The sequence below is a fragment of the Leguminivora glycinivorella genome, chromosome 22 (genome assembly GCF_023078275.1).
Source record: "Leguminivora glycinivorella isolate SPB_JAAS2020 chromosome 22, LegGlyc_1.1, whole genome shotgun sequence".
NCBI lineage: Eukaryota > Metazoa > Arthropoda > Insecta > Lepidoptera > Tortricidae > Leguminivora > Leguminivora glycinivorella.
Genome location: NC_062992.1, coordinates 3505508 through 3649686, shown reverse-complemented (window position 1 = coordinate 3649686; position 144179 = coordinate 3505508). Strand labels below are relative to the sequence as shown.

General features: G+C 38.1%; 4 protein-coding genes and 1 pseudogene across 5 annotated transcripts in view; 1 reads left to right on the top strand and 4 right to left on the bottom strand.

Annotated features, from left to right (window-relative positions):
* The window catches only part of LOC125237702 (nucleolar protein 4), a 297005-nt gene extending 278749 nt beyond the window's left edge, over positions 1–18256 (top strand). For both annotated transcript variants that reach the window (XM_048144860.1, XM_048144859.1), the window contains 9 exons: positions 1–5; positions 834–1004; positions 2035–2283; positions 2942–3088; positions 11867–12096; positions 14939–15019; positions 15763–15836; positions 16696–16788; positions 17622–18256. The exon at positions 1–5 is cut by the window's left edge and continues 123 nt beyond it. In XM_048144860.1, coding sequence (XP_048000817.1) covers positions 1–5; positions 834–1004; positions 2035–2283; positions 2942–3088; positions 11867–12096; positions 14939–15019; positions 15763–15836; positions 16696–16788; positions 17622–17836 — 1265 coding nt within the window. In that variant the 3' untranslated portion in view covers positions 17837–18256. The remainder of the gene's footprint in view (positions 6–833; positions 1005–2034; positions 2284–2941; positions 3089–11866; positions 12097–14938; positions 15020–15762; positions 15837–16695; positions 16789–17621) is intronic.
* A 6375-nt stretch (positions 18257–24631) lies between these two features.
* LOC125238074 (trypsin delta-like) lies at positions 24632–28219 on the bottom strand. Its single transcript, XM_048145363.1, is given in 6 exon segments — positions 24632–24846; positions 25326–25396; positions 26921–27079; positions 27751–27777; positions 27779–27845; positions 28215–28219. Coding segments are annotated over 6 exon segments (522 nt in total). The 3' UTR covers positions 24632–24653.
* A 4864-nt stretch (positions 28220–33083) lies between these two features.
* On the bottom strand, positions 33084–44188 carry LOC125237964 (intraflagellar transport protein 52 homolog). Its single transcript, XM_048145217.1, has 9 exons — positions 44064–44188; positions 40428–40645; positions 39813–39948; positions 38843–38991; positions 38528–38676; positions 37350–37497; positions 36008–36111; positions 34452–34590; positions 33084–34003 (listed from the first exon to the last, which is right to left on the bottom strand). The coding sequence occupies exons 1-9, from the start codon at positions 44177–44179 to the stop codon at positions 33837–33839; spliced, it is 1326 nt and encodes a 441-aa protein (XP_048001174.1). The 5' UTR covers positions 44180–44188; the 3' UTR covers positions 33084–33836.
* A 2667-nt stretch (positions 44189–46855) lies between these two features.
* Positions 46856–101965, bottom strand: LOC125237909 (eyes absent homolog 2). The gene is given in 16 exon segments (XM_048145145.1): positions 46856–48770; positions 49600–49721; positions 50170–50292; positions 51195–51412; positions 52146–52235; positions 52601–52769; positions 53264–53366; positions 54849–55008; positions 55648–55789; positions 56535–56639; positions 57601–57715; positions 62401–62602; positions 62605–62728; positions 68293–68336; positions 78497–78760; positions 101717–101965. Coding segments are annotated over 15 exon segments (1974 nt in total). The 5' UTR covers positions 78572–78760; positions 101717–101965; the 3' UTR covers positions 46856–48588.
* A 1868-nt stretch (positions 101966–103833) lies between these two features.
* On the bottom strand, positions 103834–114173 carry LOC125237824 (annotated as a pseudogene).
* Positions 114174–144179: the final 30006 nt, after the last annotated feature.

The window sequence follows — 144179 nt, the reverse complement described above, 5'->3', positions numbered from 1 at the left end:
ACTCGGTGAGTTTTAAGGTTGAGCAGCGTTTCATACTTATATCACTTATATAACAGGCCCCCCGAGCCCGCAAACCCCCTGGCTATTGGCGTTGTGTGGGCCCTCGTGCCATAGCGTGTTGGGGCTTGGTAACAGGCCTACGCTTCTAGCCACTGGCCACTCGGTGAGTTTTTAGGTTGAGTAGCGTTTCATACTAATATTTATAGTTTTATTTCATAATTCATACTTTTATTATGCTTTTGGGGCCTCGTACCACAGCGCGTTGGGGCTTGGTAACAAGCCACCCAAGCCCCCGACCCCCCTGGCTACTGGCCACTCGGTGAGTTTTGAGGCTTTTCAAACTTATAACCATTGTTATGATCTGTGCGGGGCCTCGTACCACAGCGCGTTGACAAGCCCCCCAAGCCCCCGATCCCCCTGGCTACTGGCCACTCGGTGAGTTTTAAGGCGATTCATACTTATTTTTTAACCAATATTATGATCTGTACGGGGCCTGGTACAACAGCGCCCTGGGGCTCGGATGCAACGATTTTACGGAACGCAACGATTAATCCACGATTAAAGGAAAATATGGATTGCAGCGTTTGCATAATACAAAACTTCATCACCATCTCAATCGATAGCGGAGATTTCCTCAAAAGCTGAAATACAAAACGGTACCCGCAACTTCCAAACTACATCAGTCATAATCTACTACAGCCGATAATATCCAAAGTTGATTTAGAAATGATGCCAAGTACTTTGAGAGCCATGCGGTTCGTAAATACGGTCCCATGATAAAATCCTCCACAGGCTTTGTCCAACACTCACTCACTTATAACTAAAAATTCCAGAGTCCCATCCACGTGGGGTCAGCAACGCCGGCGGAGCCGTTGTCCGCGCATGACGAGACGTCGTCGTCGGACCGCACGAAGGACGACGACGACGCCGGCGCCTCCGACGACGACAGCGACGACCGCGCCGACCCGCAGCACCACGACCCGGAGCGACTCAAGGCTTTCAACGTGAGTGTTTAGGCTGGTTTTACGGCCCAGCCACGACATTGTTCTAAGCGCGACAGCGGTGAGCGGCAGCCATACGTGCGACTGAAAAGTCCCATCGCTGTGTCTCGCTCCAATGTATGGCCGCCGCTCACCGCTGTCGCGCTTAGACCAATGTCGTGGCTGAGCTGTTAGTGTCAAGACCAATTTGTATGGTTGATGTTGTTGTCCGCGCGGACCCGCCGGCGCCACTCTGAAACGTTCTCTGAAGTTAACACATATTAGTCCAGTGCGTATCGCTCCGCGCGGTCTATCCGCATGACACTAAAACCAGTCTTATGGTCACGAGTGTCACGACAGATGAAAAAAATTAGGGCAGGCTGCGTCAGAGACACAGCCGCAATAATCAACGTGAAACGTGGTGTGAACTACCGCTATTGAGAAGGCCGAAGGCTAAGATCCACGCGCACGCAGAATAATGAGGATTGCGCGCCGATTCCGAGCGGGACGCCAGCGTTCGTCCGGCGGCGCACCGCTATCATTGCGCTCCGCTAACGCTACGCTATCAACACGCTTTATGTGTGGCGGAGGCTTAAGTGTTTAAAGACGTTGGCCTATGTACGAGCACCGCGTAAAGCCGGAGATCTGAAGCATCCAGAAGGTCAGGCTTCGTATTGCTGAATTTAAGATGTCGGCGCCCGACCCTACAGGGCCAGCTAATGAACATAAGGTTAGACTTCTTAATGCTAAATGTACAAGCGCGCGCAGCGAATGCCGGGCTGCGCCGGATCCTTGAATGTCGGGTTAGACTTCTCACTGCTCAATGTACCAGCCATGCGCCGATCCAGGGGGTGGGAGCCTAGGTTGGCTATACAAATAGACCACGTGACCCCCCCGGGCACCAACCTGGATCCGCGCTTGGTACGAGGGCGCTGCGTGCGCTTGAATGTCGCTATGCTCACTATAATTCGTAGGTTGAATTATTCTGAGACACACTTTTTGCGACTTCAAAAGCTTTCTGCACTCCATTAAAAGAATACAATTTTCATTACAGATGTTCGTTCGCCTCTTCGTCGACGAGAACCTGGACAGGATAGTCCCCATCTCCAAGCAGCCCAAAGAGAAGATCCAGGCCATCATCGACTCGTGCACCCGACAGTTTCCGGAGTTTGCCGAGCGCGCCCGAAAGCGGATCAGGACCTACCTGAAGAGCTGTCGGCGGAACAAGAAGGTCCGTGGCGACGGGCCGGCTGCGGGCAACGGGGGGAGTGCTACGGGGACTACTAATGCTTGGGATACTGCGGTGAGGGTTCGATCGTAGATTTCTGATACTTTTTGTAGTTAAAACAATTAAAATTGCTATCTAATTACATATAAGTGGTGCATGTGTGTGTATGAGAGAAACCAGAATTCTTCTATGTAACTTCGTACTTATATAGACTTCAGTTCATGAAAGTCGATCCAAATAAGAACATTCAATCAATTAATGGTAGGTAACGGATGAACCAAGCGCTTTTCAAATAGGTCTTCGTATAAGCCGCTAAATCTGTTAAATAATTATCTTTAATAACTAATGGATGCTTCTGTTTCTAACTTTTTTGTCGAAGATCGAGATCGGCATTCGGTTTGACTGTGCGTGCCAAGGTTTTGATTGGCATCGACTTCTTTGCTTTCTTTAAATACTATATAATTATAATATTTGTAGTTTTTAGAGATGATTTATCTTCTTTAAAGCCATTTTTAAATGGTAGACTCACTTAAAGTGTCGTTCCGTGTACAGTCAAGTGTAAAAATATGGGTGCGTACAACTTATCAAAAATATGTCCCATAGCACTTTATGTCGGCGGAATAAGGTCTCGGTACATATTTTTGAGCGGATAAAATCGATACGTATTTTTGCACTTGACTGTACTACTAGGTATCTGACTGTTTGAAAGTAATGCATGACATCATTTTTACAGGTGAGACCGACGCCAGCACACCTGACCTCGGTTCAAGCGGAGCACATCCTTGCACAAGCGTGTGAGAACGAGAGCCTCAACGCTAAACGCATGCGGCTAGGCCTCGACCCTGTCAGCCAGCCCATGCCCACTGTACCCACTCCTATGGTAACTAGTCACTACTAGCATATTCACCACACTATATAGTGCAGCTCATGTCGGTTCAAGCGGAGCACATCCTTGCACAAGCGTGTGAGAACGAGAGCCTCAACGCTAAACGCATGCGGCTAGGCCTCGACCCTGTCAGCCAGCCCATGCCCACTGTACCCACTCCTATGGTAACTAGTCACTACTAGCATATTCACCACACTAGTGCAGCTCATGTCGGTTCAAGCGGAGCACATCCTTGCACAAGCGTGTGGGAACGAGAGCCTCAACGCTAAACGCATGCGGCTAGGCCTCGACCCTGTCAGCCAGCCCATGCCCACTGTACCCACTCCTATGGTAACCAGTCACTACTAGCATATTCACCACACTAGTGCAGCTCATGTTGGTTCAAGCGGAGCACATCCTTGCACAAGCGTGTGAGAACGAGAGCCTCAACGCTAAACGCATGCGGCTAGGCCTCGACCCTGTGAGCCAGCCCATGCCCACTGTACCCACTCCTATGGTAACTAGTCACTACTAGCTAGAGATGGGCGGCGGGAAAATACCCGGGGTAGATATCGGGTATTTACCGGGTATTTACCCAATCTACCCGATATTTACCTTTTCTACCCTAATGGGTGGGTATAAATAAATATTGTAATAAAATGGGTCATAAATTGAATTTAATCGTGAAAAAATGTTTTCTTGGTATTGTATAATATATTTATATTTTATTAATATAGTTCTATAAACATTTATGAGCCGCGGCAAATGCCGGGATAACGCAAGGAGGAAAAAAAAAAAGTTCTATAAACATTTATCGAAGTATTCGTATTGAATAAGGAATTTGTTAAATATCATTGACATGCTTGTGTGTTTGTTACCTCCTCCTCCTAAACGGCTGAACCGATGGGGATGAAATTTTGTGTGCTTATTATAGTTCCTCTCAAGTAACAATTTCTGGTCCTATAGTGGTCGAGGACACCAAATTAAATCACACTAAATGGTCCTATAAATAGTCTATATTGGTACTGTAGAGCCGATTTGGCGCAATTATGCAGCCATTTAGTGATATAATAGGCCTATAGCAGTATCATCCGTGACGTTTAAGGTCGTTTATGGTGATGTAATGATGACTATTGTGCTAATTTGTTGACATGGAGGACACAGTAACGCTATTATAGTATCAATTTATGCTATAGTAGCATTTGAGATTCCGTTATACAGGTTATTTTGTTCTATAATAGCAGTTGCCGTCCCTTTTAATGCGAAATTTCTAAAATAATTTAATGTGTGTAATACTTAACAAAAAGTGTTCTAAACGAGGAACTTAATGAAAAGTGGCGTGTGAACTTATGAAGTTTAGTGTCAATTAACATAATTTGGATTTCGTATACTTCCATCATTACTGCAAAAAGGTATGCGATGGAAATTTTACCGTTAAAAGAATATTAGTTTAATGGAGTATTTTAAATGCGCCGTCGATTTATACATGTTTTGAATAAAATAAATAAATATAATTTAATACAATATAAAATTATTGGCACCATAGTTTCTACTATGGATCCAAGAAGTAAAACATACGCTTTTATAGTTCGACTGTATCACTTATCATACGCATTCACTACCATAAGCCCGCCATCGTGGATTCAATTAGGGTTGCATTAGAATTTAACTATGATCCAGTTTAACTTATAAGTTCTTTATACACGGTGTTTCCGGTATCACTCAAAACCTCAGACACCCCAACTGATTTTTATTTTTTTAAACTCATCTAGAGTATTTATCTTTTAATCTGATCGTTACTTTTTTTTAAATTGAATTTTTAATTTTCTGTACAGCTCTACTTGACTTTTAGCTCTACACTCAATAAAATAATTGCTAACTACCATCATAAACCATAACACTATTTATTTGTGTACGTTACTGCAACGACATAAGGTTTACCAATAGACAGCTAAGATGTCACTGTAAAACACTTTAAAGCTTTGTCACAGTAAACTTCAAATTGGACAGGTAATCGCAGTAAGCAAATAAACTCAATATTCAAAATGACAAGGTTGTAATTAGGTACGAGTTCAATTTGTTATGACTTTTGATAAACATTAAGATTAAACTGACAAACAACGTCAAACTAGTAGCGGAAAAAATAATCGTCCAAGTAACCGGCCAGTATTAATACCCCTAAATACTGAAAAAAGGTAAACAACCTCTAGCAATGCGATATACACAATGTTGTATTACGAGTACAATAGAATGGGCACGTAAAAAATAATTAATAATACTAATTTAAATAAAAATATTACCCCCATCAAGATATAGCTCAATCGATTCTACTCTCGATTCTGAACAAACTGTTTTCAGGTTTTTAGTGTTAAGTGAAACACGGTGTATAGAAAACAATACTTGTTTTCAATGTTTTACTATAGAAAGCATAAACAGTATCAATAAATGTTGTTTTCTTTTTAGTATGACAAATCTAAACTACAATTGGTCGCTATGTGTATTTTTAAAGTTAATTTCTAGAAAAACACTGTACGGAACCAGATACCGCATCTTTGGCCTGATTTCATAATTACGATGTATAAATAAACACCATAAAGCAGCCTTTTAAGGTCAAAATTATCATTTAAAAGTAATCGTTTTCTACTCTTATATATCTGATTTGGTTTATAAAACATATAGTAAACTCAGCTATAACGCTATTTTGTTTTAAAAGAGATACCGAAACCATTATTCAACAGTTCTGTGATATAAAAGAGTCATTGTGGCGTATACGGCGATGAGATATAAAAGGCATTAGAAAACGACTATTAACGCTTTTCAAAGCTATATATACGTATACTGAAAACTTCATTATACAGCAAAATAGCTCTATAATGGTATTCATATCACTATCTACAGTGTTAAATACTATAGCAGTGTTTTCCAAAGCCACTATATCCCAAAATAGTGCTATAGTTACTATAGTTAGGTTTTAAATCTGTTAAAACACAACTACTAAAAATACTATAAGCGGCTTGTTGGGAACCTTAATAGCGCAAATTGATAGCATAACAGTGATTCCTAATACTATTATACAATAATATTGTTCATTAGTAGGTTATTTGATCCTGTTATAGACCAGGCCTATAGCGGCTCTATAAAATGGTGATATAAACGTTTACATCACTTCCTAATAACACCTTTTAGCTGTATAACACAACAACTATAGCGGCTTGTCGGGAACCTTAATAGCGCAAATTGATTGCATAACAGTGATTTCTAACACCATTATACAATAATATTGTTTTATAATAGTCATATTTGATCGTGTTATAGACCAACACGGGTAGCATGGTCGCGCGATAGACGATAAAATGTCAGGCCGTCCCTATCGCACTATTAGTAAGTGCGATAGGGACGGCCAGATGTTTTATCATTTATCGCGCGACCATAATTGCCTGCCAGGCCTATAGCGGCTCTATATTTTTTTTTTAATCTTTATTAACACTTTCGAAACCGGGCTCTACGCGGCGCTACGACATTTTCGCTACATACGGGGAAACCCATGTAATCGGCTACGCTTCTACGAGCGGTGTACCCGACAGTCGGGTTCTTGGTAGCGAAAGTGTTAAAGAGCTTTATCGCTTAGCGATTATGTCGCTCCATATAACCCACATAGTTACATTTACTTACGATTAATAAGGCCTATATTAACTAGCTTGAATAGTGCTCGGGCTTCGTCCGACAATGGAAAAGCCAGGAGCGGCTCTATAAAATGATGATATAAACGTTTACATCACTTCCTAATAACACCTTTTAGCTGTATAACGCAACAACTATAGCGGCTTGTCGGGAACCTTAATAGCGCAAATTGATTGCATAGCAGTGATTCCTAACACTATTATACAATAATATAGACCTATAGTAAGTAGTCATATTTGATCCTGTTATAGACCAGGCCTATAGCGGCTCTATAAAACGGTGATATAAACGTTTACATCACTCCTAATAACACCTTTTAGCGGTATAAGCTTATAGAGCTAAAAGGTGTTACTGGAGGCTTTTATACGACAGGCGGTCACGCCGAAAACCTTTATACGACATCTATAGTAGCTTTTAGCGTCGAAAACCAAAATTATAGCACTAAAATGTTACTTGGGAGCTGTTTGTTTGGTAAAGCCTACTATCTAGCCGAAGTCCAGTATCTAGCCGAAGTCACATAGAAGGCATTATTACAGTCCGAATTCAAAGCAAGTGTTAATTAAAATCACACGTGGACGTGGCGCTTGTTTAGCTAAGTACAAACTAAAGTATAAATATCCCATAAATAAAAAAATTAAAAAAGTAACTGACCGGTCACGTGACTAATTGCACCCTTTCAATACGGATGCACCTACCTGGCGTTTTGCAAAGCTGTGACCTTAACTAGTCACTACTAGCATATTCACGCCCAACAAACAAAATATCCTTATAAAATCAATCTATAAGGGCTAAACACTCATAGTAGTTTTAAAATAGCATTCATTATGCCAGAGTTCCTTATAGCGGCTCATTATAAGAGAATTTGGCCTAATAGTACATTTACTCTTATAATTTGGCCATGTACACGTTAATAAGTCAAATTTATATGACTGCAATAAGGGTTTAAAAATATTTACTCTTATAGTAGCTCATTATAAGAGGATTTGGCCAATAGTACATTTACTCTTATAACTTGGCCATGTACACGTTAATAAGTCCAATTTATATGACTGCAATAAGGGTTTAAAAATATTTACTCTTATAGTAGCTCATTATAAGAGGATTTGGCCAATAGTACATTTACTCTTATAACTTGGCCATGTACACGTTAATAAGTCCAATTTATATGACTGCAATAAGGGTTTAAAAATATGTATTCTTATAGAAGCCATTTAAAATGCCTTTTCGCTGTATAATATTCAAAGCACTATAAAAGCTTTTGTTATGGCCAATTATTCTTATAAAAGTAATGCATAAGATAACTATGATGCTTTATGCCTCATAGGAGCATATAATAAAACGTCTATCCAGCAAACAAATTATAGCATTTTATAAAGTGTTTTAAAGAATTAAAGCAATACATTTTCTCTTATACAATAATTATAAAGGCATTATTCTTGAAAGTGTCGTATTAAAAGTTTTTATAAAACTTGATTCGTCATTTTGAAAATCCAGCGAATGTGAACAATCTGATCCCAACTTATCGATTAGTGGTTCCGTAGAGGATGCCATTATGGAATAATTATAAGAATATGCAGGCAAGCAGCAGTGACAGTAATACAGGTATATCGTTAAATGATGAATTGAGTTTGGATTTAGCTTAATAATTATATTTTTTGTTCTTATTTAAGGTAACTGGTCCATTGTTTCCATGTTTTACAATGTTTACATTATTAAATAGAGTGTCCACCGGTTATACCAGACTAGCACTCGGAGGTGGCCAATTATACATAACTGAGCGTATAAGAGACTATTACCAAGGCACTCAGTTTTTTTATCCATCAGTACCTACTAATATTAATTTTTAAGATTAACTTTATTAGAATAAGTTCCAAAAGTGTATTCCTTACTTTATGGACTTTGGTCTGAAATAAAAAAAAATCTTTTATTGCGGGTTATCATTGTGAATGTTGGACGATCTGAATAAGTGAATACAATGTTCGGCTATTTTAAGAAGAAACCGATTTTATATGTAGTCCTTTTGGGACTAAGACAGATTAAAATTGAGGACAAATAAAGACAAACTCACTGTTTTTAAGATATTTATTTATGTGCAACGAAACCAAACCGATACAAGTAACTTTATAAGATTAATATTTTCAGTTCTATTGCTCACGATGTTGCTGTTTCAATGAGTCTACATACTTCAAAATATTAATATATTCTTCAGAGCGCCTACACGGTGGTAGAAATTGTAATTAACCTATCAGTAAATTTTCAAAATAATAAGTAGTTTCTTTTATCGAGGTCTTCATCAAATTCACAAAAGATATATTGATTTTCGTTTTCTTGTTTTGAATTATCAGCGCCATCTTTGCTTGGTGTGATTTTCTTACAACCTAAACTATTTCCTGCGTCCTCTTCCATTTTGCATGTTTTTTGATCCACCACTCCTGGCTTATTTTTGGGTGTAAGTAATGATTGTGACTGATTTTCTCCATCAGAATATGTGCCGTTTTGTAGTTCATCTGTAATAAAAAAAAATATTTATTTGAAGTCTTAGGCTAGGCTGTTTATAGTTATCGACACAAAGTCCATTGTGATGGCGGTACTGAAATCGTCTGTGGTTTTCAATAGCACTTACTTACTAAGAGGAGGAGAAGAGTTTGTCATCTTCACGTCACTAAAAACGGCTGACTATGTATCTCATCCACAGATTCTGTAACAATAACCATAATAATAAGTATCAAATAGAGTATTTGACTCAGCATTTACAATAAATCAATAGGAAGTAATAAAATAAGGCACCAGAAGATTAAATATTCCGAAGCACAAGTTTGTTTTAAATTGAAAATTCTAGGTATAACTTCCTAATGAAATATTGAAAATATCAGTATTACCTGACATGCTGCGGACTACACGGTTTTATTTTGTTCTATGCCGGTTAATCGAACCAAACCTTTATCAAAGCGTTCCCCAAAATACCGGTTTAAAAAGAACGGTCTTTCGAACAAAAATGCAATTTCAAAGTTTTGCGCCAAGTACATGATAACTAGACAGCGGATTTCAGGTAGCGATTAAAAAATTTTATGGATATGACTAGTGCAATTTTTTAAATACATGTCATGTGGTTTATAATCTATTATTATTACCTACATCGCACACCACAAACTTCACTGAATAATTAGATTAAATTAATGTTATTTTTTATTTTATAAATTAAAGTATTTTATTCTAAATAATGGACTTTCAATTTAAATATATATAAGAAGCGAATTATTTTCGTTTTTATATTCTTTGAGCCATAATAGAAGTTTTTACTGTGCAATGCGCAGAAGAAATATTAAAGAAATAAGTATAAATAAATATTTTATTTTTATTTTTATTTATTATCATTATAATTTTTGCCCAATATTCACAAAAGCATCCAAAAAGGGTTTTACTTTTATGTTCCCATACATTTTTTCGTGTGTAGAAAAAATAATAAATATTGTATGCGAGTCATATTCATATTAATATTTAAATCGCTACCTGAAACCTGCTCTCTAACGATAACGTTATGAATTTTTAACTGGTATCCGTTACAAATATTTAACTAGATGGTAAGGTTCGGGATTTCACTAATTGTGAGAAGGAACCCTAAAGATATATAAAATGGCGAATCTTAAGTAACACCGGTGGCTATTATAAAGTTTTTACTCTTATAGAGTATTTGTAAATGATGTGCTTACTGCTTTTACTCTTATAACAGCCTTGCTCAAGACATGTCAAAATTAATTAACCGCATTTTTAGTACAAAACCGTTGAAATACAAGGGCGCATTAATAATACAACACATTTTATATCACATTTCACCATGAAATTGGATTCCCACACAGTTTTCATAATAAATAAGCAAATAATTGTAATATGTAAAAGTTAACTTACCGTTTACTAACTTGCAAAATGGATGACTTGATGATGATGTACACATAAATCACTACGAAAAGCACAATAAACTTTTAAAACAGCATCCTGTTTCGCCGTTATGAGTTTTACTCCCTTATATCTGATGATCACAAAACGTGTACAAGAGCTATTGCCCTTATTAAAGCTTTGAATATGATTCTTACAAGTATAATTGCCTTTATTAAAGCTTTAAATATGATTCTTATTAGTACATTAGCCTTTTAAAAGCACTTTTGTTGCCATTATAAGGTTAACTTTCTTATTGCATGCCATAATAAAACACGTACAAGATAAGAAAGCTAATAATATAGCAACTACAAGGGGGATATAAGGTTTTTGGCCTTATAAGGTGTGCCCAAATGCCCTCTTGTAAAGGGTTTACAAGGTTATTATAAGAGTACTATTTTTGGCATTATAAGCCACTATAAGACTAATTTTTGTTAGTTGAGGTATTAGCAAGAGAAAGCAGGAACATATGTGCGAAATGTCATTTGATATTTGCCAGTCGCTTTTCGGTGAAGGAAAACATCGTGAGGAAACCGGACTGATTCCAATAAGGTCTAGTTACCCTTCGGGTTGGAAGGTCAGATGGCAGTCGCTTTCGTACTAGTGCCTACGCCAAATCTTGGGATTAGTTGTCAAAGCGGACCCCAGGCTCCCATGAGCCGTGGCAAATGCCGGGATAACGCAAGGAGGATAATGATGACCAAGAGAAAGCAGGAAATAGTTTTTCTTTATGGTTTTGATGTCGCAGGTCTGTCTCTTACGAATTTGCACTGCCCCTAGTTCTCATTTATTATAAAATGTCAATTACTATTCAGAATAGATACTAATAGTAGTCATATTGACAGTAACATATTCGACTTATATTGCCCGGGATATAGACCGTGATTACCTTTTTGATTTTTGTCGAGCTCCCGATATTTCGACGCAGTTGCATGTCTATATCCCGGTCAATATAAGTCTAATGAAAATAACTGTGAATCATTCAAAACTCTTATAGTAACACATTCAGCATTTCACCGACCCAAATACTCATTAAAAAAATATAATTCTTAATTTATCGATAAATTCAAATTATTGAAATACTGTTGTCATGTCTCGCCATGATGAAGAAAATCCTTCTTATCGAACACAAAGACCACCAGGGCAATAAAACTAACTTGTCTTGTCTTTCATCCCCAGGCCATAGACACGACAGCAACCTCAGCCGTCGCCTCCTCATTCCTGAGCCTGTACAGCGGCATCAGCTCAGCCCCAGCCACCTCCACCAACACCACATCCTCCTCGCACAGCAAGGCCGCAGCCGACACCACGAGGCCCTCAGTCAGCCCCACGCTGGAGAACCCGCTGCTGAACAATAATAGTCTGAAGCTGGATAACGCTAATGGAAACGCTGGCAGTAAGACTGCAAGGTGAGTTGTCTTTTGATATCAAAATCAAAAATCAAAATCAAAATATTTATTCAGCAAATAGGCCACAGGGGCACTTTTACACGTCACATATACATTTTAGAGAGGATGGATGAGAGGAGAGTAACGAAGAAAGTATATGAAAAAAGAGTGGAAGGGTCAGTTGGAAGTGGAAGACCTGGGCGAACTTTTCTTGTTCAAATCGGGGAAATATTGCAAAAAGGCCAGGTCAGAAGTACTCGAAACCGACGAGCGTGTATGAGAAACGTTATGAAAGTGTGTGAAGCGAAAGTGATTTGTCAGGATCGTAGTAAATGGAAATCCGTGATCTCTGCCTACCCCTCTGGGAAACAGGCGTGATTGTATGTATGTATGTATGTATGTACATAATATACATTTTAACATATTTTTTATATTTGAATTTAAATTACACAATTGATACAATACTAATTTTACCTAATGTATAACTCTACTACAATTTATTAGAGATGTATAAGGTCTCTTCAAGTCGAATTACAACTAAAACTACACATAATATAAATAACCTAACCACAAAATTAAAATTTTTAAAAACCCCCGACCGCGACATAGTAGACCGATTTTCATGAAACATGTCTAAGAACACTCCCGACTAACTCAGCTTTCAGACAAAAAAACGAAATCTAAATCGGTTCATCCGTTCGGGAGCTACGATGCCACAGACAGACACACACACAGACAAACAGACAGACAGACAGACGGACAGACAGACAGACACGTCAAACTTATAACACCCCGTCGTTTTTGCGTCGGGGGTTAAAAAAGTACAAACAGACATAAAAATCAAAGTCTAAAATTACTTTAGAGGTACAAATGACTCTAAATGTCACAACTTAAGATAACATGTAAGTATACTTAATCTATAGTTATATACAGAGTGGGGCCTGTAACAAAGGCGAAGAATTGAACTCTAGTCTATTCTCCTTATACTGATCAACATTTGTTCGGCGACTTTTAAAAATAACTTTAATTTTGATTTTTATCACCCTTGAAAGTTTTTTCTAAGAGGTAATGTATTGCGAATTCTGTTAAGTCTAAAGTGTGACAGACAACGTCAATGACAACAATAATGGCGTACATTGAAGCTAATATTTATTTTATATGAAAAATTTAAAATTTAAAAACTTCATAATTTTTAAAAGTCACTGAACAAATGTTGATCAGTATAAGGAGTACAGCCTACAGTTCAATTTTTCGCCTTTGTTACAGGCCCCACCCTGTATATTCAATAGTTTTTAACCCCCGACGCAAAAACGACGGGGTGTTATAAGTTTAACGTGTCTGTCTGTGGCATCGTAGCTCCCGAACGGATGAACCGATTTAGATTTAATTTTTTTGTTTGAAAGCTGAATAAGTCGGGAGTGTTTTTAGCTATGTTTCATCAAAATCGGTCCACTATGTCGCGGTCGGGGTTTTTTTCAAAATTTTAATTTTGTGGTTATTACAAGAGAGCAAAGTTTGATAGTCCTTCGGGTGCTTACGTTGAGTCAATGCAAACGAAAAATTATATAATACTCGCTACGGTCTTGAAACTAGTTTCGAATCTTGAGCGTAGTAGGGAATTGGAAAACTCAAAGACGCACACATTTCGAAAAGACACCAGCGTGCATCTCTTCTTAATGCTAACAAAGAGGATAGAGTATTAAAGAGAGTTAGCGCCAGTTGCATCAGCCACATTTGACAGACACATAATCGTCACGCAGCAGAGGTCTATGGAACTTCGGATCCCATCAAGCGCGGATCCAGCTTTATGCCCAGGGGGGGGTCACGTGGTAAAGGCCCGGGGCCCCAGGGGGGGGTCACGTGGTCTATTTGTATGGCCAACTTAGGCTCCAGGGGGGTCATGACCCCCATGACCCCCCCCCCTGGATCCGCGCATGGATCCCATACAATAAAATTTAACGAATGCTCTAACGGTGACAGACGGTTTGGTGCAACCGGCGCTTACTGTCAAAGTAAAATGTGTAATCACAGTGCATAGACTGCCATCTCTCGACACAGGCTTAAAACTTTTGAACCTCAGTTTTGACAATTTGGCCCATATTCTTAGCTTGATATGTTTTAAAATGACAAATATTAATATTAGCGCCATCTAGCTGAGCGTACCCCAAAGGTGTAATGCCATCTAGGCCACCGTACCTTTTTCTGTATGGTACTGAGGTACGTTTTTTTCTTAGACTATATCTGTCTATACGAAGTTATATATGTCTTTGATACTAACTACCATTACTAATATTTGACGCGTGATTGTCGCTAGATGTCACTACAAATAACCCGCATTTACTGATGTATGGAGTTACAACTCTTCCCTTCCTCTATGGTTGAAAGTTACTTTTGTAGCTAGCGCCAAACATTTGGGAACTACTAGTTAGGTCGCCATTAGGTGTCCACCCTAGAATTTAAATGATCATAGATAATTAGATATACTTGCTGTGGTCTGAGAGCCAGAAGCAATAGGGTGAATCAACTTTTTCTTGCCTGTTATTGCCATAGTTACGGTCCCCTGAGTAACGCTGGTTTTATGCAAAATGATGCTACTTAAACTATGCAAACATGCATTTTCCTGGTGTTAACAAGCCTTTTCCTTGATTTGCCACATACAAACATGGACTACATACATGCATGCTTGCATGATTTCAGTAGCATAATTTTGCATAAAACCAGCGTGACTCAGGGGACCGTAACCATGGCAATAACAGGCAAGAAAAAGTTGATTCACCCAATGGTGACTTGCTAACTACTACTACTAGGCGGGTCGTATGTTTGTTTACCACCGACGTAAGATTAAAAATATGATATTTTCCAGCCCCGCTTCGTCTCCGGCTCCGCTGTTCAGACCGTCTTTCCCGTCCACGTTCGGGACACCGCAGACTTTCGGACGCCAGAGGTACCTAGTCATCTTTAGTAGTATTTAAATCATATGGCCACTTTCACAATTTGGGACCCCCCCAATTAGCGTAAGTTGTTAACAAACATTAAGTCACTGTCAGTTTTGTGACGATAATTAAGCATGAAATTTCAATTAAAATATTGTTTTTGTGTTAATTAATTACATAAATTTTAAGCGATAATCTTGAGAATAAGAAAAAAATAACTTTTTAGACAGATTTTGTGATTAATTGTCGTCACAAAACTGATAGCGATTTAGTTTTTGTTAACAACCTACCTTAATTGGGGGACCCAAATTCTGAAAATGCCCATGTAATATGATGAAGAATTGTAGACAAATATAGCACTTACTACAACATACTACAGAAAAGTTCATAAAAATATAAATAAAATAAAGTTATAAACTGAAATAGATACCATACACTAAAGAAAAAGCGATCAACCCCATTGGTGGCGAAGCCGGGAATCGAACCCGGGTCTCCAGCTATCGCGGCTGACGTGCTAAACCACTACACAATCTTGACCTCCGAGGTACCCGTCGAAATTTCTCTAGTGTATGTTATCTCTGAAGGCTTGGCGCATTTGACCAACTCTAAGGATCTCAAATAAAGTTGTTCTTGGCGCCGTGGACACGACTAGTAACGATGCCTTTAGATGTTCTTGCTATTTAAAAAAGATTATTGTTAATCTTCATTTTGCAATAGCAATATAATATTTACTTATGTTGCCATTAATTTTCAGCACCAACACAAATCCGGCCACAGCTTTGTCGAGCAGCGCCCTCTTGTCCACGTTATCGGCGTTGCCTCCATCAGGTAACCATTTTACATCATCCATAGCACAGTATAATAAACAGTACTATCGTACAGTATGGCTACTCCCTGCTTCCCTCTGAAAGTGCCGCCCACCCGCTCTCGGCTACCCTACCGCCTGTCAAGAACGCGGCCAGTCGACCTGTCTTATCTCACTCACACTAGCGTGATACGCGTTCGCCTACACGAGTTTAGACTGTGTGCGTTCCTTTCATATATTTGATCGCCATTGTCCGAGGTGTGTCTATAGCCAGCGAATTTTTCCACTATTATGGATCTAACGGATCCTAGCGCCATCTAGCACACTTAAACGGCTACCTCTTAGTTAGCTACCTCTCCGGTTAGTTGTCTAGTCACATGATCGTTTAAATAGTTATCATCGGTTGCATCACCAATCACGGTGTAAAGATGGTCAGCAGGGTCTCATTTCTCGAAACTACAAGTTACGATTTACAAGTGTAATTGTCAATGTCTAACATGACAAGTTGAAAAGTGACTTCCGCTTGTAACTTTCAGTCTTGAGAAATGGGCCACTGGGGCCCATTTCGCACGTCGCCCCAGGTCGTATGAATATGGGGATATGCTCTCATGTACTTCTTCTTACTTCCTGTGGCGCTACTGGCGCTACAACCTTTTGTGGGTCCTGGGGCCCATTTCTCAAAGATACAAGTTACAATTTACAAGCGGTTGTCAATGTCTAATATGACAAGTTGGAAAGAGACTTCCGCTTGTAACTTGTAACTTTCAGTTTTGAGAAATGGGCCCCTGGCCTCCTCTACAGTACTTATCCATTTGCTCCGGTCCTTTGCGTCCTTCCTCCCTGCGCTTATTTATTCATCTTTATTTTTTTATTTATTTGCAGGTGTAGGCGTGAACGCAGCAATGGCAGCGTACCAAAGCGCTCTGTTGTCCGCTATGGCCGCGCACACACATTCCTTCCCCACCAATCTATCCGGTGAGTTCCATTGTTATTGAACCGTCTGCTACTTACTTTAGGTGGATCGATCGATCATATATTTTTGAAGTTGTCGGCATGTAAAGATTTGAAATTTGTATCAAATCTTGTGGTTTACAAACTTTACAATTTGTTGACGCTATGCTTGATCGTAATAAGTGACGTTTTCTCGTATAGTACCTTATTGTCGCTGAACTTAAGTCCGTTTTCACATTATCCGATCCGATATCGGATGTCGGAAGGATTTCAATAGAAAAAAATCCAAGATGGCGCCTGTAATGTATGGAATATCAGTCCGACATCCGATATCGGATCGGATAATGTAAAAACGCACTTAAGGACGCACTCCGTATCTTTATAGGGTGTATATGTATAGTTCGAAGTACTAAAATGCTCGGGTAATTTCGAAATGGGAATCTTGACATGATAGAAATAATGGTTATTTTTATGTGACTTTCGAAATTAGACGTCTTTCGAAATTACCCCAATGCGCTCTACCTATTATTAGATTTATAGGTTAATACAATACTACATTATGGTACCTTTCGCTTGAGATCGGCATAAGGTTCATAAATTGTTAAGATCATAAGACAATCAACCTTTTCATCGAGCTGTCTTAAAGTAAAAAATATGTAAACATCGTCTTCCAGCAGGGTTAGCACATGATTGCCTCGAGATTAAGTCACCGCGAGATAGACTACCCGTTCTTATGTCATTAATACCGTTATAAAAAGACGTGTCATCTATCTCGCGGCCATCATTCAGGCCTATAGAAATTCATACTTTTATCATGATACTTCAATCGGCCCACAATTAACTAACGTGTCCTTCAGCGCCAACAGACCTGTCCCTCAAGAGCCCGGCGCCCGCCGCGTCCGCGCACGCCGCCGCGGCGCCATCTCTCGGCAGCAAGCCGCTGCTCAGCCACAAGCTGTCGGGCGCGGAGGTGGGCGCCGTGCGGCAGCTCATCACCGGCTACCGCGAGTCCGCCGCGTTCCTACTCCGCTCGGCCGACGAGCTCGAGGCCCTCCTCCTCAACCAACCCTAGGACACGCCCAAAACCGACCTCGCCAGCATTTTCGGCTTCAAATTCGGATACTTCTGAACTGTGCTAGTACAAATTGTGATTAAAATTGGGTGCGGTTTACGATGTCGTGTCAATTTTTAGGCGCTTTTAGTTCGCGTCCTCGGATTTCGGTCTCGTTTTAGGCCGGTTTTAGTGTCACGCGGACCGCACCGGACTAGTACATATGTACAGTAAACGACCATAAAAATGCATATCGGTCTTTGGGCAGAGACGATTAACGTCACATAAGCAAGAAAGCCCAACCCAATGTGTACTGGGTTTCTTTGGTCATGAGCAGGACCGCACCAGATAGTCTAGAGAAGCTCACAATCACGGGACGCATGGCAAGCAAGCGAAGAAGTAGAAGCATGGGTACACATTGAGCAGACAGAATAACGTCTGTGACAAAGACCACATTACATGCACCACACAGACTAGCATATAGCATAGCATAGCATGCACCGTGTCCAGGATCGAGTGGCGACAAGCGGTGAAAAGTGTCCACATTCGTCACGTCCCTCAGCCATGACGATACGACAAAGAAGAAGAAGCAAGAAAGGGACAACGCTCTACGGAGACAAGAAACCGATGAGCATTTTTTATGGCCGTTTACTGTATTATATTCGGAGCGTTTTAGAGTGGCGCAAAATCAACTTCATACAAATTGGTCTTGTGGGTCGCTCCGCGCGGACGGTCCGCGTGACATCAAAACCAGCCTCTAAGTTTAGATTTGTGAGTTTTGTCAAATATTTGTGCTGTATTTTCCAGTTTAATGTGTTGTTGGTTAAATGTAACCGAGTTGCTAGAGTAGTTCTACTCGGCTATTAATTATAGACAATTTTATCGGTTAGATATGGAACATAAGTTTCTTCAAGCATACTACTAGAAATAATTCATTGCAAGTTGTTATCTGTTACAGTATTACGGTTTTTTTTTCGATAATAATCACTGTAATGCATGTTTAAACTAAATATTTTTATCGTGACAAAATTAACATGTCAGTAATCTTGCTAACCCGTGTTTCTGAAGTCTCTAGGTGCTCCTAGGAGTTAGCAGGGTTACTTACTTTTGACTTCTATGAAGTTTTTGCGCAAGATTTCATACAAAATTTGGAGTCGTATGAAATCTATATGAAAACTTGTTCAAACACGTCATGCTGATCAACCATTATATTGTAAAGTCAAACTGTCCTACAAATTAAACTATAGGTAAGCTCGTCGTACAAAGCTGCCATATTATTATAAAAACACACACTAAGTGTTGCCATTTGAGAAATTACTCGTTGGAAGAGTACAAAATTATTTTTGTGTATATTTAGGATTAAGAAAAAAATCAGGGAGATTTTAGATATAGGTTAAAAATTCGATATCTTGCCCGGTGCGGTGAAGTACATTAGGGTTAAAGACAAAGTCGCTTTTGATGCGGTATGTTGGCTAGTAAAGAGACGTGTAGGCAGCTTTTGTCATAAAAAGTACTTAATAATATACGGAGAGGCCTAGCCAAGGCCCAAATGTCCTATCATTTCTATTCTTCGGATTTGAAACTTCACTCTCAATGTAAACTACGACAGAGTTTAAATACTAGGTTTTAAAGTGGCATTCTAGACTTAAGAAGCACGAATTTATTTGTTGTTTTGTATTTATACGATTAGTGGTCTAGTTGTATTTATGTGAGTAATATATTCTTATTTATCTTTCTTTTTCAAAGCTTATAATGTAGGTCGGGTCGAATTTTGGTACCAAAAATTCGAAAAATGCAATATCATGCCGCTGAATTTTCTACTACAGATTCAAATGTCGAAATAACAATTTAGTTATGATTCATTCTCGAAAACTAAAAGTGATGTATGTATTAATAATAATAACAAATTAGTTCAACTATCAATAATTCAATCGATACCAGACCGATCCTATTTCTCGTAACCAAAACTACCAGTGGCCTATTTCACAATAGTGACAATTGTCGCCCGACATTGACACTTTGCCGTTTATTGCCTATCAAGGAAATATTGACGCCTAGTACAAGTAACAATGTTGCTTATCTAGGCACTGGTCCCACCGCGAGCTATAAAAACGAACAAAAGATAAGCACTCCCGTGCAAATAAAAGAGACACGGCGATATTGATAGCTCACCGCTGGGCGAGTACCTAACTATAAACATCGCCGTGTCTCTTTTATTTACACGGGAGTGATTATCTTTTGTTCGTTTTTATTATAGCAGCCGATAGCTCATAGTTTACTAGCTCGCGGTGGGACCAGTGCCTTAGTTATCAACCCAGAAATAGGCAAAGAAGTGTTAAGACGATACGGTAGGGGTCAATTCTCCATACAAACGCTCTCGACTATTTCCTCCCTGGTTTTTGAAGATAGAGCAATGATTTTTTCAACACAGATTGTTATTATTTTTATCTGTGTCGGACCGTTTTGATTTTTTTGATATTCTGCTTTTGAAAGACTCTAGAGTCAGTCAAAAATTTCCAAAAACATGTTAAACAAATTAAAAAAATGTGGCGCGAATGTTTATGGTCCGATAAAAAAATGAATTACGCGCCTTTTTCTAGTGACAGACTTGTTTCCCCAGCTAACCCCAGTTAACCTACGTAGTGGTTTACTAAGTTCCTTGTACCAATCATCGTCAAGGTTACCTGGGGGCCTACCGTGAACTCTGAAGTACGCGATTTGCGGGGCATCTTTGTCTTTTACTCCAATTAAGTCGTTATTTACAAAATTTGGTCTTCGTGGTAGGCCCTTTAGCATCGCAGGAATCTTGGTCGCTATCTGGCTATTATCTATTTGTTTGATGCAGTAAGGTCAACCGGTGTCATTGTGCCTGCTGCATGGGGTTAATGCGCCTTCTGAAGAACTATTAACGGAACATTTAAGAACTATTAGTAACGACCCTCTATAACTTATGTTCAAAGTATGGTTTAGCATATTTTAGATGTATACGGGTTAAAATATATTCCGTTTGGAAGATATCTTAAAAAGACATATTTATCCCTTCTCAGGGCCTCATAATGGTACAAACGGATATATCCCCTCGCTCGCGTGCAATGTCTAAGGTTAAGGTGGCAATGTGCGCCTAAAACGGAATATCTCGAAAACTACCGATTTGCAAGGATTATTTATAGGATTTACAATCTTCATACTAAGAATCGTACCTCATTCTTTTAGCGCCACCTATCAAATACTATCATAACTACACTGATGATGCCTACAAATAATTTTTCCCCTCACTAGCTCGGAAACACGTGTTTTGTCCTTTAATACCAGCGGGTAAAAACGCATTTTATCCACTAGTGGGTAAAGTAATTTGACGAATAAAGTCAAATTAACTGCTTTAAAATTGATAAAAGTAGGTGAATCAAGTAATTAAGATGATTTACCACCTGTGGAACTACTGGAAGCAGTGATAAACATATTTTTTGCGTTGTAGTTTCCTCGCTATAGTGAGGGGAAAAGTTTTGTGTTACACTCGGGTGCAAACGTATTTTACTTCTCGTGTGTTAAAAAACTCGCAAGTTCAGGATTCTATTCTGGAACCACTCGCTTCGCTCGTGGTTCAACTATAGAATCCTTTCACTTGCTCGTTTTTCAATTCCACACTTGGCGTTAAAATACAACTTTGCCCCCTTGTATAACAAATAACTATTTTTTCAGAATGTGTATTGACGTGATATCATGATTTTAAAGTAACTAACAACACGCAAAAATATTTGGGAAAATATGATTTTGGCCACTTCTAGGCTGCGAACAGCGCCATCTAGTTTTAAGCTTAAAAGGCCAATACATTTCAGGGGTACGCTTTTTTGTATGGGCTTTGTCAGTCCAGTATTAAATCTTTCTTGCTAGTAGTGACATCTTAGATAGGTAGAGATAGTTTTCGAGATACTTATTTTTTGATAGGCGCAGGCGCACTTGACCGCTAGGCGTCACCTTAACCTTACTGCGTTTATACATATCGTCACTACTTTTAAAAAAACTTATCTTCGTCTGTCAATGAAAATAAAATTGTAGTAAGTATGTATGAAATGCATGCATATAGACTTACTGCGTTTTAACTTTGCGGAACAGCGTGAGATACGAGATTTTTTAAAAGTACCTAGTGACGATATTCGCTTTGCTCAGTACAATTTTTAAGTTCAGTGTAAATCTATTTGTTACCATAGGTTTTATGGCCAAGTACTATAGGTAGGTTAATGTTAGATATTGCTTACGATTTACGATATAAGACTTCCGTTTCTCTTGAAATATTTTGATTACAAAAAATACCTATGAAATTTTCGGTTAGAAAATTTTCAGATTTGTAAAATATAATGTCCATGCCTGATACTGTTGATATCTGAATTAAAGTAATAAGGTCTGTTATTTATGGTATGTCATAAATCTGCTACTAGTAATGATGAAAAATCACTATCTCCAAAAAATACCAATCGGACAGTTTCTAAGTTTGGCCTAATTTTTTTTTTTACATAATTCCCAGAACCTCGTACTTAATATTATTATTGTATTGTATTGTAAGATGTTTTGTTGTAAAACTTTATGCGTTTAGTTGTCCGGCCAGTCTAAGTTCTTAACTAGATAACTTATTGAGTAATTTTTGAACAGGATTAATAATAGAATAATTACACACGTACACGCTTATTATGTTGCGAGATAAGTTCATAGCTGCAATACTTTTAATCAGTGACAAGTTTTTAATCTGTAGGTAAATTAGGTTTCATTTCGACTTTCAATCTATGCTACAGTGGCTTAGGGTTCCAATTGGTTGACAGTACTAGTTCTCTTCACTACATAGTATAAAACAAAGTCGCTTTCTCTGTCCCTATGTCCCTATGTATGCTTAAATCTTTAAAACTACGCAACGGATTTTGATGCGGTTTTTTTTAATAGATATAGTGATTCTAGAGAAAGGTTTACATGTAGGTATAGTACCCGTGCGAAGCCAGGGCGGGTCGCTAGTTAGAGATAAGACAACAAGTTCGAAACGCAACGCGTACGAATCCTCATAGTAATGGGGTTGCAGAAACGTATGTGTCACTGATCAAAAGTATTGTGCAGCCAACAAACTGTATAAATACGTTTAAAGTTTTGCCATTTTTCTCAATAGGATAACGCTTTCATGCCAGTTTAAAATAGAAATTGTAAATTCACTTTTGAATATAAAATTGCCAAAGATTCGAATTGATTTGTATTTACTTGATTGTACCTATGGAATTGCTGATTGGGTGTTGATCATAAGTTAAGCTAAGTTGTTTATAAGCTTGATTTCGTTGAATCATTCCAATATTTTTCTAAAATACATAATTTGGTGCGAGATGGAAGCTGTAGTCAGTGTAAATGATGAAATTGTAAAAAGTATGTTTAGAGTATTATAAAAAAGTTGATTACAAATAATATGAGAAGTTGATGTTGGGAACGAAAAACGAAAGGGGCGGCGCGTGCGTTGAGAAAATGAATTTGTTAGACATTAATATATATTATTATTAGAGATGTATAAATGGTTTACTATTATTATTGGTTCGAGAGAAAATACAAAATGGAGAAAAATACAAATGGCGATTGTTACTAATTACGAAATGAGAATTTAGTTATAATTTTTGCAATTTCAAAATGTGAGTTTTACAATTTTGAAGAGAAAATATTAAATATGCTCATATACAGAATTTCCTGTTTTATTTTGTTCCATTATATTTAAGGTGTAGATTTTTATTGATCACAGTATAAAGAAAAAATAGAACTTTTAAATAGAAAATTTGACCCAAATCGCAGTCAATGGGCAAGATGCCCAGAAGGCTGGCAGCATCTCCACGCTGTATGGCGATACTAATTCGTTGCGCGAAATACTGGCCAGAGTGGCCAGCCCTCTGGTCGCCTGAGGTCTCTATAAGGCGAGCCGACAAATCTTTATACAAATGGCGTGCACTTGGCCCCCATGGCCCGAAGGTGTCAACGCCGCAAAAATGTAGCTGGTTCCTGGTGTAGATTTTCCAATATTTCCTAACTCCCCAGAATTCAATTTTCTGATCAGGTGCCGTAGCCGAATGGCATTTCTCCGACGCGATACGAAATTTTATTGGGTATTGCTGGTTTTTTTGTTTATTTATCTTATACAGTTGCTATTAGATATATCCGAGCGGACAAGGTGCTCATAAGTATCTGAGCACGCGCAATAAGGACGAATTTTGTTTTAATTTCAAACGGAACACCATTTTAATCATAATTATGATAAGGATAAAATGAAATGAAATAAATGTTTATTCAAAACTAAAACTTAAAACTAAACTTTAACTTCTGCCAAACCAGAGTATGGTTTGTTGGCAGACGAGGCTCCTAATACATAAGGTTCTATATCTACTTATATTATTTACTAGCAATGGCAAACACGACAATACAGCACTGTAATATCTTGTTTGCCATAAATGATACAGTTGACATACGTAAGATTCACTACTATTATTACTTATTAGTTTTTAGATCTACTTTGCACTATTGCGTACCTATTCTATTCTGTAGGTACTATTACTATACAACTTTATATCTACACATTTCTTAATAATATATTACTGTATATAATATATTTCTGTATAATGGAAGCCTCCGAAGCCATATACTATTGTTCTTGTATGATGTGTGGTGTATTTTGTTGTTGTTGTTTTATATTTTGTGTTGTGTTGTGTTATGTTGTATTTCGCTATATTCAGTGGTGTTGTATATTATATTATGTTCTTGTTACTGTTGTTAGGACAGAAGAATCGAGAAAAATAAAACAAAAAATCTTCATAAATGATACAGTTGACTAATACTCGGGTATCTCCCCCTTCTTCTCCCCCGGCAGTACAATCCTCGTGCGGGGGCGGATGGGCGGCCGGTCCAGGAACGGGCTAATGCGCTCGTCACCCATCAGCTCCGACGTCGCGTTCACTATAAAGTCGATGTTGCTCCTCTCCGCTACGTACGAGAACATTGCTGGGAAGCGCTGGGTTCCGCATCTGGAAGAATTTTACTGCAATTTTCTGCTAGAGTCCAGCACTATTACTATACCGAGATATTTTTCTGGCACGAACGAAGTGACACTAGTGACTTCCTTCCGATATTTAGTTCATCAGTACCATGACGAACCATGACGAACAAGTACATAATAATACAACCACCATCAGGTGTTAATTTATTTTTTACTGTTTTTCTATCCTTATAAAATGCCGACTAATCGACCTTTTTTGCCGACTAGTCGCCGACTACAAAAAGAGGCCGGGTAGTTCGATTTCCCTACTGTCGGTACATCCCTACTATTGAGTAATTATTGGGTATCAGCCTACATTGTATCCCAATCCCACTGCTGAACAAAAGCCTCCCCATTTATTCAACAGTAATTTGGGCATCTTCTGGGCGAGCTCACTCCATCGTAGGTCACGTTTTTACCTTTGGCTAGTCTGTGGTCAAGAGTAATAGGATACAAATTTAAACTTACAACTTTCGGATGCCCCAGGACGCTAAACCCCAGAGGATCCCGTCGCTCACTGCTGGCGCGCCGGTATCACGCTACACCAAATAAAACAACATTAGTCCTAGCTATGACTAAACTCATGTTTTACTGGTGGGGAGAACAAGTACTCGGGGGCTTCACATTACGCGGCTGACATCCTGAACCTTACCTTGTTCTAGTGGCAAGGGCGATAGCCACGTAAGCTCTTGTCAACTACGCCACAGTATAATAAAGAATACTATCGTACAGTATGGCCACTCCCGATCCCCGCTGAAAGTGCCGCCCACACTCTATCAGTTACCTCACAAATACCGCCTGTCAAAATCGCGAACATTCGACCTGTCATATTTCTCTCATAACAAGCACGCGTTCTACTACACGAGCTTAAATTGTGTGCTAGGAACACGCCTCTTTCATTATATTAGATCGCCAGTGTCCGAGGTGTGACTTTTACGCTATCGTTCCGATAAACTACACTATTACTCCGGTCAGCTGTTCTATCAGCTCGGTCAAAGATTGTATGTAGAACTCACAGTGTGCGACTGCTCGAGACAGAAGAAGCTCTCGGGTTTCTAATGAGTTGGTAACGCGCATGTGACACTCCTTGAGTTTCAGGCGTCCATAGGTTATGGTGACCGCTTTCCATCAGGCGGACCGTATGCTTGTTTGCCAACGACGTAGTACAAAAAAAGGGCCGAAACGCTTCATGTATTGCACATTCAGTGTCAGTCGCAACTGGCGGAACAAGGGAGTGGCCGGGTAGTCTATTGGTAAGGCCCTGGTTTCTCTGGACCGTCACACGCGACCGGCGGCGTCTGGATGTGCGTCGCACGCTGTGCCACACGACGTCGGTCGCGGGTGCGTGGGATTTCTGACTCAGTAGCTCTGGTAGACTGCTTTTTGAACTGTTGTATTGTGCTCTGAGCAAAATGAATGCAAAAATACTTACATTGTAAATTCTTAGAGGAAGAAGACTATACGCGATTTAATCGGTTTCCATAGTTTTATTTCATGAGTAACTATCGCGGTAAGCGAAGAAAATATTAAGAAGAAGATGTTTATGATATATTGCTTTTATCCAAAAAAAGAGAAACGATATTTTTGTATGAAACCTGCAAAAAGAAAGTGAAATTTTTAACTTGGCACTCAGACACTTGCAGTGTAGTAAAGAAATATTTACGTCGTAAATATTCATCATTATCTTTAGTGAAATCAGTCATTTTCCATATCAAGACGCCACCCGCCGTCCGTTGCTATTCTACAAAACGAATACAGACCGTCGCGTGCGGCGTGTGACCTTCGCCCGTCGACCTACCCGCCGCCGGCGACGTTTCAGAGAAACCACCCTCAAACATTTCCGAACAACACATTCGAACGTCGTCGGTCGCGGACCCGCGTCGGTCGCCAGCCGCCGGCGGCGGGTGGTCAGAGAAACCAGGGCCTAAGAGGTTAGTCGCTCTGGTCTACTACGCGATCATCTCCGGTAAACTACACTATGAATCTGGTCAGTGTTCTATCAGTTCAGTCAACTACGCTACCGCTCCGGTCAAAGATAGAAAGATCTAGAAGTAGGTACTCACAGTGCAAGGCGCGCGGCGCCCTATCTGCTCAAGACAGAAGAAGCTCTCGTGCAGCGGAACGGCGAATCGCTTGGTGATCTCCGCGCACTTTTCATCTGGCATCAGTTTCATGTATAGCACTTGCAGCGTCAGTCGGAGCCGGCTGAACACGCCGTCACGCTGGATAAGAGATAATGTTCAATATTATTGTGTATTAGTCTTCCCTAACCTATCAAAGAGGAATCGGCTTTCGCCAACCAAATTGAGTGATTAATTGCCTACGCATGTTTACAAGACAGTCTATTAGTCTGTTTTAGATCTGTATGTTCCTAGTATGGTCTGTTTTGATCTTGTTATAAGTAGTTTTAAGTTTAGTTTTAGTTTTAAGTTTAGTTTTAATTATGGGTGCCCTGAAAATCAGTGCCGTGTCTCTTAGACACGGTCTACGCTGAGCGGCATCCTATTTGGTATACCGGTTCACTCTATTTGTATTGTGTTGTACCTATACTGTTCTTATACCAAATAAATATTTTTTCTTTCTTTCTTTCTTCTTTCTATTAAAGAGCACATCCGCATCCGTGTTTCTTTGAAAAATCGCGTCGCTACGTGGTCGTAGTTACTCATCTACATACTAGCCCATACTAGCCCATAGTCCAATGGTGTGAGAGACAAACAAGTTGCGGCGACCAAGTCGCCCGTAGCCTGTAAGCGCATAGGCGCATAAGCGTGTTCATACTAAACAGCGATTTTTGGTGGCTAGAAGCGATTCTTCGTCAATAGGTTTGGGGAAACATAATGTATTCTATACCAAGTGTCATGATTCATGAAATATGTTTATGTTAAGTACCTACCCTTTCAGAGCCGAAACTGGTGACCCAAGGCGTCGTTGAATGGTGGCAACATCACTTTGTTGGGAAGGTCCACCGAGTGAATAGCGTCTGAGAACCTGTGTATGACGAACCAAATAGAATACAATACAATACATTTATTTGCAGATGTGACGCAAGTGCGTAAATTTGAATCAATCCTACAGCGCTCTAACGGAGTTCCAAAAGTCAATCGTATGTCGTATATTCGCTACGTGCAAGACTGGTGATGCTGCCTTCAATTTGTCGGCGTTTCCATATTAAATTGTATGCAGTCAAATTAGTTCTAACAGCCGTCGCTAGCTTTAATCAGCGCTACTCTATCACGCACGCTGCCAATATACAACTTCTGATCTCTCTATGGCATTCGGCCCCAGAGAGTACTCTCTATCGCATCCATCATCACCTTATAACATAGGTACTCAACATGTTCACGGACGTCTAGTAACGTCATCTATCATAGACCAAAGGAAATAAATGACTACGCGTATGCTATAGCATACGTCTCCGTGTTAAGCTACTTATTAGAAAAGTTCTCACCTAAGCTGCCTGTCCAGTAACGCCAGAGCGATGTCATTCTCCGGCAGTTTGCGTATGCTCCAATTGGGGTGTTTCCTCACTTCTGCGATGTATGCTATCTGGCCCCCGGTGTCGATGCTTAACGCGCCAGCGCGGATTTTCATCCGGCTTATGGATTTTGACCTGATTTTGATTCAATTTTAATATCATTCTAACGCATTCACTGCCACCAACGCAGGTACGCGTTTTCGTTACTTTCACCCAGTGGCCCAGTGCCCTCAACGCACAGACGCGTTCATAGTATAACTTTCATCCAGTACCTTCGACGATACGAGATTTGCATTTTGAAGTGTAATTAGTATGAACTCATATGTGCGTTGGAGGCACTGAGTAATAGTCGGTTGAACTCACATGTGCGTGCAGGGCACGGCAAAGTGTGGCACCTGGCGACTGGCCAGGAAAAAGAGGGTGGCAGAGAATTCGTTAATACCTAATACACTAATTATATCTATGGAGAAGTGTTGATACACTGTGTTATGTACTTATCTTGGGGCGAATGACTCCCTTTAGGTACGATTCGTGAGGGTTGTTAACATATAAATGTCAATTTTAACACATGTCATTAAAATTCGAAATTAAGTTAGCAAATTTCAATTTCTGGTTTTGAAAGGGATAGCAAACGCGCTTGGGGTGGGGCACGTAAGATATTTAACTGTTTGGAGAAGTCGACTCCACATGCAGTCCACATAGCTCATGATTCCTCACTTCTGTGATGTACCTATCTGTCCGCCACTGTCGATGCTTAACGCGTCAGCGCGAATTATCATTTTCATATTTAATTATTTACATGACACATAACGATGAATTAGAGTTTTTAGATGTATTAATCGCTAGTAATAAATACCTATATGGAACCCTAACAATCGATTTCGTGGATTTTCTGTAATATAATCATTCGGACAGTGGTTCCCGATACGCAGTATGTCGTTTTTTTTTTATACTACGTCGATGGCAAACAAGCATACGGTCCGCCTGATGGAAAGCGGTTACCGTAGCATATGGACGCCTGCAACTCAAAGAGTGTCACATGCGCGTTGCCACCCCATTAGAAACTTGTACACTCCCATTTGCTGTGTTAAGTATAAGTACACAGCAAAAAGGAGTGCACAAGTTCTAAGGAGGGTTTGGGTTAGAGATGGGCCGAATATTCGGTAAATATTCGGTATTCGGCATATTTGGCAAGTTTTTCAATGTTCGTATTCGGCCGAATAGTTCGGTTATATTGCCGAATATTTACCGAATAAACAAAGTAAATAAATAGCGTAAGTTGTTTCGTTTTTCATCGGATAATGAGATCCTATTTCAGCATTCTCAGGAACCACCAAAGGGATATAAAATGCGTTAAAATATAAGTACCTACAATAATTATGTAAAAAATTAAAATAACGTAGCTTAAGAAACGAAAACCAAAATTTTCTTATGCACTAAATTATAGGAACATTAATAAGTACAGGAACATTAGTAAGTGTTAGTTTAAGTACTAACATAGTAATTTAAGTATTTCTGTAACTAACATACTATGGACTGTATTGTCTGAAATAAATGATTTTTATTTTATTTTTATTTTTTATTTTATTTTTATTTTATTTTTTATTTATTTTTATTAAGAGCCCTTTACCCATTACCAATCATTGAAAAGTTTTTAACCCTAAGCCAGGATTTAAAATATGACGGAACCGAATATTCGGCCGAATGTTCGGTTCGGTAACAGCTGAACCGAATGTTCGGCCGAATATTGAATCTCGAATGTTCGACGCCGAATATTCGTATTCAACTCAAAGTCCGTATTCGGCTTACTACCCATCTCTATTGATTGGGTATAAAATAATAATAATAAAATTGCCGACGACTTGTTCTAAGAAAGGACAATAGACGTGAAAGTTATCAAACAAAAGAGACAGGTGTAATTAGTAAAATTCTTAAGTAAAGACTAAAGACTACTAAGAATTCAGATTTTGTTCAGCGTATAAACCTATTTCAATCTGTTATGCCGGTTGCTTTTAAACCCAAGAAATGACGGAAATGTTCTTCAAGTTAATTAAAATTGTTGATTAGGTACAGCAAGGATTGTTTATATAGGATTTACATCCTTCATACTAAGAATCGTAAGTACCTCGATTTTTTAGCGCTACCTATTAAATAATATCATAACTACATTGATGATGATGATGCCTACAATTTTTTTTTTTTCAAAATGTGTAGGTACTGACGTGAATTCATTATTTTAAAATAAAGAAATACCTATGTCATTTGTTCTTATAAAAAATAAAAACAGGCAAAAATATTTGACGAAAATATGATTTTGGCCACTTCCAGGCTGCGAACAGCGCCATCTAGTTTTAATTTAAGCCTGAAAGGCCCATGCATTTCAGGGGTACGCTTTTTTGCTTTGTCAGTCCCGTAATTAATCGTTCTTGATTACAGTAAAGTAAGAAATGTGTCAGCCAAAGTTAGCAAACATGTTATTTGAGGCTTTTTTTTTATTTACTGGGCAAGGTATGTAAAATACTATTTTTCTGAAAAGCGGAGAAAATCACATCTCCTTATAGGTAGATGTCGCTATACGCCACCCTAAGCCCGTTTTCACATTATTCGATCCGATATCGGATATCGGAAGGATTTCATATAAAAAATCCAAAATGTCGCCTGTATTATCGGTCCGACATCCGATATCGGATCGGATAATGTGAAAACGCACTAAGGCGCTTTGGGACGTGGAAAGATTCGCACGCAACCAGGCAGGCCTCCATGGCCTCCTAATTAGTTTAATTATTCGGTGTATTGGCTTAAGCTGTGATGCCGTGTAAATTATTTGAAATAAATGTTTAAATGGCTGACTTGGTCATAGTGACGGTAAAGCCGGTGGACGCAGGTTCGAGTCCTGCCGGAGGAGTGAGTTTTCCATCTTCCCTTTAATTTAAAAATATGTAGTATCGCTCACAGACGTTTCTGTATGATAAACGAGATATTAAGTAATGTGACAGACGGACAGAGCGGGACCATAAGGGTTCCTTTTGTACCTTTTTAGTATGGAACCCTAAAAACGATATAACCCTATTGTTCTGTTACCTAGCGTGACTTACTTCCAAAAGCAGTTGGCAGTGGATATGATAAGCTGCGGGTTGAGGATGGCACCGGAACACCAGTGCTCGTTGTCTTTCTGGATCGAGATCACGTACGGGTAGTCCCCGGGCTTGGCGTCACGCGCGGAGATCAGCCTCCGACTCCCCCCCGCCGGCGCGCTGAGTGAGATAACCAGGGTTACAATGAAAACAACATTCAAATTTCGAGCATTTATTGACTGCTAAACATTATGGTTTACCTTTGGAATGACGTTTGGACGGAGCACGGCGTTTTGCTTCAGTCTTTCCAGCTTGCTTGTCAGCTTTTACTTTAGGCTGGACTTGCTTGGCAGCTTTTTCTTTGGGTGCTTTGTCAGCTGCTTTTACCTTAGATACTTTGTCGTTACTCGCTTTTTCCTTAGGTGTTTTGTCAGTTCCAGCTTTTGGTTTTGACGCTTTGTCATTCACGGCTTTAACTTTTGCCGCTTTGTCATTGCCAACTATAATAGCTTTTGGCGATTTGTCATTCCCAGCTTTTACTTTCGAAGCCTTGTCTTTGACTGTTTTTTCCTTGAGTGCTTTGTCATGTACGGATTTTTCCTTGGGTTTTTTGTCGCTGCCTGTCTTTTCTTTGACGGTTTGTCATTTCCAGGCTTTGCCTTGACGGCTTTGTCGTTGGGGGCCTTTTCAATGACTGTTTCATTGCCAGACCTTAGAGCGCGGGACCGAGACTTGCGTTTCCGTAGAGCACGATTGCTGCGTTTGCGGTTCACATTTCTCTTCATGGAAGTCCGAAGTCGCGATGATTTTCCACTTCTTACAGACTTTTTGGAACGTCCTCGTCTTCCCGCCCGGAATTTAGCTGAAACCTTATTGTTCTTTGGAATAGATCTACGAGCGACAGACGTGTTTTTGGGGCTGCTAGCGACGGTTGGTACATTTTCTTTGGGTTTTGATGCTTGAGTTGTTGGAGCATCGCTCGCTTTTGTTGTAACTTCGGTCTTCGATTCATTGACGTCCCTTTTACTCCTCCGTAAGTCTTTGAAATATGGAAGCTTCTTGACTCTACTCTTGAGGCCATCATTGAAATCAAGTGGGAAGAAATTATCTTGCGGAAGAGAGTCCATCAGCTTTTGATTGGCCGGCCATTGGCGTACCGGTGGTTGGAACCTCGTGAATGAATTGCCATGATCCTTCTTTTTGTAAAACGACCCGGCGTTAATTACTTTGATATTATCTCGATCAGGATGAACTTTTTTCGGATATGATCTGTATACAATTGTCGACTCCTCGCGTGAAAAAGCAACATTTTGCAAACTGTAAATTATCAACAGCAGGAACAATGTCTTCATTGTTCAGATTTGCAAGCAGATTTTGGAACAGAAATTCAAATAATATTGTTGTGATAAGTTTATAGCATTTCGTAATGGAATCGACCGATAAGGTTCTCACTAACTTTATGCTTTTAATTTATTTTTATATATTGCATTGCCCTCTGTCGATAGCAGAAGTTATCGCACAATATATTTTATGGATATGAAGAAAGTTTTGAAATAAATAAAAATATTCACGTGGAAAAATGTTATTTATTATATAATGTTAATATATTTAATGCACTTATTTGCTACATATCTTTTTTTTGTATTAAAATAACTACTAGAACAAATTAATGGCTATCAAAATCTCTTTGTAAAATGAACTTTCCAATTTCTAACCAGATGCCAACTTTTTACATTATTATTAGAACATTAATTTATTGGTACTTGTATTAGAAAGCTTCACAACATTAGGCTGACAAGTCTGCACTTAATTCTTATAACCAACTCATATCTGATACTCACATTTCAAATGGATAAGGATCAATAGTCAATGTTTGAAAACGATTGAGAGAACTGGTAGAAATTTTAATAGTCAAATTTAATTGTGAAGACACGAGACATAATACATAGCCTCTATATAGCCCCCTGAGTCCTTTTGGTGACCAACAAAGTGAGAGCACTTTGTGCAGTCAAGTTGGTGACTTAGATGAATTGGTCAAAGGAAGGTGATCGAGAGGGCACGAGCTTTGCCGGTCAGTGTAGGTTACCAATGAGTTCGCGGATCTGCACGCGTTCTAAGGTTAAAGACTGGTCAGAAACTACACAGGACAATGATCAGTAGCAAGCAGTCACGTCATACTTTGGGTCAATACACCAGAGAGTAAGATAGACTAGTCTTTAACAGAGAGTTTCCTGAAAGTGGCGGGTAAGTGGTGGAGGAACACCTTCAGTGTTGTCATTGCCGTTCAGTCTAGATATCGATGAGATCGCGGATCTGCACGAACTACTGGTCAAAGACGCACAAACTACACAGGTTCCGGACTACTGATGTCCAATTGTGCAGCCAAGTTGGACATATGGACACACTTTGGATCGCCAGAGAGTAAGTAGACTAATCCTTAACAGCAAGTTTCTTGAAAGTAGCAAGCTGCGTTGCCAGCTGGTGCAGGATGGTCTTGCCGCGAGGGACGTCAGGGGGCAGTGCACGGGACAGCCGCACCACTCGTCCGCATTCTTGTACCAGGTACTCCAGCTCGTTCTCGATATGAGTTCCGTCACCTGTTGCAGACAAATTTTAATTTTAAAGTAACTGTCAGAAAAAGGATGTTCAAAATTATCGAGCCTTCGCCTTGTCGAGCAGTGGATAAGCCGGGCTAGTTGGGCCTGTTCAAAACTCAGAACTTCATGCAAGGAGTGAAAGATCTGCTCATTCCAAGCTCAGATCTTCATCCAGTTCTAACATCTTCAGTGGAAGAAGTGACTTGCAGGAAGAGATGGGAAGAACAGGTAATATCTAAGAGCCTAACCTTCGCCTATTCGACCTGTGGGCTGCAGAGAGGCTCACTCCGAGCTCAGAACTTCATCCAGGTGAAATGTACCTAAAAAACCAAGGAATACGCACCTACCTGCATGTAGAAGCACGTCATCCAACTCTTAGGAGCTTCAGCAGCAGGTCAGGGGAGTATATAGAGAACACATGGATTAGAACTAAGATGTAAGTGCCTACCTTCGCCTAGTCGGCCAGTGGGCTGCAGACATTTGTTAGCGAGCCGGGCTAGTTGGGCCCGCTCAGAACTCAGGGCTTCATCCAGGTCGAATAACTCCAGCGGTGGGGGAGGGGGCTCGCGGAATGTTGGAGGGAATACCTGTGGAAGATTATTTATCTTGTATCTTTAATATTCAGGGGAATACAGCTTTTTACCCTAATTTCGAGTGTAATAGTTTTACGGCTATTGTGAAAACATGGTCCGTCCGTAGTAACTACGGACCGCTGTAAATGTAAACTGAAATAGATACCATACACTAAAGAAAAAGCGATCAAGCCCACTGGTGGCGAAGCCGGGAATCGAACCCGGGTCTCCAGCTAACGCGGCTGACGTGTTCGACCGCTACACCACCCCGACCGCCGAGGTACCCGTCGAAATTTCTCTAGTGTATGTTATCTCTGAAGGCTAGGCGCCTTTGACCAACTCTAAGGGCGAGCAATTAGTGCTTGCACCTCCTATATGAATCCTTTTGCAGGATTACGATATAGCGAGAGAGATGGTGCTGCCATCTATCGATGTAGGGAACAAATCAAATTATTTTGTGAAATATTTTTTGATTTGTTTTTTTTAAGTAGTAACACTAATAAATAATATAATATTAAAATATAAAATTAAAATTAAATTAAATTAATTAATTAATTAATTTAATTATTAAATTAATATTAAATCATTATTATATTAATGTAATATTTCATAAAATAATTTGATTTGTTCCCTACATCGCTGTAAATGTGTCGTCCCACGGCGCGATTGGCGTTTAGCTCGCATATTTTAACCACATTCACATTGAAGCGAAAGCGTTTAGCTCGCATATTTTAATCACATTCACATTGAAGCGAAATCGTAATAGGCAGCGTAAGTGTCAACTACCATGAGGTACCTTTATCCGTGGGTCGGTCGTCATAATTTTCGAGCGTAACGTATAAGGCTACTATTAGAAGCTTATAAAATTTAACATACATACATACAATCACGCCTGTATCCCATAAAGGGGTAGGCAGAGCACATGAAACTACTAAAGCTTCAGTGCCACTTTTGACAAATAAGGGGTTGAAAGAAAACGAAACTGTGACATTGCAGTGACAGGTTGCCAGCCTCTCGCCTACGCCACAATTTAACCCATATCCCACAGTCGCCTTCTACGACACCCACGGGAAGAAAGGGGGTGGTGAAATTCTTAACCCGTCACCACACAGGCAATTTAAAATTTATAAAATCTTGAAAAATAATATTTGTAGTTCTAAAATTATGTTTCAAACTAAATAACGTGTATACTACACATTTATTAATTCAGAGATGTACTATTTCTACACGGGCGCAGTAGTGATGGGCAGAGGTTTGTTCATAAAATATATAAAATACAAGACCTCCAAAATCATAAGACGAGACGAGACGTACCTAATCAATAAGGCCGGAGCTATAAATAGCCATCCTAGTATGACGTATAGCCTAAGACTATTACGCATAGCTCGAACCCGTTATGTAATATTACTATGTATATGTGTGTGTGTCTTACCGCTAGTTGTAATGGCGGGAATGGCGTCTCGAACTGCGGGGCTATGAGTCGGAGCGGCTCGTGCTTGACTCCTAACGCCTCATACAGCCCTAGTACCTCGGGTACTGAAACACAGAGACGCGCCGGTCAATAACACTGCGATATGGGTTCAATGGGTTCAAATCACCTCGTTTATGCTGTAGGTAGGTAAGGTGTTTTTTGACCCCCGACGCAAAAACGACGGGGTGTTTATACGTTGGACGTGTCTGTCTGTCTGTTTGTCTGTCTGTCTCTGTGTGTGTCTGTATGTGGCATCGTAGCTCCCGAACGGATAAACCGATTTAGATTTAGTTTTTTTTTTGTTTGAAAGCTGAGTTATTTGGGAGTATTCTTAGCCATGTTTCATGAAAATCGGTCCACTATGTCGCGCTCGGGGGTTTTTTCAAAATTTTAATTTTGTGGTTAGGTTATTATGAGATAGGCGAAAAAAGCAGACTAGTCCTGACGGTAAGCGATCACTGCCGCCGCCGCCGCCCATGGAGACCCGAAATAACAGAGGTGTTGGAGGTGAGTTGCCGGCCTTTAAGATGGGAGTACGCTTTGTTAAAGGGATATGATGTCTACCGATTATTCATGTATTTTGAATTGCTAAGCATGCGTGTGTGTCTGCGAAAGTGAAATAGAAAATTTGTATAGAATCACAAATGGTGCCGTATTAAGATTTAAGGCTCATTTAGACACGGCACGAAGTCTAAATGAGCCCTGTGTTACATTCAGACTCAGCACACCAAATGTCACAATGTAATTAAATTCGAATGCGTCGATCGCCACTGACGACCTTATGTAACGCGTGGTACCTATACCTGCATATTCAGAACTGACGCCAGGCATTAGAGTGCTGCCTGGCGCGGCGGCTGCACAAGCAGCCATTATGCCATCCAGTATATACTCACATCGAGCCAGGTTCATTGAGAATAGTCGGCAGAAGAACAGAGCGTGAGGTCGCATGCAGTGGGGCCGTGTCTTCAGGATCTTGAACGACGAACGACGACTTTATATACCGTGTGGTATATCTAAATACTCAGAATGGAGAGAGCTTTTGGCTGCAGGGTCACTATCTAACGTATCATCATACTCACATCGAGCCAGGTTTAGAGAACTGTCGCCAGCAGAATAGAGCATGAGGAATGTGAGGATCAATGAGTTAACATCAGCGACGAATCTCTAGTATCCTATATCATCATACTCACATCGAGCCAGGTTTAGTGAGAACAGTCGCCAGCAGAATAGTGCGTGAGGAATGTGAGGATGTAGTGTAGACAGTAGCACTAAAACCGGTGTTCCAGTGCATTAACATACTCACGGCGAGCCAGGTTTAGTGAGAACAGTCGCCAGGAGAACAGAGCATGCGGATGCAGCGGGGCGAGGCGCGGCGGCGGCGCGGTGGCTGGCTCCGGTAGCGGCACGGATGAGAGCCACATCGTATCGCCGATCGTGCGGTACTCGTTGATCTGCCGAACATATATCACAGTTGTATGGTTTTATCTATTATTGCAGAATGTCCAGGCCCCGTAGCCGAATGGCATTTCTCCGACGCCAAACGAAAGCGATACGCCGCTGGCTCTGTCGCGCCAATACGCAAGCGCGATAGAGATATCTACTAGCGCTTCGTTTCGTGAGCGTTTCGTGAGCGATTGTGCCATTCGGCTAGCCACCCAGTTTATACTGGAGATTATGAAACATGCCGTAAAACTAGTAGACACTGAAGAGTTGAAAGCGAGGCAAGCACCTAAATCACAAATAAGGCTCCAATCATCATTAGTCACTCATATTTGAAGCGATATTATCATGACCACAATTACGATGGAGGGACAGCTTATAGTAGACAGTGAATGAGACACAGTAGGTACAAGTAGACACGCGTAGCATTGATAGATTGCATCTCAAAAAATATGAGTGATCGCGGCTACTGGTGTCACTACGTTGATTAGGAAAAAAGTTCACTCGCAAGTGCTCTGCTGTTGAAATTTAGTGGGGGGACTGCAGTAAGTTTTTAAGAGTGTAATTTTTATAAATTGAAATAGATATCATACACGAAAGAAAAAAACGACAAGGCCCACTGGTGGCCGAGCCGGGAATCGAACCCGGGTCTTCAGTTTACGCGGCTAACGTCTTTACCACTAGACCACCCGCCCGAAATTTCTCTAGTCTATGTTATCTCTGATAAGGCTAGGCGCCTTTTGACCAACTTTAAGGGCGAGCAATTAATGCTTGCACCTCCCCTTTGTTCCCTAGTAGTGTAAGTTTAACTTATGATAACGTGCCTCTATTAACAATGACTTACGACAGGATCTTCCACATCCACGGGGTTGAGAATTGAGATCAGCAATCCCACTGAGGTGGTACAGGATCGTCTTCCGAATATATACTCCGGTTACACGATAACCCTGCTCTTTGCTCGAGGGACTACTGAGTGACAACAAAGAATAGTGTATCAGGATCGGTAATGCGTATGTAACAGCTGTTTCCTAAGTAACTCACGTCAGGATCCTCAACATCCACTGGATTGAGATGCAGGTCCGCGATCCCGCCGAGATGGTCGAAGATCTTCTCCCGGATCAGGTCATTGCACTCGCTCTCCAGGTACTGGTCGGCGAAGAAGTGGCCCGAACCGATCACGAACAACTTTCCTGTGTAAGAGATTAAATTAAGTTACTGCAGAAGAAATTTATGGATGAAATTGTAGAGTGAGCGGGGCATTTTACCGATTCACCACTTTGTACCAATACAAAATCCTGTAGCGGATTCTTCGGTGAATCTAATGGTATATCAAATTAAAAGGCAGAGCATTATTACCTCCACTCTTCTCAGAAGTATACAGCGCTGCGATGGGCCTCTTCACAGGGTAGCATACGTCACTGCTGGACAAGATAGCTGCTGCTGGCCGCTTCACTGTCAGTGTAGCGCCATATGGGTAGACGAAGTTGGGTGTCGCTGGCTCTTCACTGAAAACAATAGGGTAGTTTCCTAATATACTTAAAATAATTTAAGCAGTGCACGAAAAGGAGCAAATTTGACAAGTAGGAAACTAGCCTATTAGTACTCAAGCTATCCAAGACCGGAGTAAATAGAGAAATATGATTCAAGCCCTGCGCCCCAGCAGAGGGTAATAGGATTTAAAGAAGAGAAGAGCCTAGCCAATTTCGGACACTGGCGGTCAAATATTATATGAAAGAGGCGCGTTCCTAGCACACAGCGTGTAGGTGAGCGCGTAACTATGCTTGTATGAGTGAAATATGACAGATCGACTGTTCGCGTTTTTGAGGTAACCGAAAGGGGGTGGACGGCACTTTCAGCGGGGAGCAGGAGTGGCCATACTGTACGATAGAACGATAGTACTCTTTATAATACTGTGTTAGTAGGGTCAGTCCGAGAAATTTGAGAAATGCTCATTCTGTTCCTGAGATTTATGAAGACCAGCATCAGTACTAGGAGGCCATATCTAAGAAGAGCTGTACCGTGTAACCTGTCTGAAATGTAATCGCACGGCACCGCTATATATGTACAGATAGATACCATAGACCTCCATTTATGCGTACTACTAAAGAACTGTTAGGTCAAAAGGTGAAAGGTTAAAATGGTTTGGTGAATATCGGAATATTCGAAATACAGTAGCCATTAGATATATCGTTCCGCCCGAAGTACTCAAATACATCTAAACACGCACTATAAACGCCTTGATAACAAAGGCGTGTTCAGATATTTATAAGCACCTTGGCCGCTGCGATATATCCGGTGGCGACTGTACCAGGGCTTCAGAACTTACAGAAAATCGTCGGATTCACTCGCATAGTTGGGCATCTTCATAATCTGCTTGGCCACAGCGCGGTTTAAGATGCCGCTGGAAATATGGCATTCCTTCGGGTGGTAGAACTTGTGATATTTCGCTCGGACTACGCAATCTGCAAATAATAAAAATCGCTGAAATATTTTACTTACTTTTTCATATACATATTTTACCTATCATGTTTATATTAATTTATATTCTTTAAAATTTACATTCATGTCATGAAGATATTTAGATCTAGTAGGTAAGGTCAATACAATAATCATCTAAGTAAGGGTAAGTGTATCATAAGGCCGAAGTGTGTCATAAGGCCGAAGTGTGTCTGGCCTTCACATTTGGCCTTTTTACTCATTGTCACACACTTCCCCTTATGACATCACTTATCCGTATTGACCTTACGTAATCAAATCACATGGTTAGGCTTATTCTGCAATGGGGAAGAATTTCTGTTCGATTCATCAGATACAAACTTCCTTGCACTTGAAGCAGGTCACTTAAGTGATATATTAAAATATAATTTTATATAAATCATTTTTAAGGCCGCTTATAGATCTACCTATTATACTAACATACAAACAAACATAATAAACCTACCATTATTAACAACGATTCCATACTCCTCCAGAAAAAAGTTGATATTCGTGTTCATACGCTCCTCCCCTCCGTCGGTCATAGCCACGAGCACAGAGTCCCCCCGCTCCACCATACCCTTAAGGCACGCCAGCTCGTCATCCGTGAACATGTTCTGCGGTCCTGGTACCACTAGGATCTTCACGTCTTGCAGAATGTTGGCTGAGAGTTCTTCGCGGTTTCTGAAATGTTGGTAGGTATGTTAAAATTGTACATAGATAGATATATAAAGAACTCTTTTACGAGCCTGGTATCTTCGTCATATGATATACCCTCTATTGTCAAGGCGTTAGAGTGCGTGGTCAAACATTTTTGACCTCCTCGGGCGTTCCAATATATATGATGATGACTGTACATACTAGTAGTCCGCTAGCTGGTTATAAAGTATTGCGGTACCTATGTTGGAGAAAACTCTTTTTGGTTTCTGAAATGCTAGTACGATTGCATACGTCACATGGTAGACGAGTCTTGTAGAGACTGGGTTAGCAATCAATGTGGGTTATGGCCTCGGAGGTTATGGCTTAAGTGATTTAAGTAGGGACTAAATTGATTAACCGACTTGGTATTACAGGGATCTCAGCTCTTTTTACGTCCGAAGAACTGAGTTGTGAGACTTGTTCAGGTCAGACGCGTTGGGCTCCAGGAATCCTTTAGAAAGGTAAAATACCGGCCTAAGTGGAGGGCACTGCAACGTACAGCGACTTATAGTGGCCTCCCAATGCCCAAGTCCTAAGTTTCGACCTTTTAAGAAATATACCACTTTGCACATTAAAGTAGTTATGGCAAAAAACACCATCTGTACATACACATATGTAGGTACAATTAAACCTATATCCTAAAAAACCGGCCAAGAGAGCGTGACGGGCTACGCTCAGTGTAGGGTTCCGTAGTTTTCCGTATTTTTCTCGAAAATTACTGAACCTATCAAGTTCAAAACAATTTTCCTAGAAAGTCTTTATAAAGTTCTACTTTTGTAATTTTTTTCATATTTTTTAAACATATGATTCAAAAGTTAGAGGGGGGGGGGACACTTTTTTTTCCTTTAGCAGCGATTATTTCCGAAAATATGAATATTATCAAAAAACGATTTTAGTAATCTCTTATTCATTTTTAAATACCTATCCAACAATATATCACACGTTGGGGTTGGAATGGAAAAAAAAAAACAGTCCCCACTTTACATGTAGGGGGGGTACCCTAACAAAGCATTTTTTTCCACTTTTTATTTTACCACTTTGTCGGCGTGATTGATATACATATTGGTACCAAATTTCAGCTTTCTAGTGCTAACGGTCACTGAGATTATCCGCGGACGGACGGACGGACGGACGGACGGACAGACAGACATGGCGAAACTATAAGGGTTCCTAGTTGACTACGGAACCTTAAAAAGGGGTAAGAGCACGTGGCACTAGTAAAATTTCAGTGCCACTCTTGGCAAATAAGGGGTTGAAAGAAAATGAAACTGTGACAGGTAAGTAGCCGGCCTCTCGACTATTACGCCACAATTTAACCCATATCCCACATTAGACTTCTACGACACCCACGGATAGAAAGGTGGTGGTGAAATTCTTAATCCCGTCACCACACGGGCAAACCATCTGTACCTACTTACTGAAAAAGTTATGAATTTGAGTTTAAAAAAATAAAAATAAAAAGCCATTTGGGTAACGTTCTCTCGATATCAGTTTTAAGTTTTTAACCCCCGACGCAAAAACGACGTCTGCTGTCTGTCTGTCTGTCTGTTTGTTTGTCTGTCTGTCTGTGTGTGTGTCTGTCTGTGGCATCATAGCTCCCGAACGGACGAACCGATTTAGATTTGTTTTTTTTTGTCTGAAAGCTGAGTTAGTCGGGAGTTTTCCTAGCCATGTTTTATGAAAATCGGTCCACTATGTCGCGGTCGGGGGTTTTTTCAAAATTTTAATTTTGTGGTTATTTATCTCAAATCAGGCCCCGTAGCCGAATGGCATGTCTACGACAAGACACGCCACCGAAACGCCGCAGAAATGTAGTCTGGCTCTGTCGCGGCAATACGCAAGAGCGCTAGGTACTTTAAGTATTAGGCTATTATTAATTAGGTACTTTACTAATAAATTACTAAATGCCGAATTAAATTTTCCTACTACGTAAAATCTAGGTACCTAACTCCAATTTGCATAAAATAAATCTAGATGTTAGTTACTCTATTTTCGTAAGAATAGTTCTTACTGCCTATACAATTTTGTGCACACATATGCGTACAAGCTAATACCTAGGTCATGCGTATAGAAATCTTAGACACATGTTACTTGACATGACACCTCCGCGCGACTGCTGTATTTCTAGTACTTTAGGTCTAGGATCTAAAACAAGTCTAGACTTTACCGCGATCCACCTCCTAGCCCGTCTGCGGCTCTAGTCGTTTCGCTCCCGTATTGCCTAGGTCGTTACCGACTACCGACCCGCGGGTAACCTAGACGCGAGCACTAGACTAGACTAACAGGTTTTAGTGACCTCTTGCGATTCCTGACGTGCTAGTACTTTTAGTCTAAGATCCAGAAAATCTAGACTTTCAGCTCTATGTCCTAGAAAATTTATATTTAATGTTATAGACTAAATTATTTTTCTAGATCTATACGATAAATAGTAATCATAGGCATTACTATAGTCTGCATTGTGCAGTGTGCATTGATGTAAGACACACAAAATTGTAAACTTGGCATACCTACCTAAGCACTAAAGTGTGTTTTCACATTATCCGATACGATATCGGATGATGTAGGAATGATTTCAAAGGCAAAAATCAAAGATGGCGGCTTATATATGAGATATCGGTCCTACATCCGATATCGGATTGGATAATGTGAAAACGCACTAATTCGGTGTAAGGCACTGGTCCCACCGCGAGCTAGTAAGCTATGAGCTATCGGCTATAAAAACGAACAAAAGATAAGAACTCCCATGCAAATAAAAGAGACACGGCGATATTGATAGCTCACCGCTGGGCGAGTAACTAATAAACATCGCCGTGTCTCTTTTATTTACACGGGAGTGATTTATCTTTTGTTCGTTTTTATAGCCGATAGCTCATAGTTTACTAGCTCGCGGTGGGACCAGTGCCTAATTAGTTTATTTTCCCTTGCCCCTGCTTTGGATACGTATTTGTGGTAAGAAAACAAATTTTCTTTTTAAGGATCCCAAACCAAGCAACAACCTAGCTTAATAGGCGATTGTATTTTTACAAATAGAGGACTCTACAAGTCAACTATCATGTAAAAGAGATTATTTTTATTTTCTACGTAAAGACTTCATCGGTTTTTTAATTTTTTGGTAAAATATAGAAAATATTATACATTACATATTATGTGAAATGCCTGTAAAATAAAGCGCCTGTAGTTTTTGTACGAGCAATTATGATGTATCTAATCAACAATATGATAATATAGGCTTATTGGATTGTTATCGTTTTTAGACTTTTTAAATACTTATCTATTATTTCGTTCGCATACGCTTAACACCCGACTTCTATGAATTCATTTTATTTTCCATATTTATATTAAAGGTAGGTAAAAAAAACTAAGAAATTGGAAAGTGCAATTATTAAAATAACATGTGACTTACATCATAACTTTCCATGTCGACTTCAGTTTTCTGTGCAGCAGCTTGTAGTTTTCATTTATCTTGAATATCTCGTTCTTGGAAACGTCGAACAAAATCGTATTTACTGTAGTCTTCATTGTAATACTTTGCACAACAATATTCCGTCACAATCGACATTTGTTGTTGTTGTCTAACTTCGTTGCTAGGCAACCGCATGGCGCTTGCACACGGTGCGGGCTAATTGCAACTATGGTCTGTCAAGCCATTTCCATCACTACAAAAAAGCGGAATTTCGTCACTACTTTTAAAAAATCTCGTATCTCACGCTGTTCCTCAAAGTTAAAACGCAGTAAGTCTATGAGCATTCCATACATACTTACTACAATTCTATTTTCATTGACAGACGAAGATACAAGTTTTTTTAAAAGTAGTGACGATTTGTTTGTTCATGTAAATAAATAAGAGCAATAAATGAAACAAAAACTTCATTTTGTGAAATAATATATTTTTATTTACAACTCGAATAATAATAACTTTCGAATTAAATTTTATATTTCTAGTATAAGCCTGGGTCTGTTTAATCTAAAATTAAACTAATGTTATTTACAAATGACCAATTTTCCTAGTTTAAAATATTGCTAACATCTGTTTCTACTGAAATAACTAAACATGATAGGCAGTTCAAAATATTGCTAGAAAAATAGTAAACGGTTTTTTACGAATAGTAGGAGTAGATAAATGTTTCTCAAAAAGTACAACAGGTTGTCCATTATAAATCAGTATAAATAAGATTAAGGCAAGGTGGGGGAAGATTGAATGGTTTTTATTGTGGGATGAAAGATAAAGCCGCCCGTACAGACTGGCAAGAAGAGTAATAAATAAATATTATAGGACATTCTGACACAGATTGACTGAGGCCCACGGTAAGCTCAAGAAGGCCTGTGCTGTGGGTACTCAGACAACGATATATATAATACACAAATACTTATATACATAGAAAACATCCATGACTCAGGAACAAATATCTGTGCTCGTCATACAAATAAATGCCCTTACCGGGATTCGAACCCGGGACCGCGGCGCAGCGCAGGGTCACTACCGACTGCGCCAGACCGGTCGTCAAAATAGAAATTAATAGGGGCGCCACCGTCTATGCAAACAGTTTTGCATCATTGAGTCATTTTTGTATGAGAACAATAAGTGTTGCTTTGATAAAATAGTACATTACATCAGAGGCTGGGAAAATGAGGATTTCCGGCCAAGTGGGTATAGTATATATATGGGTAGGTATATATTACGTTTTCACGCCGAGGCATATATAGTGCTTTTCTCAAACATACAATGAAATAAAAAAAAATGCTCGTAAGGACAATATTTTATAAGAAAAAGTTACTTTGCAGGCCTAGGCCTAAAATATAATATGAAATCCCTTTACAGTCCTCTCGAGTTGTTGCGCCCAAAAAGCGATACTTCCCAGCCCATTTTAAGGAACGTAAAGACAATATTTCATTGCATGTTTGAGAAAAAAATATGTTCCGCTTCTATTCTTTTTTGCCAGTGCTTCGTTGTACGGAACATATTCTATCTTATCCCTCAAAACCCTTCAATTTTCCCTTACCTTATATGTTGTTTGGTAAACCAATCATGTTGCTTAAAAGTACCCAAGGAACACCACATGTTTAAGCTATACCTAATTAGTACTTTAGCATTGGAAAACAGGTAAGGTACAGCGGGGCAATTTAGACGGGGGACACATTTTTTAACTGATCAAATTTTTCCATGTTCCACACTTTTAACTGGAGCTCCATATACATCCACTGAAAACGTGTGCCATATATGACCAGTGGACGGACATTGTATTTAATAATTAGCAAGACATGGAAAAAAATCGAGTAGTCGAAATTTGAATCGAAATTTGTTAGGTCCCAGTCGTATTTGCCCCGCTGTACCTTAATAAATCTTAACGTAAGTGTGATAATCACAAATTAGTAACTTTTCATGTATTTGAGAATGCAAATAGGTAGGTTACCTTTAAGCATATTTTGCTGTGACTTATTTTCAAAGTATCAAAAAGTTTCTACAGTCACCGGTATAAGTGATGATTTCTGCACCTTGTCATACTAACGTCTTGTTTGAAATGTCTTACGAAATTGTTAAACGATTTAAAGCGACAAGGTACAGAAATCATCACTTCTTTATGCTGGTAGTCACCGGTAGTAGTCGTACTAAAATAGAAAGTTCTTATAGATCTCTCGTGGTCTTTTGGCTACTTTGAAACACATGAATGGCAGTCCAAACTTAGTATTTAAAACTATGCAATAATATAGCAATAATCGTATAAAATTAGACCTTGAACTTTCGTTGCGTAAACTGTAAAATAAGATGCAAATAATTCACAGTGAAAGATGCACTATTCTCATTCACCAGGAGCGCATGAGTTGGCAGATGTAGATGTCGTTTGCATTGTTGCAACAGATTTACAGTGACATCAGAAACCAGAAAATAATAAAGATTTCGATTGTTTTATTCGTCGTAAAGAAATTATATCTTGAGACACTGGTCCCACCATCATCATCCTTGCGTTATCCCGGCATTTTGCCACGGTTCATGGGAGCCTGGGGTCCGCTTTGACAACTAATTCCAAGATTTGGCACTAGTTTTACGAAACCGACTGCCATTCGACCTTCCAACCCGGAGGGTAACTAGGCCTTATTGGAATTAGTCCGGTTTCCTTACGATGTCTTCCTTCACCGAAAAGCGACTGGAAAATATCAAATGACATTTCGCACATAAGTTCCGAAAAACCCGGTACGAGCCCGCGACCTCCGGATCAAAAGTCTGGTGAGACCGTGCCTCGGTGCTACAGCGAGATTTATAAGACGTAAGTAGGTACATAAAAGATAATTCGTATCGCTTCCAAAAGACACCAATGTCGCTCGCCATAGACGCTTTCCAATGGTATTCCTAAGATAAGCGGCAAAGTGGGATTTTTGACTAGAATTCAACACATTGACACAAAATGTATAGAAATAATGATGCTGATATTTTTATAGAAATATATATCCCGAGCTGATAAGGACTTATTTAAGTCACTATTTCAATTTTGTTGACAATTTTGTATGAAGTTCAGATCAGAAATCGTTATTATTTCCTGGTCTCAAGCAACATCGAAATAACTCAGAAACAGAACACGTATATCTTCAAACATTTCCTACACTTTCACTAAAATAAAACTCTGTACAAATAGAATATAAACTTACTAAATAGGAATGGACTCGTAGTTCTCCTCAGAGAATTCTACTATACATATTAATAAATATATACAAAAAAAGTTTAAATTTATTTTTATAAGTTTTTGAGCTGACTTTGAGCTTTTAAAACTAAATAATATCTAGTACGGTGACCGCAAACTCCGATACTAGAAATAATAATAATGTACTTATGAGTAAAGTCGCGGCCACGGCTTATATGACGTATGATATGATAGTTGTATCTTACAAAATTATAACAGATCTTTTAGCTGTCTTTACAACGTACTTGTTCGTTCTTAATATGCAATTAAATTAGTATACCTTTTTATCGTACATAAACACATAGTTGAGTAAAAATTTCTCAATTTCTATTTCTGCAATGTTACGTAGTTCGAGTACTAGGCGCGCAGAAATGAACAAGAGCGGCGAGAAAATCAATATTTCCTTATAATCTTGTAACTTGTGTACCAGGCCCACAGAAGTTATGGGGAAGATATTAAAGGTGTCTTAAATTTACGAGATACTCAGTATACTCAGAGTTCCACATTGTTGAAGCACTGATGCAAACAATTAGACCGTATATTCCCTGTTAAATTTATGACACATTTTTACAGTCGTCCGGCGCCAACAAATTTTAGACACAATTTTTAAATTCAATTATGTTATGTAGATGTACTGATGTACCAACTTCATAAACATGAAAATAAATAAAATAATGTTCCATACAATGTCAAACCACTAGTCCGTATCTAGTTCCTGCCAAATCGGTAACACATTTCCCTCATATCTAAAAGTATCGTGTACCAGGCGCGCAGAAATCATAAGAAACTCCCAAACACGCCTTTACAGTGCTCTTGTATCAAAATAAAACGAGTTAGGATGGTATTTTCTATTTTCTAATTTTCTCATGACACATTTTGTCTATACCTAAGTCCTAACCAACCTAACCATTCTTGGCCTTGGCTGCTATTCTTCGGTATTTATTTTACTTTAATCAACAATATGCGCATACCCAAAATTGAACATGGATAATGCTCGCTTGCTGGTATTCGTCAGTAAGGGTAGTTCTTGGCCTTGCCTTGCTTTCTCTTCTTGGGCTTCCTTTTTTGGTTTTCACCAAATTGGTGACATTCTCTTAAAATTTCCTTTATCTTGATGAGTACCAAGAAACTTAAGATTCCAAACTCGCCTCTAAAGTGTTGTAATGTCAAAATGAGACTAATCTTCTAGTTTTCTCCAAAACAATGACACATTTTCCCTATACCTAACCGTATCGTGTACCAGGCGCGCAGAAATCATAAGAAGCCCATGTCCAGCGCGTTGTACAGTGCGGCTATGTCCGAATGCGAGGAGACTCGCCAGAAGGGGTAGTTCTTAGCTTTGGCGGCCGCCTCTTCATCTTGGCCGTCGCCGACAACGACGTACGTGCAGCGTTCGCCGAAGCGTTGTTTGATTTTCTCGAAGCATGTTTCCTTGCCTGAAAATGAAGTTAATTTCGGTTTTTAGAAATGTCTCGGAGGGCAGTAGATGACTGTTGAAAGAAAGGTACAGTCGGCGATAAAAGCTTGTGCCAAAAATGAATTTTTTGCAAAAAACTTATTAATCATACATTTCAGGGGTACACTTTTTTGTATGGGCTGTCTGTCTCGTATAGGCTACTTGCCTCCTAGTCAAATCAGCTTCTTTTTAAAAAACTGCCAAAACGAATTTGAACGACTTGCTAATATGGAATTTGTATGAAATTGAATTGAGTGACCTCACGGTCAACTCTATACTATATTTCTACCTGACTTCTTAAATAGAATTGGATTTAAAAATAACGTGTCCATGTTGTTATTATAATTATCAGATGCTTTATTTCGTGCATGGTACATTACATTACATGGTACATTACGATACAAGTGCGTAAAAAAGGAAGTTCGGAACGAGTGGCGATAAATTAAAACACGACCGAAGGGGGTGTTTTAAATCGACACGAGTTACGAATTTCCTTTTCGCACGTGTATCGTACGACGTTTTTCACGCACTAGTGCGAGAAGTGGTTCATTATATGCCAGGTCGAAACTTCGGAAGATCATATGTACTGAAAAACGTCGTACGATACACGTGCGAAAAGGAAATTCGCAACTCGTGTAGATTTAAAACACTCCCTTCGGTCGTGTTTTAACTTATCACCACTCGTTTCGAACTTCCTTTTTTACGCACTTGTATCGTAATGTACTATTATTTTTAACTACAGTCAAGTTCCTTATTATATGGTCCTTGAAATAACTGAATAAAATCTTGTAATATTCTCGAATACTGACCAGTCTTGGTGGCCGAGTAGATGTTCTCAATAGGAAACACGCCTCCAAGCCCGAACAGCAGCACCTTGGCTAGCGCTGGTACAAGCTGTGTCGTCGTCACCAAGACGTTCACGCAATTTTCCCTGAAAAATATGTTAAATTAGAAAAAAACTTGGGTGATGGTTTGCGAATTTTTCCCTGAAAAATAAGTTTTTTAGAAAAAAAAACGGGGTTGCTTGACTCGTATGTTATAAGGGCCTCGAGGAAGCTCGGCCTTTTAAACTTACTCAATGACAGATACCTGCCACACAGGTAAGAGGAAGTGTGTTATGAAATTAGTTCGACTAGGTACTTATTTGGTGTCTCTGAAACTTGAGCAGTTTCATGTGCTATGCCTACCCCTTATTGGAATACATGCGTGAGTTATGTACGTGCGTTGAATGTAGTTTTTAACCCCCGACGCAAAAACAACGGGGTGTTATGTCTGTCCGTCTGTGGTATCGTAGATTTCGAACGGGTGAACCGATTTAGATTCCGTTTTTTTTTTAATTGAAATTTTATTTTATTTAATTGTCAAATTAGTGTAAATACCTTGAGTTGATCATGTTGAGGCATTTACAAGCCAATGTTAGCCAGTTGTCCGTAGCCTGTTCGAGTTCTGCCCGCAGTTGTAACCACTGTTCTCTTTTTGCTGGCCCTAGCAAGCCTCCCACACTGAAATGAATAACAATAACATTGTAAAATAAAACTATGGAAACGGATTAAATCGCGTATAATGAATTTAGAGTACGAAACGTCGGGATGTATTTTAAATTCATTATACGCGATTTAATCCGTTTCCATAGTTTTATTTCATGAGTAACTATCGCGGTAACCGAAGACAATATTAATAACATTGTATTTCAATAAAAAGATTATCCATATTAATATTATAAATGGGAAAGTGTGTGTCTGTTTGTCCGTCTTTCACGGCCAAACGGAGCGACGAATTGACGTGATTTTTAAGTGGAGATAGTTGAAGGGACATAGGCTACTTTTGTCTCTTTTCAACGCGTGCGAATCCGCGGGCAAAAGCTAGTAATAAATAAATAAATATTGGGGACACCTTACACAGATCAACTTAGCCCCAAACTAAGCAAAGCTTGTACTATGGGTGCTAAGCGACGATATACATACTTAAATAGATAAATATATACTTTTATACATAGGAAACATCCATGACTCAGGAACAAATATCTGTGCTCATGCTCATCACACAAATAAATGCCCTTACCGGGATTCGAACCCAGGACCGCGGCTTAGCAGGCAGACGCGGTTATAAGAATCACAACATTCTTATTTGAAATTATAATCATTTAGATAAGAGTGATATGATGATGATGATAATACTATGTAAAGTTAAAGTTGTGTCATAAAGAATTACGACACAACTTTAAAATAAATGTATTGTTTAATGGAACACATAAAAATGAAATGTGGGCTTAGCGCTAAAAAGCAATCTCTTCGACATTATCCGATCCGATATACATTATAGGCGCCATCTTGGATTTTTTCCATTGAAATACTTCCGACATCCGATATTGGATCTGATGATGTGAAAACGGACTAATACATACCTATTCCTATAATTATTATAAGTATCCTTAATCTTCCGATATCGGAACGCCAGTTTCCTCATCCAGTCCACGCCGCCGCGCACACCAGGCGCGCAGAGCGCGGGGGCGGCGCCCGCCGCGCCGCCCGCGTGGAAGCCGTCCGACGAGAAGTTGTACGCGGATAAGTCTTGCCCGTTATCGTCAGCCGCTACCGCGTCTATGTGCTCCTGGTCGCAGTCCTGAGGGGAAATAGGGTTAAAAGTTAACTCATGCTCTTGGCACATCTCGGGCAATGGCGATCATTATATGAAAGAGGCGCGATCCTACGCACACATCTAAGCTCGTGTAGGTGAACGCGTACCATGCTTGTATGAGTGAGATGACAGCTTGACTAGTCGCGTATTTAGCAGGCGGTAACTGTGAGGTAACCGAGAGCGGGTGGGAGGCACTTTCAGCGGGGAGCGGGTGAGTGGCACTTTCAACGGGAGTAGCCTTACTATACTATAGTACTTTTTATTATATCAAAGTAAAATGTGTAATCACAGTGCATAGACTGCCATCTCTCGACACAGGCTAAAAACTTTTGAACCTCAGTTTTGACAATTTGGCCCATATTCTTAGCTTGATATGTGTTAAAATAACAAATATTAATATTAGCGCCATCTAGCCGAGCGTACCCCAAAGGTGTATCGCCATCTAACTCACCATACCTTTTTCTGTATGGTTTTGAGGTAAGTTTTTTTCTTAGACTTTATCTGTCTATACGGAGTTACATGTCTTTAATTATACTGTGGCAAAGGACTGAGTGGACACAGGAGGTGATCATAGGTAGTTATAAAGATAGATCAACTCAAGAATAACACACAATCTAATTTAGATTGCAAGATTTGACCACAAGAGGTTGCATAAAAGGTTGTGAAAATACAAAATTTTGCAATATTTTTGAGAAATTTACAAACTAGTTATATTTACCTCAACGTCATTAAAGAAGAAATGTGTGTCAGCCAAGCTGAATATCATCTCTTCCATTCTGAATCCCAGCTGTACTATTTGTTGTGTATCCTGAAATTACAAACGTACATTTTATTTTACAATAAAATATTTAAAGCACAAAAAACCCTGTTTTTGTGCATTTAATTCCTTTCAAGTTCATGATCTTTGGGCAACGAAGAAAATATGTATAAGGTACAGCAGGGCAAATCTCGACTGGGGGGCCATTGTAACTGATCCATTTATTCTATTATTACACTAGTAAGTTGAGTTCCGCATGTTTCCACTAACCACGTATATAACAGGGTGGATACTGGATATTCTATTAAATAATGCAAACATTGTAAAACATGGAAAGAAAATCGATCACTTGCAATTGTCTCCCTGTCGAAATTGTCCCACACATTTTTGAAAAGTTTGGACGTCGAAAAACATACCTTATTATACTTTGTCGCATAAGTCCCTGTGAGCAGCGAATGGAATATGATAATGGTCTCATCCAGGTCCCAGATGAACACCCGGTCCGTGGCGGGCTCAGGAACATGCTGTGCTGGTGAAGATGATGTGTTCCGTCGACCCCTGCCTCGGGTTCTACTTGTGCTTTCACTAAAACAAACAGTTTCTCAAGTTGTTTTCTTGGACATACTTTGATTATGTAGGATATCATTCACTAGCAAAGAGACGGCCAGTGATACAGGTTGTAAATAATGAATGAACCTTGGTAAGATCATTAAAAATTCATTAGTATTCTGATAAAAGTTGATTGATCAAAATGTCTGCTAAAAGAGAGAAATCACTGGGTAAATTCGGTGGGTGATGCAAGAATTCTGATAAATCTGAAACTATCTTATTTCACGGACTATAGCCAGAGCAGTCACACTCGAGAGAGGCCTGTGCCCAGCACTGGGATGTGTACCAATAGAATCAGTTATTATAAATTTGATTTCCTGGTTTTTACTTCTTTCAGATTTGAATGTGGTATAGGTGGTATTATCTTATCTTAATGATAAATGAAGTCATTCAATCAACCATAGAGGTATGATCAAGTTGATAAAGAAGAATACAATTTGGTAAGCAAACATTTTGCAACAGTATCTTACCCAGAGTTTTCTCTGCATCTCCGGCTTGCTGCGTGTATTTCATTTTTGATCGGTGATAGAGGATTGTTGTCATTTAATGAAGGAAGCATTGATGATGGTGACTCTAAAACAATATTAAATTGAAATTGAAATTAGTATTTGGCACATTGATAGAAACAAAACAAAATTATACCCTTACAATTTAGAACACAAATTAGATATCTCTAAGTCACTAAGTTGAATAAATACTTGTCAGAAAACTGGTGACCTTTTTATTCAATACAACGAAAATGTGACCTAAGAGAGAAATTTTGAGCGCAGGAACATTCACAAATAAGGGCAAAAAGTAAGTTGTAATGTCGTTACCATTTTCGCTGTCTGTATCTGGCCAGTCATCTGAATATATATCGTCGTGGTCGCTATACCTTTCTTCATCACTTTCCTCCACTTTTCTACGTTTATTTGGGTGCATTTCATTTTCTTTATTCATTTTGCTAGTCTTACAACTATAGCCACGGTATTAAACTACGTATTTGTGCCAGTTTCGTGATGCAGTGTCGTCAATTTTTGTGTAAAATAAATCTGATGATTAGACACTTTTTGTGAATACCTAATTTATGTATAATTACTACACTTTCTGTAATAAATTAAGAGCTAATAAAATAAAATATCAATGTTTTGTTTGATACGGAAACTGACATTAGCAACAAGTTTTTTTTGACAACGAGAACATTGCGGCCATTTAAACCAAGTATTGTTTTGTCATTGGCTATAAACGAAACAGCATAGTTCTGATTGGACGAACGAACGAAATCTGATGAAAACCTGAAAACCTCATGAAAACAGCCAAGTTTTATTTTCATACTTCAATTTCTTTTCTAGATTTTCACTAAATATTATTCTCAATTAAGTAATTAACGATTAAATTGAAATACAATAATAACCTTGCTAATGCATTAAATAACTCATACGCTTTACCAACCCGCCCTCTATGTTGTATTTTTATAACTACTAAGCATGTTCCTAATATTGCTACTCAACACGAGATGGCGCTGCCAGTACTAAGATTTGTACAGTCGACGTGCAATTATTTTTAATCACTTTTTTTAAAATCACTTTTTTTATAGCCATGTTCGCCACCTATTAAAATGTGATCTTGAATGCTCAAAAATTCAGCAAATTGATTCTAGGATACCGATTATTGCCTCGGAAGTTGAAAGTTGATCTGTACAAACATGAAGCGAAGCTAAAATTTTAGTCCCCTGTAATGTGTGTTAATTGTCGTCCACTGGGGCCTTCAATAATAACAACAACAACAACAACAACTAACAAGATGCTGGAGTAGTACATAATCAAGATAAATTCGTTTTGTTTTTAGGGTGTTTTGGAACTAAGGTTAGTTTATTTTGAATTTCGGTGTTTACGAGTAGGTATATGTGTTTTTGTACTGTGCAATAGAGTAATTTGAGTTTAGGTTCAAGTGGACCGGTCACCGGAAACACAACAACAACACATAAACAACACATTTTTTGTGTCTTTGACATTGAGGAGTTTCACTGTCAAGTTCCACCAACTACCAGGAGGTCTGAAAACCAAGGAGGTTCACCTGATAACGCGCCGCCAAGATGGTACGACGTGTGTCCCGCGCTGCCGCTACTGCTTGGCGAACTGACGGCGTGGTAGGGAGAGTAGCTTGGCGTCGCGTAGTACCCGCTGTATTGAGCGACGTTGTGCTCTGCGTAGCTGCTGGCGTAACTGCTGTAGTCCTGTTTGAAATAAGAATAAGATGAAAATCGCACCTACTGGTGGGAAAGCATGGTCGCGTGATATAATTATGTAGCTTATCGCGCGTCGGTGCGTCCTTTTTCCACGTTATATAAATTAAACTATATTAAACTAGTGCTATATATCATACTAGTATGCTAGGCTCACAGGACTAAGGTATTATTGGTATAACAAGTCCAAAAGGGCCTGCTGGTGCTGGGTTGCCGCCTATGTAATTTAACTATCGTTAAAATTAACATGCTCTTTACTAGGGTATCAGAAGCACAAAAGAGGTAAAATTATGACTACGTAAGTATGTCAAATTCTAACAAACTAGTATCTAAGGTACTAGGAGATAATAAGAAGTAAGAGGAAACAATTTGCAACAGCACGGTGACTACCGAGTAGGACGACTGCGGCCATCATCAGAAGTACTTTTTAAGTGGAGATAGTTAAAGGGATGGACAGTGACATAGGCTACTTTTTGTCTCTTTCTAACCCCCCACTTCTCTAAAATGGGGGAGTGGAATTTTGTGTGGAGCCTTTCGCAATTTTCGAACTCAACACGAGCGAAGCCGCGGGTAAAAGCTAGTTCTTCATAAATCGGTGTACTCCGACTTGACTTGAAAGTATAGACTTACTTGCTGAGGAAAGGTCTGTGTGAGGCTTCCATTATAGGAGGGGTAGTATGGCGAGGGCTGGGCACCGAACCCCGAACCCGCGACGGAACCAACGCCGCCGACGCCATAGCTCAGATACGTTGGCGTCGCTTTGCACGACGACCTGCAATCAACATTATGTTAGCTCATAAAGATAAAAATATACTCGTATTTCTAAGTTTTCAGGTCGGTGTTGTAAATGGAGATGTAAAATTAGCTCAAGGTCACTATCCCTATCGCTTCGACAGCGACACGCTTTGTGTCTCTCTAGACTAAATTTCATATTAAATTTATACTCGTACTACTGTAACCTACGTTAGCGTTAAGGTACCTACATCGGTGCTTGTAGTCATATTGTACCCGTTATTAGAGTTATGCGCCGGAGGGTACGCGGTGTAGGGCAGGCAGTACTACTACAGTCTGGCAAATCAAAAAGTGGCAACATTGTAATCAAAAAGTGGCAACACTGAAGGCCTTTGTAGCTGACGTTGTGAGCCGGAGGGCATATTGTACCTGTTATTAGAGTTGTGCGCCGGAGGGTACGCGGTGTAGGGCTGGTTGTACAGAGTGGAGCTGATATATCTACTACTAGGCAGTAGGCACATGTCGTGGAGGTATTGTATCTGTTATAGAGCTGTCGTGCGCCGGAGATTATATGTGTACCTGTTATTAGAGTTGTGCGCAGGAGAGTACGCGGTGTAGGGCTGGTTGTACAGAGTGGAGCCGACGTATCTGCTACTAGGTACTTGTCGTGGTTATATGGTACCTGTTATTAGAGTTGTGCGCCGGAGGGTACGCGGTGTAGGGCTGGTTGTACAGAGTGGAGCCGACGTATCTGCTACTAGGTACTTGTCGTGGTTATATGGTACCTGTTATTAGAGTTGTGCGCCGGAGGGTACGCGGTGTAGGGCTGGTTGTACAGAGTGGAGCCGACGTACGAGGACGCCGCGCTGCCGCCGCCATATTGCTGCATACTGTTGACAAACGAAGGCGGTGTGAGAAAATGCAGTAAAATACTTAAGGCCCTAGACCGTATATGTAGATAAGAACTAATAAATTTAATAAGCTTTTGTCTAATCTAAGGTAAGTTAGCCAGAATGGTAGTAGCGTGAAAAGTACCTAATTATATACCCCAGTCCTTAGTAGGAAGTGAAGTAGATACTAGTAATATACCTACTGGAAAAACAGGAAGGTAAACGACCGATTTCATTGTCACTCATTGATGCAAAGTTTCTGTTGTGAAATACGTCAGCAGATATAGGGCTTCCTCAAATCCGAGCGTTCAACCTCAAACTGAAGCCAACTCGGCGACAGATTACGTTGCAAGCCCTATCCGCCCGATTGAACATTTCTATACTTTCCTGGTAATCGGGGAAATTGTTTTGTCGTAAATATTGTGGTGGCGTCAATTTTAATTTAATTTACCTCTATTGTCTCGGTTTGCATGCGCTTTGTTTACGTACTGTGATGGACGTGGATGGACGGTAATATCAGTTCACCCAGATCACCCAAAATGACCAGGGTAGCATAGATGACTGGATGTGTAGGTGATCTGGCTGGTATAAGTGCACCCACAATTACCAGGGACACCAGGGTAACATGGATAACCACCTATCCAACGTGTATTATATCTACAGCTTTCTGGTCTTTACCAGGGTGGCATACCTGTTGTAATACTGGTATATCAGTGCACCGAAAATGACCAGAGTAGTAGAGACTAAGGTTACCTGTTGTAAATGTTGTAATATTGATATGAGTAGTAATAGTGCACCCAGATCACCCAGAATTACCAAGGGCGCATGAATGTTTACACCTAGATCACCCAGAGTGACGGTGGTGAAAATGGACGATGGGGTGGCATACCATTGTAATATTTGTAATACTGGTGTATCAATGTACCGAGAATGACCAGGGTAGCATAAACTTGTAGGTTACCTGTTGTAATACTGGTAGGGCAGCGTGGACTGGTCGTACGGCAGGGTCTCCCCGTACAGCGCCACGTCCGCCTCGCACAGCCCGGGGCTGCGCACCTCGCTCTTGACGCCACCACCTGACCAGGGACACATAAACTTTAGTACAGACCCTCTAATCTAGTAAGTCTAATTTAGAGCTAGGCGTCCTCAGAGAGTTTGTAAGTCACACAAGTGAGTCGTAGTCGTGAGTCGAATGCGTCCGATGCGAACGATACGGACAAGTGGACTGGACGCCTAGCTAAAATATAGCTAGTGAGAACTCAAAATGCCCCTCGGTTTTAGGATGTAATCGTAAAAGGGACACTCACTTGTTTTATAGCTCGAAAATCCAAGGCTCTTTTGAAAGTGTGATACTTGACGCTCTCTCTCTCGCTCTCTTTGGACTAATATGAAAGAGCTTTAATGTAGAGGTAATTACGATACGCCACGGATCGTCAGTGATTGTAGAATTGGCTAGATGACATGAAATTGGACTTAACTATTGTCACACAGAATTGAAACCAATATGGCCATCAATGAAATATAACAGTTGCGCAGGATGCGCTGATGAGCAAAATATTGTCATATTTTGACACTATTCAGAACCGTGGATGTAGTACGCTAATCGTCCAATGATTGCCATCAAAGTGACCGGCCACACCAGAGCGTCGCGTGTCTCGGGGCGCGCAACGGACGTCCGCGCCACGCCACCTGAGTGTAATTCAAAAAGCGTCTCCTCAGTACATTTTGTATAGGAAGGACGTAAGGCGCGCCGCCAAGCGGCGCGGACGTCCGTTGCGCGCCCCGAGACACGCGAAGCTCTGATGTGGCCGGTACCAAAGAGTATGTTTATGAATATGAGACATTTTTTGCTTACTACAAACATGACTTCAAGACCAACCCAAAGTAGATTTTTACTTAAGATAGACTCAATGGAATCCAAAAGACAATCAGTTAATAGCAGTATTTATGAGTTGAAACAACTGCGTAGCGGGACTCCATGTTAATTTCGAGCGCTATGACAAAAAAAGGCGATATATTGTAAAATGCACAATATTTATCGACAAAATTGTACACTTTACTCATACTAAAAGACAGTGAAAGTACTTGTTTCAGTTAGAACATCTTATTAACTGTCGGTTAAATAAAAAACATATGAAAAAAAAAAAGCTTTTTCAATTAGTAATGATTGTTTTTCTGATGCTCGTTTAGGAAAAACCGCGTGAAGCACATAATTCGGAGCTCTTATTATGTACAATTTGATAAGATCACTCTCATAAATGAGGTAAATTTAAGTTCCAAATATCTTGTACTTAAGGCCCATTAAACAATATTTATCATTTAATCCTTTGAAATTGAGAAATTGAAAGTAAAACGAACTCAATTTTGTCTTGAAAATACATCGAAACAAGTGATCATTTCTCCGAAAATCTACATGTTATCGAAGTTATTTTAGTATATAAATAATCTGCACAATGTGCTTAAACTGCTGTTATCCATTTGTCGTTATAATATTTTATCATGATTTTTTGCCAATTTTTTGAAAACTAGCCTTCCTGTCGCTATTTTACCGGCGACGGACGCCTGCGATTTCAGTGCCGCGCCGGAGCTCGAGGAGGTAAGACGTATGTCGCTTTGGTCTCCGAGTTTTCATCGCAAACGTCGAGAATATTTATTGTTGTGTGGGTCGGACGCCTTGTTTCTACACGGGCTATCCTCGCATTGTGTGTGTGTAAACAGCGACCAACGAATTTGATCCTAGATCCGTAAATATTTGCTTTTGTAATACTTTGTTATGTTTAAATGTTAAAGTATTACAACGTTGTGATGATAAAAATGTGATCGGGATCTGATGATGGAGCCAGAAGGTGGTCACCAGTACCAGTGAACCATGTAAGTAAACGACTTCGTGTTTAGGCTCGTTGGGTTCGTCTCAACAAGACCTTTGACAAGAGGTGGTACTCAGGGTCTGATGATGGAGCCAGATGGTGGTCACCAGTACCAATGAACCATATAACTAAACCCAGAGATGGGGAAATCGTAATCGATTCCGGATTACACGATTACTTGATTTTACTTTGTAATCTGACACTACTGGGTGTCAGATTACTTGTAATGTAATCAAGTGAAACGGTAAATTACCATTACATGTAAAGGAATCACTAATCATCTATACAATCATTACTATTACCAATAATTCGGAATCATAGTCGATTCAAAATAACTGAAATTATTGACTTGATTACTTTCAGATTACGAATATGTAGTACCTCAGATTGCTGACTGTCACTTTGACACAAAAGTCGTCATGGGTGTCGTAAAATAGGTTTTAGGAGGTGCTGATTCCAAAATTAATGACTAATGTTCAATCTGACATTGCTGACTGTCACTCTGACACAAAAGTCGTCATGTGTCGTAAAATAGGTTTTAGGGGGTGCTGATTCCAAAATGAATGACCAATTTGGAATCTGACATTGCTGACTGTCACTTTGACACAAAAGTCGTCATGGGTGTCGTAAAATAGGTTTTAGGGGGTGCTGATTCCAAAATTAATGACCAATGTGGAATCAGACATTGCTGACTGTCACTTTGACACAAAAGTCGTTATGGGTGTCGTAAAATAGGTTTTAGGAGGTGCTGATTCCAAAATTAATGACTAATGTTCAATCTGACATTGCTGACTGTCACTCTGAAACAAAAGTCGTCATGGGTGTCGTAAAATAGGTTTTAGGGGGTGCTGATTCCAAAATTAATGACCAATTTGGAATCTGACATTGCTGACTGTCACTCTGACACAAAAGTCGTCATGGGTGTCGTAAAATAGGTTTTAGGGGGTGCTGATTCCAAAATTAATGACCAATGTTCAATCTGACATTGCTGACTGTCACTTTGACACAAAAGTCGTCATGGGTGTCGTAAAATAGGTTTTAGGGGCTGCTGATTCCAAAATTAGTGACCAATTTGGAATCTGACATTGCTGACTGTCACTTTGACACAAAAGTCGTCATGGGTGTCGTCAAATAGGTATCCGGAGGTGTTTGAAAACTAATGACCAATTTGGAATCTGACACTGTTGACTGTCACTTTGACACAAAAGTGATCATGGGTGTCTTCAAATAGGTTTTCATGGGTACTGATCTCAATATTAATGATCAATTTGGAATCTGACATTGCTGACTGTCACTGACATAAAAGTCGTTATGGGTGTCGTCAAATAGGTTTCCTTTCCAGGGGTACTGTGCAATGTCAGGTTCCAAATCGGTCATTAATTTTTAAATCATTTCATTAATTTTGGAATCAGTGCCCCCTAAAAACTATTTGACTACACCCATGATTCCTTTTGTGTCAAAATTACAATTAGCACTGTGAGATTCCAAAATAGTCGTTAATTTTGGAATCAGCACCCCCGGAAACCTTTTTGAAGACACCCATGACGACTTTTGTGTCAAAGTGACAGTCAGCAATGTCAAGATTCCAAATCGGTCATTAATTTTCAAATCAGCACCTCCGGAAACCTATTTGACGACACCCATGACGACTTTTGTGTCAAAGTGACAGTCAGCAATGTTAGATTCCACATTAGTCATTAATTTTGGAATCAGCACCCCCTAAAACCAATTTTACGACACCCATGACGACTTTTGTGTCAAAGTGACAGTCAGCAATGTCAGATTCCACATTGTTCATTAATTTTGGAATCAGCACCCCGCAAACCTATTTGACGACACCCATGACGACTTTTGTGTCAAAGTGACAGTCAGCAATGTCAGATTCCACATTGGTCATTAATTTTGGAATCAGCACCCCCTAAAACCTATTTTACGACACCCATGACGACTTTTGTGCCAAAGTGACAGTCAGCAATGTCAGATTCCACATTGTTCATTAATTTTGGAATCAGCACCCCCGCAAACCTATTTGACGACACCCATGACGACTTTTGTGTCAAAGTGACAGTCAGCAATGTCAGATTCCACATTGGCCATTAATTTTGGAATCAGCACCCCTAAAACCTATTTTACGACACCCATGACGACTTTTGTGTCAAAGTGACAGTCAGCAATGTCAGATTCCAAATCGGTCATTAATTTTTAAATCAGCACACCCGAAAACCTATACTCGTGGTATATGCACTTGAAATGTGAAAGTGAAAATGCTAGAATGACATGTAAACCACGAAGTTGTATAGTCATATTGTTCATTGGTATTGGTGACCACCATCTGGCTCCATCATCAGACCCTGAGCACCACCTTGAAGTAATTAGAATTGTATTTGTCTTATTTTATCATCATATTAATATAATTATACTTTACTCTAATACTTATCATATAACAAAAGCAAATATTTGGGATGGGATCTACTTTTATAATTATTACTTTAATTTTTTAAATAAATTTTAACATAATTGATATTATTTCGCGCTATATTCTCGTATTTTCGTACAAAATAATGTTTATTAGAAACCAAAAGTTTATATCGAGATAGTAGATTGTGGTTGTTATCAAAATTCCATAGAAAGGATCAAGATTGTTTTGTCCATTATTGTAGTGCGAGCGAGTGATAAGACGTACTAGAAAGGGTCGGCATATTGGGCTCGCGCGGCGGGTAAAATACCTAATTTCGCCCGACGCCGAAATGTTATAACGCTCTTAACAAGATGATTGTTTTGCTCAAGCGCTCGTAAATTTTTAAACAACACGTTTCATTTTGCATTTGATCACGTTCGCTCTTAGAACCGAACGCGTGGGTGAATCAAGCTTTTAAAAACATAACTTTGCTTACCCGTGCTATCCTCATTCATCAACCAGGCCACCGCCGATGGCGAAGAGGCAGACGTACAAATCCCTCCGGTTGACGTCAGGGGTAACGCTAGCCCAAGGGACGTCGCACATCCGTTCGCCAAGCTGCAGTCCACGTCCGAGCTACCAGGTAAGCATAGGCTGTCTACAGCTGCGTTCAGCGCGGAGTTGGCGGCCGTCGTCGTAGTCTGAAAATGGTGGACGCCCCCGACACTAGCAGCGCCGGCAGTGACGCGTCTTGGAGCAAAGATGGCGGCGAATTCGACGTTGACTCCGACCCGCAAGGGCTTTGATTGACTTCGCCCGATAGTCTGAAAATAAAGGAGCATTGTAAGATTGTTCAAAAGCGCCGACGCAAAAAAAGCTACTTAAAAACCCCTGTCTATTTACGAAGAAGCTTCCATTTATAAACAAATTCTAAAGCGTTCGGGAGGAAAAAGGCGGGTGTAAACCGAAAAAGGGACGTAAAATGCGGCTGTAAAATGATCGCTTGACGCTAATGGCGGTGGAGATTTGATGTCTGTATTTAAACAACCAAAATAAGCCCAGATTGCACCAATTAAGCGCTCAATTCAATAAAATGTCATGATTAAAATAAACAGTCCAATAAACAGATGCCCCTCCGTATCGCTGTGGGTTTATCTAACAAATAGTTTACACGTGTTACTATTAATTTATTTCGTTATCATGTCGTATGTCGTGTTCGCCCCGCAATCGTCTGTCGCCGCTGACAGCCTGGTACGTCACTCAAGCCCCTTTAACTAAATTAGACACTGCTCATCACACTAAATTAAAATTTCATGCGTATGTCGCTTATTATGTTAATAAAACAATGTAAAATGTAAATTTTACCGCACCTTCATAGTTTGCATAAACAATATTCCAATCAAATTTATGCTAATGGTCGGTTATGACAAGGTTTAGCGAAACACCTGTTTTAATTTCTATTTGAATATTTCATTGCAATTTGCTCGTGTGATTCATCGATATGTAATATTCATTTGGCAGAACATGTATTGTCACTTTGCAAAGTAGGCCGTGGTCAATAATTTTCGAATTGATTACTAATTTCTACTTTAAATTAGTGATTTTATGAGATTTACACACGCAACAAAGTTTATATTTGAGTTAACTCTCCTTAGGTAGATATAATCTTTTTTGTAGGATTTTAGGATTAGGATTTCAGGATGGTAAGGATTTTATTAATGTAACTGTAAGTACATATGTATTTAAATTCGATCAAATGTTTATTTCCCTTTGTTTTTAAGAACAATTAAGAGCATATATTATTCCGTTGTCCCCTACGAATGCGAATTTATTTAAAGTTTCTTTATTTTTAGTTGTCAAAAATGATGCACAGAAAAATTATTACCTGCTTTAAACGCCTAAGAAAAGTTGCAACACACGAAATTTAAAAATGCTCTTGTACGGGACAGCCCCTGAAATGCTTAAATTTTGATAAGTTCCACATACATAATTTGGTTTGTTCCCATAGTTGCGTAAGTTCCACATAATTTATTGCATAAATACATATGACTAAGAGTATTTTCTAAATCTCTAAACACCATTGGTCTTTGTGCATTGAAAGAGCTCCTGTTTATATTAGTTCCCGCTTTTTCAAGTGTCACTTTGCTTTCTGCCGCTCTTTTAAAAGAACAACACTATCGGATATCAAACGTTTATGTTGGCACTATTGTCACTATCTTTTTAATTGAAAGATTTTTTAAAGTTTTCCTTTTTTTCCTTAAATCGTAAAAAGTTTACAAACGGTGTTAACATCCTAACAAAAGACTTCAAAGATTTAATAGTTTGTGCACATTGACAACATTGATGTCTCGTTCCATATGGTGCGATGATTTAGTTGTCACATTTTTAGTTTTATGTTTAACGGGGTACCCTTGATCGTTGTCAATGGGATGGATTTCAGTGGGTATTTTTAGTCCATTTTCTCATCGATACTTGAACCAAGGATAATTTATAAGCATTTACATATGTACTTCATACTAAGAATCGTACCTCGAACACTGATGATGCCTACAATTTTTTTTTTCAAAATGTGTATTGACGTAATATCATGATATTAAAATAAAAATCATTCATCAGTGATTAGTTCTTATAAAAAATAAAAATGCAAAAATATTTCGGGAAAATAAGATTTTGGCCACTTTCAGGCTGCGAAACAGCGCCATATAGTTTTATAAAAGGCCCATACATTTCAGGGGTATGCTTTCTTGTATGGGCTTTTTCAGCCCGGTCTGCCCGGTATTAGATCGTTCTTGCTTGAACGCTGGCAAAACTGAATTTCAATATGTCACGTAATAAATGCAAATAAAAATTCAGGTCATCTAAGATAGGAGGCAATCCATACTAATATTATAAATGGGAAAGTGTGTGTGTCTATTTGTTTGTCCGTCTTTCACGGCAAAACGGAGCAACGAATTAACGTGATTTTTTAAATGGAGATAGTTGACGGTATGGAGAGTGACATAGGCTACTTTTTGTCTCTTTCTAATGCGAGCGAAGCCGCGGGCAAAAGCTAGTAGCTTCATAATTATAATCTATTTACGCTAGAACAGCTTTGTCTCCCAAAGTCTCAAGCATCCTTAACAAATCCAATCTATCATATTTAAATAAACAGCCGATAATACCAGGCAAACATAAGCTCATAAGCACGTGTTTGTTCATTGTGCTTCAGCGTTGAGTGTCGGAACAATGCCTGCTTTGAGCACACCCCAGCTTACAGCGCTTGGGTTCCGTGATTGACAGAGCAATTAGAGCATTATGTGGCTGATGCTCTAGAAAAACTGGCTGGTTTTTCTAGAGCAATACTGTGGAAGGAACTGAACACTATATATAATATAGCTCTTGAGGTAAAGCATAATTGAGCTCTGTAGGTGCATAAAGTACCTAGTAAGTTTCTAAATAAGACTTCGTTGCAGGCTGTAATAATAGGTCACATTCACATGACGAAGGCCCAAGGAAATATTTGACACGACCTTATTTGTATTGTAAGCTTATCACGTATTTTTGCGACCTTGTGCATCTATAAATTAAGTATTGAAATAATCTGATTCAACTACTTAAATTGGCATAAGCTTAAAATGAGATCAATCACCTCAGTTCGATCTCATAACCTGTCCATTTCGCCGATATCTGATAAATATGACAAATCTTCGTGAAAATATTATTTCCAAAAAAGCACAACTCTAAGTATAACTTTATCTAGGTAGGTAGTCTTATTAATGTTACTATGCAAATTAATTTAAAATATCCTAAGATCATTACTATCATCAGCAACGCTGTCAATGAAAAACTTGTCACAAAAAATTTTACAAGACTAACACTTTCTTGTAACCCACATTCTGCGGTAGCAATTTTTTCAAGGGCATGGAACCCTAAGCGCTGTTTTTACATGCCATTTGGCCCCCACGTGTCAAGGGCTCGCCTCAGATTATATTAATTACAGTTTTTGCTCCAATTGCCACAGTGGGTTTGGAACATGTGGAAGGGTTGAAAAAAAGGTCTGCGGAACTAGAGGTCAGTTTGGTCAAGATGTGATGATCGAGATAAAGTAATTGACCGAGAATATGGTTGTCAGCGATTTTGCAAGTTGATTAATTTATGTTTTTTTATGGAAGTTTAAAAACACATATGCAAAGAAACATGTTCCAAATAATTGCGAGCAACATTTAGAGAACTAAGCACGTGAGCCTTGCCAGATATGAGGAAGAAATAATAATGTGAAATAATATATGACTTAGATATAGACAGGCTTCTTCAAGAAAATTTTGGTAGCGCTTAAATACTGTCGATCCAATCTCTAATCAGAATCATTGGTAGCAGCAGTTTTAAATACCATTTGATAATTTAAGACATGACACAGAATCTTATAAGATATTTTATGATTATTAGAAGAACATACTTATTGGTATTTATAATTAATTAATTATACGAGTATTGATCATGATGAAGATGCATATAAAAGCTTCGAAATATCGGGAGCTCGACAAAAATCGAAAAGGTATAATCACAGTCTATATCCATGATCAATGTAAGTATAATTATATTGTGCTAGTAAAACATAATCCATTATTCTGTTTTTGAAGTCACCTAAAAAAGTCACAAAAATTCATAAACAAATTCACAAAATCTGTAGCATAATATATCTTTTCATGCGTAACAAACATTTTTACCATAACGACACCTTTATGACAAAAAGTGTGATCTATAGCGTCTGTAAGTGACACATTCCTCACTCTTATTAGTTAGGTTAATCGTGTTTTTGAAACTGAAAAGGTATAAATAGTTGTTTTGAAATAAATCAAACATTTTGACGGTTTCATCCCGCGTTTTGGCAGGAACACAGTGTCGGGTGGCACTTATGGTTCATGTTTTGAGCGATTTATTTTTAGCACTTAAAAAACGGTTGTAAAAAAATCGGTGAGCGCGTTAATCATTGGTTGTAATTAATGAAAACGTTCGTAGACTTTGCGTCTCTGCTAAAAGTTGATTTTGATGGGGTTTTTTAATAGCATATTGATTATTAGTGATGGATGATTAAGACTCGAGTTTTGAAAGTTATTTTACAGAGAAGAACTTTTTTTCTACTCGAAAATTGTGTTATCTGGATTCAAAATTACAAAATCCCGACTGAACATTTACCTAATTAGGAATTTGGATGTGGTCAAAGATTAAACTTGATTAGGTTTAGTTAAGCTCACGGAGGTCTACCTCCACTCTATCCGCCCAAAAATATTTTGGGTGTCCAGCAGGACGGCGTCCAATCGGTCCCCTAAGTAGGCCCTTTTGACTGCCCATCTTCTCCCATTCTCTCAAGGTGACCTAGCCAACGGAGACGATGTGCTTTGGTTTCACCTATTTGGCTCTTTTTTTTTTTTTTTTATGGGATAGGAGGCAAACGAGCAGACAGGTCGCCTGATGGTAAGCGATCACCGCCGCCCATGGATTATATTTGGCTCAACTACCAGTTTTTCAATTTCGGCATTTTTGCGGATCCTCCAACTGCCATCGACTCTTTTAACGGGTCCCAGAATCTTCCTTAATACCCTACGCTTTGTGACTAACGTCGGTGAAAGCTGGCGCGATACCTCTCAAGACCGAGTCAAATGGCGAGCTCTTGTGTTGGAGGCCAAAACTCATTTTGGGTTATCGCACCAGTCAAGTAAGTAAGGTTTAGTTAAAGTTGGATCAAGAAATCTGCATGGCATTTGATTGTTACTTGTTTTTCTTAAAGAAATTATGTGAAATAATTATAGAATTATAAATAAACTGTCGCAACGGAAAATGTTTGTGCCGTAGTTTCTAAGCGACATCCTCCCAAATCTCTTGCAATTTATTAGGTATTTATTCACTATAGTCAACAACCTCTTGACTACTTCCATTTCGAAAAGTGGCAAATCGCAAAAAAACTCATTGTAATTGTAACACGAGCCGCATTGTGCTTCTTCCTTTGATGCTGGTGATAACATCCCTTCGGCCCTCATATTAAGAGCATTTTAGCACTTCACATAAACGTTTTAACTACACTTCGAAAATCATTCAATACGCGGCCCTGCTCTCTTGAGGTAAAATGAACAATCGCTTGAACTTTTCAATTTTAGTTACATCGAATAAGTTTTGGAAACCATTTCACGGCAGTTGTGTATTAACAATATAGGGATTACATCAGGATTAGGCCCTTTGTACTGTGAGATGAGGGACTATTTTGGTAAACTTTCGATTGGAACTCGGAAAGGTGGAAACGGTGTTAAATATTTTGGAGAATCAGCTTCAAGAGATTAGGTGGGACACTCTTTTTTTGAGTGAAACTATTTTACTTTAAACATTTCGAGAAGTTTATAAAATAGAGACTTACCTATCAGATACATCGGTGTTGTTGTCGGACCTAGGTCTCTTTGCCTGTAACAAATAAAATACTTTATCAATATAATATTTTTGACTTTGAACATATTTATACAGTAAAAGATATACCTACACTTGTCTCTAGCATACATAAGCAGATTCATACTTTTTAGGAAGAGGTTATTAAGCGATGAGCTGCCCACACTAAGGTGCACTACCGTCAAAAGTTCAAGATCAAACACAAATTTTAGTTTCATTTTGAGGATAGCGTTTATATAATCTGTACTGTAACCGATTAGTTTTACAAAAATACAACGATCCTAAACAACGGCAATGAGAATAACAGAAAGGTGTGTTAAGAAACATGATTTGGCCATCGCTTATGAACCTTAGTCCGATCGTATTTTTATGGGATCAACTCGATTGTAGGATCTGAAACCTTTTAGAGGCTGAGGCGTAAGGATAGTGCAGGTGTAGCTTTATTTGACGTTCATAAGTGCATTGTACTACTACAACTTCAAGAAAAGAGCGTACACCCATCTTAAAGGCTGGCAACGCACCTCCAACACCTCTGGTGTTTCGGGTGTCCATGGGCGGCGGTGATCGCTTTCCATCAGGCAACCTGTCTGCTCGTTTGCCTCCTATCCCATAAAAAAAAAAACTTGCTAGACTGGGTAGAGTGGGTAGCCAAGGTGACGGGAAACTACGAGCCAGATGGTTGGACGACATCAAAAAGACGGCAAGGCCGACCTGGCACAGAACCGACGCATGTAGAAAGGAATGGAAATCTATGAAAGAGGCATATGTTCAGCAGTGGACACGAATATGTTGAGAAGAGAAGAGAGAAGAGAAGCGCATTGTAATATCTAATATCCAAATCCAATCCAGCCTTATGATGGGTACTATTAAATACGAGCCAAGAAACGCTAGACACAAACTTGCAGAAAGAACACCAACAAATAAACAAATATGATGTGTGCAGTAAAGCGTTTCGAAAAGGATCCTCTGACGCTTTTGTACAGTCAGCAGCAGAAGTTCCGTAACGGGCAAGGTGTTCACAATGATCCTAACACGCTCTTATTGTCTTAAAAATAAGATCGTGTCTAGTTCATTTTGAACACCTTGCCCGTTACGGAACTTCTGCTGCTGACTGTACTATAGAGCAGACAAAACAGGGTTTAAATTTTTCTGTTTAACTTACTAGCTTATTTTTTGCGACCGTAGCTAGTTACTACAAATTATGTAGTATCTTACCTAAAACCTTCTTCATAATGTTGATCATGGTCATCTTTTGTGGTTGATCTTAAACTTTCTGACGGTAATGTATCCATGCCTCCGAGCGTTTCAAACGTTTTGACTTCGGTAGCAGCATTACTAGACTCTCGTAAGAGTAGCATGACTTTTCTTCGTTTCTGGTAGAAATCGATCAATCGACTTTTACAAGATTCATGTAACATTTTTACCCCCGAACTCAAAGCGGTTGGAAGTGTTGGAACAGAAAAAATGCCCTCCTCTACATAAAAGCGACTACTACGATAACTCTTTAACCGATTCGTAGCGTGTTCCATTTTCGAAAAGTTTACACTGTGGTGGCGCGGCGAACAACTTGTCGATTTTAAAATGACACGCCTCGCGTGTCATACGCCACATTAAAAAAACCTTGATGGCAAGCCAGGTGTGTCATCCGCACAGAAACTGTTAATATACTGTGCTACGACTGTGCATTGCTTAGCTAAGTAGAGTAATGTAAAAGTACCAGTGCTCGACACGCTAATGCCCAATAGATGACACCCTTCTGTCACTTTTATTGACAATGATTTAAGATTGAAAGTGGCATCTACTGCGACACTGTCGAGCACTGGTACTTTTAATTCTTCATTCACATCGCAATCAGTATTGCAAGTAAATAGTATATAGCAACCAGGGTGACATGAACACGTGAGAGTAATTTGTCGGCTAATATCTGTTATCCGTTACGTCGTGGGCGATATGTAAGCGATTGTCAGAGCAGAAACAATTCGAAGCGATTTGCTTGCGATGCGCGACGTAGGTGTATCCTAAACATTATGTTTAATACAAATAAACCTGCCTCTTTAGAAACATTAATAGAGAAATAGTATGTATGCATGTATATAGTCTTTATTGCACAAAACACAAATATGACACAGTATAGACAGTACAAAGGCGAACTTATCCCTTTAAGGGAGTAAAATATCGAGAGATGTAAATATTAATGCGGTAAATAATATTGCATACAAAGAATTTGAAGGAATGAAAAAAATCGTCTAAATCCATACTAATATTATAAATGGGAAGGTGTGTGTGTCTGTTTGTTTGTTTGTCCGTCTTTCACGGCAAAACGGAGACCATAAAAAAAAATGAAAAAAATCGTCTTAATGTTAAATATTTGGGGATTAGGAAGAGAAATAGACAAACAACAAGGAAATTCTAATTTTCGTGCACTTCCATCCATCTATAAAATCCTACTTTAAACATTCGAGGTTATTAAAATGTACGTGGTGTCTTTTCAGAATAGGTTTACTATGGAGAACCACAAAATAATACCCACACTAATTTCTTCTACGGATCTTGAATGTTCTACGAAACTTCTCAACGTCACTATTTAATCATAAATTGACTGTTTCATTTGTAGACAAAATTTTTAATCGTCATATCAAAATAATCCACATCCGAATTGTATTTCATTATTTCAAATCGACTAACAATGGTAGGGTAGAAACTATCAACAATAGTTTAAATATATGCTACAGTAAGCAATTCATTACAATTAAAACATTTAAAACCAAACGGCACACTAATCTACATTTTATCAGGCACTCAGCGGCCAATTCCGACAAACACTGGCATCTGAACCATATCTGAGTGATTTCATTTTGTTACTGACATTTTCTGTGATGTTTACATTATTGAGTATCGTACTCTGAAATTCTCTTAAATAAAATAACTTAATATTGGTACATATAAAAATTACACGAACAGATTAGTAGAAAAGTTAATAGGTAGGCCATCTTGTTTTATTTTTTATTGTGATTTTGGTTTCTAGTTTTATTTCGATTGTAGTCGAGGGACCTGAAAGGTCATTGAAATGGTTCCCCGCTGCGCTGCAATGAAAATAAAATAATCTAGGTACTGTCACGATCCTTACTGAGCATTATTTTAATCTTTTAGTTCGTTTTAAATAAAACTGCAGTCGTGTTTTCATTTATTAAATTTATTTTATTCTAAAGTTAGCGTATGACATACTAAGTCTGCTACATTAAAATTTTCAGTACATTTACTGCTTTTTTACGCATTAGTGCGAGAAGTGCTTCTTTTCTTGTCACTTCAAAGTGCTTCAGGGCCTGTTTTTGTCACTGGTTTTTTTTTTTTTTATCAGAGCTTCGAAACTTCGGAGGGCCTGTACTGAACTAAATTGTATCGCCACTGGTTTCGAACTTCCTCTTTTCTGTACTTGTATCGCACTGTAACATATTATTACTTCACATATCGTCACTACTTTGAAAAAAACTTGTATCTTCTTCTTTCAATGAAAAGAATATTGTAGTAAGCATAGTATGGAATGGATAGACTTACTGCGTTTTCATTTTGAGGGGCAGTGTGAGATACGAGATTTTTCCAAAGTAGTGACGATATCCTATGTAAGTCGGGATGACGTAAGGAAAATGATGTCAAATCTGTGTCATATGTAGTTCGAATTGGCTTCATAAACGCCGGCGTGGCGAGCAGCGACATTTTTTACCCAAACATCTCGCGGCCTTCTAGGAACCACATTGTGGTCGCGTTGTATTGTCACCACTATTTACACTGCTCATGTCTAGATTCGTATCAGTCACTGATTTGTCTTTGCGCTTAATGTTTTAACCAGTTATTTTTTTTGTAGGTAGGTATTTATTTATGGTTATCTGTAATGTGATTTTTCAAAGTCATTTAAAGTTTAATAACAAAACTTCCGTGAGACACTGACATAATATTAAATATGCAAAAACGGGTCCCTCACGTATAAATAGTGGAAGATTGCTTGACATGTTTCGCTCCATAACGATTGAAAATGCTCCTCAATATGAGCGAGCAACATGTGAGTGACTTTTGCATAATATGTAATATGTCGTTAAGTTAATATACCTAGTTCTGTATCTTCATCATCATCCTCCGTGCGTTATCCCGGCATTTGCCACGGCTCATTGAAGCCTGCATGGGGTCCGCTTTGACAACTTATCCTAAGATTTGGCGAAAGCACTAGTTTTACGAAAGCGACTGCCATCTGACCTTCCAAAAAGCGACTGGCAAATATCAAATGACATTTCGCACATAAGTTCCGAAAAACTCATTGGTATACGAGCCAGGGTTTGAAGTGTTTGAACCCGCGACCTTCGGATCGCAAGTCGCACGCTCTTACCGCTAGGCCACCAGCGCTTTCACATACCTACCATAGTTCTGTAATTTCTGTATCTTGTCATTTATATTATATCTCTATTCGGAATCTTAGCACGCGAATTATTTAACTGGAACAAAGTTTGAAACTTAAATTAATCATTAATTAATCTAATTCGTTCCACTTCTTGACGACTTCATTCAAAGCGAATAAAATATTTCGGTGATAGGATGGAATGTGGACGCTAATTAATGAGGCAAAAAAGTCATTCATCTTTGACTTTTAGGAGGTATGTTTTAGATAATCATATAATTTATTGATCGGGTGTTAGCAATTAAATTAGTCTTAGTTAGCTTCAGATTAGGCACACTTAGGTCACAGATTAATAATAAGTTACTAACGTAACTTAGGTCGTGTTTTAATTTATCGCCACTCGTTTTGAAATTCCTTTTTTCCGCACTTATATCGTAATGTACTGTTTTGTATGTTCGGATGTTCGGATGACAGTCTCTACAGATTTCTTAATATTTGCGAATGAGTCTGCCGATCCACTTTTTGGATTTTGCTTAAAACTGCAGAATCACACATTTTTTTTGTAAAGCTATGCTTGTAAGGACTACAGTTCAGAAGCCCTTACTTAAAACAACCTATTTATTACCTACTTCTTTACTTATAACACCACTCAAACTTAGTTATGGGTTTTACTTTTATTATTTTTATTTATTTTTATTATTTTCTGCTTCGTAATCTAAGAAACCACGACCGTACGCATTTTCTAAAATGTAACTTACAAAGACACTACAAATATCACGGATCTAATAAAATATTTCAATAACGACACCAAAGGTAGGTGTAATATTTAGATAACGGTTAAACCCGAGTTAAGCGGAGATCAAGATAATATTCAAGTTATAAATAATAAAAGTCCTAAACGTCCATGAGATCGAGATAGGAGTAACAACATTAATAAAATCGAGTTGAATTTATTTACGCCCGGCGCCAGCGCGTCTCCATTAAAACTGGCTAATAATCTAGTTGGGGGACAGTTTATGGTACTGTAAAATTAGATTTCTGGAGTTTAACTGCTCGATTTAATTAATCGGAAGTTTATGTGGAGCATTCCATGAAACAGTCTACCGTTGTCCCATACAAACGCGAAGTTTCTGTAAATTGGCTGGTGTAAGAGGATCTTTTTCTAAGGCAAAGTGCAGAATTATGCACAGAAAAATTATTGCCTGCTCTAAATACAGAACAAAAAATCGCAACACATGAAATATAATGCGTTTGCATGGGACACACCATGGAATAATCCTGTACATATAATAACATGGAAGATGTATACATTGTACAATAAAACTCGGAATTCGTGGTGATAGTTTCCAAAATTATATCGCAGTGCTAAAATTTCGGATTTGGTTCTAGCTCTTTCATATTTGACACAAAAGCGTAATTTGATAATTTAATTGTTTTGCCGTTTTTCTAATCTTGACTTGTCATAGTTTCTCGACTCATTGTTTAGCATCGTGAACACTTGAACAGATGCCTCAAGAAATCTTCTCAAATTCAGAAGTCGATTGTTTTAATTTTACCGGATCGAGCAACCGCTTACTTTTTTATCAATTCGATAAAAAGTCGTGAAATCATTCCCCCTAGCTAACTAGCACCACGGAGTACCAGGGCAGCATAACATCCCAAGATGTCACTGTGAGAAAGGGAGTAAATCACAGAGTTCCCATCGAGGTGTGAGGCCGATGCAGCGATAGCCGCTAATTTATTCGTTTTACGCGCGACAACGCGCCTGCGCTTTGGTTACACAGGTTGTTCTTTACATTTGTCACTATAATTGTTCTTGTGTTCTTTTTGGTTGATGTTGTGTTTTGTCCCGATGTTAATATTATAAATCTGGGCGGATGGGGTCATTAAATTTAGAATGGTATTCGTGTACACGACGTTTTGCATTCTTTACGGAAATGAGGAACAATTTTTAAATTTTTGGGTTGTTTATGGATGTATGAACGCCGTTAATCTTCTCTTCTTTGCAATGTATGTATTTCAGAAATTATAATTTCAACTAATTAGGTTTAATATGAATTTCCTAAAACAGAAGAACAAACGATTGTCGAGGTATGTATGGTTGACGAAATATAAAGCGAGGCGCTCTTTCCAACAACTTGTATGTCAAATTTGGTCAAATTATTATTTCGTCGACTTTACAATAGGTAGGTAATATTAGGTATTACAAATAAATTGTTGAATCTTAGAATGAACTGTCGCATGCGATATTTCAGGATCGATTTGACCTTCAAACATTCAAGAAAAGAGCATAGTCTCAAAGTGCCATACAGACCGGTAACGCACCTCCAACCCTTCTAGTGTTTCAGGTGTTCATGCGCGCTGGTGATCGCTTACCAGTCGGACGGTCTTGTCTTCTATATATCTTATCAAAAACCCGTCATTACATAAAAGGTGAACAAACTACAGCCTGTATCCTAATCAGCCTCGACAAAACGCTCCATTATTTATACGTAATTCGTTTATTGTTTTATCTGAGTTTATATTTACGACGGGACTCTCGCTCCCGCGCCACGAAATAAATTTACAAATTTACCGCCCGCCATATTTATTTATTGTCACTCCGGTATCGTTGATAATTTGAGAGATATCGCCTCGATATTAATTCGTTTTTTGAGTCATCGCGTGAAATGTCAATTTTAATAGTGATTTATTTTAGTGGCGCTCGCGATTTGTTTTAGGTCGCGTTCATTTGTTTTGGGAGTTTTACGTCTTTTGTTTTCCTTTTTAGTCTCGTGATGTTTTTTATTCAGTTATCATGCGGTTTTTCGTGCTTTTGTAATTTGGTTTTCTAAAATTTCTACATACTTTTGACCAATTGTGTCTATAGATGCTTTTACATTCACAACAATTTTTATATTAAAGGAAAAAATGGAAAAATTTACGCTTCCGGCGGGACTTGAACCCGCATCATTTGCAATCCGTGCAAGGCTCTTAACCAATTGAGCTACGGAAGCCGCGCCGGACATCGCAAATCTTTCCATGCCTTTCCTTATGTACACACGTCTTGGGGTGACGTCTAGCGCCATCTATTTTTTCCTTTAATATAAAATGAAAAAAAAAAAAATGAAAATGAAATATTTATTTTTCAAGTAGGCATATTACAATATTTAAAAATGTTTAGAATCGTTAGCAGACGTTTCTGCTTGTTAAAAATAAATTCACAACAATATTTTCAGAGACAAATAATATGTATCTTTCATTTTCTAGTGGTGGTAGTGTGGTTTCATCCATCGTATTTCTTAAAATTTTAGTTATAAGTTCTTTAACAGCTTTAACTTTACGTTTTAAAGTTCAATTCTGACTGCATTGTTTTGGTCAAAAGTGTTGTTTTGTTAAGTAATGGCCCATACTTATATTTATGGAGTACCAAGAGAGACATCTCCCTTGTCTTATAAATCGCACAGCGACTCGCGGACTATCAATTTGATCGACTTTGTTTTTATTCTTGTATTTATGGATGGTTCTGTGTTTTCGTTTAATTCTACATTAAAGGTTTTACAAATCAGTTGTTCTTTATTGACTTTGGTTTTGAGGCTTCCGATAATGCTGATTGCTGACACAGCTGTATCGTTGTATATGCCGACTCGGTAAAAATAGCTTAATTTGCCAAAGTTTATCAATACACGCCTACGACAGTGTAAGGACAAGTTTTATAACTGTGTTTATACTGTGCCTACGACCACCCATAATGATACGGTGCCATATAAACATAGCTAACTATTTTCTAGAGTAATTCAGCTGTCCAATATTTTTTCATTCGTAAATTATTTTATGCTGCAACACACATGACTAGCTGTATTCGCTTATCTCGAAATATTCAAAAGAAAAGTGACGAAAACATGAGCGAAAACTACAGTCATGTGTGTCGGAGGCATAACCGATAACGCATTCCTATGTCAGATAACCATTGTCATTCAGTCTTCATGGCTGTAAGACAACTCCTCGCGCTCATGACCGCCCGGTGTCCGGTGCTAACGACACTCTGTCCCGTAGGTAACTAGCGACACCACACTCTTATAACGACTTTTTAATAGTCCCCTAAAGAATAACGTATGAATGGTAACATGAGATCTGACGCCGCTCCACTGGGAAAACATAAACACTATGAGCTTGTCTGAGTACAGACAATAAAATTCGTGTTGGTTACGGACACCCGAACAGCTAGAGATAAGACTATAATCATCGGATCGCGTGGCGTTTAATAGGATCACTCGCATTCTTCATCGATGTCAAACATTTTTAAAAGCTCAACGGGCCATGCAAGCGGAATTGGTGCAATTGACGTAGCTGCCAAAAGTGCCATGCTAGTGCAAAGGATGCTAACTATCCCCAATTGCTAATTCGAGTCCAAAAAAACTACTACGATGTTGCCACTGCAATAAAATGTTTGTAAAATAGTATAATCCTTTTTTATAAAAACACACGCCAAGATAAATTATTTATTATTTATTTCAATCCTTTGATTTATATATTTAATAGTCTTTTATTATTTACATAAATACTAGGACGCCCGATTTTTTTTCTTTTTTTCCGTGATTTTTAGTTGTAAAGTTGGTATTGCGCTTGTATCACTTCAGGTATCAATAACATTTGGTGCTATATTTTGCGGTATAGAACAATCTATTGATGATATAGATATTGTGACCAATTTTTATACATATATTTTACAATTAGCTAATCAGCGAAATAGTGTATAGTGGGCTTTATGGTTGCCACGGCCGCCATTGTTTTGGAAGCGGCTATGACACCATGGTCTGTCAAACTGTATTTGTTGAATTTATTATTATGTATGATAAACAGATATACAGACTACATCTCTGATATATGATAGACAGACGTTAATATGCAAGTAGCGCTTTATTGACAACCGACACTTATGAACCTATTAGTTAAAAAATGGCACATGTAATGATCTATTGTTTTACCTTAAAGAGAGTATGTAAGTAAGTTTGAGTAATGTTCTTCAATTTATGGTTCCAAATCTCCTGAGGAGTCTCAGAGATGCATTGGGCACTCGTTCAATACGCTAAGGAAATACCTTTCGTGAGCCCCTGACTTCACCACGCGCCATTCTGAGAGCCAGTTCAGGTGCTACCCTTCAGCAATAACATTCTAATATTGGTAATGGGTTGTTAGACTCCAATGACTAATTTAATAAACATTGGCGAAAATTGCACCTGACTGAGATAGGGCAGCTTTAGTGCATACATTTGTCTGGTTTAAGTTTTATTATTATTAGCAACGTGAATGAAGGTGATGTTGATTGTCACATATACACGTAATATAATGCGAATTACCAACATTTATCATCAGTGGCGACCGGTGGAACTAATTTGACGTATGAGAATTAAAACAAAAAAAAACTAAAACGAATTTTCTTCACAATTTTATCATCAAGTATTCTTGGATTTCTTAGGTGCCAAATAAAGAATGTAGAAGGTTGGCGAAACCTGAAAAGTATTTTGACAGTGACATAAGTGACATTGACAGCTGTGACATTGACGTATCTGTCGTAGTTTTTTTGGACTCGAATTAGCAATTGGGGTATAGGTGCTTTATTGTGCAATATTCACTCTCCGAAAGCGCCGAAAGTATTCGAAATTCAAAACGACGCGTTCGAAAAGTTTTTTTTTAACGGCCAACCTTAAAGTAGGAGTTCTGTATTTGTCAAAGTGCATAGATTACAAGACAAATACAGAACTAGGCTCGTTTTTAAGTGATGTGCGTTTTAGGACCCATGGATGCTGACCTTAGGCTCCGTATGTTCCAAGCTGCAGCGCGGAGACCCGCCGCCGAGGTAGCTACACGGCATCAGCGTCACCATGCTGAGCAGCGAACGTACATTTCGGACACTCACTTCACTCGACTAACGTCACTTTGACAGTTCTTTGAGCGGGAATTTGCATTTTGAACGGCCATTTTGCGCTTATTTTAGTTTTGATTGGCACCATGAGCCGGGATCTAGTCTTATTGGTGTCTTGTACAAATTTGTGTCACAATCCATAGCTTAGACCTAGGAAGCAAAGAAATGTAGAATATTAGTGGCTCTATGACAAATATTATAATATTGCTAACCCTACTAGACAATTTTATAAAAAAATAAATGGCATTTGTTGTTATTATCAATTCAATTCTAACCCGAAAATATTATTATTGACCTAATCCGATCAGATTATAAATGACTGCATAAAGTCGTCACAAACGATTTTCACACTCCACCGGTGGCTAGTTATTGATGCCTGTTAGTCATCGCGTCACGAAAAAAAAACAAATTAAAAACAAAACAGAAAAAAATTACACGCACGTTCGAGACCACCCACACGGATCCGTCAGTCTCAAAGTGGAGCCGAGCGTGTTCATCAAGTTGTCAAATCGATGGCGACGTAATTGTGAACGCACCTTTTTATTGGAGGTTTGCTACTTTGAAAACGCATTTTGATCTGTGATTTTTAAATTTTAATTATTAATTTTTGATGGTTGTATCAACTGAATTGAATTGGTCGGAAAAAATCAATGATATCCAGGTTTTTTACCTGTGTTCATGTTTAAATTGAGTAGGTAAGCCAGATAGGGTTATAAAAGGATTATAGAAATTTTGCATTCGTCAGATTTGTCTGCAAGCTTACGTACCTACTTTTCTATCCCTTGCTGATATCGGGAAAATTCCAGGACCTACTTACACACATAGTGAGTATTACGCACAATGTAAATTGTTTTTCAACGTTCACATGTAGAAAGGAATTATAATACAGGACAGACAAAGTCCATACAAAAAAGCGTACCCCTCAAATGTATGAGCATTTTAGGCTTAAAAGTAAAACTAGATGTCGCTCTTTCGCAGCCTGGAAGTGGCCAAAATCATTTCCCCCAGTAATTTTTGCGTGTTTTTATTTTTTATTTTAAGAACAAATGACATGTTTCATGTTTTCTATGTACATAAGTATTTATATATTATATATATCGTTGTCTGAGTATCCACATCAATACACATTATGAAAAAAAAATTGTAGGCATCATCAGTGTAGTTATGATAGTATTTAATAGTTGGCGCTAAAAAATGGAGATACCTCCATATCATACGATTCTTAGTATGAAGATTGTAAATCCTATATAAATAACCCTTGCATGTAGTTTATAAATTTTGCATTACCACAAGGCTACCAGTCTATTTGTGTGGGCATTACAGCTTCTGTTTTTAGATTACATTTTTTGTAGCATGGAAGCCGAGCTGTCAAATTGAATTAAATCCACTGATTGAAATAAAAACAAAACTTGTATAGTTAGGAAGTTTTGTTTGTTCGTTTGTTTGTGCCAGCAGGGGGCGGAACGGTAGCGTCGCTCGCGGCTGGATGCCATGGGACCAGGGGATCATAACTTATGATAGGTGTATGAGCATCCGAAATTCTCTGGTCGGATATACAGGATGGAATGTATAGTAGCCTACAATTAAACAAAACATAAAATCATCTGCGACAATTTTTACGCGCCCTAAAGAAGAACTGTGGCTTTTACCTAACGATTTCAATTACAATTTAAGTTAGCATATCTGAATTCTGAACATACAGTCTAATATACTGACAGTAGAGGTTCAGATATTTGTCACCGCCTTAGCAGCTTCGATATTTCTGATGACGATTGTACTTAAGGGATTGTTATGCAATATGTATTTAATCCTTTGTATATTATAACTTTACGCTAAATCCATGCTAAACTTCTTTTATTAGTAAAATGTGTAAAAACAGTAAAAAGCGCTGGTAGCCTAGCGGTAAGTACGTGCGACTTTCGGTCCGGAGGTCCCGGATTCGAACCCCGGTTCGCAACAAAGAGTTTTTCGGAATCTATGTGCGAAATGTCATTTGATATTTGCCAGTCGCTTTTCGGTGAAGGAAAACATCGTGAGGAAACCGGACTAATTCAGGAATGAATTCATTAATTCGGAAGGTCAGATGGCAGTCGCTTTCGTAAAAACTAGTGTCTTCTTAATCCTCTAGTGTAATCTTGGAATTAGTTTTGGACCCCAGGCTCCCATGAGCCGTGGCAAATGCCGGGATAACGCAAGGAAGATGATGATGATGTTTTTGGGACAGTCTCAAGTTCTGGGGACTTAACATAATTGTGTATCATGGAGCCTGTGTGGTGACGGGTAAAGAATTTCACCACCCCCTTTCTTCCCGTGGGTGTCGTAGAAGGCGAATGGGATATGGGATAAAAGGCAAGGCTGGCAACCTGATGCAATGAGTTTGATATTTTAAGAGTGGCACTGTCTTAAGTCCTGTGGGACTATGGGATACAGGCGTGATTGTATGTATGTATGTATCATGGAAATCATCTTCTTCACGGTCTTACGATAAGATTAATACCAAAATTACATCTAATAAATTAATGATTGAAACACATATGAGCAGGGAGAGGGACCGCGTGCGAATTTATGCATAATAATAGACTATTTAAACATATGACACTAGTTTTTATCAAACAAGAAAAACTGGTAAGACAGTTGTATCCTACGAGTCGGCCCTGCGGGGGGTATGACTCTACTACCACAGAGTAAATAATATTACTTACGCACAGAAAGAAAGAACACTTCCGGTTCAGGATCGAATCGTGTTAAACTATTTAGGGAGTCAAAAATTAAGTAATTGTACATATATTCGCGGAATTCAGGGTAAAAAAATACAAAACCTCTTTCTTGTTTGATATATCGTGTTATCCGTTTCAAACTATCCCTTTCGACTATGGAGCAAATTGAATATCGTGCCGGTTGAAAACATCCGCAAAAATGAAATGAAAGACGTACAGGGAATGCTAAAACCATGATTTACTAGAAAAGGAAAAATACTTATGTTGTTTTATTTAATTTGCAAATACTTCATTCCGCGAACATTTGTACCTCCCCTCGTATCTAATCAGTGGCACGCAAAGATACGTCAAGTTGTGCCTACCCTATTTAATTGCTACGAAGCAATGCGTGGCGGAATCGGGACTCGGGACAGTGTCCAACCCCTGCTGGTATGGTAGTAAAGTGTAGCAACGCGGGCTACAATTTACCAACTTAAATATGCTGTCATATAAATGTGTCTTGGATCTTATGTCTATGAAATTAATACGAAAATTGGATTGGATCAAATAATATACGTGTAAGATCAGTTTTGTGATATTTGTACTTAAATTGAAATAATATGACCGCCCATAGAATTTTATGTGATGAGAAATAAAATATCACTTTTACCCATCCATACTTATCCATACTAATATTATAAATGGGAAAGTGTGTGTGTTTGTTTGTTTGTCCGTCTTTCACGGCAAAATGAAGCGACGAATCGACGTGATTTTTTACGTGGAGATAGTTGAAGGGATGGAGTGTCATAGGCTACTTTTTGTCTCTTTCTAACGCGAGCGAAGCCGCAGGCAAAAGCTAGTTTTTAATTGACGCAAAGAATTGAAGAAGATTAATCTAACAAGTAATGATACCTAAAAGCCTAAAGAAATTTGTTAAGTCATTATTATTTATTATGCGATACATTTATTAATATTAATGCCTTTTTAATGCGACTATTTAAACGAAAGTCACAATATTTTATTGGGTGTTATTATTTTATACATTCTATAGAAAAAATTATTCACGAATATGAATAAGGTACAGCGGGGCAAATCTCGATTGAGGGACAAATGTAACATCCATTTTTTCCATGTTTTACAATGTTTGCATTATTAAATAGTGTCCACCGGTTATATATGGTAGGCGTGTTCTGTGGATACATATAGAAAACATCATAGTGTAATAAAGGAAAAAAATGAATACAATTGCCCCCCTTAAATAGTTACTACCAATAATTTAATAAATATAGTTAAAACAATAATATAATTGAACAAAAGTTGCATGTCTTCACCACTGGGCTAACAACACACGTTCATACAGTCATCATCATCATCATCCTCATCACCATCTTCATCATAATTTAAAGATTATTCTGGATTATGTCCCTTTAACTAAAAAAAAAAAAAAAAAAAAAAACATGTAACCATGTAAAACGCCTAGCGCGCAACACGTCCCATTTGAATATTCATCGATGAAATAAAACGATTGCTGGCATTCGGATGTCACCGAAGCTTTGTGAATCGATTATCTGCCCGATTTTACGATCGAATTAAATCGAATTGCTTGTATTTGCCTCGTTTAGATTGATTTAGAAAGACTAGTTGTCGTTGAGGTATTTAATTAAAGGTTGTGTTTGTGTGTTTTTCTTGTTCTTTGTGTAAGTAGTCCTTTTTAAAAGTTTAAGGAAACGTTGACCTGCGGGCCGATTTTTGAGTGTCACGCGTTCGAATTCAGAAAATTGCCACTGAAAATAATAAGCAAGTCACCGTTTTCAACCGGTATTTTAGTGACAAAATCCCGTATGCGAGATTCAAAAATCACCCTCCTGGGGGGTTACCATGACGTGCTAAAGCCGTTCAGTTTAGGTTGAGGGAGAAGAGTCGTGGAATGTATTGGATTGGACTCCATACATTTCTGATTTCACGATTCTTCTCTTTCCAAACAGTAGTAGACCTACATATTTCTAAAAAAAAATTTTTTTTTGATGTGTCTGTGTTTTTTTTGATGCATCTATGTAATTATACATTTTGAAAATCCTGAGACCACTTCGGTAGTGTCGTTGTTCTAGCGAACTTTTCGTTGTGCCTAGATAAAAAGGGTTGATATTAAAAAGGCAACATTGTATCTTTTAATTTCTACTTTATTTTTGCCAGGCTGTTATCTTATCTGGTATTCGACTATTACAGTAACGATTAACAGGAAATATACCTACTTGTATGTTAGATGTGAGAAAAGTCTGAATTGTCTGAACTTTTGAAGACACAAAATATTTGACATTTGTTAACTGTAAAACAGCTATAGACACTAACATACTTCTTCGTAAATCGTAAAGTGTGTGTACAATCCAGGTCTCTTTAAAGCGAGAGTAAATAGGTATCTCATAGGTAAGCGTGCTCCACGGTAGACCGCATCATCACTTACCATCAGGTGTGATCGTGGTCAAACGTCTACCTATTCATACTACTTAAAAAAAAAAAACAAATTAAGAATTTCAAAAACAGGCAAAACAGCACATTTGTCGCACTCATCGTTTCCATACCAATTGTGCTTTGTATTAAATGTAATCTGTGATAACACGTTATTCATTAGGAATATAGTACCAGGCACCCATGAATTGGTAGTATGTTTCCATATTTAAATGATATTGCTTGAAACAAAGTGTGATGGTATTGGCCGCCAATACAGTGGCGTTGGCATCGACAATTTGGAAAGTTACTTTCCAAACCTCCTATATTTTATCATGTGTTCCGAATATGAACTTTACTTTAATCATACAAGGTTCGTTTCTTATTTTATCGGGAGAGATATAAGAGTTTTCAAAGATATTAATCGATTCGTATAAGAAGGGAGAGATGTGGTTATGTCAGTTCGGCAGTCTGTATGCTCTTTCTCATAATCTTAGATTCATATGAGTGGGTGGTTTGTTTGTATTAAATAACGAATTATTTTCTTGTGTTTATTTGGAAGTGTAATGCAGTTAGACGGTAATTTTATCATGAACTTTGCCTTCGCTTAAATAAAAACGGTTAATAAAAAAGTTATTTTACTGTTTGTATACCTACATGAAAGTTAAAGGGGACTCCCGTAAAATTGTACCTAATTGTTTTTAATGAATTGAAAAGTAATAGAACAATTCATATACTAATAGTCACTTAAGAGTTAAGACCTATACGTGAAGACAGGCAAACTAAAAAAAAGTTACCTAAAAGTTAGATTTCAAGAAAGCAACTAGCAAATCACGAAAAAACTTCTCATTTTAATTGTCTTTCAGTTGTATTTTCACCACGCCAACTGGTAATGGCTTTCTTTGCTATTCGAAAACAGATAGCTATATTGCATTTTATCCACAAGCGTGCAAAGTAATTTCATACAAATTTTAATTTGATCTCTTAAGCTAGCTGGTAGATTTCACCTATAAATGACGATTTTGAATCATAAATATTGAATAGATCGACGGATTTGATTCAGTTTGATGTTTTAGTCAGTATTTTGTTCATGTTGGTGTGGTGAAAAATGTTGTGCTTCACTCGGTGGCAAAGTTTGTTTAACCTTCGTGTCTTGAAACCCTCGCAACGCTCAAGATTCTCTACGCTCGCGGTTCAATATTGGCACGTACGGTTAAACAACTACTTTGCCCCCTTGTAAAACAAATAACTATTTTGACATTATCGTTAGTATTGTTACGCTGCATTCCGTATTAATATTTTTTTTTAGGTAAGGTAAGATAGATTCAATGATTTGTAACAAAAAATTAGAAATAGCTATATTTTTAACCGACTTCAAAAAAAGGAAGAGGATCTTTTTAGTTATTGAGAAAGCCGTCAATACTCGGGTGATTTCACCGCCATACTTCTGGTTCGTTTTTCGGGTTCCGTAGTCAACTAGGAACCCTTAATAGTTTCGCCATGTCTGTCTGTCCGTCCGTCCGCGGATAATCTCAGTGACCTTTAGCACTAGAAAGCTGACATTTGGTACCAATATGTATATCAATCACGCCGACAAGGTGGAAAAAAGTGGAAAAAAATGTTTGTTAGGGGAGCCCCCCCTACATGTAAAGTGGGGACTGATTTTTTTTTCATTCCAACCCCAACTTGTGATATATTGTTGGATAGGTATTTAAAAATGAACAAGGGTTTACTAAAATCGTTTTTTAATAATATTAATATTTTTGGAAATAATCGCTGCTAAAGAAAAAAAAAGTGTGTCCCCCCCCTCTAACTTTTGAAACATATGTAGGGTTTGCAAGATCCGTCGATTTTTCGGATCCGGATATTTCGGATCTTAAGATTTGCCGGATCCGGATATCCGGATATTTCGGATAAAACGGATCCATGTTGAAAAGGTCACTTTTTATAAGGATTTCGTCTAATCAAAGCTGCTGTTACCGAAATAAAATAATTTAAACTCACAAAACGACATAAATATAGTCTATTATTGGTTCATTAACTTTTTAGACGAACTTTTAACATATAATTGTGTCGTTTAACTTCAAACTCGCGTAAATCGATTCGGTTTTAAGGATGATTATACAACCAAGTTTATTTTTAAGTTTAAAATCAGCGCTTCGGCATGCCGTGGTAAGTGGTAATATGCTGAGTGGGCTCCCAATTTAACATCTAGATTGTGTTGTATTTATCTTTGTTATATTTGTCCAAACTGAAGTTAAATAAAAAATATTCTATTCTATTCTAAAAAAGCAGAATGGATAGTTTGAAGTTAAGCGACACAATTAATGTCACTCCCATTGTACAGGTACAGCATTTAACATTAAACAGTAGGCCAATATTTTTGTTTAACATACATAAGCTACTGCAGAGTAATTTAGTGTTGCTAATACCTCCGTTTTACTGGGGACTCTATCCGTAACCACAGCCAATAAATACATCCATGCGAAATTGCAGATGTAGGAAAAAAATAAAATAATATAATTTTATTGCGTTAAACGTATTAAACGTGTAAAATATGTTACACATATTTAGTTATCGTGTATAATTTTCAATTGTTTTTCTGAACTTATGTGCAAAAGTCATTTGATATTTGCCAGTCGCTTTTCAGTGAAGCTCTAAGGCTGGCAGCGCACCTCCAATCCTTCTGGTGTTTTGAGTGTCCATAGGCGGGAGTGATCGCTTACCATCAGGCGACCTGTCTGCTAGTTTGCCTCCCATCTTATTAGATACAAACAAAATTGGATCCGGACTCAGCTTATAAAATTACGTATATAATTATATCAATTACTTCTATGATCTCTAATTCATCATTGAGCTTAAAAACATCCGTGGCAATCGTTTCTGCTTTATAGAAAATTAATAATTTATCGTTATTCTGCGGGATGCATCCAGTTAGAAACGAAAGCAGTTTTAAAAACAATGGTTTACTGTTCATTTTATTTAGTTTGTTAACATATAGTTTTATGGGTTCATCGCATGGCGTAATGTACCAAACCTAACTTAGTTTGATATTCTGGAGTATTTGAATTACAATAAATAAATGTGAATAAACATTTTAGGCGACAAAATGCAGGAAATAATTCATAAATTTCATTCAAAAATTATTTCTGGCGTGAATAGATACCCATATTTAACGGATCCGTATTATCCGTTTTATCCGGATCCTATGAGACCTCGGATCCGGATCTCAAATTCAACGGATATCCGGATAATTCGGATATCCGGATATCCGGATCTCAAACCCTAAACATATGTTTAAAAAATATGCAAAAAATCACAAAAGTAGAACTTTATAAAAACTTTCTAGGAAAATTGTTTTGAACTTGATAGGTTCAGTAGATTTTGAGAAAAATACGGAAAACTACGGAACCCTACACTGAGCGTGTGGCCTGACACGCTCTTGGCAGGTTTTTAATTTTCCGTCTTTTCTTCTCTTAAGAAACTTTACCGAACTATAATTACGGTGTTTTCTTGAATTGAGTTGTACCTTAATCGTACTATTAATCGTTTAGCATAACTTAGCGTTAATGATGTTCCTAGGAAACTACTAATTAGATACTGTACATGATAACTAAGTAGTGATTGTGAATGTAGGTTGCACTTAATTACTGATACATACATTACATAATAGTATACATGTTTACATGTCATATATACCTATTGTTTACTTATGGTTTGGTATTATTACAATAGGTGTATGCGTTATTGCGTAGTACGAAGAAATCTATATTTGTTTATAATCATTAAATACTTGGATACTGGAACCCCCAAGGAAAAAGAAAAAGTTGCCGTCCAAAGCAAACTTGGCGACGGACTATTATTGCAGAGGCTAAGGCTATTAGAAAGACTTGGAGCGAATTGAAGCACGAAGCTCAAGACCGATCGAGGTGGCGGCGCACTGTGGACGCCCTCTGCCCCACCCTAGGGGACATTAAGTCAAGTAAGTCAAATACTTGGATATAAGTTTTTAGAGTAAAAAATATTAATATGTATTTACAATATCATAATAGCCTAGATTATATTGCCTACAGTGATTCTAATCTTTTGGTAGATACACGCCCTGTTTCGTACTTCAATATACGAGGGCTGATTGGAAAGTTCGCGGCCTGACCATTAAAAAAAAACTTAGTTTCTTTTTCCTGCCGTCATTTTGAACTGTCATTATTTAGTTGTCATCCCGCGAAATTTTAATTAAATGCAATATTTTAAAATAAGTTTTTCCTCTCATTTAAAAATACGTGTAAGCAGTTTTTTCACAATGGTCAATTTGGAGCAACGTGATGTAATTAAATATCTTCATAGAAAAGGATTGACTGCGAAACAAATTTATGAAGATATGCAGTGTACATTAGGGCAATCCGGTCCATCATATACGATGGTAAAAAAGTGGGCAGCTGAATTCAAGCGGGGACGAGTCAGTATCGCAGATGACCCTCGCTCCGGGAGGCCAACTACTGCGACCAATCCAAATAATGTGGCAACTGTATGCAAAATGATAATCCAAGACCGACGGTTAAAAGTGAGAGAAATAGCCGACATCGTAGGCATCTCCTGTGAAAAAACTCAAAATATTATAGTTAACGAATTAGGGTTTTCCAAGGTGTCGGCGAGATGGGTTCCAAAGCTCCTTTCAGTGGAACAAAAAATCACTCGTCTAACAATTTCACGCGACTGTCTAGACCTGTATGAAGCTGACCCTCAAGACTATTTGGACAGATATGTTACTATGGATGAGACATGGGTCTATCACTATACGCCCGAGACTAAACAGCAATCAAAACAGTGGGTTCGTGTTGGATCTCCGCCACCCAAAAAGGCAAAGGCCATTTTGTCGGCAAATAAAGTTATGGCATCAGTGTTCTGGGACGCAAAGGGTGTAATAATGGTTGACTATCTCCAAAAAGGTACGACTATAAACTCGGACTATTATTGCGAACTTTTACGTCGATTACGTCGACTTTTACGTCGACTTTGAAAGTAAAAAGACCTGGAGTGCTGACAAAGAAAGTTCTTTTCCACCAGGACAATGCACGCGTGCATACGTCACTAAAGTCAATGGCAGAAATTCATAATTGCGGGTTTGAATTATTGCCGCATCTGCCTTATTCACCCGATTTGGCACCATCGGACTTCCATTTATTTCCAAACTTAAAAAAACACATGGGTGGTAAGAAATTTTTGACCAACGACGAGGTCCAAGCTGAAGTGGATACCTATTTTGAAGGCCTGGAGGATTTTTTTTTTTAAGTGGTATAATGGCTTTGGAATCCAGATGGAATAAGTGCAAAGACCTTAACGGGGACTACGTAGAGAAATAAAAATATTATAAAAAAACTTTGGTTTTGATTTCATACTTAAGCCGCGAACTTTTCAATCAGCCCTCGTACCTACGTCAAAATTTGCTCTGAATAAGATATGTCTGGATTGGATATGTCATTGTCGAAAAATTGCGTTCTTGTTTAAATATTGTATTTGAACTGATATGAGTAAAAGCTACCCTCAGGCTTCTTATGCCAGTTGAGGATAAATAAAACATTATACGACCAAATAAGAAAGTCAAAGACGGGTTGTCCAGTGATAAACCCGCTTGGTTTTTGTATTTTGGTTGGTTAACCGATAAAATGTTCTAACAACTCAGAAATATACAAATTATTCTTTACGCTCCTTTAAATATTTACCTAAAAATACAGAGTATAATTAGAACAATGATTTTATCTAATTGCAAAAATCATAATCACGCACGTTCCCTTCGTCTCTATAAAGCGACAGATAATCCACATAATACACCCCACGTCACATAATCGTCATACACCTAAATACAATTTGAAAGCGCAGAGCAGCTGTGAAATTCGAATTTGGAACGAACATCCGCGATGTCCTATCTCCCTTGCGCGCCCCGCCCAGCCCGCGCCACGCCTCTTCCGTTCGCCAAACTATTTGAATTTCGAACAATAGTCTAGGATCGCGCAATAATCATCTCTATTGTTACAACTTTGGAACTTGCTCCGCTAGTTGTTTTTTTCTTTATTGGGCTGGATGCTAGTCTTTTTAAGCCAGTGAGTGTGCATTTAAATATATTGGTTAAGCGATTTGTATTCGCGCACTGAGATAATGTCAACTTATGAAAGGCTAAATTAGTTGAAAATTCGTTCTTTTTGGTTAAAAATAAAATAATCACGCACACAAGTGTTTTAAAAATGCTTGTGGTTGACGTAAATGATGACCAAAGTGCTGACATTTTCGCGCAACGTATAAGAATTGCTACTTTACAAGACAGTAAGAAAAGGTCAGGTCCCGTTTCATAATCATATTTTTAGATTCAAGCTAAGTTTTATGCTTACTCTTAGTTTATATATGTAAATTTCTTCGTGTAGGTAATAAATAGAAGACCTAGAAGGTCAAAATTGTTACAAAATACTATAATGAATACGTGGTTCCTTGACTACACGGAACCCAAGAAATATTTATTTTTTGTTGATATCTACTACATCCTTTTAAGCTATATGACCTGCTCAGCAAAACAGCATGGCGCTAATATTGTTTGTTTTAGTAGTCAGACCAAAACAAGCATAAGCATAACAATCATATTTTAGCGATAGCAAAGAAATACCAAACTCTATAAGAAAATTATTTATAAATCAGGTTTCTGACTGATTTATTCGCGTATAAAAAAGTTTGAGTCTCAAGAATAAATAAATATTATAGGACATTCTTACACAGATTGACTGAGCCCCACGGTAAGCTCAAGAAGGGTTGTATTGTGGGTACTCAGACAACGATATACATAATATACTTATATACATACTTAATACTTATAGAAAACGTTCATGACTCAGGAACAAATATCTGTGCTCATCACACAAATAAATGCCCTTACCGGAATTCGAACCGGGAATATAATACCAACGGCAACGGTCGTCTAACAATAAATATGTTCAAAAATTTGCAAGTAAAAGAGATAGGTAGGCATTATACAGTCCAAATCGTATGCAATATAATCCAACGGTTTACAGCCTACTATATCAGACTAAACCACCTAACACCATGCTCTGCTGGTGGTCATGATATCGTATGATAAAAGAAAAGAATTTAATGCCTGTCTGGATGAGGCATTAAACAATCCAAAGCGCATAAAATTGAATTCAAAGGAACCTTACACGCGACACATATATAAGCTGTAAAGTGCTGTTCGAACCCTGTACCAGGTAGGTATAAGCTGTAAGGCCTAGCCAGCATGTTTACACTTTACATCCCATATCAGGAGAGCTACCTAACGCTATGCGCTCCTGGTGGTCGTGATATTGAATGATGTCATTTGTCGGCGCACTATTTTGGCAAAGGCGCCGGGCTATCGGGTTTTGATGATGAAGCAGGTTAGAAGTCGGTATTGGACTGACTTTTGGACTTATGACGATGTTTTACTTAGGGATGGATACAAGTAGGTACTTATACCAAGTGCGATGTTATAATACTTATGAGTCTTGAAATAATATCTCGAAGGCGGAAAATATTATAAAAACTCTATTTGCGATTTTGCGTAGTCAGTGGCCAAGAATAAGCCCATTTATAATAAAATAAAAAGACGTAGCTAAGTAGATCGATCGCCCCTTAAACCACACATCACATACATTAACATTTTTATAATTTCCTAAAAAAAATGAAATATTTATCCCAAAATATTATTTATTATTTATTTATCCTAGATCCCAAAATTCAAATATGATGATTAAAAAATGATGGCGTGATACTATTAGTCATTTAAATATGCAACTCAAAATATGTATGTCTTTTGTTTGATTCGTTCTGAACACTACTTTGCATAGAACCTATGAAGCCAATAAGAGATTGAATGCTTTGAAGTTCTAAGTTTTTCTTTTATTTTGACCCCTAGGTACACATATATGTATGTAGACATTATTCATTATTTATTTTGAGATGCGTGAAGGAAGATATAATCAATAAATGATAACATAAAAGAGATTACTTAGTTTGAGCACCTGTTGATACTGACAAAACGTCATAGTATATTTACATACATCATGCATTTTATACCAACGATTTTGAAATGCTGACTGCGAATTCAAAAATTACCAAGAGCATCTTCCCAATTAAAGTCACGAACGCTTCATATAATATTTAATTTAATTCTCCTGTATTAACATTTCAGACACGCATTCCTTTTTTAAATTATTCAAATATCTCCGTAACAAATTAGTCTGACTTCACATATCTCACCAGCTAACTGGGGTACTAAGCATTCACGAAAACACATCAAGATACAGACCCTAGCCAACGTCACAATAGCTTACGCTTCGTAAGCTTGTCGTAGCTCTCCCTATCGCTCTTCTGGGGACGGATTTTTGAATTCGAACGCACAAACCCGTTTGGTAACGGGTTAAGAATTTCGCCACCCCTTTCTTCCCGTTGGTGTCGTAAGTCGACTGTGGGATATGGGTTAAATTGTAGTAGCGTAGAGCTGTCACTGTTAAGTGTGTCACAGTTTCGTTTTCTTTCAACCCCTTATTTGCCTTTTTTGGCACTGAAACTTGATTAGTTTCATGTGCCCTGCCTTTTTCTTTATACAGCCGGGATACAGCCGATACAGGTCATACAGGCTTGATTGTATGTAAGTATGTATAAACGCACAATTTCACCGTTCATAAGACTGGGGAAAACGACGAAATGCTGTTGTTAAAAAATGACGGTTAGTAATTTTAACGGCTAGTAAATTTAGAACACGAAGGACGGTAGAATCTAGTGATAATGACCACACGTCTTCGATTCTGTTAGTAGAATTGAAATCGCTTATATTTGCAGATATCATTGTCAATCGGTCCCCAGACTGAATTTCGATGGTCACGTGACGTAGCGTCAACGATTGACAGCTCGGCTAGGCCGGCTGGTATGTACACAAAAAATTGTCCAGGCTTAAGCGCGATCGAATCTGCAGATAACACACGTTGAAAGGGCCTGATGTTATCACTCTGTGTCACATTTTTGGAGGATACGTGTGTATGAGTTATCTTTAATATAAATTTTGGGATGGGTGACAAATTTTATCGAAACCCAGGGGATTGTAGCACGGAAAAATCAGATTTTGTTGCGATACAGAGAAGAAATGTCGCCAGTATGTTTGCTCTGCCTCAAGGGCATATTTTAGACATTAGCTAGATTTAAGTTTAGTCTTCGTTTCTTATATAATTATGTAAATTATGTTCATGTTAAAGATTATTTTACGACTGCCCCAAAATTTGATTTTGTTCTGATTTTCATATCGTCACTACTTTAAAAAAAACTTGTATCTTCGTCTGTCAATAAAAAGAAAATTGTAGTAAGTATGTATGGAATGCATATAGACTAGGCGTTTTAACTTTGAGGAACAGCGTGAGATACGAGATTTTTTAAAAGTAGTGACGATATATTGTTACCGGAAACTGAGGGTGATTAGAGTTGTATCAGAGTTGGTAGCGATTTTAATAGCACAGACTATTAATGTGTTAAGAAATCATCAAAATGTCATATGTTGAAGATTAAAATGTTAAATAACACTTGCAGAGGCTACGGTATCAAAGTTGCTCCTAACAGTCCTAACCTAGTCTCACACTAATGGTTTTCGTTTTTTTTCCGCCGGTGGAAAACAAGCATAGGTACTGCCTACCTGATGGCAAGCGTCACCGTACCCTATAATAGCCTTTGTTTGTACATAAGAGATACGTAAGATGCCCTTCGGTTTTACAAGCGCATCTTTAAAAAAAAAATGAAACTAAGAGTTATGTGAAGTGCCCTTCGGTCTTACAAACGCATCACTTAAAATTTATCGAAACTTTATTGTCATATTTTCCACATTTCTATATCTAGATTTAAGGATAAACCAACTATCACATAAAATCAGCGGAAGTGGCAAATTTTGAATGTTTTTAGCATTTCATTAGTCACATTAAGTGCGCGCGCGCCGTGTCAAATACCGACAGTGTTTATAAATTATAACAAACGCATCCGCTTCTTTCGTATAAATTATACTATATTTTTGATGATAGCGAACTGTGAACTATGGGTGGACTATAATCTAGGTTGGTTTTGGCTGACAGACAATGATTTTCAATAATTCATACATACATATATGCAGTATACATAGGCAAATACAACATGCGGTGGGTTAAGCATACAATACATCAATAGAAAAATATTGGATCATCATCCTCCTTGCATTATTCCAGAATTTTCCACGGCTCATGGGAGCCTGGAGTCCGCTTTGACAACTAATTCCAAGATTTGACGTAGGCACTAGTTTTAAGAAAGCAACTGCCATCTGACCTTTCAACCCGAAGGGTAATTAGGCCTTATTGGAATTAGTCCGGTTTCCTCACAATGTTTTCATTTACCGAAAATCGACTGGCAAATATCAAATGTCATTGCGCACATAAGTTCCGAAAAACTCGTTGGTACGAGCCGGGGTTCGAACCCGCGACGTTAGGTCACCAGCACTTTTTTTATAGAAAATTATTGGATGTTTATCAAAAATAAATTTTGGTTTCCTGTTACTACAAGTCTGTCTGAAAAAGTTGTGGAACATATGGGTCCAGACATACCTATCTAAAAAATCACCGTGTCACACGTTTATTTTATATTTTTTGGTCTCGTTTTTGACATTTCGGTTAAGGAACCCAAACAGATAGGTAACTGATGGATTTTCAGATAGATTATCTTCGATCTTAAACTGACTATTGAAAAGACGTCTACTATAAAATAACTAATCACACTAATTAGTAAGCAGCTTCCAATATTCAAATCAATTTTATAACATTTCTTATGAGCAGACGAATTCCGAGATAATCATCACGACCGTGCAATAGTCAAAACGACCATATCAATTAAAATAACGCCCCAGAAAGTTCAGTAACCACCGAGACAAATAAAACACATCACGATTGACCATAAGGTCCAAAAACAATCGCCACATGTGGCCAGATTGACGAAAAGAAAAACAAAATTAATATCCAGTTTTTGTTTCGCTCGCGCATATGGGGTGTTAGTAGTATGTCTCGCTCGTGCGCAACGAAATCATTCTTGGAAGGCGCACGCGTTCAATGCGGGCGTTGTGTTCGAATTCCGAATTGGAAAAAAACGAAAACGGGCAAGCGTGGCGGGATATGGTCAGTGCAGGGTTCAGTAATTAATTATCCATTAATTTTTATAAAGAAGAAACGTCGACTAAACGTTAGCAGTAACTCCTCTAACGTTTCGTAACATTTTCCTTTAATATAAAAATGTAGTGTACACATAGTGCTTTTTGCCGGTACTAGTGCGCCAAGAAATGAACCATATCTTGTCAGGTCGAAACTTCGGAGGGCCATCTGTATCTGAAAAACGTCGCACGATACACATGCGAAAATGAAATTAGAAACGACTGGGGATAACTTAAAACACGACCGAAGAACACCTCAGACAATGGCGATCAAATATATGAAAGAGGCGCGTTCCTACGCACACAGTCTAAGCTCGTGTAGGTAAACGCGTACCATGCTTGTATGAGTGAGATATTTTTACGGCTTAATGTTTACGCTAAATTTCAGCTGTCTAGTACCAAGCAAAGCCATGACCGGGCAGACAGATATGACGAAACAAGGGTTCCTAGTTAACTACGGAACCCCAAAAAGGAATGAAAGCGACGGTTGTGCTAAAATGCCGGCTCTAGGCTCGGAAATACTGACATTAACTCAACATGACGGGAGGAAGAGTCTCGTTCATGGTTTTAATCAATATTCTTTCTGTGTTTCGTGGTAAAATTTTGTAACTTGTGGTTTACAGTCTCCCAGAAGTCATCCACTTGTTAGAGTAGGTAGTACAACCTCATCACTCATCAGTCCTCGTGTACAAATCTTTGCACATATTCTAAAATTTATTTTGATCTTTTATTGAGTGACATAAGTTTTTTTACAAAAATTACATTTTTGGCACAAGCTTTTATCGCTAACTGTACTTTTCTTTCAACAGTCATCTACTGCTCTCCGAGATGTTTCTAAAACCCCTTACTCGATGGGGATACGACGTTTTATAACACAGTTCCTATGACCACATTTCTGCTCCATCATCAGATCAGCTTCATGATACCATAATATTGCATTGTCACGTGATTTACAAAAGTGTTCAAAAATTCAGCTCAATCGGAAACCGGGAAGGTAAATTTTAGCTTCTACGTTTAGATCCAAACTAACATATTAACAAGGCAAGTTAAATAAATGCTTGTAAAAAAAAAATAAAACAAATGCTTCCAGGACTCAAGGAGGTTTTAAAGACGGACTGAATCTCTTAAACTGATTAGTTATTTACCAACCTACTCAGTGGCAGCGCCGGATCTAGAGACTTTTTTCTATGGAGTAAAAAGTACCCCTTGAATTAGATTTTTTTTTGCACATAGCTCCTTGTAGGATTATACAACATTGCATGTTAAACCAAGACCTAACTGAAAATGTATTAAACGTTTCTAAAATAAAAATTCTTTTACGTATGTCAATGTACGATTAAATCATCAGATTAATTACCGTCTTGTCTAAAGAACCTGTTGTTGCTTACTGTTGTGTTCTTCTTTCTGATCGTGTCCTATAATATTGTGCTTTATACGTACCTAATATATGCAAAAATGTACCTATATCTTACACCTTTATTTTTTATTTTTATTTATTTAATTATTTAAATCATAGGTAACTATAGTATAAATATACAGTGCTCCACAAAACCTGTACGTACCTACATTTTTAAATATATTTACATTTTTCGTCTACCCAAAGGCTAACTAAGATATAACCTGTGCATCTACATATACGTAGTACATTCGCAATATTCGTATATTTTTTAGTTTTAACAAATTATCATAACATATTATGTTAAAATTAGTAACTAAAATTAATTAAAATTAGTAACTAATATCGTTATTAATTTTAATTACAGTGTCATTAAAATAAACTTAAGACTCCAAAGCAAAGCATAATTTAAAATAATGGTTCTTAGAGAAACAATATTATTATCGAGTTAAATTAAAAACATATCTAAAACACAGTTCTCTTCAGCTTAATTTTAAATATTACTTACTTAAAACAATACCTATAATATTATGAAATATATTTTTTTATCTGTATGCCTTCTTTTATATTTTTTTAACTTTATTCTCCTTATTTTATATGTGTTCTATCGGTCTATAAATGATATACATATGTATTTCCATTCTTTCAAAAAATCTACCCGTCGGACTAAAAAATGCTAAAAATCGAAAATAAAAACCATGTAAAAGTTTGAAACTTATGAACGTACTTGTACCTATAGCTTTAAAATAAATGTATGTTATTTCAAAATTTCCTTTAAAAATTCTACCCATTGAACTAAAATCCCGCGTAAAAATAAAATAAAATCTCATAAGAAAGTTAGCAACTTATAAAAAGCCCGTCGTTGCATCTCTCCCCTTGTTCAAGTTGATCGGAAACTTTATCCAGTTTGCCTTTTTGTTGGAGTCTGCCGGCACGGGCCATAAGGGTTGGGACAGGGACAGTTATAATACATAAAGTATACTTCATGTTTTTAAATTAAAGGAAATTTGGAGAAATTCACGCCTGCGACAAGACTTGAACCTACGACCGGTCGAGTCAATGACCAAAGAGCTAAGTAATCTGCTGGATTTATGAATTTTTCTACATCCATCGTCCTTGCGTTATCCCGGCATTTTGCCACGGCGCATGAGAACAAAATTCACTTTTTTTTTTAATTTAAAAATATGTAGGGTGCATGATAAAAAATAAGTATGTATAAACTATACTCAGTAAATATCCAAACATAGAGATATGTAATATTAAAAGAATTAATGGAAATTAAGGAAAGGATGGACTGTGTGGAGATGATATGAAACGAAAACAAGTGAATGATGAGTGGCGATAGAGAGGTATGGAAGAGGAAGACATGCTTCGCCGACCACAAATGACTGGACTAAGGGGCGGATAATGATTAAGGAATCAATAGAGGATGGACATAAAAATATGCTTGATAAATGAACCTCAGAGACGATATTAACGTAGGAAAAGAGCGTGTCTTAGCGTGGAAGTTATTTCAAAAATACTGAATCATAGATCTCCAACTGGATGAGAAGATGACGGAAAAAGATTGCAGACTGACAGGAAAGAAGCAGAATCGGACTGTTTGGACAAACGGATTTCGCGGTCCGGTGATAGAAAAAGAAATAAGTAAAACATAAAAAAGAATTAAAAAAGTAGGACGATAGCCGAATGGCAAATCGCTCACATAAGAAACGAAATCTCTATTTGAATTGGCGCGACAGAGCCAATCGCTTTCGTTTGGCGTAAAGATTTACGCAAGCGCGATAGAGATAGACGACGTCGTGAGCGTTTCTCGGCTAGCCACCAGAGCCGGTATTTTTTCAAATTGACCAAAATTTATCGGTCACGGTCAGTAATTTTGCTAGAGCTCAATGAGTGTCCGGACTGTGATGAGTCTGCGTAACACTGTCAACCATCAAGCGGATCGTATAATTCTTTACTACTAACATATAAAAAACAAAAGAATAGGCTTACAGGCCAAGTCCAGGCCACATCCCTAGTAACGCGTGAGCGCGCTAAGCGAAGCCGACGCTTCGGGGAAGCTGGTACGCTCCGCTGAGCACAGGCTTAGCCGGAAAGGACCCGCCGCAAGCGCCTGCATTTAGGGACTAATCGGATATATTAGACTTGAGGACTAGAATTTTTATGAGAGATCTAAATATAGGATGCAAAAAATGTTTAGTGCAAACCGTGAAAGGCACACTAAAAATAGGATCTGTGTCTTTTTAAATTTTTAACCCCCGACGCAAAAACAACGGGGTGTTATAAGTTTGACGTGTCTGTCTGTCTGTGTGTGTCTGTCTGTCTGTTTGTCTGTCTGTCTGTCTGTGTGTGTGTCTGTCTGTGGCATCGTAGCTCCCGAACGGCTGAACCGATTTGGATTTAGTTTTTTTTTTGTCTGAAAGCTGAGTAAGTCGGGAGTATTCTTAGCCATGTTTCATGAAAATCGGTCTACAATGTCGCGGTCGGGGGTTTTTCAAAATTTTATTATTGACGGATCTGAGCCTTGAGTGCTACAATTTTTATAGGCAAAATTTTTAAAGCAAAAATTTTAACCGGGACAGTCAAAGTCGCGTGGTATAGTTGTTTAAAATAGTGTGTAAAAAGTAGGCGCTGTTTTAAATTCAGCGAGGCCAGTTACGGCGATTTACAAAATATCGCCGCCGTTCCGTTTGGTATAATTTCGGTATGTGAAAGATATAGAGGAAAATACCTTGAGAATTTTTAAATCCTTACTAATATTATAAATGGGAAAGTGTGTGTGTCTGTTTGTTTGTCCGTCTTTCACGGCAAAATGGAGCGACGATTTGACGTGATTTTTTAAGTGGAGATAGTTGAAGGGATGGAGAGTGACGTAGGCTACTTTTTGTCTCTTTCTAGCGCGAGCGAAGCCGCGGGCAAAAGCTAGTATTTTATATAGTGTAGTGATAACAAAATAATTAAGCTCGTCTTTATACATAACCATTATAATTATTCACTGTACTTATAATTTGTTTTGTGTAATAAAGTGTTTACTACTACTACTATTTTTTTTTCGCATCATGATATTGTTCTACATTCGGATAAATAAATATTATATTACAAATACAATAAAATAATGAAACCTGCGATACAGCGAGGAGTGCCAGTATCCTTGGTACAATGCCGCAAGGGCCTATTTTAGACATTAGCTAGTTTTTAAGTTTAATCTTAGTTTCTTAATATCTGGGCGACCGAGCTTCGCTCGTTTCTATTTTATTTAATATATAACGTCTTGAGATAAAAAGAAACTCTTATAAATACAAAAACAAAAAAAAGACAAAAAACATAAACTTAATTTCTGGCCGGGATTCGAAACCCTGACACCTATGATCTATCTGCGTACTACTACTAATGTACATTAGACCGACCTCGTACGACTGAGCTAAGCGGAATCGATGCGCGCGCGGCGAAATTAACGACCATATTTTACGTTAACTAACGCGAAAGAAAAACTCATGAAAACTCGAAAATTCGCGTTTTCCGGGATCTAAGGCTACGGCTAGATCGATTTTTCACCCCCGAAAACCCCCACATAACGAATTTCAGCGAAATCGTTAGAGCGGTTTCCGAGATCGTCGGTATATATAAATAAATAAATAAATAAATATACAAGAATTGCTCGTTTAAAAGTATAAGATATAATCATGTAAATATGTTCATGTAAATAAAAATTATATTGCATGAAACCTTAAATTTCCCGCCAAAAACAACAGCGGATGAAAAGGCCATGAGCTATAATTAGGATAAATTTATCATACATTTTTATATTTATTAAATGGATATATAAAAAGAATGTCTAACATATCTATCAATACATATCTAACATATCTATCAATGTTTTGAGTATTTACTTGTAAGGTACAGCGGGGCAAATCTCGACTGGGAGGCAATTGTAACTGATCCATTTTTTCCATTATTACACTATGATGTTGAGTTCTACATGTATCCACTGAACACGCCTGCCTAAATAACCGGTGGACACTCTATTTAATAATGTAAACATTGTAAAACATGGAAAAAAATACCAGTTACATTTGCCCCCCAGTCGAGATTTGCCCCCCTGTACCTTACCTACTTGTAGTACTTTCAGTATGATACTAGTATAAGCATGCCATTTAATTTTTTCGCGTTTTGAATATATTCAAATAAATCTTAGATCCTGAAAAAAATATTTTACATATTTAATTTTACTTTATTTAAATATTTTGACCATCCTCGTCATCTTGGCGTTGTGTTAAAACCTTCTACTACATTATGAGGCTTTTCCTAATTTGTCAATTTATATATATATTAATTTCATTTATTTTATTTATTCTTATTTCTAAGTTTATTTATAGTTGTTATATTGTTTGTTTTTCAATAAACTTTAAAAAAATCAATTACTAGTTCCAATTAGACAATTTTCTCATTAGTTTGCAGTCTTCCATGTTGTTCAAAATAACTGTCCAATACTAATATTACCTATATCTCCATCAATTAAGCGTGATTGTTCTATTTACCAAAAAATATAAAAAAAAAAAAAGTATTCTTTTAAAAAATGGGATAAAATATGTAAACTACATAATGTGAATATTATAGATTATATTCTAGAACATTTTTACATCTATCTTCTGAAGCATAAATGTAAAATATCAAAAGCGCACTATGAATATTTTTACCTACTAAAATTTTGTACGTTTTGGGATCAGTAGGTACCTAGTTTAAAAAATGCTTATTTGCATTAATTTAGTTCGTTTACTTAAATATAGGATAGTAGCTTTTGCCTACGGCTTCGCACGCGTTAGAAAGAGACAAAAAGTAGCCTATGTCACTCTCCATCCCTTCAACTATCTCCACTTAAAAAATCACGTCAATTCGTCGCTCCGTTTGGCCGTAAAAGACAGACAAACAAACAGACACACACACTCCCATTTATAATATTAGTATGGATGATAAAATTTTAATACGATAAATATTCATTATCCGTATATGTGTATTTATAGTATTTGTTAGGTAATTTTGCCAATAAATTATTTCCGTACATAAATATTTACTGCCACCTTTGCTTTAAATTAAAAGTCATTATAGGTCAAAAACCAGGCCAAGTTTGTGGAAACTTTTTTTACATTTGTATATTTCATTGTTATTTTTTTTGTTTATCTCATAATGCAAACCAAATCATTCTTGAATATGTAAGATATTTTTAAAAACATTAACCAAAGCATGCGTTACTGTTATAATTTTGAATTTTCTTCATGCCATATTCTTATTTGCCACACCACTCTGTCCAGTTAATTGCCATTCGCAAACACCTCACTTACCTAAATAATTATAAATCTATCTTCTATCATTTCACATAAAATTTGAGCGACACTAAAACACTGAAAACACAAAGTTTCACCTTGCACTTCAAAGTTTTAAAAATATATTTTGTAATTTAATACTGTATTTTGTACAAGTTTACCGGTTTTTAATTATACTAGGGGCGAAGGAACGCGTAGGATATTAAAAAAAATAGGCTCAGCAAACAATTGGAGAGCTAACAAAGCAGCGCTTCGCAGCTATCCGAAGCTGTACTGAAATTCTAAACCCCGACTTTGGTGTCCATGTCGTGCACCCCCCATTACTGTATTTCCACTTAAAATGAAAACGTCTTAACTACCATCCTACCACAATTTAAAATCAACAATATGCTTTAAACTATAGGGTTGAACATGCAACAGCGTGTAACGATACTTCAGTCGTTTCTCGAACTCCCCAAACCGGTACAAGGCTATGAGAACGTGTAATTTAAAGACGGAGCTCAGAAGCGGTTTACACAGCTATATCCATCTCTTTCTGGCTAGTAACAAATGCTCTGCAGCTTTTCGCGATGCAATGTTGGGTTGCTCACTTTTTGCTATTCTGTATTGGATTACGTATTATTTTGTGAATTAGATTGTGTCGTGGTGTCAAATTATCTTTTGTATGTACCAGGTATTTTAGGAGATATGACGGGAAGCAGGTACTTGCGTTTTATTTGGTACGGATGGATTTAGTCAGTGCTTTTGTGGACTTCGTAAAGACTTGGCTTTTGTTTTGATGTGTGTATTTTCAGTTTTATAATAAATTATGTATGCTTCGGATTGGAAAGTGCTACATTTACTTTGTTAAAACTCACCATCACCAAGTAGATTGGATAGAATTTTTGGTGTTTCAATTTTCATAATCATCATCATCCTCCTTGCGTTATCCCCGGCTCATGACTAGAGCCTGGGGTCCGCTTTAACAACTAGGTGCAGTAGGTACCTTCAATTTTATGTTAATAAAAAAATTTGAGTGTGTTTAGTAAAACGTCCCACTTTATCAATTACCGTTAAGACGAGATTTACTTGTATCTTTATATGAATACAAATACAAAAATACCAATACAAATACAAATAATTTATTATGAATAACATAAGTGTACAGTGCGGACAAAGCGGGTTTATAGCAATCGACAAAGTGGGACGTTCTCCTGTGCACACTCACAAATTAGGTACTTAAACAGGCTTAAGCTGTACCGTTCATATACATTTTAAGTAGGTAGGTATTCTCACAATTCACGTCTGTAATTTCAAACTTCAATTGTATTTATTATTAGTCTCTAAAAGTAAAATAAGATAAAGTTGAACTGACATTGATAGTAACCATGCGGACCAATAGTTATAACTTTAGTGACTAAATTTTATTTGATAAATTGATACGTAATTACAATACAATACAATACAAATCCACTTTATTGCACAACCTCAGAAATGTACATAGGAATTTTATTACAGAGGTAAACAACAGGCGGCCTTATCGCTAAAGAGCGATCTCTTCCAGGCAACCTTTGGTAATTGTTAATTAATATGATCATTTCAGGCCATTTTGTCGGCAAATAAAGTTATGGCATCAGTGTTCTCAAAGGGTGTAATATCTATTCATCAAAGGTACGACTATAAACTCGGACTATTATTGCGAACTTACGCCCAAGACTAAACAGCAATACAGTGGGTCGATTACGTCGACTTTTATCGTCTGGGACTGGTTGACTAAAGTACGACTATAAAGACGAACTGGAGTGCTGACAAAGAAAGTTCTTTTCCACCAGGACAATGCACGCGTGCATACGTCACTAAAGTCAATGGCAGAAATTCATAATTGCGGGTTTGAATTATTGCCGCATCTGCCTTATTCACCCGATTTGGCACCATCGGACTTCCATTTATTTCCAAACTTAAAAAAAACACATGGGTGGTAAGAAATTTTTGACCAACGACGAGGTCCAAGCTGAAGATAATTTTGAAGGCCTGGAGGATTTTTTTTTTAAAAGTGGTATTTTGGCTTTGGAATCCAGATGGAATAAGTGCAAAGACCTTAACGGGGACTACGTAGAGAAATAAAAATATTATAAAAAAACTAATAAAAAACGATAAAATGTAAAAAAAATATATTACTATAAATTTCACTATGAAAAAATTAGACTTTTTTAAATTGACTTATTCTGTTGTTTGTTAGCTACTTAGTTTTCTTCTGTATCTTCTTGGCCTTAATCCGAGGCACCGTGAAGCAGCTCACACCGAAATGTTGGCACATTTGACGAACCTGAAATAGAAATACAATACAATATCATATTATTGTTTACTAGAGACAAAAAGTAGCCTATGTCACTCTCCATCCCTTCAACTATCTCCACTTAAAATATAATATATATAATAAATAAAATCACGTCAATTCGTCGCTCCGTTTTGCCGTGAAAGACGGACAAACAAACAAACACACACTCTTTTCCATTTATAATATTAGTATGGATTGCACATGTCACATAGTTAGTTTACAAGTAATGCAAAAGAAACACAGAACAAAATAGTACGATACAAGTGCGGAAAAGAGGAAATTTGAAGAGTGGCAATAAAACACAAGGGATTGTTTAAAATCGACATGAGAAATCGGATCATATGACGTTTTTCAATTTTGGTTGACAAAAGTTTCGACTTGACAATAATTTGTATGGTAATTTACGCACTATATCCGAAGAATGACGGAAAGAATCGGATGACGGAGATTGGATTTAGTACGAAAATTGCCATACAACTAGTTCTACGGCTACTACAGATCTTATTTTTATGGATTCGAATCGGACGGGTCGTGCGAAAACGCTCTAACTCCGTGTCTTGCGTGGGCGACGGTCGCGCGACCGTCGCGCGACCGTCGCCGTCGCGTCTCATACTTCCATATCGATAAGGTTTGATTTCGTATGCGTCGCATCACCGTCGCGCGACCATCGCGCGACCATCGCCCACGCAAGCCACGGCGTAACACGCCACAGCACGATTCAAATCATAATTTGTAAAAAATGTATGGTTCTAGTGTTTTTGTTACGATTGTTACTATCGTCTTGGTATAATATTATTTCCCCGGCACCGATTGGTGGTCATGTCAAAACCAGTTACAAATCATAACACATTTTAATATCAGAATCGGCCTCCATGTTAGCTTTTTTTTTTTTTAATAACCGTTAGTCCGTGTTCACATTATCCGATCCGATATCGGATGTCGGAAGGATTTCAATGAATCCAAGATGACGCCTGTAATGTAATGTACTGTGGATTTCAATGAAAAAAAAAAAATACCTACATAATTATATGATTGTTGTAAAAATCCAAGATGACGCCTGTAATGTATGAGATATCGGTCCGATATCAGATCGGATAATGTGAAAACGCACTTAGGTATACTTAATGTTCTGTTTATTGTAATTTCAGTGGTAATTTACTTCTTCTATAGGGTTTGGAGTTTTGGCCATCAAAAAATTATAACAATGTTCAGGGTTTGGTATCTGCCGGTAGCCACAGGGGTGGCTACTCCAAATAACTGTGGCCAGGCACCTATATTAATCACCACACAAACCTCATAGTGCAAATGTGCCAGAATTCTGAAAGCCGTCGCCTCCAAAGCTGGCACAGTGATAGGGTTACTCCTAGGAACAGTGGCCAGGCACACTTGTATAATACTCACCACACAAACTCCGTAATGCACATGTGCCAGAATGCTGAAAGCCAGAAGAATGTACAGCACCGTCGCCTCCAAAGCTGGAAGCCACAGTGACAGGATTACACCGAGGAACAGTGGCCAGATCACCCAGGTGATCAGGTCACAACGCTGTTCGCTCATCTCTGCGACTATTAGACGACTCTGCAAGAATTAGTTGTCATCCATTAATTACCACACACCACATTATACAGGGTGTAACAAAAATGGTGGTGATCCGTTTAAGGGCGTATTCAGTATCGTATTCTCATCAGGAAAAAGTAGGATAAAAATTTTTTTTCGCAAAAAATTTTTTTATCTTTGTATGGAGATTCGAACGATTCGCGCGGCCCGGCTCATACAAAAGTGAAAATTTTTTAAGCGAAAAAAAATTTTCTTCTACTTTTCCCTGGCCCCGTAGCCGAATGGCATTTCTCCGACGCCAAACGAAAGCGATACGCCGCTGGCTCTGTCGCGCCAATACGCAAGCGCGATAGAGATAGATATCTACTAGCGCTTCGTTTCGTGAGCGTTTCGTGAGCGATTGTGCCATTCGGCTAGCCACCCTGATAAGAATACGATACTGAGGTGGTGATCCGTTTAGGGCGCCCTTAAACGGATCACCACCATTTTTGTTACACTCTGTACACATCCAACGTAACATAAGGAACCCGAAAGCACTCGAAATATTCATCAACCACACATTTCGAGGCTAAAAGAAGGAAAAATGTTTATTTATTTATTTATTTATTTAAACTTTATTGCACAGTAAAAAAATGTACAAAAGGCGAACTTAATACCAAAAGGCATTCTCTACCAGCTAACACATTTCGCAAGGCTCTACTTAATAACTGTTATGAGTAAGTAGGTATTAAAATGCCTTCAGCAGTGGGCGATTAAGTATGATGATGATGATGATGATAATTATACGAGCTTAAGTAACGATAACCACAAAATTAAAATTTTGAAAAAACCCCGACTGCGACATAGTGGACCGATTTTCATGAAACATGGCTAAGAACACTCCCGACTAACTCAGCTTTCAGACAAAAAAAGTAAATCTAAATCGGTTCATCCGTTCGGGAGCTACGATGCTACAGACAGACACACACACAGACAGACAGACAAACAGACAGACAGACAGACAGACAGACAGACAGACAGACAGACGGACAGACGGACAGACAGACAGACAGATAGACACGTCAAACTTATAACACCCCTCCGTTTTTGTGTCGGGGGTTAAAAAATAGCAATAACCATGAAACTAGGCGAAATCTGAAAAGTTTAAAAAAAATGTTTTAAAATTATTCGATTTCATCATGTTACTTTAGATTAATATTTACTGAATGAGACTATTTTCCTGTTTCAGGGAGGTAGAAGTGGCTACTTCGATTTGCATAACTTGCCAAAGGCTTGCACTGGGGAATTGAAATAGTTACTAACATATTTAATTTGCAAGGCTGGCAAAGTTCATTGTGTTAAACAAATCATGCTACCGATTGAAAGTTTAAAAACCACGTTTTTAGGGTTCCGTAGTCAACTAGGAACCCTTATAGTTTCGCCATGTCTGTCTGTGTCCGTCCGTCCGTCCGTCCGTCCGTCCGCGGATAATCTAAGTAACCGTTAGCACTAGAAAGCTGAAATTTGGTACCAATATGTATATGAATCACGCCGACAAAGTGCAAAAATAAAAAATGGAAAAAAATGATTTATTAGGGTACCCCCCCTACATGTAAAGTGGGGGCTGAATTTTTTTTTCATTCCAACCCTAACGTGTGATATATTGTTGGATAGGTATTTAAAAATGAATAAGGGTTTGCTAAGATCGTTTTTTGATAATTTTTATATTTTCGGAAATAATCGCTCCTAAAGGAAAAAAAAGTGCGTCCCCCCCCCCTCTAACTTTTGAACCATATGTTTAAAAAATATGAAAAAATCACAAAAGTAGAACTTTATAAATACTTTCTAGGAAAATTGTTTTGAACTTGATAGGTTCAGTAGTTTTTGAGAAAAATACGGAAAACTACGGAACCCTACACTGAGCGTGGCCCGACACGCTCTTGGCCGGTTTTTACAAGCTTTTATTCAACTTGCCTTCTAAGTAAAGTATGTTAGTGTGCGTCAAAACGTAGAAGCTAAATTTGACCCACTTCCCGGTTTCCGATTGAGCTGAAATTTTACACACATATATATATCATGTGACAATGCAATATTATGGTATCTTGGAGCTATCTGATGATGGAGCAGAACGGTGGTCATAGGAACTTTACGTTGTATACCGATCGAGTAAGGGCTTTTTATAAGGAACAATTTGGAGAGCAGTATAGATGACTGTTGAAAGAAAGGTATAGTCGGCGATAAAAGCTTGTGCCAAAAATGATTTTTATGCAAAAAAATATTTTTTAATTATATTTTACATCTGATTGTTGCATCACGTTCCTTCCACAACTGTTCTGAAATTTCTGAATAAAATCTTTACAACCTGTTGAATCAAAAGAAAGGTACTTACAGCAATATTACTAAACAGTGTGCCAAAAAGCAGCAGAAACGCCCGAGGGTCGTATTCCACGACGTCCAATGGTGACTTCAGAGCCCAAAGTGTCATGGCCGCTGTCAGTGCGACGATCGACCACCAGGGTCGCAGCATTCCGAAGAAGGAGTGTGTCTTTACTGTTCCGTTCTTGTATGATCTGTAATGAAGTTATTATTTCCTAGTCTTTTTTGCTGGGGATGTAAATTGGTCAGAATGGCTAAAAAGTCGCCGCAGGTGATGTTGACGACGATGATGATAATGAAATTAATGAACGAAACATACTTTACATATAATATGATTAAATTTTATTTTAGTAAAGGGAATTTCACTTTATTTAATTTAACATAGCATTTGCGAAATTGGTATTGAAATAGAATTCTGTCCTCCCACGACCATCGTAGGCTTAGAATATTAACGTGGGTGTTTATGTTTATTATAGGTACTTAAGCCGGAATATATTTAGCTAAATTATAGGTTTAATAATAAATTCAAATTACCTTAATACCTAGTACATCTAGGCTTTTATATTATTAGGCACAATCGCATCTGATATGAAGACATCGTTACTTTTCCAGCAATTTTGGAATTATGATTAATTTATTATTAACAGTAAAATGAATCTGAAGAAGAATAATTAACATAAAACTAAAAAAAATGTGATGTTTTCAATTAAAAGGTTACTGCCGTTTGCCGATAAGATCGATTTCATATTGAAGCTATTATGGAAAAAGCGTCAATCGACAAATGATTTAAAAATGGCACAATTACTTACAAATAAACGTTATAGATGGCGATGGGCAGTGTGGTGAAGAGTCCAGTGGCGTGTATGGCCACCTCCAGCCCTTGGGTAAATGTGACGTCACCGAAGATGTGGAACTGATACACTTCAGCACCACGGGCACCGGCCAGGAGGAAGAAGATTGAGCACACCTGCAGGAACACACAGAAATGAGTAAAGGTAGGGGAAGACGGAGGCGAGCGTTTTTAGACTAAGTTAAAGAGAAGACCAACGTCGTGTCTTATCGGTAACTCAAAAAAGCGGCAGAGAAAAGAACGGAATAACATTAACTCCACAGACAGAAACCTGCCTTTTAAGAATATGATGATGATGTAGGAGAGCATGAAACAGACTTATATTGACCGGGATATAGACCGTATTTACCTTTTTAATTTTTGATTTTTGAATTTTTTTTTTAAGTCTAATGAAAATAACCGTGATAACATGAAATTGCTCAAGTTTCTTTGCCACTCTTAGCAAGGAAGGGGTTGTAACAAAACGGAATTGTGAAATTGCACTGACAGGTTTCTAGTCTAGCCTATCGCCCGTAACACAATTGCATCCATATCCTACAGCTGACTTATTTATTTATTTAAACTTTATTGCACAGTAAAAATATACAGTTACAAAAGGCGCACTTAATGCTACATGGCATTCTCTACCAGTCAACCTTTAGGCCAAACAGAGAAGACCAAAAAAAGGTGCGGGATATGTAAAGAACTCTAAAGACTTCTACATACTAAATTTTTATTGCATGCTCGATCTTCAGTATGATTTATTTTGACCAACAGAACACCAGCTGATTGTGTTACAGCCATGATGTTGGGATCTGTTCAGGGGTGCAAAGCAAGGAAACTCATGAAACCATAATTACTTAATAAATCACTTATGAACACAAATCGACTCACCCACATACTGAGATCATACCCCCAAGGCAGGTATAATGTGCCAGTGTTGTACTTCTCCCAGTGGCTTACATAGAAATTCAGCACCACACTTGCCACGGCCAGGTAACCTCTGAAACAATGTCAACAAGCCTTAAAGTTGTAGTGAGAATTATGGTTGAAACCACGCAAGATGTGACACGACTGACACGTAACCAATTGACCCAAATGACTGAGATAAGGGAAAGGGAATGATGATAATTGATAACATTACCAGGGCCCGTAACTTTCATGCCGATGTGACCTTTTGACGTCACGCTGCATATAGGATGATTCAGGTGCGTGAAATAATTAATACCTACTTGCTACGTGAAAAGTACTTATAAATTAAATTATAAATGTTTATTTTTTACATTCATTTTATTAAATATGTTTGTTACCATATTTCAATAAATTATTAAAACAAAACAAATTGTTTCCTTTTCGTTTCACGTATCAAGTAGGTATTAACTATTCCACGTATGAATAGCTTACTTTTGAAGTCATTTGTACATGATTAAATTGATTAATGAATAATGATTAATTATTACAAATTTGAATCATCCTATATGCAGCGTGACGTCAAATTGATGTCATCGGCATGAAAGTTACGGGCCATGCAGCATATTACCTAAACGTGGAGACGGACCATTCACCCCGACCCATGACGGAGATCAGGCAGAAGGGATGAAGAATACGATGTAAGAGTCCAACCCGTGGTCGAACATCTCTCCCAGAGGTCCTGACACGCCGATACGACGTGCCTGCTTCCCGTCGATTCCATCTGTCGTAACAGAAAGGTTACAAGGATACAAATGAAGGACATTGTCAAAACAGCAATGGAAGCCGAATGGCACAATCGCTCACGAAACGCTTGCAGAGCATTGTCGCTTGCGTATTGGCGCGACAGAAATTACTGGTATGCCATTCGTGTAGAAAAATATTTTGGAAACTTAAATTCTCTTCGAAATATTGCTAGGTCAAACATTTTGGAGAATCACCGTGAGGGTCACATGCATCCGGAGGCACACATGTAGCTGCAGAAATTTATAGAAACTCTTTATCGTGGGGGTCCAGCGCGCGTCGACTATACTCGTATCAAGATTTAGTGGCGCGCCTAATTGATGGCACAGGTGACTAGAGGGCTGGCCAGTGTTTTGCTCAACGCATTATCATTACCATACAACGTGGCAATGCGGCCAGCCTTTTGGGCACACTACCCAGTGACAGTGACTTGGACGAAGTTTTTTATTTAAGTTAATTTAATTTATGTTATTTATTTTAATTTCTAGTTTATAGTTTTACTCTTTATACAAAAATGTATACAATTTGTATTTCTATGACTGTGCAAGGGAATAAGACTTGAGTAGGTTAAAGGTAAGTACATGTCCCTAAAAAGAAAGAGTGTACACGGACTTTAATGGGGCAAACATTTAGATAGGAGGGATTTCTCAAAAGTGAAAGCGTGTAATCACATACCAAATTTGACTGGTGCTCACCTAAATTGTAGGCCAAAAATAGCAGGACTCCACAAGCGTGAACACCCACAAAGGTAATCCTTCTGCAACCCTTGCATATCCTTTCGGCGCTCCTGACGCAGTGAAATCGTAGTCGTAGAAAGATAACAACAACACACTAGCCACCATGCATAGGAACCCGGCGAATGTTAGGAGATTCGGCGCTATCCATCTTGGTATAAACTGGAATCAAACAAAATTCAACTTTGAAATTGAAGAAGGCCCTATTTCCGAATCTCCAGTTAACAAAATTAACACGCTCTCTTTCTTCTTGCAGGTGAAAGAAAGAGAAGTGTTATTTTTTTATGTACAAGGTAGCTTTAACTGGAGATTGTGAAACTTCACGGCCAGTTTAATAATCTGTAAATTTGTTTTTCCATGGTAAAAGGGTCCTTATGATTTGAGTGCATTAAGCACATAATAAATATAGTACCTAGTAACGTAGAGACGGTACACTTCCTGCAAAACCGAACTGTGACAGCAGTGCAGGGTCGAATCGTGTTGCTCCTTTCCAATGCATGTCATCCTTTTTATCCCTTTCGACTACTTAGGGTTGTCAAAAATTACGTAATTATTTAATCTGTGCGCACACAAAAGGGCTGTCAAGTTGTAATCATTGATTTTGTGATGGGAAGGACAGCGATGCGAGCCGAACGTTACCGGAATCGGTATCGGGAGAGTGTCCCAACTCACCCCAGCAATGAGGTCCTTTGTATCCGAAAGACCAGACCAAAGCCGTTCTACACTTACACATATAACACAGCTGGCCAGCTATACAGCTCCGTGTAATCACACGTTTAAAACTAAGTTCGGTTTTGCGAGTCCTTTAAGAGTCTACCAAAACCAAAACTCAGACCACATGGTCTAACAAGAAGTCGCCATAGCCGGATACGGTTTGGACGACGATGATGATCCGAAATTCTAATAGGAATTGTGATAAATGAAATGAAATGAAATGAAAAATGAAATGAAAGCATTTATTTCGGACACACATCCATATTATGTTAGTAATAACTTAAAAACTAAACTAAATATACGTTAGTAGAAAGTATAGCTACAATTAGACTGATGCAAGGACATCCAGTGCGTGAGGATAGGGCTGTCCACCCTCTCAGCAATCACCTTCAGGAGAGTGTTGGTACTGCCTCGCACGCGCTCGCACAGAGACGCCACCCGCTTCCGCATCACGGCGTGTTCCGATAAAACGGAAGGTCCGTTTAATATTAATAAGGTACAGCGGGGCAAATCCCGACTGGGGGGCATGTAGCGTGTACATTAAGATAATGAAGAGCCAGGGTGCCTAGCCGAATGGCATTTCTCCGACGCCAAACGAAAGCGATACACCGCTGGCTCTGTCGCGCCAATACGCAAGCGCGATAGAGATAGATATCTACTAGCGCTTCGTTTCGTGAGCGTTTCGTGAGCGTTTGTGCCATTCGGCTAGTGGTAGGTAAGGAATGCCACGAATTATGTTTATCATCGTACGAGTAGTTGTTATTGAATGATAGCTTATCTACCTTGACGACGGTGTTCCAAAACGGGTGCATCACATACTGGCTGAGCGGGCTTGTGTCTATCGCACTGTACTGAAATCAAGTTAAAATGTTATCAAGAATATAGTAAATTATTTTTTCCCCTCACTAGCTCGGAAACACGTGTTTTATCCTTTAATGCCAGCGGGTAAAAACGCAGTTTATCCACTAGTGGGAAACCTTGAATGAAGTCAAAATAACTGCTTTAAAATTGATAAAAGTAGGTGAATCTAGTAATGAAGATGATTTACCACCTGTGGAACTACTGGAAGCAGTGATAAACGCATTTTTTGCGTTGTAGTTTCCTCGCTATAGTGAGGAGAAAAGTTTTGTGTTACACACGGGTGAAAATGTATTTTACTTCTCGTGTATTGAAAAACTCGCTAAGTTCAGGATTCTATTCTCGAACCACTCACTTCGCTCGTGGTTTAACTATAGAATCCTTTCACTTGCTCGTTTTTCAATTCAACACGGCGTTAAAATACAACTATGCCCCCTTGTATAACAAATAACTATTAAATTAAAGATAATACTGATATAAGGAAGAAGACGCATCAAGCTAAGTTGGAAGCAATTCTGATAACAATGACTATGAAAGTGTTAAGTAATCGTTATAATAAATATCTGGGGACATCTTACACAGCATAACTTGTACTATGGGTGCTAGACGATCATATACATACATACTCCCTTACCGGGATTTGAATCCAGGACTATCGCAGCCTAGCAGCCAGGGTCATTGTCCATTACACCAGACCGGTCGTAATTTCATAGAAGTTTGACACTAAAATAACATTGGCGCAGTCAGTGCTATCATTACTGTGCCAATTTAGCTTGGGTTGATTTGAATAGAATATATTGATAATGTTAAAAATGTGTAACCTAATTTATAATTATCGGTGAAGGAAAACATCGTGAGGAAACCGGACTAATTCCAATAAGGTCTAGTTTACCCTTCGGGTTGGAAGGTCAGATGGCAGTTGCTTTCGTAAAAACTAGTGCCTATGCCAAACCTTGGGATTAGTTGTCAAAGCAGACCCCAGGCTCCCATGAGCCGTGGCAAATGCCGGGATAACGCAAGGAGGAGGACCTACCTTATAATTATCAAATCCTTTTAAATGCTTCTTCGTCAAATACTTATAGTCAAAAATGCTTGCACCTCCCATTGCTTACACTAATAGGTACTTTATTGTCACAAATTCACTATTCACTTGTTTCACTTCAGAGGACCGATTTTTGCATTTCGAACGCACGATTCCACCATTGGAAAGTCTGTGAACAACGGCGAAATGCAATTTTCGTAAAATAAGACTCTAGAACTTTGAAATCTAGAGGTAACCACTCGTTTTCAATTCTATTAATAGAATTGCTAGAAGTGAAGATATTATTGATTGAATTTCCAAAGATTGGTGCCCTGAATTTTTTTTATTTACACATTTTAATAAATTAAAAACGTCTACCGACTAACAAGTTATTCATAATACTAAAGGCGATGACCTAGTAAATGTTGATAAGACTGGTATTCATATTGATGTGTGTATTTTTAATATCTTATCTTAAGAGCTTGACTTGGATGTTAGATAACCTGTTATAATGCCGATTAATAAGCGATTATTGAAAAATTTTGAGCTGTTATTGATAATAAATTAATACCATTCTAACAACAATTTTTGTATCTTTTTTCAGTCTATTTTTTTTTTAGTTCCTAGGTGTTATATTGTTTTTGACGATCCACTTTTTGAAGATAATTAAAATGAGGAAATTGCCATAAAATACGTGATAATCAAAAGTGTTTATGACACTTTTAATGACAGTGAATTCACTGTGATAAATTGATCATGTCTCAACGAAGTTTTTTCACTTTTTACACTACGTTTTCTAAGAGTTCTAAGTCAACAGCTCACAGAGCCACTAGTAGCTAAAATAATCGACTATAGCAGTATTTTCAAGCACTGCTTGCAAAGGACTGGGGCAAAGGAATAAAACCCAAGATAATAAAATTAATATTGAATGTTTAATTTGCAAGAGTATGATTATTATTTATGTAAACAATAGACGGTTAGGACAAATGCAATTAGCAATACTTTGCAATAAATGCATTTGAAAGTCATTGATTGTTAAATCGACCATCTTATACAGCGTGTGGATTCCATACGGGCGTATAATGCACCCAGTTATAGAATCTGATGATACAAATCGCATAAACAAATGATTATCTTGCTTAAAAAGTGATATTCATTAAGAGGATACAGGAGCGAAAATGCTAAACTGGAAAGGAGCCCCCTTTCAATTTGGGAATTCTAGTTTAATATACTAGTGTTATTAACTAGACTTATCGAAAAAAAATATCCATTAAGAACAACTCAAATATTGCGAAAATATCTTTAAAATCGAGGTTCCGCTCTCGACTGTTTCTACCTTTCAAATTTCGTTACGATTGATTAAGTCTGAATAACAATGAAATAATCTGTGTCACCAACTTTTAATACCATAGGTACCCTTTTTTACGCCACAATCAATAACGCCGTTTTTGGAAATTTTTGATGGGCTCTAGCGTCTTTAAAAATAAGAATATCAATAAAATCAAAACGGTCCGACACAGATAAGAATAATAATAATCTGTGTTGACAAAATCATTGCTCTATCTTCAAAAACCAGGTAGGAAATAGTCGAGAGCGTTAGTATGGAGAATTGACCGATCCTGTATCGTCTTAAGAGTAATTATTTTTTAAATCTGACCAAGCAACGATGTACGCCGTCCAATTTAACTTGACATTCCTGACATGACATCTTAGGACCCGAGAAACGCGAATTTTCGATTTAAAACGGTACATATTTCCATGGCTAAAGGCGGTCTTTGAAACCTATGTATGTAAGTATGTGTTGCATATGTAGAAGAAAACAAACAAGCAAGAAAATACTTACCCGTGCAATAAAAACAAAGTAATGCTTGCTAACCTCTGCTGCCCGGGTACCCGCGTTAATTGCTTGCATTGTGCAACGGCACTAATTGCGTCCCGCGGGGCAACTGTATGATAAATGGGCTATAAAAATAGACAGCTGGTAATTTGACAAATTGTCGAGAATAATGTTATCCTTTGTGGTAATACTGAAAATGTAAATGAATGGCGTAACTGTGGCCACATATTCGCGCATAATGTTTCAAAAATTATTGATAGAAGAACTTCACTCTCTCGATTTTAAGGTCTTCAGACACTAACATAAAAATTAAAATCGAAACATTTTTGAATTTTGAAATCAAAAGTATTTTATTTATTTAGATGTTAGCAACGGTTCTCTCTGGAGTCCGAAGGAATCAGAATTACCAGATTCCTTAGTTTGAAAGTAGGTTGTATGAAAAGAACGATGTAGTCACACTGTATACAAGTCAATATTAATACTGGTTAATAAATAAATAAAAATGACTTTTAAATGAATAACTAAGACAATCTACGACTACTTTGTACCTTTTTTTTTCTTGGTAAGTTACAATGAAGTAAAGGAAGTAAGCTATTGAAAAAATCTGCGTAAAAGTTCTGGATTCTGAGCAATTGAACAGCTGGAACCACATATAGGTGCCAGCAACTAAAATACTGAAAAATATACAGCAGCCCCTTTTAAGACGACAATCTAGACTAGACACCCGAGAAGATAACGACTTCAAAACAAGAACACCGCGGCACTTACAATTATTTATTATCGAAAAAAGCCATCCCTATTCTAAATTACAGATAATTTGGTCCGAAATAGGCACGCGCTGGCAACACAGACATTATCGGAGGAGTTCGAATTTCAAATTACGCGGCGGTGTCCGGTGGCGCCCTCGGAGCGTCGCCATGGCAACGCACAGGTGTTATATCGATCTTTGGCGCTGTGTGCCTGGTAGGTATCGGAATTGAATGTACGGTGGAAATAAACGTTTCACGCTACAGATTAATCGGAAATTGTACCAAGGTGTGGTACTTTTTGATTGATATTATAAAGCTATTTTAGAAGAAGTAGAAATTAGTTCTTTTAACGATGATGTGGGAATATTATCCCACCAAAAACTGCTTCATGTCATGTAGTTACTTAACTCATGTAAACGTTGCCGTAACTCATGTAAGACGAAACCTAGAATCGACTGTGAAAATGTTATCAGATCTCTTGTCCTACGTCACAAAGCATAATCCAAATAATTATGCGACCCTCCGTTTCATTACTACAATGATAATGTTGTTTAAAAAATAATGTAAAAATTCGCTTTCCTCATTCGGAGACACGCCTAATTCGGTGATACAAGCTTTGAAGCACTATTCCTAAAGACGATTTTAGGTTGTTTCACCGAATTAGGCGTGTCACCGAATGAGGCGAGTTTACCCTACCTATAGTTTCTACACCATTACTAATGTAGCAAATCTGAAACCTCTATTTCTTCTTATTTGATACATTACTTCAGTCTAATTTTCTGGCAAGTCTTCGTGAATAACTATAGTGACTATAGCCATATGAGATGGGGCATACGGTCAACTAGCCCTAGTACTAGGATCTAAGGCCGTATTCATTTGAATGGCGCGTGACCGTCTGGTCTCCGTCTGGCGTCTGTTGCGCTCATCAGTGACGATTAATTTGACCAAAACTAGGCACAAGCTTAAGCGGGAGCGAGTTCTGGGTACGGTCAACGCATCAGTTATCAGTTTTATATAGTGACGTGAGCATGAGCAGACTAACCCCCTTATTCATAAACGTACCTACACTAAAGTTATCAAGCCGATAAAGTTCGTTTGTCCCTTTCCGATGTATCGGTGTGATAGAAAGGTACAAACGAACTTTATCGACCTGATAAGTGTACGTTTATGAATGAGGGGTTAGTTTCGATCGCCGTGTACTTTGCATCAATGATCGACTGATTGTCACTTCGGCTAGGCGACTGTTCTGCCGAGTGGTGCTTGTCAACTTCGGATGTTTTCGGCGCTGTAATGATTAATTTTACCAAAACTAGTGCAACATAAGCGGGGTTGCGAGTTCTGCTCTGCCGAGTGCTGTTTGTCGACTTTACACACATGAGAGTACCCAAATACCCGTTTCCCACTCTTATTAATACAGAACAGGCAGGCAAGTATGGTCGCGCGATTAAATGATAAAACATCGGGACGTCCCTATCGCACTATTTGTAAGTGTGATAGGGACGGCCCGATGTTTTATCGTTTATCGCGCGACCATGATATCGGTGCAGGGCGGATGGTCTATCTAGCGTGTGCGATACTGTCACGTTCATCATGTGCTCGCCCTACTAATGGCTGTTGAGCCTAATCAATCAGACGGGAGTCATCCGTCTATGTTTTTCTCCACTAAATTGACGGCCAATTTCTATGAATGGTACCTATTCTAACTGGTGTTCACATTTTTATCCTATCCAAGCAAATTCCCGGAAGAAAAGGGCAACCCACGTACCATGTGGAGAGGCACAGTAGAAAAAGGCGTCGGCATCAGTTGGCCTCGACTGGGCGGAACTGGAGGACCGCTCGCTGGACCGCGATGAATGGAAATCCCTTATGTGAGCCCTATCTCCCTGATCATCATCATCATTCACATTTTTTCCCAACAATCGGAGCTAATAATCCCTATACTCTCATATCGCACCGACCTCTCTTATCTCTCATCGCTTGCACCGCACCTCTCGCCATTAGCGCCTCGAGCCGGATGATCGCAGTCTCACACCTATTTATTTACAGCTTCCTCTTGTCTGCACTCCTGGTAGCTGCCATAATTTAGCATTACCAAAATATAGATTTATGGGAGTATTTCATTCACTCCTTGTAATAAATGTACGTACATTGACATCACTTTTTCCATTGGATGATGCTGCGGTTTTGATACTGTTGAAAAAAAAAGACAGTGGCCTGTTTCACCAGTGAAAATTGTCGCTCAACACTAACAACTTCTACAGCTAGTAGTTATTGACAATTTGACACTGACTAGTAAAGTCAGTGTCAAGAGTCAATGTCATCATCATGGTGAATTGGTGACCCATGGTGATACAATTTTGTCTTCATTTGTCCCAATAATCGTGTGCAACATCGTAACGCATGCATTTAAGGTCTCCGATGCCATTACGTAATTCTCCAGTAATCAGACTGGCCGAGTTGCAGCGCATAAATTAATTTGGTAAAGAATGCGTCCTTGCGTGCGCGCACGCAGCGTGTCACGTGGCGATCAATGGACTGAAACAGGAGCAACTATTTAAACAGCTGACTTTTAACCCTTTGCGAGCCTTTTTGAAAAGTACCCGCGAGAGAGATAGAGTCAGCCCAAGATAAATTGGCAACAGTTTTGACAGCCTCGCCGAAACTTTTAAAAACATTCTACCATTCCCGCGAAATCGACTTCAAGTATCAAACTAAAGGTGCTGTTACACGGGCAACACGATTGTCAGCAATTCACAAACCATTGCCGCTTCTGCTCCAGTGAATGCTGGCCATCAAGAAGAATTATGAGAGAAGACTGAATGTGAATGAAATGAGAATGTTGCGATGGATTTGTGGTGTGACAAGACTGGATAGGATTCGGAACGAGTAATATAAGAGGAAGCCTGAGAGTAGCGCCGGTGACAGAGAAGGTGAGAGGAAGTAGATTGGCATGATATGGGCATTTAATGGAACGGAGGGATGAAAGCAATGATGAAATCCGAGTGGTGATATAAGAGTGAAAGGTATGGAAATGGCGGCTGATAGAGAGGAATGGAGGAAGATGTGCTGCGTCGACCCGAAATAATGGGAAAGGGCAAGGGAATGATGATGATGCCGCTTTTGCTCCATAATTAGTTGGTGGCGTGTTGGCACCTCGGACACTGGCGATGAAATATATGAAAGAGGCGCGCATCGATTTAAACTTGTAGTTTAGATCGATGGAGGCGCGTTCCTAGCACACAGTCTAAGCTCGTGTAGGTGAACGCGTACTATGCTTGTATGAGTGAAATATGACAGGCTGACTGTTAGAGTTTTTGACAGGTGGTAACTGTGAGGTAACCGAGAGGGGGTGGGCGGCGCTTTCAGCGGGGAGCGGGAGTGGCCATACTATACGATAGTATTATACTGTGCCTGAGAGTAGCGCGCGTGACAGAGAAGGTGAGAGGAAGATTAGCAAGATATGGGCATGTAATAGAACGGAGGGATGAAAGCAATGATGAAAATCTGAGTGGTGATAAGAGAGTGAAAGGTATTAGTATGGAAATAACGGCTGAAGAAGGAATGGAGGAAGATGTGCTGCGCGACCCGAACTAATGAGAAAAGGGCAAGGGAATGACGATGATGATGCCGCTTTTGCTCCATAGTTAGTTGGTGCGTGTTGGACAAACGCGGTAAAGGTATGTGAATTGCTGGCAATTATGTTGGCCGTGTAAGAACACCGTGAAACAATAAGTGTTATTGAATGCTTAACGATATTATTATTGCGAAGAGGGTAATTGCTCTGTGTATTTTGTCTAGCCAGAAATAAATCTCCATATATGCTGCACGATAGTCTAGGGTTGTCGATTATTCACTTGTGTGCCTTTTGTATGCTGGTTTACATAAATGTATTTGTAAGCGGTCAAGCTCTTTTCTACGGGTCACTATTCCCAGCCGATCCGTTTTTTTTTTTCAAAATGGTCACTAACTGCGAGTAGTACCTATTATTGACATCGGTATCTATAGATATACCTCTATTACCTATAACACCATTTACGAGTGATTACGGAGTCGGTGCATCCATGGCAATACCATCTCTATCTAAATTAGAGATCATCACAACCATTCAAGTATGTAGTTCTCGAGATTTTTCGCTATGTGACAGACAGACGGATGGACAAACCCGCACTAAGCGTTCGTGTTTTCTTCATTGTTGATAGGTAAGGAAGCTTTAAAAATGATACAACTTAGTTAAAATTAAGTTTCAAACCTTTTCCAAGTTGAAGTATATTTTTATTTCCTTTAGTGGATTATTACAGTCCTGTACTTCGTCAGCCAATTAGCAGTTGTATGTCAAAGATGTCGCATTTAATATATTTAAATATAGGATAACGGTCCTTGATGTGTCATTTGATATTTGCCAGTCGCCTTTCGGTGACAGAAAACATCGTGAGGAAACCGAACTAATCCCGATAAGGCCTTGTTACCCTTCGGATTGGAAGGTCACTCGTTAAACTAGTGTCTACGCCATATCTTGGGATTAGTTGTCAAAGTGCACCCCAGGATAACGCAAGTAGGATGATGATGATAGGAAATCAGTCATACATACTATACATCAGTATGGAAACATTCCGATACTGGAAAAACGTACTCAGGCTTTGTTTAAGTAATACGGCAGCAATAAAGATACAATAATGTATCAAACCTTTTCCAAGTTGCAGTACAAGTTCAGCCCTGTACTTCGTCAACCAATTAGCAACTGTAGCAACAAATTAGCGAACGCCCGAGGCCCTAATCAGCAGAAATCGCTGTTTTGCTTACTCAATACACTTTTAGATTGACTTATTTTAGAACGCAGCTCGGAGGCGTGTCTTTGTGTTTCAGGTTTCAGGTATTATTTCAGTTCGATTTTTTATCAAAATGGATGATAAAAATCCTGTCTACATTTATGTTAGACCTTTATTTACAAGGCAGGGCATCCCAATAGTATATAGGACATGATGAAGAGTAAGTATCGTAGACAGAGTATTTTATTTTTTTATTAACTTAGCCGGAGCTCCATCTTGATTAAAAAAAAACTCATACTCATACTCATTTATTTATAATATTGTTACATATTACACGTCATTACTTATTTACATGATTGTACAAAATGTGCAAACTGATTTCGAAAGGGTCATTTATTGATTTTAATTTTATTAAAATGATTAATTTCACGTTGTTCCATTCTTTTAAATACATATTATTATGTATTAATTATGTTAAGAAAAAAATATCACTTTTTGGCCATTCACGCCCTGTACTTTTGGGACGTCCTGTATACATCTGTTTTCTACATATAATTATCGTTTACCTACTAATTAAAATTATTAAAAATAAACATTTTTAATCATTTTCAAGATTAAACTGAAATAAAGATTTAAAGAAAAATATTAAACTGTGTAAGTAGAATCAAAATTTAAGACGTCTGATGTAACTGTTAAAATATTTGAACGACTGATTTCTACATTAGTGAGTGTGTTTAGTAAAACGTCCCACTTTGTCGGTTACCATTAAGGCGAGATTTACTTGTATCTTTATATGAATAAACCGATAAAACGGCTTTATAGCAATCGACAAAGTGGGACGTTTTCCCGTGCACACTCACAATTTAATATTTGTAAGTATCAACATTACATCAATGTCGTCACGCTATGAGGATAACGGGGTGATTTTCTAAACTCTCATCTCCTCGGATTACTGCTAGCCTGGTGTCATGTTCACCAGCTATGATTGGTTTGTATCAGATTATTTCAAGAAGGAAACAACTTCGATTTTAAAGATTTTTTCGCAATATCTTTTAACTGAGTTCTTCTGTAGGGACAATTTTTGTTCGATAAATCTACTTAAATAACAGTAGTATATGTAACTCAAATTCCCAAATTGAAAGCCCCCTTTTCCATTTAAGCATTTTCGCTCCTGTAGCCTCTTAAAATATTAAACATAGTGGAGTATAAATTTAATCTAAGAGCTTATGACAAGTAATCTACATTTGCCGATACTTCAAAGCCTCAAAGGTCAGTTAGGCACTGATCCTACCAAAAGCGAGTTCTCCTTGCTCCTGTAAATTAAAGAGACGTGATGATAGCGCGAGCGAATTATAGTTTTTCTCAAACATGCCATGAAATATTGTCTTTACGTTCCTTAAAATGGGCTGGGAAGTATCGCTTTTTGGGCGCAACAACTCGAGAGGACTGTAAAGGGATTTCATATTATTTTTTAGGCCTAGGCCTGCAAAGTAACTTTTTTTTATAAAATATTGTCCTTTAGAGCATTTTTTTTATTTCATTGCATGTTTGAGAAAAGCACTATACATGCCTCGGCGTGAAATGGATTCCCGGCCTCGTATCCCTATCCGGCCTCGCTCGCACGCTCGCTCGGCCGTATATACCCACTTGGCCGGAAATCCTCATTTTCCCGGCCTCTGATGTAATGTACTATATCGCTGAGCGAAATGTAAATCGCTCGCTCTCTCTCTTTTACGAGTATTTACATATTTACGTTCATTTCTATAGCCGATAGCCCATCGCGTACTCGCTTTTTATGGGACCAGTGCCTAAGGGCACTTTCAGAAATTGAGACCCAAAATTAGTGACATTTGTTAACAAAAATTAACTCCATGTCAGTTTTGTGACCATGAAATTTCAATAAAATTATTGTTTTTGTATTAATTACATAAACTATAAGCAATAACCTACATTTAGAACATATGACAAAAGTTGGTTTTTAGACAAATAATTTTTAAATTAATTTTTGTTAACAACTGTCACTAATTTTGGGCCCCAATTTCTGACAATGCCCCTAGGCCCTAACTGATTTTTGAAGTACCGACAAATGTAGCTTACCTTAGTTAGGGCTGTGGTTAGGGTATGAATGGAAAAAGATTTCTTAAATAAAGAAACAAGTCTAACGCTGCCAAAAAGAGCACAAACATTAAAGAATTTCTTGCAATTCCGGCGTGTTAAATTTCCTTATTTTTAGCGCCATCAAAATAAATGAATGTCTGATCTATTTGCGATCGGAAACGACCGTTTGTAACCGGACGCTTGCTGCGGCAGTGCTGTGACACCTGTCACACGGTACGATTTTGAATGCGTAAGTTTTTGGTGCGTAACGAGTGTTTTTCAAGCAAAAACAGGTGTATAGTCTTTGGTTCCGTATCATGCTTTGTATAATCCAGGCGTATAAGCATGGTCGCGCGATCATCATTATCATCCTCCTTGCGTTATCCCGGCATTTGCCACGGCACTGGGGTCCGCTAGTTGACAACTAATCCCAAGATTTGGCGTAAGCACTAGTTTTACCAAAGCGACTGCCGTCTGAACTTCCAACCCGAAGGGAATTGCCTTATTGGAATTAGTCCGGTTGCCTCACGATGTTTTCCTTCACCGAAAAGCGACTGGCAAATATCAAATGACATTTCGCACATATGTTCCGAAAAACTCATTGGTACTAGCCGGGGCTAGCGAAAGTCACAGGCTCTTACCACTAACCTACCAGCGCTTATCGCACTATTTGTAAGTGCGATAGGGACGGCCTGATATTTTATCATTTATCGCGCGACCATGTTTTGCCTGCCAGGTCCAATTTGGTTTTATTTAACAGCGCCCTCTTGACAATAGTCATTATTTTTCATTTTTTCATTTCATTTATTGAATACTAGCTTTTTCCCGCGGCTTAGAGTGACATAGAGAGGTAGCTAGAAATAGTTATTTGTTATACAAGGGGGCAAAGTTGTATTTTAACGCCGAGTGTGGAATTGAAAAACGAGCAAGTGAAAGGATTCTATAGTTGAAGTTCGAGAATAGAATCCTGAACTTGCGAGTTTTTTAACACACGAGAAGTAAAATACATTTGCTCCCGAGTGTAACACAAAACTTTTCCCCTCACTATAGCGAGGAAACTAGAACGCAAAAAATGCGTTTATCACTGCTTCCAGTAGTTCCACAGGTGGTAAATCATTTTTATTAATAGATTCACCTACTTTTATCAATTTTATAGCAGTTAATTTGACTTTATTCAAGGTCAAATTACTTTACCCACTAGTGGATAAAATGCGTTTTTACCCGCTGGTATTAAAGGACAAAACACGTGTTTCCGAGCTAGTGAGGGGAAAAGATATATATTATCGTAAGCGATATGTCGGAGAATTTTCAATGCAGTTTTTTGTTTTAAACTGTACTTACAAATCTTACCTAAAGGCCAACTGACAGTCTTAACTTAAAATTCATAATCTGAAAAAATCATAACCTTATAAAAATCTGATTGAGTGTATGGAGCCTGCAACTGTCCACACACACTGTTATTTTTTAAGATTATGAATTTTCAGATTGACCTGACAGATTGCATTACAACTCCCTTTTCAGATTATGAATTTTAAGACTGTCTGTTGCCGGCCTACGTGTCTCAAAAATTGACAAAACTGACTGTATTTTATTAGAGTATTTCACCGTTTCACGTGTAAAATAGAGCGCATGGCCTAGCGGTAAGAGCGTGCGACTTTCGATCCGGAGGTCGCGGGTTCGAATCCGGCTCGTACCAATGAGTTTTTCTGAACTTATGTGCGAAATGTCATTTGATATTTACCAGTCGCTTTTCGGTGAAGGAAAACATCGTGAGGAAACCGGACTAATTCCAATAAGGCCTAGTTACCCTTCGGGTTGGAAGGTCAGATGGCAGTCGCTTTCGTAAAAACTAGTGCCTACGCCAAATCTTGGGATTAGTTGTCAAAGCGGACCCTAGGCTCAAATGAGCCGTGGCAAATGCCGGGATAACGCAAGGAGGATGATGATGATGACGTGTAAAATAGAGCGCACGGTAATAGCCGTCGTATCGCGTTACGCGACGGCAAGATCCGTCCGGGCCCGAGCGGGAAGCGCCAATAGAAATAATAAAATTACATCCGATAGCTTTTGCGAACATGTGGAAATTCTCACCTATGTTCTTCTGTTTTTAGTCCGTTTTTTTATTATTATAAATGGGCTTACTCTTGGCCACAGACTAGCCAACGGCAAAGACGCCGCCTACGGTGGAGTGAGCTCGCTCAGAAGATGCCTTGATTTGAAGGATGCTGGGTTGTATGAGCTAGAAATATAGCCATCAGCAAGGATTTCCACTCCTTGTCATTGTGCATAATAAAAAAGAAACATAGAAAGTAAGCAATTAGTTTAGTTCTTTTATTTACAGATATTTTTATGTACCCTACAATCTACATGTACAATATTACTATGAAAAAATAAAATGATAAAGTCGATACATATTTTTGTAGTCGATATTTTATGTTGTGTTAGATTAAGTTTTTTTTTTATGTTTTATAAAGATGTACTGATTATATGAATAAATTTATTTTGTTCATCTTTCTAAGTTTAAACTACTCTTGGACGAAGTTTTCCGTGCAACAAGTCGTGACACCTATTACCGCCCGTCACCCGGCGAAGACGACGTGAAATTCAATTAGGAGCGGACATCCGAAGCTTGCTTGTATTATTTGGAGCTGTCACCGTTTAATGAGATGAAAAGGGGCAGGTTAGCACACCGAGGTAAGAGTTTGCCATTGCCAGTTTAAAACTGTGGTTAATGATGTAACATTTTTATAGCTTTCAGCTGCATAGTTTCCAAATTGTTATTTAATTTGATTGTAGTAGATTTTTTTTAAAGAAATTTAAAACAAGAAAGCCATTTAACTTGTCCTTACTCTTATAATAGACTAATCGCCATAATTAATTGTTAGCTTCATAAATTTTGTTATGAACGTATATGTATTATGTATATAGGTATATAACCCTATTGGCTACGTGCACGACAATTACGCCCACTACCATGTGAACCTGAAGTGGAAAATGTCAAAAACTGACATGTAAACAAACATTATATTTTAACGATTTTTCGTTAATTTTAAATACATCGAATAACAAGAGCTACTATTTCAAGTGTAATTTAGGTAGATAGATTATAAAGACATGGATATAATACCAAAAATCAGTTTCCAAAGCCATTACTCACGGTATAAACTTCCAACCCCAGACTACAGAAAGAGTCAATAAATTGGTGCTGGCAGGGCATATAAGGAATCTTGAAGAACATAGGAGTAATGGTACAAGTTCTTCGAGCTAGTGATATGGTATTCGCTAAACCTCCGTCCCGTTAATGCCATATAAAACAAATCTAAACGTAAGTACCTAGTCATGTCCGCGGCCGCAGAAATATTCGACACGGGCCTATTCCCAGGCTAGGCCTGAATCTTTAAGCATAATCTTTTACGGTAGGAAAAATACTAACAGCGTATTGAACAATATTAGGTAAACAAATCTTAAATATAATTTATTATAATGTTTTGTTTTGACATGTCACTTACGTTTTCTTTTCACCGTAGCTATCCATTTAGTTCTTTGATCCAATTTCCAGTGTGCTCTAAGAAACGCATAGAACGTGCAACGACTATTTATGCCATTATTTTTACAATTAACAACGAAACAACATTGATACCCCATATCAAACATTACACCACATTGTATTATATTTTATGAGTTTTGATAGATGACAACCACAATCAGTGTCGATTTTGACCACCGCAAGCACTGCGATCGCTTTGCTTACCCCCTCCATGCACTTCGCACGAAGCCAATATGTAGTAACTAAATAACTGCGCTCCCCACAGGTGTTCACGGGAGACCAGCGTCGGGTACTACTCCAGTAGGACCGGGCATTATTCACCTTTTTCAGTGTAATTACCTACAGCGTAATACATGTAGTTATAAGTCTTCTTTTTTTTCTTCGTTTTGTGTATACATTGTTTAACTGTGTTTTATACTGAAATGAATTCTATTCTATAAAATTGTAAATTAAAAATATATTCATGTTTCAACTGTAGATTAGAGAGGTTTTGATACGACTGCAAGTTGGAATCAAATATTTAAATTAATGGACTCGCATAATTAAAGTAACATAAAAATATTGTTTGAAAACCACCAGTTTTTGAATCAATAAACCCTTTGTGGACACTTTGACAGTCTATTTAAAATTGCAAACGGGACTTAATCGCGTATTTACTATGTTTAAACACTATGTTTTAAACACTAACCTCCGACGTTTCAAGGACGGCATTGTCCCCGTGGTCTCGGAGCAGACTGGCTGAAGTGCACAAACTGTTCAAGTGGGTAGTCAGGACCAGGTGCGGGTAGTTCGAAAAACTCGTACAGCTAGAAGATGTTGATGTCAACTTCAGCCAGTCTGCTCCGAGACCACGGGGACAATGCCGTCCTTGAAACGTCGGAGGTTAGTGTTTAAAACATAGTGTTTAAAACATAGTAAATACGCGATTAAGTCCCGTTTGCAATTTTAAATATGTGTAAAAATCGTGAAAGTTTGAATCAGTACTTTGACAGTCTTATACGGAGAAACACCTACGCCCCGGAATCGGATCTATTTGACCCGATACAGGTATTGCGTTATTAACTATAATTGCCGTAGCCAAAAAAAGGCGTATACACTTTCCTTGACTGACATTTGGATGATCGTCTCACAAGCTTTCTTAAAATTTTAGTCAACCATAACTGATTTTATTCGTAAATAAGTGCTATTCGTATCTTTTCATTGCCATACATTGACGACCGTTCTGGCGCAGTCGGTAGTGACCCTGCCTGCTGCGCCGCGGTCCCGGGTTCGAATCCCGGTAAGGGCATTCATTTGTGTGATGAGCACAGATATTTGTTCCTGAGTCATGGATGTCTTCTATGTTTTTTTTTTTTTTTTTTTTTTTTATTTATTAACATAAGAGGTACAATTATAACAAAACATATGTCCCACAAAATAAGTTTGACTGTGGGATCATAGTCTCTTCGCTAAGAAAACTAAAATAACATTAGATAGTATTAATTAAAAACTTAAACAGACTTCTTTTGAATTTGGCTCTATTGGCTTCCATCCTGATATCTGCAGGCAAACAGTTTAATATGTAGGGTAGACGTTTCGTCAAACACCTATCTCCATAGTAGTTGGTTACTCTTGGCACTTCGTATTTGCCTGCAGTTACCGACCTGGTGCCGTGTATATAAGTATTTATATATTATGTATATCGTTGTCTGAGTACCCATAATACAAGCCTTCTTGAGCTTACCGTGGGCCTCAGTCAATCTGTGTAAGAATGTCCTTATAATATTTATTTATTTATTATTTATTTATTATACAATATAAAACCATCACCTCTCGCAAAACCATCCCATAAACCAAATTGACATTGACTTGTTAAAACACACCATTACATTGTTAGGGTGTCACTTGACGCCGGTCCCGCGAGCGTTCCGGGAACTCTCAATCTATACGGCGCTCCAGGGAATACATTAGTTTGAGTTTATGCCCCCCTGGTACTTGATTATGATATCGGATTTACTTATTGTTTTAAAATGTCAGTGAGGTGACAGAATTTATCGCAGAGACGGTACCACCCAAGCACTTCTACATGTTGTACCTATATAGTACCTGGGCGACCGAGCTTCGCTCGGAGTTCTATTTTATTATATTATCGTTTTTATGCGTTCAGTAATGGGAAATAAAACGCCTGAAAACTCGAAAATTCGGGTTTCCCGGGACTAAGCTAAATCAAAATAAGTTTTTATTTTTTCAAAATGTCATTTTTGGCATAAGCTTTTATCGCCGACTGTACCTTTCTTTCAACAGTCATCTACTGCTCTCCGAGACGTTTTAAAAACCCCTTACTCGATGGGGATACGACGTTTCATAACAGAGTGCCTATGACCACCTTTCTGCTCCATCATCAGACCAGCTTCATGATACCATAATATTGCATTGTCACGGGATTTACATATGTGTGCAAAATGTCAGCTCAATCGGAAACCGGGAAGTGGGTCAAATTTATCTTCTACGTTTGACCCAAACTAACATACTAACAATAACAAGGCAAGTTAAATAAAAGCTTGTAAAAATCGGGACTAAGCTAAAATCGATTTTTAGCCCCGAAAATTTAGTTTAAATTATTGCCTTGCCTCCCAGTCGAAATTGTCCCGATGCACAGTATTTAGACGTTTAGATTTTATTTATTCTTATTATGTTTCTTCCGAATGTTGACAAAATGATAATAAAGCATTATATTGCCTGTCAAATAAACCAGGCCAGGAATGTTCCATTTCCTCTGGGAGCGAACTTGAAACGTTCTATCACAAATCACTCAACTGCAATACACAGAATTAGATGACGCGACTCTTGTGATGCGGCCATGTGGTGGGTTATCAGTGTTATCACTAAATTAATGATAATGCCATTTTTACAATAGCAATCACATGTTCAGTTTTTCATTGATTGTGTATAATTATGAAATAGTCATTTAATTATTGGTTTTAAAGTTTAAGTAGGTAAATTACACAAATAATTTTCAAGAAAAAAAAACCGCCTTCCTTTGGGGTTCTGGTGATAAATACTTTCAAATGTTGGATTATGTTATCAATTCGTCTGTATATTTTTTAATGTTTGTTATTCGATATCTCCGTCATTTCTGAACCAATTTTGAAATCTGGATGATTCTGAAGTACTTACAGATGAGAATGATTATCAGAACGGAACTCTAACCAGGGGCGGCTCACTCTTCATCAGCAGTTCCACTGCACCAAATGTCACTGTTCTGGACGTAAGTGCATGCTGTTCTTATAAAAATACCAAAGTTACTATAAGTGTGCCGTTCAGATTTGAGGAGTTCCGTTCTGACCATCATCAGAAATTCCACTGCACCAAATATCACTGTTCTGGACGTAAGTGCATGCTGTTCTTATAAAAATACCAAAGTCACTATAAGTGTGCCGTTCAGATTTGAGGAGTTCCATTCTGACCATCATCAGGAGTTCCACTGCACCAAATGTCACTGTTCCGTACGTAAATGCATGCTGTTCCTTTAAAAACACAAAAATCTCCATATGTATGCCTTTCAGATTTGAGGAGTTCCCTCGATTTCTCCAGGATCCCATCATCAGAACTGGGTTCTGAGAAAAATGGGACCAATCTGTATGCATATACATTCAATCAAAAAAAAAATTTCAAAATCGGTCTAGTAACGACGGAGATATCGAGGAACAAACATTAAAAAAAAAAAACAAAAAAAAAAACATACAGACAACTTGATAACCCCTTTCTTTGAGATGGAAGGCGGTTAAAAAACAAGAACGCTCCAATACTGGTCTGACAAAGCCCATACAAAAAAGCGTACCCCTAAAATGTATGGGCATTTTAGGCTGAAACTAGATGGCGCTGTTTCGCAGCCTGAAAGTGGCCAAAATCATATACTTTTGCGTGTTTTTATTTTTTACAAGAACAAATAACGTATTTCTTTATTTTAAAATCATGATATCACGTCAATACACAATTTGAAAAAAAAAAAAAATTGTAGGCATCATCAGTTTAGTTAAATGATAGTATTTACCTAATAGGTGGCGCTAAAAATCGAGGTATGATTCTTAGTATGAAGTTTTGTAAATCCTATATGAATAATTGCTTGCATAACAAAACAAATATTATATAATTTTTAAACAACACTTGATAACAATAAAAAAAACATCCGAATAAACCGCTCCCTGCCGTTGTCGGTACAAAAGCGCCCATGACGTTCGCAGTATTTCCGCGTAGGATTACTAATTACTATGGACATCTGAAATTGGTAATTTAAATGTATCGTTTGGTCCTGTTTGTCGCAAATACGTGACTAGGGTCAATTGCAGAAAAAATGTACCTTTCGGTGAATTTTGTGTCCCGTGAAAACAAGGTCGATTTAGTAGTAGTAGTAGTAAACTTTATTGTACCAAAAAATAATACAACACACAAGAAAAGAGCTTAAAAATATATCACGAGAGATAAATAGTATAAATACCCTCTTTAGATTCCCATAAGATATATTTTTTGAAATTCCAATTCTATATTTACTTTTTTTTTCCGTGAGGTGTTTTTTTACATCCCATAGAAGATTTTCTTAAAGACGTATCGTTTGTCAAATCTAGCCATTATTTATTAATTTATTGAATCGATTAGGGCCTCTGCACAATGACGCTGGCTACCCAAGACTCACCAACTCCGGGTCGCGGGCCAACTCATGTTTTCTCATGGCCCTATCCCATGAACGAGGAAGCGCGACCGCATCCTGCGTCGTACGGGCTCCTTCCACTCACTGCGCTCGTGATGCATTGTGGTCGTCGATATGTGACGTGAGGGGGATGGCTTCCGTTCCTACTTAATTCTGTTTGTTTGTCAGTCAATAGAAGGGTGAATCGAAAGTTAAGATTCTGTTTGACTTCAGACTACATTTAGTCGTACATTCACCGGCACAAATATGGTGATAATTTCTGTACCTTGTCACATTAACGTGTTGTTTGAAGTGTCATACGAAATTATCAAGCGATTTAAAGCGACAAGGTACATAGATCATCACTTGAAGGCATGTTTACAAAAACAACATAACTAACATTTTTTGCGGATTTGAGTTTTTGGTATCATAGCATTCGTCTAAGCAGGATCTATACGTAGAGCAAAAGATAGTGTCCAAAAATGACCCCAATTGTCCACACTCAGTCCCCAAAAATATACCCATTTTGCAAAAACTACATATCTACATTGTTTTTTACAAAAAGAACATAACTGTGAACTCTTTTTAGTTTACGTAACGTTTTAGGTTATGTAACTGGCAAATAAGTGTACGATTGTAAAAAAATGGAAACAAAACTATCGCGTTTGATGTACGTAATAACCTATCCAGAAGTTTCTTTCACATCTTAAAAATGAGTGGAAATAACATTTCATCCCCAGAATCGTTGGAAAGTCTTACCCTAAAGAATATTGCAAAAATTTTTAAAAATTAAGAAAATGCCCAAGAACTTCAATTTAAAACGTGCTTATGAGTCTTCACTTCCCCTTAATCCTCACAAAGTAGGCGACTTGAGAAAATTGATGCAGTTTTTGGTCAAACCATCGAGCCATCAATACTACCAATCAATTTTGTATTACGTGTCAAGAATCGTCGTCTCTGGAGGTAGATAACGATGACAACAGCAGCGGATGTGAAGATTAAAGTAGATCCACTAGTTTAGTAAGATAAATGATAGAATACAAAACATAACTTCTATAGAAACTTGTTTTATTTTCTAACAAAAAGAACATAACTAACAAAATTTTACAAAAACAGCATAACTGACGAACTTATTTTTCATATTTTTTCTAAAAATAATTGTCTTTGAGATGTGTAATCGTGTGTTTCGGAACTAATGGCCACTTACTTAAATAACGTATACAACGTTTATGTCCAATAGCTAATATATAAGAAGACATTTAGTTTTTTTCGTTTCCTGTAAATTCATGTCTAGTGTAGTTATGTTGTTTTTGTAAACATGCCTTCACTTATTTATGCCGGTGACTGTACGAGTATCTAAGGTATTGTAGCGCGATATTATCGAAAACTGCGACCGCAAAGTTAATACACTCCGTCGTTTTTGCGTCGGGGGTTAAAAAAACCGACCAAGAGCGTGTCGGGCCACGATAAATGTAGTTTGCTGTATTTTTTTCAAAAACTGTTCAACCTATCAAGTTCAAAATAATTTTCCTAGAAAGTCTTTATAAAGTTCTACTTTTAGGATTTTTTCATATTTTTTTAAACTTATGGTTCAAAAGTTAGAGGGGTTACCAAGGGAAGGTTATTTTTTTTTTTACTTTTGGGGCGATTATTTCCAAGAATATTAACAATATCAAAAAATGATTTTCGTAAACCCGTATTCATTTTTAAATACCTAATATCCAACAATATATCACACGTTAGGATTACAAATGAAAAAAAAAAATCACTCCCCACTTTACGTGTATCCCTACACTACGGGGGGCGACTAATAAAACATTTTTTCCACTTTTTATTTTACCACTTTGTCGGCGTGATTGATATACATATTGGTACCAAATTTCAGCTTTCTAGTGCTAACGGTCACTGAGATGACATGGCAAAACTATAAAGACTACTTGACTACCGAATCCTAACCACAAACCAACAAAGATTTTGATAGGTACTTACAGATTTTACAGAGTAAGTACTTCGTTACACTGCAGTAATGCAGCACATTTCAAATCAATATTTTTGCCAACGAACCACAATAGGGTAGCTAATCAACCCTTGTCAAAATCATCGGCTATAATAAACCCACTCCCCGGGGGAGGGTAATAAACACGATTTGTTTCACTCAACGCACTTGTGCTTATTAATGCTATCAACACTTGGGTTGTAAGCATTAGCTACTCGCACAGTGCAAAAATCGAGGGAAGGTTTGGCTTTATCGAAATTTATGATGCATTCATGAGCAAGCTTTATTTTTTGTTTGGAATAGTACCTACGTACGTATTACGAGACAAGTGCGTTAAAGAGAAAGTTAGAATTATTGACACGAGTTACGAATCTTCTTTCCGCACGTGTTCAGTAAAGATGGCCCTTTGAAATATCGGTCTGACAAGAAATAAACCACTTTGCCACTAGTGCGGGCAAAAAGTAGTTTCTGACCAAAACACGTTATTCTGGCCGAAATCGAAAAAGAAGGTTCGGCTTTGGCTCTAAGTTTCGGCCGAAACCGAAACGAAGATTTGTTAAAAATGTATAAAATCGCTTTTATACTCAACTTGACCCTACTCATAGTCTTGTCTTGTATATAAATAAATAATAATAATAATAAATAAATAAATATTACAAAAAAAAGATGCAATTTACAAAGGACACGACAAAATTGCAAATATTGGGGACACGACCTTACACAGATCAACTTAGCCCCAAACTAAGCAAAGCTTGTACTATGGGTACTAAGCGACGATATACGTACCTACTTAAATAGATAAATACTAGAAAACATTCATGACTCAGGAACAAAAAATATCTGTGCTCATCACACAAATAAATGCCCTTTACCGGGATTCGAACCCAGGACCGCGGCTCAGCAGACAGGGTCACCACTGCCGACTGAGCCAGACCGGTCGTCGGTCGGTATCTTGTGTATTATGCAAGTATTTTTTTATTTTTTGAGTTTACTATTTGTCCTTTATTATTTTTTGAACTCATCACCTTAAAATCTGATAAAAATCTCTCTAAAGCTACCTACCTAACTTTTGCTGGTCACAATCTAAAATCCACTGTCCTCTAAGTAGCAATTTAAAATGTAAATTAGGTGTAAAAGCCAATTATGTGAACAATTGCCCTGACAGTTGACACCACAGTGAAGGCACTCAACTTATCGCCGATCTCCCCTTCTATTCGTTGACACCTTGTATATCAGCCTCGTATGGGGGGGCGTCATGCATTTTATTAAGAATCGTGTAGCAAAGAAGACAAACAAGAGGCCAATTTAGAGTTACACTTCATATCAATTCGATATCAAAATTATATCTTAACTAAGTTTTTTCCCGCGGCTTCGCCCGCGTACATCTTGTTTCCTATACAAACTTTGGACCCCCATTTCAACCCCTTAAAAAGTGAATTTTGAAAAATCCTTTCTTAGTGCTCCTCTACACCTTACGTGCCATGGAATCTCTAGGACCAACGGTTTCAGCTGTGTTTTGATATGTCAGTCTGTCAGTCAGTCAGTTTTTTCTTTTATCTTTTTAGACTATGTCATCATCCTCCTTGCGTTATCCCGGCATTTGCCTCGGCTCATGGGAGCCAGCCGGCGTATCATGCTGCCAATTTTATCACTTATCCACGTGGATAAAGCATCCGTCACGCTTTAGCAAGTATGTCAGTGTGAGAGTGACAGATGTCTTATTCACGTGGATAAGTGATAAAATTGGCAGCATGATACGCCAGCTGGGGTCCGCTTTGACAACTAATCCCAAGATTTGGCATAGGCACTAGTTTTACGAAAGCGACTGGCATCTGACCTTTCAACCCGGAGGGTAACTAGACCTTGTTAGAATTAGTCCGGTTTCCTCACGATGTTTTCCTTCATGATATTTCGCACATAAGTTCCGAAAAACTCATTGGTACTAGCCGGGGTTCGAACCCGCGACCTCCGGATCGAAAGTCGCACGTTCTTACCGCTAGGCCACCAGCGCTTATCTTTTTAGACTATGTAAAAGCTTTAATTTTTCCCTCCTTTCCATTGACGTGTGTAGATTACCCATACATATTAAAATATGTACATGTCTATTGAATAAATTATCCTATTATCAATCAATTTCAAAGAATGAATTGGATTTAGTCACATGACACTTATACCACTCCTGTGTCACTCGAGCCGCGTGACAAGGGGAGATGTAGATATAGCCGTGCCGTTCATGTTGGCGCGCCAATTTCTCACATATAACCTTATCCCCTCAGGTGGCAGAGCTACAAGTTGCATAGGGGAGAAGTGGCGCGGTCATTTTATAAAACATTCCGTTAAGTGGCAGGCGCCGGGAGCCGGACTCTGGGAAAAACAAGCTGTTAAGTGGCAGGGACCGGCTCCCGGACCCCGTGCGACGATATACCTAAATATATAAATAAAACCGTCTAAAACTATATCTAGCTTCCTCATACTTGCACGAACCATTCGTCACTAAACAAGGACGGCATTCAGTAAAGGTTCAACACCTTCAACTTCAAAACAACTTGAAATATGACCCAATTTGATTGGACCATCCGCCTGCCATGTTTGAGACACGTGTTTAAAAACCGTCTTTTTCGCAAAAATTGTACTGTAATATATTAAAAAAAGAGATATAAGTGTAAATAAATGTATATTTAAGTCCCTGAATTACTTTTTTCTCCAATTTACTGTTTTTTGCCTAAATAAGTGGAAAATGTAGCCATCTGATATTTGATCGAGTCTAGAAAAATTCACATAAATGGAATGTATTTTTTTCTATGGAATGATTTTAGCCGTTTCATAATGAATCCAGTGATATATGGTTTATGCACAACATCCCTACATTTTTTGAGTAATTATAATTTTTGTAACATAAGTAACATTCGCGATGACCACCCGTGAGGGCCCCGCCACTCAAGGGTAAACTTTTTCTGTCATTTTAGCGGTATCCTTGCCACTCAACAGCTTTTTATTTCAAGTCCGGCTCCCGGTTACCTGCCACTTTACGTGCGGTCGGCTCCCGGTTTTCGCCACCTGAAGGGCTATATAACTTATATTATGGGCTACATTGACCTTTTTTAAAAGTCTGTCTTATATTCTTACTATTAAAATAACCAAAAAAATATGTATTGCCTTATTTTATTATTATTTGTAAACAAAACCGCAAAAAGAACATTATTGAAATTTAAATGTGAGGTAAAAGGTCATTTAAAATTATTCAACATGAAGTTAGGTTCAAATCTTACACTCACTACTCACTACATGGCCAACAGCGTTTTCGGTGTCAAAAAAAAAAAATATCATTTTTATCCAAAATACAGTCATCATACACTTTTAATGCCTCAAATCTGTAATTGGTTTCTTGAGTCAAATTCTATAGAAAACAATCATTTATTGTGCCAAGTTGATATGAGTCTTGTAGCTACTGTATGACATTACGAAAAAAGCCAAGCGCCTTCGGGAATGGCACGGTTGATAGCAGGGTGTGAGTTATCGGGAATTGTCGCTTGCTCGTTATAAGCCGCAAATTGTCTGTAACGTGTAATTTACAATTTCAATTGCCGATAATGTAGAGATAAGGAGGTGGGTATTGTAATAAGAGATTATTAATAATTTAACATACATTTGTTTAGATATATAAATACTTACCTTTAAAAGGTGTTTTAAAATCCACCTCACTTCTCTCACTTTTAAATTTTAGGAAAAATATTGACTTGTCTAATACTTAGACGCTGAATAAGTTATACATTTTGACATGTAAAAGAGGTACATACACCGTGGGCCCGAATAACCTGAAAGATTTTAACAGTGTCATTCCTGACCACATTTAGAGACTATAATGTCATATATAAACTTTTCTGGATATCGCCTAGTTTCAGAGTTATCTACCAATTAAAAAAAAATCTTATTGTTACTCAGTGAAAAAGGCCTTTTTAACGGCGTTGATGCCATTATGGAGAATAGTCTCATTATCATCATTAATAGATAATAGGAAGTTGTATGTAGAGGTATAAGAAGCATCTAGATGTAGATATGTACGGTACGACCGAGCTACAGAAGATCTAAGAGCTTCGTTTCCACCATATCTCATGTGATAGGGCTATTGGGGCTGAATATAGCAGTTTCCTGAAAAGAACGGCATCAAAATTAAATACGAAATGTAGAAAACCATACTCGCAAATAATGTTTTGGTTAAAGGTTAAGGTCCAAATTTCCCTTATTCGAGCAGTTTCCACAAGAATAAGAGGCACAAGACTTATCAGGGTCTTCGAATGTGAGGACGGAGCAGGGATCCTGTAAGTTAAACAGGGACCCTTGAAGGGGACAGAGCAATCACATTTTCGTCATACTAAATTGAACCTTATCATTGAGCTAGAAAGGCGTTCGTATCAGAATAATTTATTTATAATTATTTACGATATCTTGTACTTGAAATATTGACATGTAATTCCATTCTAGATGTCTGCCGTGTCACGCCTATCTACCGTAACTCAAAAAACATAGTTTTGAGTAAAATCAGTTTATTTATTTTTTTGGAAATTGGCTTTGCATTTAATACTGGTATGGAAAAAAATAAAAAACTACATAGTTACATTGTAGTAAGTGTAATCCTGTTACATATACACAAAAAACACACATTTTATCCATATATTTAAAATTATGGGCTATATAGTGGTAGTGGCATGACAGGCTCCCCATACATATTCTCTGTACATGTAATTTGTTCTGTACAATAAAGTGTTTACTACTACTACTACTACTACTACTACAAAGTCTATTTTGGGATGTACTGTAACTCAAGTTACAGTACTTAGGCACGACACCCTAAAATTCTGTCGTTATTGTTGCCTATTACTTACCATGAAGGTGTTCTTGTAAAAAAATGGCCAAGTGTGAGTAGGTCGCGCTCCAAGGGTTATGTAGGTAGATTCTATCTCGCAATAATGTATGTAAGTATTTACATACCATATATATGTGAGTGTGCACAGGAAAACGTCCCACTTTGTTGATTGCTATAAAGCCGCTTTGTCAGTTTATTCATATAAAGATACAAGTACCTAAATCTCGCCTTAATGGTAAACGACAAAGTGGGACGTTTTACTAAACACACTCACATATTGTTACTGTAGCTCTATATTTAGTAGGTATCTTTAAATCAGATTTAACACATGTAAGATTGTAAGTTTACAAAACGAAATTGAAAAATCAACACTTTCAAGCCTAGTGTGAAATACGAAACGTTTCTTAGAACTGTTGCTGTTTACCATCTACAGTATGTGCCCTTTCATGTGCCGACAATGGCGCAACGTTAGGTATCTATGTATAAATAAAAACAACGTGTATTTCATATTTACTATAAAAATGTTACAACCATGACCTTGCTTGATGGCAAAGATAGAATGCAGAAGACTGGACACATTATTTAAACCTTTGACGCAAAATGATCGATTGGTTTTCAGCATAAATTCAGAATAGTTTTTTCCCCTCACTAGCTCGGGAACACGTGTTTTATCCTGTAGTGGATAAAGTAATTTGACCTTGAATATAGTTAAATTTTCTGGTTGAATTTAGAGATGAAGATCATTTACCACCTGTGGAACTATAACAAAGATATAATTATGTACTGTTGTCCCGTAAACCAATGTCAAAATTAAAACTAGGGATAGGATATCTGATTTATAGCTATCATATTAAGACAATTTGCTAATTTTCTACGCTGTCAAGCAACTCGATTCTAATTTTACAATTTGTAATGGTTTTCAAATGGTTTTGATATAGCTGTGAGTTCTCGATAATCTTGATGCCTGGTGCATGGTGGAATAGTGAAAATCCTACGTGAGATGTATACCAAACAACCAAGATCGTATTAAAACCACTACTAAATGGTTATAAAACTTATAAATTCTGTAAGCATCCCTATTCATAATAGCCACTCGTTTTTGTCATACTATCTTTGCTCTATTTGCATTGTAAAATGAATAAAATATGGGCCGATTTGAACTCTAATTTAGGACAAATATTAGATCTATGTAGATACGATATGGGTCGGACAAAATGGCGTTTTATTTTTGAAAATACCTACGCTATGGAACTGACAGATATTTATATTCATATAAATCAACTTTTGAATGAATCAACTTTTCTTTGCCAGCAAAATTTCGCATTACTTCGACTACATGTGGTCAGAAAATTTAATTGGGATTTAGTCTAATTAATGTATACTTATTATATTAAAGACAAATATACTAGCTACGCAATACAACATGTAATTATAGGATTTCCTATTTTATAACTTTGCTTCGAGCAGTGACCCAGTGGACATAGCTGTCCCTCACTTTTGTATGAAAAAAGTGTCTCTTCCACTGGGTCACATATTGTTTTAATTAAAAATGAATCGTTTTTAAATTTTTCCCTAATTGGTATACGTGAAATTCACGATGGTAAGGTTAAAAATCACAAAAGTAGACCTAATAATAAGTAAGGGTAACTCTTGCAAAAAGCATGAAAAAGTTGATTCACCCATGATCATCTGTGATTTACCTGCCATTATTGCATAATCTTTGCCCGGCCTGCTTTGCAAAGTTAGCACTTTGCCGCCCGTGCAACTCCGTGGTACCGTGAGAATCAGATCAGTGGTGACGTCTGCAACTTAGGTAATCATGCTTATTTGACATTTATAGTGAGTGCATTTTCACATTATCCGATCCGATATCGGATGTCGGACCGATATCCCATACATTACAGGCGCCATCTTGGATTGTTTCTATTGAAATCCTTCCGACATCCGATATCGGATCGGATAATGTGAAAACGGACTGACGACCATCGCATCCGCATTATGTGGAGTTTTTATATTTTTAACCCCCGACGCAAAAACGACGGGGTGTTATAAGTTTGACGTGTCTGTCTGTCCGTCTGTCTGTCTGTGTGTGTGTCTGTCTGTGGCATCGTAGTTCCCGAACGGATGAACCGATTTAGATTTAGTTTTTTTGTCTGAAAGCTGAGTTAGTCGGGAGTGTTCTTAGCTATGTTTCATGAACAGTGATCGGTTTTTTGGATTGGACATGGGGTAAACGACCTCAATCATTATGTTAGTATGGATATGCCCCGGGAATCCGGGCTTAATGTTGTTAGAAAAGGCAAAAAAAGTTAGAAGCAAATAATTAGAACTGAAATCCAAAGAAAATAATGAAATGTCAATGTCAAGATTTTGAAGTATTTTTTCCATCATGAATATCATGTCATGATAGATGTAAGGTAATACTTTGTGGAGGTTCTAATATATTTTGTTTAATAGTGTGTAGAGATTAGGAAAAGAATAGAAGTTTTTGTCTCAACTGGTTGCCATGTAAGAGTAAAAAGTTCCTTAGAGATAATTTCGTCGTATCAATATTAACTTTTCTACTTGATATCCCGCGAGGGTGAATCCAAAAAACCGATCACTGTTCATGAATATCGGTCTACTATGTCGCAATTGGGGGTTTTTCAAAATTTTAATTTTGTGGTTAGGTTATTAAAATATAGAAGGCAAACGAACGAACGGATAACTTAATAAGTAAGCAATTGCTGCTGCCCGTAAGAACACCAGCGTACGTATAGTCAAATGCACAAACGCTCACGAAACGAAACGCTCCTAGATATCTATCTCTATCGCTCTTGCGTATTGGCGCGACAGACCCAGACTACCTTTCGCGGCGTCTCGTTTTGGTTTTGCGTCACAGAAATGCCATTCGGTATGAGTGAAATATGACAGGTCGACTGTTCGCGTGTTTGACAGGCGGTAACAGTGAGGTAACAGAGAGGGGACGGCACTTTCAGCGGGGAGCGGGAGTGGCCGTACTCTTCATTATACTGTGGTTTAGCTGTGCGAGGAAGGAACTTTTTGAAATAATATAACCACAAAATTAAAATTTTGAAAAAAGTCCGACTGCGACATAGTAGACTGATTTTCATGAAACATGGCTAAGAACGACTAACTCAGCTTTCAGACAAAAATCTAAATCTAAATCGGTTCATCCGTTCGGGAACTACGATGTCACAGACAGACAAACACATAGACAGACAGACAGACAAACAGACAGACAGACAGACAGACACGTCAAATTTATAATACCCCGTCGTTTTTGCGGGGGTTAAAAACGCTAACCATTTGTGTTGTACTACCCGTGTTTTTATTGAATTCCGTTAACTTCAGCATATAGTTAGGAGTTAGGTCCATTATAGGAAACAAAATGGCATAGTTAGTTTTCTTAAATTTGTATTTAAAAAAAAACATACACCTGCGATAGATGTTAACTTCAATTGCTGTTGAGAAACGGGCTATACAATTAACTCACACTAAGTAAGTGTCAAAACTATGACATGTCAATCGTATATCGAGAACACAAAGCCCGTTACCTAACAGTAATTGATGTAACATCTATCGCAGGTGTATGGATTTTTCAAATAAAATATACGAATTAAAAAAGTAACTATGGTATTCTGTTTGCTATAATGGACCTAACTATATGCCAAAGTATTTTCAATAAAAACACGATGTAGACTAGGTCCATGATTTGATTACATAGTGTTATTATACCTACTAGATACCATTTTTCTTCTCTTCCAGTACAACGTATTGATAATGTAGGTATCCAAAGACAGGTAATCAAATTGTGGCTTTTATTTGCTTGATTTATGGCCAGCAAGATTTTTGTTTATTAAATCGTTACGCCACGATGAAATACCATTCAGACCTACTCCTACGTGTAAGGTCGCGCGATAAATGATAAAACATCTGGCCGTCCCTATCGCACTAACGAATACGTGCGATAGGGACGGCCGGCCGCGCCTGCCTGATCATCTATACATTGGCATACAAACAAACCAACTAATATTTAACCACAAACCACAATACTGAAGTATTTTCAATATAATTATGACAAATAACCTAACCACAAAATTAAAATTTTGAAAAACCCCCGACCGCGACCTAGTACATGAAGTCCCGACTAACACAGCTTTCAAATAAAAAAAACTAAATCGAAATCGGTTCATCCGTTCGGGAGCTACGATGCCACAGACAGACACACACACAGACAAACAGACAGACAGACAGACAGACAGACAGACAGACAGACAGACAGACAGACAGACAGACAGACACGACCCCGTCGTTTTTGCGTCGGGGGTTAAAAACTAGTCCGCGTCATATATTGTTATGCCGCGGGCCTCTATTATTTCCTGGCCTGGCATACCAAGGTTATTTTACTACGTCAAGTACGTCACATTATTATAACGTGACGTATTTATTTTATATATAATAAATAATTAATCAATATAATTATTTAATATAATTACTTTAATTAACACACTAGGACGTCATAAATACCAAGCGTTCGGTGTTTGATTACACTTGGCGCCACTCGCGACAGTACATCGCTGACTCAGTTATTGTCCTTGGTGACACGCCTGAAGTATGACACCCTGGTACTTGTAACTAAAAATTATTGTTATGTACTGATAATAGGAGGTGGGTGGTGATAACGACTCAGTGATAAGAGATTGGGTGACTTTTTATGTTTAGATTAAACACATTTTTGTTAGGTATATTTTTCGGTGTATTGACACATGAAAACTAACCTCCTACATTCAATTAAAGGTCAAAAAACCTATTGCTTGTCAACTTGTAATGAAAATTAATATACTTAAAAATATGTAATGAATGAGTTTGTCTGTGTTCATAAAGAAAATCAAATATATACACCATTTAATTGCTTTACTATAAGTAGGTAGGTATAGTTTTTTTCGGAACCACCTCATACAAGAATGTAGTGAGCTGGCACTAGTGTGTGGTCAACATAGGAATGTAAATACTAAATGTAGCCGACCAGGGACTGCAGTCAAAATAGCTTGACTAAATATATGGCACTGTGAACAATTTGAACAAATGACAAAATAGGATTGTGGACTTAGCTCTCCAAGCACGCGTAATATTTAACGAATATATCGTTCAAATTATTCCCTGTTATTTCAATAAGAACAATGCAGCAACTTTACAATATTCTTCACATTCCTGGAATGTTGTCATCAATTAAAGTGAGAACTATTTAATTTACAACTCTGTGACATTGTAACTTAATTTCTAAGTAGACATCGACACGATCGTTTTCGGTTTCAGAAATTATTTAAGTGCTGGATCGCCCACATTCAAATATTACGTTAAAATTTCCCTCTAGAGCTCATCTCAATAAAGAAAATTATATTTTTTTATCGCTTTAATAAAGTAAAACCATCGGTGAAGTGAGCAGTAACTTGATACGTCGAAACCGGATAGCAGACAGTATGGCGCGGACTTTACTTCGTTTTTTTTTCTTTTTCAACTTTTTTCCGTAAAAAAGTCCAAGGAGTTTTAAACGCTTTTTTCTGTTTGTCTCGTGTGTGATCCTGGCTGTTGATGAACGAATGTTTTGGTAGAATAGCGGGTAAAAAATTAAGATATTGATTTAAGATAATGCGGTCTATAATTTTGACGTTGTAGGTGAAACTTGGTGAAACTATCCGGTAGGTAAACAATTTTTGTGTTCATTTGTCGCGTCGGATTAGTGTTTTGAAGTGAGATAGGGGTAACTGTTGACGAGAAGGCGAAAGATGCGGGCTGGTAAGGCAGTTTACCAAAGGTTTGGACAATGATCCCGCAGCCTGAAAACTATGGTTTTCAAT

Bases quoted from the DNA above. Each gene is read 5' to 3' on its own strand.
- LOC125237964 (XM_048145217.1), bottom strand. From the start codon at position 44,179: ATGAAGACTACAGTAAATACGATTTTGTTCGACGTTTCCAAGAACGAG. The intron at 38,677-38,842 runs GTAATAATGCTC...TCTCTTACACAG, and splicing joins TACTTCTGAGAAGAGTGGAG to GAAAGTTGTTCGTGATCGGT. The intron at 36,112-37,349 runs GTGAGTATGTTA...TCTGTGTTTCAG, and splicing joins CTCACTAAACCTGGCTCGCC to TACCCGAGGTACTAGGGCTG.